Genomic DNA, 144,179 nt, shown 5'->3' with positions numbered 1-144,179 from the left:
TTGGAGAAAAGAGCCTCTTCAACAAATGGTGCTGGGAAAACTGGAAATCCATACGCAACAAAATGAAATTAAACCCCTATTTCTCACCATGCACAAAACTCAACTCAAAATGGATCAAGGACCTAGAAATGCAACCAGAGACCTTGTGTCTAACAGAAGAAAAAGTAGGCCCTAATCTCCATCATGTGGGATTAGGCCTCAACTTCCTTAATAAGACTCCTTTGACGCAAGAATTAAAATCAAGGATTAATAAATGGGATGGACTCCAACTAAAAAGTTTCTTCTCAGCAAAAGAAACAATCTCTGAGGTGAAAAGAGAGCCTACATCCTGGGAGCAAATTTTTACCACTCACACATCAGATAGAGCACTAATCTCTAGGGTATATAAAGAACTCAAAAAGCCAAACACCAAAAAAAAAAAAAAAAAAACCCAAATAACCCAATCAATAAATGGGTGAAGGACATGAACAGAGATTTCTCACAAGATGATATATAACCAATCGATATAAAAATATATTAAAAACTGTTCATCATCACTAGCACTTAGAGAAATGCAAATCAAAACCACTATAAGATTTCATTTCACTCCAGTCAGAATGGTAGCTATTAAAGACAAACAACAATAAATGTTGGCAAGAATGTGGGCACAAAGGCACACTCATACATTGATGGGGGGACTGCAAATTGGTCTAGCCTATATGGAAAGCAGTATGGAGATTCCTTGGAAAACAGGGAATAGAACCACCATTTGACCCAGCTATCCCCCTCCTTGGTATATACCCAAAGGAATTAAAAACAGCATACTACAGGGACACAGTCACATCAATGTTTACAGCAGCACAATTCACACTAGCTAAACTGTGGAACCAACCTAGATGCCCTTCAGTAGATGAATGGATTTAAAAAATGTGGCATATATACACAATGGAATATTGCTCGCAGTAAAAGAGAATAAAATCATGGTATTTGCAGGTAAATGAATGGAGTTGGAGAAGATAATGCTAAATGAAGTTAGCTAATCCCCCCTAAAACAAATGCTGAATGTTTTCTCTGATATAAGGAGGCTGATTCATAGTGGGGTAGGGAGGCGGATCATGGGAGGAATAGACAAACTTTAGATAGGGCAGAGGGGTGGGAGGGTAAAGGAGAGGGCATGAGGTTAGAAATGTTGGTGGAATGTGATAGATATTATTGTCCAAAGTACATGTATGAAGACACAAAATGGTATGAATATACTTTATAGAGATATGAAAAATTGTGCTCTATATGTGTAATAAGAACTGTAATGCATTCTATTGTCATTTAAAATAAAAAATTAATTAAAAAATGGTTTATCATAACATCATTTTAAACAGTCCATGCTTCTCCATGTTATCTGAAGGATTTAAAATATTCTGACAGAAAAATGAGAAATTATACCCCAATTGATTCAAATGTATGAATTGCCAAGATCATTGTAATGTCATGTGTAGCTAATAAAAAATAATATTCTGACATACGCATACACATAGACACATCTTGCCACGTGTACATTTGTGTATATGAACATAAATAAAATGTTGATATACCTTTAACTGTGAGAATTATAAAAAATAATAAAATGGGCTGGGAATGTAGCTTTACCTTTCTCCCCTCTGCCCCACCCCCTCCTCATTGTACTGGGGACTGAACCCAGGGGCACTGTGCCACTGAACTACATCCCTACCCACTTTCTAAAATTTTATTTTGAGATAGGGTCTCATTAAGTTGCCCAGCCTGGCCTCAAATTTGTGATTCTCCTGCCTCAGCCTCCTGAGTAGCTGTGTTATAGGCAGGGCCACCATACCTGGCTGCAGAGATTTTAAAGCATGATGGTTCTACTATCAATGCTTTTCAAAATTTACTGAGCATCTCTTATATAAGGTTCACTTTAGACACTTAGTCTAGCAAACCAAGGTCCATCTCTACATTTTATACTGGAGACTAAAACAGGTCTGTATCTTGCCTAGGCAAGGACTTTTTTAAACACAAGTACCCTGTCTTTGACTGGGAGGCCATGTTCTTTCCTCTACACCTCACCAGCCTCCTGCTTTTCACCGAAGGATGCTTAGTAACTAGTGTAGGTTGGGATGCTAGAAGGAACTAGATTAGAATTTAGTGCTGGGTTACTGCAAGTCTTTTTTTCCCTAGCACAATCTAAAGAATTAGAAAACCATTACAAAGAACTAACATTCTGATTAGCAAGTAAGGTGACTAATAGAGGAAAATAAGTGTAAAAAAAATCACCATCAAATTAGTGACCAAGGCTAATTACCAATTTTGTCAATCTGAATGACGGATAAAAAAAATGCCTTGTAGAAAACAAAATATTATATTAGAATAATTTACTTTTTCTTTGTTTTTCAAACACAAGAGAAAACACTTTTTTAAATTTCCTGGTTGTTGTTTGCTATATTTCATGGCTTAGAAATGATAACCCTCTCTTAAGGATTGTTTGAAAATGATTTTCTGGGCATCAAAAGTATTTCTTCAGAAAAAGTGAATCTATAATGTGGAAGAAAATGTTCTCTCAAGACAGTTTAAGGACATGGAGTGCTTTTTAAAAATTATTATGTCATTATAAGCTCTCTCTTTTAGAAAAGCACTTTTAGAAGTTCAAGAATTATTATAGAACTGCCAACCTTGTCTTCACTGTCTAAATGACCAGCCATCTCAGTGAAGGAAACTCATGTTTGCACTTTCTTTTCCTAAAGACAACATAACAGCTATTCCATTGTTAAATAATAAGTAGGATGAACAGAAGTTCCATATACAGAGTTTTCTGTCGAGATTGATGAAGCAGAAAAAACAAACTCAAACTACATTTTGCTGAGACCTTCATAAAAGTGTGAAAACATTTGGTTTCTCTAGGTTTTAGAGAAAACACATTACGAATGCCACAAGGATGTATAACAAAACATAAAACTGCAAATATTAACTGTCTCATTCCTTGAAATATAATTTAAACTTGGTGACTAGGACAAGAAAATGTCACACTCCTTTCTCTTGCTAAGGAAATTGCATATTTCCTTGCAAAAATAAAGAATATGCCGTCTTCAAAAGAGTCCATGTGACAGCTTTAAAGTTGTTTTGTTTCAGGTTAAAGGTTTCTATAAATTTTCATGATTGTTGGAAAAGAAAAAGAAACAAAGAAGACAAAGCAAAACATTAACCTTAGGCACACAAGTTTTGGGTTTCACCAATGTTAAAAAACATTTCGAGTTATATAATTTTTCAAATTGATCCTAAAAAGGACAAACTTACAAATTGTGTTTGTTTTCCTTCATGACCTGCAATGCTCCACCCAGAAAGTTAATCTTCTGTCCTTACCAGAATTTGTAAAGCAAAGGGACATGCATTTTACGAAGTAGAAAATGGAGCTGCGGCATAGTTAGCTAGCCGTGAATGAGTGCTGCATGCTTGGTTTATGGCCTAAGGGTGTCATAAGCCTTGGTCAAGAACATTCCGAAGGAGAGTCTTTACTAAACACAGATTCATCAAATTTCCAGAATTTCACTAAAATAAAATGAAGGGAAATTTTACTAGTATTAGCAAACAGTAATGTAAGGGCTTCATGTCTATTCCTTACATTGACCTTATTGGGAAGGAACTGCTACTGTCTCTCTCTTCCAGAAGAGAAACTGAGGCCAGAAACTTTAAGGACTTAGTCAAATTCACATCACCTCTAAGTAGCACAATCATGCTTTTAGCCACTTTGCAGGTTCTGATAGAGAAGCCAAGATGGAGAAAAGATGGAAAGGATTATGAGGCATCTTAGTCTCTCTGCAAAGGCTGGCCTCCTTACACTTTCAGAGTTTGGTCCAGAGCACATGGATTTAAAATATTCTGGGAATACAAGCAGATGAGTCACAGGATTTCTAAAGCCCAGTCTCAGATCTCTGAGGGGGACAGGAAAGTCCCTAACTCTGCATCCTGCCTTCTGGTAGACGAGCCCAGCCATGGGCTTTGTCAGCTCTCACAGTGGCTTTCCTGGTCTCTGTAGAGGTTCCAGATTGCAGAGCCAATCAGGACTGCTGGGGAGCACAGAATATCAGACTTATCCATGGGATAACGCTAGATGCTCTGTCCACCAGTAAATATGTGGAAGGAATAAATACACTGAGGCATGGAAATATGGGTATGTGGAGTTGTGAAGTTCTGGTTTTACTTTATTATTCTCCCTCACTATTAACAGTACCACAAAAGTGTTAATATGAGAATGGCAAGTGTATTTAACCCTAATTCTGTTCAACAATTAAAAAAGCTTGCTTCTGGATTCAGAAGGTTTTATAGGTTCCCTCTGTAAAAATAACTTTTGTTAACCCAGAAACAGTACCTAGTTTAACCATGACTAGAATAAACTAGAGCATATTTTGTTCTTCAAGAAAAATGTTAAATTTGGCATTTCCCTAAGCCATTTATATTTATGAAAAAGATATAGCTGTATCATACATGTAACTGATCAAACTGGCATTCAAAATACTTACAATGGAAATTTTTCAGTTTCTAACTAGTGCATTTTTTAAAATGACACAGATTTGATCATTTTTACCATACTTTTCCATACTTCAGAAGTATATGTAATCCTTTTATAAGCCCAAAAACTTATTGTTAACTCATTCACTAGAATAATTTTGTGATTTGAATGCTCTCAAACTTATAAAAGAAATTATATATTCAAGGGAACTCACCTTTTTTCCATTCATTCCTGGGATTCCAGGTGCACCAATGGAACCCTAAGAAGATTCATGATTAAATTAAGTTTTATAATCACACAATATTTCAATTCTAAATTTATATTGTGTTAGTTATGTCAGTCATAACTTTACCTTGGTAAAACAGCACAGAACTTATGTGCAAAAAATTATAAGATTATGTTTTTTTCAGATTGTATTTACTGTCTGAAAATATATAACATAGGTAGTCTTCAAGCTTTCTCAAAAACTCAAGTTAAAATTTATTGTTTCCAAATATCCACTTAACCCTAATATGATTTTAAAGAATTTCATGTCATAAATCGAGATCCATATCCATCAGAAAGTTATATGGCTTTAAATTTTGTTGTTAAGAAATAAATAGCCTTTGTCTGGAAAAAGCATTACACTAGCAGTAATTCTTGAATTTCAAGAGTGTAAATAACACAAAAATATATTAAAATAACAACTGTTTGTTCTACTCCTAAATAAAGGACCCATGTTGTAAACTCAAGATTTTTGTATTTGGAGTATTTTCCCGTTGAACTCAGGTAGTATGTTTATGCCACCCAAATTTTGAGTGGACTCAAAAAATATCATAAATGTTATACATTGATCAGGAAAAAAAATAACTTCTGCACAAAACATTTTAAGATATGTGTGCATGCAAGTGCACACATTCATACTTGGGTGAGTATGGATGGTTGGGCATAGATGGGGTGCACTGAGAGTAGGAAAGCTAATTTGACTCAAGAAAATCTAAGTCATTTAAGTGGACACAGAAGCATTAGCAAACAGTGATGTCATTTCCCTCCCTTACACCTCCCTTTTAGGCTCTGGAGAAATCATTTTAAAATACAATGTGCTTATTCTTTGTCTAGAACTAGAAAACAGATTTTCTTCTTTGTAGATGTATATTAAATTTCTTTAATAATAATGGGAATTTTTTTTAATAGTAATGACCCACCAAAACCTGTTCTAAAAATCAGCCTACCCTTTCCTCCTCAGAAAAGTAATTATATGCAAAACAAATTAAGATGGTAAATTCCTTGGTTCATTCAATGATTATATGGGGTGGGTCATTAAAGTACTTCCCGAAGGCTGAAGCAGTAATTTTATCCTGGTCGAATGTGGATTAGGGTAGCTTTACAATTTCACACCATGCTTAATAGAGACATTATTGAGAGAGATAAAGTGTTCCTATACTCAAGTTGTCTCACCACTCATTGGCTTTTACTTGGTTTGTAGGATTATGTTTCAACAGATGCCACATGCACAGTGCTTGAGGGATAAAAAGTCTCTATCTTTGATGGATTCCAAAGATAAAGAATAATCACTTTTCCACCTGTTATAATAAAATGGTTTTCTTTAGTTTTCTGCAGGTTAACTATCCCTTTTTCCCCTCTGCAGGAGGGGAGGTTAGTGGGGAATGGGAGACTTCCTTCTATTTTGTTTGCAAAGAGCCTTCTTCCTGCTAGTGACATATTTACCTCTGTGGTACTGGTGTAATTTTAGAAACCCTAGATTCTCCCCCAGGAGAATGTAATGGTCAATTTGGATGACTGTGGATGACACTGAAATGACAATCAGGAAGTCACTTTTTCAGTTACCCTGGCAAAGGAGGATACTTAGTGGACCCCTGAAATGCAGCAACAAACACATTTTTCGTCCTGGGCAGTTCTGTGGCTCTTTGGCTATTACATATTAGAGCAAGACCATGCATTCAATTTGCAATGTCATTCGATCTTTTGCATTTTAAATTTTGTCACATTGTTTAAACAGTATTTGAATTAAAAATTTAATAACTGACACTTTCAGCAGACAGCTTAACAACGGTCTGCTGTGGATTTTCAGAATTTTCTACAATGGAGTTGATTAGAAATCTAATGCTACTCTGTATGAATTATTTTTAGAAAACAGAATGTACAAACCAGACTGCTTCAGCATGGCTTTACAGTAGCTAATTCTGTCCATCTCTCTTGCAGGCCATTAGGCAATGGGAATATAATTACTTCCACAGCATTGTTGTATACTCTACCTTTTGTCCTGTAGGCCCCAGAGGACCCTGAAAAAGAAATATAATTTAATCAACATAACACTATAGCCATTCAAGCTTAGATGACTAATTAAATCTGTCCTATTCTGTAGGTTCTCTTTGCTCTACTGAAATACAGTGATGCTCAAGGAAAATTTTTAGTTGGAAGTACAGATGGGTATTTTTTCCCATTTTATTCTTTTTTGAAGAACATTCAGCATATGCAATAGGGCTCTGATTGTTTCTCCAGGGAAAGAAAAAAAAAGAACATTTGCTGTTCCAGTGACTCTGTTTCTTCAAATACTTGCAGATCTATCATATCAATCTCATTTAGAGGGCTGCAGGTATTGTTGCTAGAAGCTGTTACAATGCAATGCATTTCCCCAACTAATGGACATTATGTGAATTCTGCATCTGCAAAACTTCAGTAAGCAGATTTGCAAAGGAAATAATTAAATAGCTTACAAAGAAACATACTTTGTTCTATTCTTTCTCAGAGGAAATGTGGTCAATTGACCTGCACAAAAACTTGTTTACAAACTAGGGGAGGCCAAGGTCAACTGTGGTACACAGTTTGTACCTGAAAAGTGAAAAAAAGATGCTGCCAACTGTTGCTTAGTCTATAATGGGAGTTGGGGGATACAATGTTTAGTGAGATGAATGAGAACATTTACACAGAAAATGTAAATGTGACAGTTTTGAGATTTAGCAGTTTAAAAATCACAAAGTCAGTGTTGGGATTCTGTTGGCTTTATTTAGAGCAAGGCATGGCTTTGGGAGAGTGGAAAGGAACACAAGGAGATATAGCTACATTTCTGACTTTTTGTGTCTATTTTAAAATTAAAATATTAAATACTTCCAGTCCTTTCAAAAATATATTTACTTTTTTGTATGGTTTAGTGAATTTATAGACATTATCATTTAATGTAAAAGCTCTTTTGCTCAATACACTTTAATTAATGGCAATCTTATTTTCAATGTGTGACATTTCCATTAATTAGGATCTTATATTCATACTCAGTTACATTAAATAAAACACTAGGGTGGTCATTAGAGGAAGAACTAGTCATGCATCATTATTTAAAATTAAAAATACACAATGTTCAGGAACATTGGTGAAACTGTTCCTCATGGATCTTTTGTAATCCTACAAGTAAGACTAATAATTTCCTCCTATAATCAGCTTTAGGTTATTGAAAGTTCACCATTTACTACCATTTTTATATATTCCTATTGATATCCTCAACCAACCCACCAAAATTTTAATGAGCTTCCTATCTACATACCTGTGGTCACTCTCCCTACCCATTCTAATTCTTCTATTTAAAATTCTCTGTTTCAGGTTTGCAGAGAAAATAAGAGAATTCAGGTGTAAATTCCCTTGACATCATGTCACTCATCAACCCCAATCCACATGGACCCTTCTCCGGTATGAGAGAAAGAAGATTCCCACCTCCCATGCAAGGCCAATTCATTTGGTAGGCTCTGGAATACATCCTTGGCCTCTGTCCTCAGGGATCTGTTTCCATCAATTACCCCTACATCCGTATCAGAGCCTCCCCTTCTCCACCAGTTCCTTCTCCTTAGCACATAAACATGTTTAATCATTTCCTCACTTGGGTAAATTGTTTGCAAAGTAAATGTTAATGCTGAGTAAAAGACAGAGTTTAGAGGTTGTGGTGATAGGAGATCTGAGAATGAAGACAAGCCGTGGGTCTTATCATTGTCTAGGATTCTATTTTCTCAAGTGTCTCTAGAGCATTTCACATCTTAAAATGTTGATGTTAGAAAGGAAATCATATAACAAGGAGCACATCAATGCAATGTTTAGACTGAGAATGTGTAGGTTCAATTCACAAAAGGTTTCTTTCCCATTGTAAACCTAACTTTGCCACTTGAAAAAATATTATTCCCTAAAACTCGATATTTCATTACATGGATATATAACCCTGGAACAGACTATTTAAAATGAAAATAAGAGCAAATTTTACATCAAATATTTTAACTAGAGGCCAGCATATCTGGTATTTTCTATTTTGGTTTATGCTTATGGTCACATCAAATCAGAGATTTAGAAAAACTGATCATAGCTCTGAAATCCATAAAATTATATTAGTTCTATATTTTAATGCAATATTTATGGATAATTGTAAAAAAAAAGCATAATTGTTCCATTCACTTTTAGGAAACTAGTGTTATTTTTGGTAAACTAGGAAAATAAAAACAGTTTTTAATATTTAACATTAATTTTGAATTGTGAATACATGTCTTATAGTCATAATTCTGCTGCCAAGAATACATTCTCAGCTATCAAAACTGTGTATACAGTTTTGAACTCACTAGTAGAAAAATGCTATCAAGCCAAGGAGAATATAATCCATTTCCAAGAGGAAACTGGGAATAGAGTTGGATGTAAGGCAAAGATATACATTTGTAAGTATACACACAAACATACACACCCCAGTTATTTTAATGAGCAAGATTTTACAGGCATTTTTAGTATCCTTGGATGAATACTACTACTATGGACCTCTAATGTTGTGATAATTAAATTTAAACTTACAAAATAAAATTTCCCTGCTTAACATTTATTTTGAAATTAGAGTATGTTGCCAGTTGGTTAAGATGTCTACGTTTGATTAGTCTTGTGGCTTCTGGTACAAATAAAGCAATGGACAAATACCATAGAGTCATTCATTAATTGACCTAATCTTTCTGAACTTATTTATATTTCAGCCTGCACAATAGCTGAATGAAGTAAGTCATCAATTCATTATTTACTAATAAAACTAATGCTTCTTATTATTCTTAAAATTAAAATTTTAGTGGTTTAAGATTTCTAAAATAAGTCCATTATTATTATTCCCATAATTCAACAAGTTTGGACATAGTATTTCTGAATTGCTTGCGGCCATCTGATATTGCAGCTTTGCAACCTTCCCTAAAATGAGCCAGAAAAATCAAAATAATTACATTAATGCTGGGAATCAAAGTTTATTGACTGTCCCTTGAGGTGGAAAACCAAAAAGCTGGTTACAAAAGTTGCCAGCTTATTTAATGTTACCACTGCCTCCTCCCCATTCTTGTCAAAACAGCTTTTGAAGGCATTTTCAAATAAAGTCACCTCTCCTGTGTTCCAATTCAGTAGCTTATCTATTTCCTCTTAAATAGTAGCTAGTACACATCATCTCACCTTCCACATCCAGATCTCAAAGGGAGAACCCAACAGGCCCTCTTCCCCTGCCAAGCCAATGCCAAAGGCAATATTCCCAGGCAGGGTCTTCGTAATCATTTCTGTTCCCTTCTGGAAGATTCTGCCTCATTGAATATTCTTCTAAGCCAGTAGAAGTCTCCTCAAGGTAGCAATCTGCATTTATTAGAAGGCTGCTAATGAAAATTGCAGCACCTGGTTTCTTTCACTTTCCAACAATTCTTTGCAATACTCAAGTGAGGGGGTACTTGAGGGCACACCCATTTCATAGAAGAGGCCACAAATGCAAATATTCTGTGTACTGTTTATCTTTGTATCTTTCACAGGACTTGGCTATACCCATAGTAAATAATAGCTATTAAATAAAAGACTTCTTCAATTGAGTGAATTATTCTGAAGTAAGTAGTAAACTAATTTTTGTTATTTAAGCTGAATCAAATTGAGCTGAGCTAAGTAAATCTATCCCTCTCCATGCCTGGTCAACACCATTTTTTTCTTCTTCTCTCCCTCTTATTCTTCCTCTTTCTGTTTATTAAGAACATTTTCAAAACAATGAGAGACAAGTATAATGAACCTCCAAGCATCCACCCACCCAAGTTCAACAATGATCATATTTGCTTCATTTATTCTTTCCTTTTTTCTTTGTTGCATTGCTTTTAAAAAGCAAGGCCAAGACATCATGCCATCTCATCTCTACTTTCTTAGTCATTAAGCTAAACTGAAGAGTTAGCTAGGAGGTCTCAGGCTGCTATCCTTAGAAGAGTCTGTTTGCAAAGTTGACTCTTGAATGGCAACTGGGTGCTTGAAATGTAGGAGGGCTCCCACATTCCCAGAACTGGTAAGAGTGACTCTCTGGGCCTAAACTATTTGTTCAAATAGTGTGGTTTGTGCTAAATACTTAACTTACTTCTGGGAGACTGGAATTTTGGAACATACTAGATAGCACCCAACCAAAATGTTGGTTGAGTTTCCCCATTAGGCCACAATTCACATGTGTTGTAACAACTCAGTGCTAAAGAAACTGGGTGAATACTATGTAATTCCACTGGGAAAATACTCCTGGAACTTTGTACCTGGTTTCCTCAGAACTTCACCCCAATACACAGTTTCCATTTGCTCCTTTTCATTTAGTCACAATAAATTGTGCCATAGTACAACTATATGCTGAGTTCTGTGAGTACTTCTTACATATCAAAGAGCCTTAAACCTTGGGGATTATCTTGGGACTCTAAGCCATATTCCTACCCATTTTTCCCCCTTTCCTTTTTTTTTTTTTTTTTGGTGGTGGTGGTGGTACTGGAGATTAAACGCAAGACTTTGCATACGCCAAACAAGTACATTACCACTGAGCCATATCCTCAGCTTCTACCATTCTTTTATACACACACACATATGTGTGTGTATATATATATTTAGTTATAGAATATAAATATATACATATTTTAGTTGTAGATGGACACAATACCTTTATTTTATTTATTTATTTCTATGTGGTGCTGAAGATCAAACCCAGTGCCTCATATGTGCGAGGCAAGTGCTTTGCCACTGAGCCACAATCCCAGCCCATTACCAGTCTTTAAATCTATGTTACTTTCACTTTTTTATGGAAATATCATTGACCCTGGGGAGATGCCATACTACAAAAGGCTCCTATTACCCGCTCTCATAGCTCCCTGAACTTCTTCATATCATGCATCAAAAAGTTCCAAAGTTATGTTTATAATCCATCTCTCTTTCCTGAGAATCTAAGCTAGCTGAGACAGGAATGGCATCTGTTTGGATTACCATGCACTCCTGGCAATGAGCACTGAAGACATGAATTTTAAAAATATCCAAGAAAATCATACCCCTCCTTCTGTTATTTAAGAAGTACAGTTTATATAGTTTTCCCTTGCATTTTACTCATTCATTCGCCAAATACTACATGCTTACTGTGTAATCCTTACTATGTCCCAGTTTGGTTGAATATCTACTTTAATGACATCATTTTATAATTAGCAATGACATGTCAATGTTTCATTTTCCAGAAAACAAGGCAGGAAACTGAATGGGGACTTTCCTTTGGACATTGGTTACTAATAGATCTATTGAAACTCATTGTGGGACCCTCTTCCCACATTACTATCTTCAGTAATTTCTCCTGCAAGTACAGACTCTTGAGATGACTTTTATTTGCCCTCTAGAGCTTCTTAACCACTGTTTTGGGTCACACAAAAGTATAAAGACAATTGTAAGTAAGAAAATTGCATCGATGTGACTCTTCCGCTGAATTTTAGAGGCTAAAATGTAAAATAAATTATGCTAAACACATTCAATTATTGAAACACCATATGACAACAGATAGAACAAACATATATTCCTTTAAAGAAAAGAAGTGAGCTGTCCATATGCTGTAATGGATATGTCTATATATACACAGACTGTCATGTGCATTTAATTTGTATACAGAAATGGGTCAAGTAGACTATTTTTTCATGGTGGATGAAAATAAAATGTGATGGAATATACTGGAATGGGAACTAGCAAAATTTTTAAAGGTTATAAGCTTGAGTATCCTATTATCCAGCAAATTCACTCCGAGGTATACATTAATATCCAAGAAAAACTTGAGCATGTGTGTCAAAGTCCACCAGTGAAAGGTCACCAGAAACACTGGCAGAGCAAATAAAGTGACTGTGTTTACTGTAGCAAAAGAGAAGGCATTCCAGAAGAACCTTGGTTCAATAAGAATGAATTACCCATACTTCCTTCTCAGCTGTACATTCTCTTCCCCACTTACCATTTTCAGCTATGACACAGTAGGTGCCAGTTGTGTTTATCCAGAAGCTACAATAAACATGACTTTTTATTAAACGCAAATGTCACCATGAAGTAGAATCAAGTATTGACTTTGTGCAACCTCCCATCAACAGAACCATGAATATGTCGAGCAAGGCACAGGATTTATTATCTATGCACCTTTCAGAGGGTTTCCTGAAACACAACTAGTTTCCATAATTGGTAACCAAATAAAACCACAGGCAGTCGGGAGAAGAACACAGGTCTTTTCAAGAAACTGTAAATTAATGGAAGATATCTAACTAATGCCTAGTGCTCTACTCAAAAGGGCATTTTGTTTCTTGCTCTTTAATGATGGTAGTCCTTACCACCTGCTCACACTATGAATATGGCTTCACCTCTAACAGTAAAGGCTAGAACACCTGGCACAGTCCTCACATGCTGTCCTTTCCCATATCATTAGCTCCTTTAGAAGCAACTTTATATTCAATGACATTTGGATTTGAGAATGTTTTTACAGAATAACACTGTAAGGCCCAAGTTTGCTGCAGCAACCAGGCCTACAAGAACCTAAGGAATGAATGCTTTTCAGCAAATGAGAACACAAAGTCAGATGAAGATTATTTGTAAAAAGCCCTATAAACTATGTCAAGGAGGAGAATCACACTGCCAGACACCATAAAACACTGTATAATTAAAGTCTAGCAGTCCATTAGACAACCCAGGGACAAGTCGTTCTCAGTAGTTGCAATGCAGGCTGCATGATTTACGACAAGTAGATGGGGAGGAGTCCCATGACACTAGACTGAGATCTAGTATTGATGCTACAATACTTTTTTTGGCCCAAGGACAATTGCCCGGTATTATTATCATTAAAATGGGAGTTGGGTTCATGTAAGTTCCCCTAACAAATTCTTAATTTCTCTCTGGCTTTGGCCCAATCCCAAGTTGTAGTTTAAAGTAATAAATAATTCAAAAATAATTGTGTCTCGGGTTGGGGGTGTAACTCAGTGGTATAACATTTGTCTAATTTGCATAAGGCTCTGGGTTACATCCCCAGCACCACAAAAAAAAGAGTAATAGCTATATAAAAATAATTGTGTCTTGGGGCTGGGGTTGTAGCTCAGGAGTAGAGGTACTGGGTTCAATTCTCAGCACCATGTATAAATAAGTGAATAAAATAAAGGTCCATCAACAACTAAAAAATATTTTTAAAAGAAATAATAATTGTGTCTCTTCTCAAGTGATCTGAGGTAATGCTTTTTGAGATCAATAAGACTGACATTTTTTATGTGGTCTTTATGGGGTTTTTGATCCACTGAGGGAACACTGAAGAAGGTAGCCTGCTTGACTGACAAAGAACAGGAGGAATATGTTACACTTGCATTTGAGGAGATCTATACAGAGAAGTAAAATTATAAAAAAGTTTTCTTCCCTGGAGAGACAAAGTCCCCACTACAGGGCACACAATATGACCAGAAGATATTTGTGTCTCTCTTTTGTTCTTATTCACTTGATGGTTTCACTTCCCCTTTTCCATTAAAATAATCCCATCAGAGGAAGGGTTTCTGGAAAGCATGGAGCATTTATCAATGTCTCTGAAAGTATTTCAAGTTATTCCCCAAGCTTTTTTCCTCCCAAGCTCTTGAAATTATGTGCAAAATGTGATGTCTAGGTGCATGTGCTCACTTCTGTGAGAAGTTCTGGAGAACATTGATGCAAGTTTAAATGGGCATTTAACATCACAGAATATAGGAAGAAATAAGATAAAATGCATCGGCCACAACTACTGCATATTTTATTCCTAAATTACATTCAATAGTTTATCCCACTCACCAGGACTTTTATTCCCATAAAACAATGTCCAGACTTTAAGTATGCTAATGAGCTGGGCACAGTGGCACAAGCTCAAAATCCCAGCCACTCAGGAGGCTGAGACAGGAAGACTGAAAGCTAGAGGCCAGCTTTGGCAACTTATCTAGAACCTGTCTTGGGGATGTATCTCAGTGATAGAGTACCTGGGTATTCTAACCCCCAAGTACCACCCCCAAAAAATAAATAAATAATGATTCACTCAAAGAATTTGAGAAAACTGCACATTCCTTTCCTCACCTCCACCCTGTTCCAAGATACAGATTTCAAGGGTAGACCCCAATCTGTACCTTTTCCCAGTGCCTCATATGATTCTTAGGCAGACAATCATAGACCCAAGTTTGAGAAATGTGCCATGATCCAGCATCAAGCGGGAATCTCCACATGAATTCATGAATTAAACAAATTAAACAAAGAAGTGCACTCAGTTCCTTGTAAGGCTAGAACTGTGAACATTTGACTTAGATTACTTTGTGAGTCACATGGAAACTAGTTCTTTTATTTTATTTATTTATATGTACAATTTTTTTTTCACGGTAATCACTGTTACTTGTCAGTTCCTGCAGCATATTAATATAGCTGTTACTATAGACTCTCATTGCCTTTTCCTGTGCAATAAAACACAAGAAATAGTGGAAGAAATAAGTATGTTTTTAAATAATAGAGGAAAGAAAAATAATTGTCACGTTCTCTCATTATTTGCGTAGCCTGACTACCATGGGGAACAGTGAAATGGCTTTTTAAAACTTACTCTATGGCTTTAAATTGGGTTAACTCAGCAAAAACAGACATAAAAGAAGTGGCTATAGAGATGTGAAGGATGAGATTTTTCTCTACGTTTCTCTTTTGCCTTTTATTTTCCCCATGGTCTTTAATGCTTTTCTCTTTGGAATGGATGAAGTTATAAAGTTGCCTTACATAAGTGCTTTGCTTGAAAGATTGGTAATCGTGCACTTCGATACTGAATTGTCCAGTCTATTCAATCTAAAACAGGCTTTCTTCTTTTGTTCAGCCAGGATTATCTCCTTCACCGAATGTAACAGAAATATCTGGGTATAAAACTGAAAAATTGTTCATAAATATTATGGAAGGCTTTTTGAGCTGTTGACTATTAGAGGCCTGATTTAGCAAACAGTAAACCTGCTTTTGCTAGGCTGGGGATTATTTTACCTTTTTCTTTTAAATAAATCACTCATAGTTTTTTTTTTTAAAAAAAAAAAGGATACAGATTTCATAGCACTTTTACCCATGATTAGAACAGAAGGAACAAGTTGCTATTTTTAAGAGACAGTTTTAATATATTTTACTATATTTGGAATAGGGGAAAAACATCAGCACTTGCTTTCTCCTGTAGGTAACTTACTTATCTTGCCATTTTTTATGTAAAGTCTTTGTGCTAAACCAGCCAATGAAATGCATTATTCCATCAGAGTTTTCCAGCAGAAACAAAACCAGACAGCATGCATGAGTAGTTGGACACATTTACACTAATTCAAATAAATAAATAAATAAATCTCTAGCTGGAGGGTTAATAACACAACTCAATCAAAACCAGTGACATTTTTTATCAAACATTTGTGAAATTGCAGTTTTGAACTCTTGATCTCCTACAAATTGAATTAAAAGGTACTGTTCTAAATCTGTCTCCACATTACAATATGGCACTGATACAGAAAACAGGGCGCCTGCACTGAACACACTCAGTTTACAATGGAAAAAGGTCTAGAGGTGATTCTCACCTTCTCTTTAACAGTTGGAAAGTTTTTTAACACATGGCTCCTGAGTGGGAGTGCCAATTAAAGAGTTATAGTACCTGTCAACACGGGTTTAACATTTCAACAAAGCAAATCATCAATTAAAACTCATCAGCAACAGTCATCCTGTTAATTGACCAAATGATTATTCTTCTCCTACTTAGAGTCTAATGGACACACTCAAGAAAATTTTTTTCCTCCTTGCAAACCAATCAGAAGCTGTGCCAAACCTCATATTGGCACAACTACCTTGGTTTTCAGGTCCACTGAAAAGGTGTGTCCCTTTGTTCTCAGAGGAGCCCCTAAGTGGATGCCCAGTTGTACTCTTTTGCTTTCTGACAACCTTTTCTCAAAGATTATTTTTTCGACTTTCTGCCCTAAGCAAAAATAAGCTAGTCACTGGACATAATTGTAGGAATATATGTAGGAATATAATTGTCCAGCAGTCTATTCTACTGTACACTTATTTGTTGTGTCCATCATCTAAATTACGGGCTACATGAAATCAAATTCAACTATCTCTAAGCTACAAAAATATATGACTAATGTTCCTATAGGAAAAAAAATGTGCTTCAATGAAAAACTATGCCTTGTCTGTAGAGGAGACCATCTCCTGGTTATGAGGTTATCAGATCCAGATTCTATGAGGGCTGTTTTGACTGTGTAAATTATAGATAACTGATAGTAATGTGAGATGTTTATGTTTATAGACAAGAAAATTCTGTCCTATTGGAGATTCACTTCACACTCCACACCCCCAGAAACTAGCTTGCCTTCATTTGTAACATTATTTTCCATATTCCTTATCTATAGACATATATTTTCTTTGAATTCTCTTTATACTGGTTTTAATATTTGCTGGTTCTCTCACAATCAGTTGATATAATAAACATAGTTTCGTCAGTGTGAAAGTGATGATGTTACCTTTTTTATTTCTTGTGATTACCCCTTAATATGTGTGTAGATCTTAGACTAACAATCCAAATTAGAGTATTAAGCTGTAGAACTATACTCCCCTCCTCTCACAACCTCTGTACCTATCTTTCCCCAGCCTAGAATGTTCTCTCCTCCCACTTCAGCTACTGAGCCTACTGAATTCCTAATCTGCCTTCTGTTTTGGGATCAATCATAAATTCCATAAAAAGCTCTTCCGGACAGTTCCCTCCTCTCCACCAACAGGTTCAAAACTCCCGGTAACAAATTCTCACTACACCATAAACCACTCTCCTTTGTAGCACTTGACACACCACTGACATTTACTTATCTGAGTTTTCTAAATACTGTCTATTTTCCTTACCAGAATAAATGTTCCCTCATGACACAGACCATATCTGGTTGTGCATTCCATTGTACCCCTAGCCACAATGAGGTCAGATGCTAGAACAGAGAATCCTTAAATAATACTTGCTATCATGAGGAGAAGGACATGCTCTCCCCTAATATGGCACCTTAGCATTCAAGGAAACAGCAGAAGCTGGAAACTCTTTCTTATCTTCTCCCTGAAGCCACACATAAGAGAATTCTCAGAACTTCTTCCTCTAAAATAAGTAATAAGACCTAATTCAAGATGTACCCTCCCTAAGCCTGGTAAAAAGGAAAATTCTTATCTCAGAAGATACAGAGATAAAAGGAGCATGTGAACAGGGCTTGCTAAAGTCCCACCAGTTTAGTACTACTAGATCATATTCCCTCTACCTGATCATGCTTCTGCACATCTATCTACTCTCCATCAAACTTAGCATAAAAACACACAGGCACCCATGTTTGGAGGCACATGCCTGTAATCCCAGCAACTCAGGAGGCTGAAGTAGAAGGATCTCAAGTTCAAAGCCAGCCTCAGCAATTTATTGAGACCCTTTGTATTTTGAGATAATGTCGCATTAAGATGCCAAGACTGGCCTCAAACTTGCCAGCCTCCTGATTCAGCCTCCTGAGTCCCTGGAATTACAGGCATGGGCCACCATGCCCAGCACATCAAACACATTTTTTAAATGGTACAGGCACAGGGACTGGGGTTGTGTCTCATCAGGGGAGTGCTCACCTAGCACATGTGAGGGCTTGGGTTTGATCCTCAAAACTACATAAAAATAAATAAATAAAGGTATTATGTCCAACTACAATTAAAAAATAATTTTAAAAAAAATGGTACAGGCACACACCTATAATCCCAGCTCAGGAGCCTAAGGCAGGAGGACTGTGAGTTTAAAGCCAGTCTCAGCAAATTAGTGAAGCCCTAAGTAACTCTGTCTCTAATAAAATATTTTTTTAAAAAAAGGACTGGGGATATGGCTCAGCAGTTAAGCGCCCTTAGATTCAATCCCTGGTACAAAAAAAAAAAAAAAGTGTGTATACTATTTTTCTTGTTAATCTATCTTTTTTTGACAGGGACCATAGCCATGAACCTCATCAAAGGGAAGAAACATGGTTTCTTTTACTCTATCTTCGCACACATCAGTGGGCTCTAAATACATCTTCCACAAAAGAAAAGAAAAGATCTTGAACAAAGTTGACCAAAGAGAAGGAAAAGGAGAAACTATTTTAGTGTAAGTATTAATGATTTGGAAGATCATGGTGATCACCTATTAAAGGATCTAATCATATTCCTTCAGATTTTAGAAAGGGCATAGATCAAAATGGAAACTTTCTGAAATTCTTCTCTCTTCCTCCAAAGCATTCTAAAATACAAGAGAATCTGGAATTCCTAGATATTTTGATCCAGAACAAAGACAAAGTACAAAAGGAACCAATTGAGCCCTGTATGTAACCGAAGCAGCATGGTATAGAGGAATGTTCTCAAACATACTGTGGGTCCCAGACCAGCAGTATCACTTGGAATTCTCAGGCCTCTCTCACTGAAACTCTGGAGGAGGGCCCTGTTACCTAGGTACTAATAGGTCCCAAGGTGAATCTGGTAAAGAACAACCAGCATAGAACAAAGAGAGTTGCAAAGTCACCCAGACTCTGCAATACATAGTCGTGAGACCCTGAACATGTGACTTAAACTTGCTAAGCCTAAGAGTTTACTCATCAGGAAAATAGGAATAATAATAACAGGACAAGTGCTAAGAAATTTTTTAAGGAATGTATCTATGTTGTTAAAAATTCAACAAATAATGGCCACTAATAAACTAATAGCTGCTACTGTATCTATCATTTTATCATTATCACCACTACCATCATCATCACCATTTTGTCCAAACTCTTAAAACCTGGAAACCCAAGGATGAAGTGCAGTCCTGGTACTATTAACAGAACTAGTATGCAGTTCTTAGGAATAGGACAGGAAGGATTCAAAATCATGGGTCATTATTGGTATTCAGATGATTCCACCACGTTTTGGTCAGTGATTTCTAATAAAGCATATTAATTTAGATGAGTACTCTGCTTAAGAGATTACACGACCACTTAGCACATACTATTTGATCCTCACAAACAACCTGAGAGAAGTTTATTCAGACAAGTTAGAGGAGTTACCTAAAGTTTTACTCCCAGACTTTCTGATCATGTGAAGATCAAGAACTTAAACTCAAGCATTTTTATTTCAAATGCAATGCTTTTCATTCTACCCTTCTCTGTCTGTGCCGTGTTTACACTTATATTACTTTCCCACTGAAAAAGACACTCACTGAATGCATTTGTATCGTAAAAGAAGACTGCTATTATGTGGAGTGCTTCCTGGACCCAGGTATATGGTTCTTTTGATTGTTTTTACTTATAAATCTCACATTTAAAGGAGCAGGCCATGCTAGGGGTGCAACTCTGTTGTAGAGTGCATTCATATCATGTGTGCAGTCCTGGGATCAATTCCCAGTACCACTAAAAAATAACAATGAGTAAATAATCAGATAAATAAATAATCAGGCAATGTTTTTGAACTCTCTATTAGCAATAATTTTCCCTCCCACTGCTGTATCTTTGTTTGGTTTGTTTTTTTTTTAAGAGAGAGTGAGAGAGGAGAGAGAGAGAGAGAGAGAGAGAGAGAGAGAGAGAGAGAGAGAGAGAGAGAGAATTTTTTTTTAATATTTATTTTTTAGTTCTCGGTGGACACAACATCATTGTTGGTATGTGGTGCTGAGGATCGAACCTGGGCCGCACGCATGGCAGGCGAGCGCGCTACTGCTTGAGCCACATCCCCAGCCCTTTGTTTGGTTTTTAATCCAGACACTTAACTCATGCTGATCGAATCTGTTTGACACCAACCCTTTTGAAAACCAATTTTCCAAAATCCACTCTTTTCTGCTTCTACAATATGGCCACTTTCATAAATGTTATCCATTCATTCTGGCACCGAGAATTCATAAAGCACTTACTACTTGCTAGATGCTATGTGAGGCATCGAATAAAATACATGTGGTGTTTTCCACGCTGAAGGACTGGAGTCATCAGACAATGATAAACAAAATACAAACAAATAAAAGGAAATAGTTGCCATTGTAGAGCATCAAAGGGTAAAATGGCAAAAAAGTGGTGGCCTATCACTCTGTGGAGCCACTCCAGATGTGGTAGTAAGATTCTACCTCTTTCTCTTCAGCAAAAATTCCTGAAAGAAAACCTTGAGACACAAAGTCTGATGTGAATATCCAATACATGGAAATATCACTTGACCGTGGGTAAGTTAGGAGTTGATTATCTGCACTAATATGTGGATTCAATACAGAGTTTTTCTTGCACATTCTAAATACAAATATGTTTTATATTCCTATTCTATTAAATATAATGTATATTAAATTTAAATATAAAAGTTGGGTGCCACTTACAAAAATTCAATTCATAACAAAATATTGCTGCTACCACCCAAATCTGCTATACAGAAATTTAAAGAAATAAGGTACCAGCAGATCTAAAGGAACAGAAAGGAAAAATAAAACAGTTACTCGGTGCTTTTTAGTGTGGAGCTACTATATTAGCATAATTTGTTTAGTTCACAAAACAACTCCATATTTAGATATTGCCCACGTTTTACAACAAAGAAAACCGAGCTTCAGTAAGTTGAACTTGTTTGCCCAAGATCTCTCAGTTGGAAATTGACAGACCACAACATAAAAATCTCATCTATATCCAATCTATATTCAATCAAATCTATATCCAATTATGATGCTAACTGTTGCTTCACAGAATTCTGTGAAGCAACAGTTAGCATCATAATTGATGGGCCAAATTTGGACAGCTGCCATTTTGTAAAGCCACATACTAAGAATGATGGCGATACTTTTAAAGGTTCAGAAAAATTCAGAAGAGGAATATTGTTTTATGACATGTGAAAGTTATATAATTTCAATATCCATAGATTAAATGTCCTTGGGACATAGCCACATTTACCTATTGTCAATAGCTGCTTTCTCTTTCCAAGGCAGAGTTAAGCAACTGTCAAAGAATCCATAGGGTCCCAAAGCCTAAAATATTTATCTTCTTGTTCTTTTCAGAAAGTTTGCTAAGCCCTGACATTGAGAAAACAATCTACAGAAATAAAAGTAAAGAACACTCTTAGAAATATTACTTCAAGTATGGGGGGTTGGGAGAAACTCATGCAAAGAATTCCTGTAAAATGCCCAAGAATTTAATCAATGGAATTTGCCTGAGGCACTACTTTCCTTCTTTCACCTGGATGTTTCATTTTTCTGGCCTAATCTTCTAAGGAGGAAGACCTAAGTCAATTCTGTAACAGGAATTTATCATGTTCCAACTTGAGCAACGCTGTGTTCTAACTGGTATTCTCAGAATGGAAGCAACCCAATGTCTCCCTCCACCCCTCCTGCATTCATGGACTTTCAACTTGGTTCCAGAATAATAGGGATTTAGTTCTATGCTTGACTTCAGACTGGGTCTGTTGATTTCCAACTATACTGTTCTCTCTAAACCAGAAGGTTCAAATGAGTATGCTTAATTATGAAAATGAATTCTTGTAAAGAGCCTGATCTGAAAGGATAGCTGACTCACACCATGAGGTTCAAGTTTTCCAGTACAGGGAAAAAACACACTTTTTTCTTTCCAGTCTTCTGGCAGTAAGGTTGAAGGTTAGAGGCTATATACTATAAAATATCTCTAGTCTTTCTAGTGTTTTATGGCAATACATAGTATGTTGATAGCTATGTCTTTTCAATTATTGGGTTATTTTGTAGTTTCAAAGGTGATAATTACAAGCCAATAAGTCAGAGTATACCTTTCACCTTGTAAGAAAAAATATGCATCTCATTTCAATGGAGTCTGTACAAGTTACACATCAGCATAGCACACCCTTCCCAGAAGGATGATTTTAGCCCTTATCACTGTGGTTGAGCTATTTTGCACTACCTGTGAGTTGTAGGTAACTGATAGAAACACATACTTCTGCCCTGACGGGTGGTAATTTTAATTGACTTATTTCCCACTGTGGAAACACCAGTTTAATCTCAATTTGCAACTCATCTCAACATTCTTTTACTCCACATAAATTTATGCTGCTTGACTTTTCCTTTGAGCCAGTTATAACATCTGCTTAGTTCTTTCAAGTCATACAACTAAAATAAAATCTTCAGCATATGTTCATTTTTATGAACACCTTTATGAGTCATGACTTCACCTCTTTCTACAAATTATCTTTTAATGACCTAAAAGTTTTGTAAGAATCCAGATTTATTGTTAATGCTACTTTTAAAAACTTTAAATTGTGGGAAGGTACTCTTTAATATGAATTTAGCTATAATATTAAATTAGTTTAAATTATACCCCCCCAAAATGTGATGACAAACATTTTTGACCTGTTTTAATGCTATTAAAATGACAGAAGAGAGTAAATGTACAAAGGAGCAAGAAATAGATGTTAAAAAAAATTTATTCTGACACTTGTTGACAAATGGTAAGGAAGACTCACCCTGCTGTAGTATTTCTACTCAAATCTGAGTATAAGAATTGTTGAATTGTTTGTCCTCTTATGAAGGTTATTAGGTTCTGCTAGGTATCCACCTTCATCCCAGTACCTTACTCTAGTTTTTGGCCTGCCTAGTGCAATTTTCCAAAAGGGGGATGGTGACAGGGGAGATAGCTCAAATACAACAGAGATATTCAGAATTTCCAGCCAATGTTAAAGCAGAGAAGGGGATAAGTATATAGAAATCACTCAGGGGAATGGGGGAAACCTTGTGGAATTAGATTCTAATAGGATTCTTGCTAAAAGTAGGCCAAGAAATAAACAATCAGGATGTGGTGAAAAACTTGATCAGCTATCAGAGGTGATCAAATATCACTTAACAGGATTCTTGCTAAAATTGGGCTAGGTAGGTCAAAAACTGGAGTAGGGGTGCCAGGGTGAAGGTGGATACCTAGTGCAGAAGAGGATTTAAGGAGCTTAATTTAACTTTGGTTCAAGAGAGAGTATTTGTGATAGGCAATAGAAAAATTATAAGACAAACAATTCAATTCAATCATTCTTGTCCTCAAAGAATTTACAGTTTAGTGAGAAGACATAAAATTAAGCAACCACAATTTGGTTCAACTGCCTTGGGTTGAATTTGCAATTAAAATCATATTCCCAGAGGATTCATATGTACATAACCTCTTCAAAGAAAAAAAAATAACAAAAAAATGTTTTGATTTCTATTTTTTAAATTAAAATAATAATTTGGCAATATAACAACTGAAGGGCAATACAAACTTAAAAGATTTTAAAAACTGTACTGAAGCAGAAACAAAGCAAACATTATTTATTCTGTTTTTATACAGGCAAAAGTTAACACTGTTAGCCACCAAATTTACCATCCCTCACCTCTAGGACAGGGTGAGAACTGGCATCTGTGAAATCTAACCACCACCATCAACTATGGTAAAATAAAATGGCAACAAATTTCTACAAATCTTGTAACTCAAAATGTGGTCTGCTGACCAGCAACCTGGCACCAACAACCTACATTATTAATGATGTAGGCTCTCAGACCCCACTGGCTGACTCAGAATCTACATTATATGTAACAAGAATCCCTGCTAATTCTTATACATAATAAAGTTTGTGAGATACACTGTTCTATAGGTGTGAGATAACTACCTTTGGAATTGTTAGTAAATTCCCTCAATTGCCCTTTTTTGTAGAACTAAACATACTGACTTCTTCTGGGAGAATTAATACAGCGGGGGAAATAAATTATACTGTCACTCAAGTAGCCTACATTTTTATCCTCTTGACAATTAGGTTTTCCGAGTAAAATCAAAGTCTTGGGCTGGGAGAGCATGAAGAAACTAAATGGCTATAGAGCTGAAGGATTTTACTGCCAGAAGACTGAAAACAATTATACTTACAGTATATGTACCTAATACAATAACAATTAAATTAAACAAAGACATAACTATACAAGAAAATACAATGAAGGAATTAAAAAGAAGTTCATCTCTCATGCACCAACATGCAATGGTAAACTTGGCTTAAAATGTGCTGCCCTGCTTTTCTAGCAGGTGCTAGAAAAGCAGGGCAGCACAGGATATATAGCAAGTTATTATTTAGGTAAGGAAAAATACTAAATGGTATATATCTCTAGAGCTTCCCTAATATGACACACAAGAAAGACATGCAATGGTTTCCTCGCAGACTAGAGCCAATGCAGGAAGACAGAAGTGCAGGGAGAAGGACTTCCCACTGTGCTCTTTTAGCACTTTTGAATTATGTGATATTATCTAATTTAAAAGATTCTGAAATGTAAACATTTAAGAATTCCCTTAAAGGGCTAGAGTCTAGGTCCCAAGGTAATGGAGGAACCCTTCTTCTTTTTTCCTGACACATATTCATCTAATTTCATCCAAACATTTCTGTGACAGTTTCAAGGTTGAGAAGCCAAGTGTCTAAAATCCATTATGACACTGGAATTAAAGTCCATTTTACTAAAAGGCTCCATCACCCCACATCTCCCCCACAATCCCCACTGATGCCAGGTCTTTTCTCTGCAATACAGAGTGAGCCTCCTCCTCTTCCAGACTGGAAAACAGCTGCAGAAAGTTCCTGGGTCTTCTTTAGAGTCACCAACCAAAGTCAGCAGGGACAGGCAGGTAATGTAAGTGAGTAAAGGCTGCCTAGCCAGGACAGAAGGAGCAGTGTATTCAGCCCTCCACATCCTGTGCAGGGAGGCAGCAAATTACTGCCAAGGACGAAACAGGGCCAAATGTTGCCCTATCTTCCCAAGGATGGCAGAAACTGAGAAATATGTTTCAAATACCTGGATTTTAAAATTAAATTAAAAAAAAACAGCACAGACCAAACAAAATATATGCAAGTGGCTGGTCTATAGGCCACCAGTTTATAATGTGTCCCACCATCGTTCTTCTAGGAAACCATGAAGATTTCTCTCTCTCTCTCTCTCTCTCTCTCTCTCTCTCTCTCTCTCTCTCTCTCTCTCTCTCATTCTGGTTGGAGCTGCTAAAAAGAAAAAAAATCTCTTTTTAAAATCCTCAATTAGTTTTATTTTGACTTGCTTTGACAATTTACTATTCTAGCACCCTAAATGGAGCTTGATAATTATTTGCTAATAACTGTGTTCACATAACAATGTGTGTGTGTGCCTGTTTTCTAAAAAATTGTGATATTATTGGTATGATGTCTCCGATGTCTTTGCTGGGAGAAACTGCAAAGTATCTACAATGGTGGTAATTCCCTATATTTCAATATATATGTACATATACATAGTTCATTATACCTCTAGGGTTTATTTGCAAAGCAGAGTTCTCATTTTCCAACAAGATTTCAGGAGAACAAAGTTTCATAGAAAAAAAAATACAAATTTCCTACCACTCTACCCTGTGAGAATCTAAAGAGACTATTAGGCCATATAAAAGAAAATTGAGAGATAAATTTAACACTTAAAAGTGACTCTTTTAGTAGGAGGTTTGGGCATCCAGCCAGGTTAAGGAGAAGTAGCTTAATACCCACATCTTAACAGCTGCCTTAATCTCCATCTTCACTCCTCCTCATTCAAAGCCCAGTACCCACTGAGTCATCACAGCCAGCATGTCCCTTCTAACTTGTCATCCTGTTTGTCACCACTCAGAGCCATCTGTAGTACTCTGGACTCTAACTGGGCTGTCACTTTATTTAAGCAAAAAGCAACTAACTCTTCTGACTGAATCATGACCCGCAGTAGTTGAGAACTTACATGAGAACCCCACGGTACTCACACAAGGTTGATGGGGTTGTCAGGGAGGGTCCCACTACTAAAGACTGGATGCTTAAGAGCAGCTGGAGGAAACTGCAGGTGCTAGAAAACCTTCCAACTTATCTCTTGGATCTTTACATCTCTTTATGCTTTCTATTCCACTTAAGTAACATTAAAAACAGATCAGAAAACTCAAGATCTTGTGACAAATGCAAAACAGACAACCACTGATTATGGTAACTCTAAAGTAAGTACAACTGACAACTCTTACAGATCTCAAAACCAAGAGCTACCATGATAAAACAATTATGCTGCCATGCTAAGGAAAGAGACACTTAATTACAGACATAATTTATGTGAGCACATATAATCATTTTAAATTTCTAAATAAATAGGCATATCATTGAATAAAAAGCATCAGGAAAGGATTTCCAAACTTGTATGATTCATCTACATTGGCAAATTTGATCTATTCAAAGTTTACTCTGGGGGAAAAATCTCACGATTCTATCTTTAACAACTTCCAAAGAAAAACACAGCACTTGATCTGGCAGGTATTGTCTGTAGGAAATGAAGTTTTCACAAGGTATAGCCATGCCAAATTGTGTTTTCAGTTAAGACACTGATATATCTTTAAATCTTTTCCACCCATTAATTTCAGGAGATTATTTGCACACATTTCTCAGACTATTCTGAAATGTTCTAAAACCTTGAAAATGTTGTGCCTACCTAAATTAAATTAGCAATTTAGATGTCACCAAGCAGGTCTATGTGTCTACTTGCAATGGATGCTCATGAGGGCACCATTTTCCAAATCAGAACTTCTTGAACATTACAGGTAGGACTCAGGCACTTGGGTTCCAAGTTTTCTTTCTGAAAAACACTGTGGGATCTTAGGGACACTGCAGAAATGTTTTTCCCTATGTTTGTATTTCCTCATCCATTAAATGAAGAAAAGTCTTGGATTCTAACAAGGCTATTGTGAAGCCCACATGAAAAAAGAGAAAAGAAAAAGGAACATGACAAAACTAAGGCTTTACATACTGATATGTGGTAGCAGGAAGAAAAAAATCATAGCAGTAATACATGTAAAAATCTTAGAGTCTGTCATATTAAAACTGAAAGCCAAAAATAAGCAAGAGTAATAATCACAACTGGTTCAAATAATTTCAACTTGAATTTTCTCTTAGAGAAATACCTGATGGGTGAAATCCATTGATAAGCCAACACAAAATCTTGTAAAATCCCTTTATGCTTCTGTACCATTCTCGTTATCCATCCTTCACCCAAGTGGCATCCTACCCCTTCCTTCAAAGTCACCAAAGAGAGCTCTAGAAAAGTTTTAATTAAGGAATGAACACCAGGTACTATCAATTCAGCTCTCTCTCATGACATAGGTACTATGGCTTGAATGACAGTATCAACTCCAAAATTCATGTGAAACTAATATCCCAATGCAACCATATAAAGAGGTATGGCCTTTGAGAGGTGATTAAGGAAGTAGAGCAGAGCCATCATGAAGGGGATCAGCACCCTTCGAAAAGAGTTTCACGTTGAAAGGAGTACTTTCTTGTCTTCTCTTCCTTCCACCATGTTAGGACTTGGTATCCATCCCTTCCGGGTGATGCAATAACAAGAAGTCATCATGGAAGCAGAGGGCAGCTCACCGGACAAGAAAGTGACAATACTTTGCTCTTGGTCTTCCCAGACTCCAGAATATTATAGTCACATTTGTATTGTTTATAAATCATGAGGACTCTATGATTTTGTTACAGCAGCATAAATAGTCTGAGAACATAGGTGTTAAGGTGAGATTCCTAGATCCCAAGTAAAATTTCGGGTCTTTAAAAAAAAAAAAAACTCTGGGTCTTATTGAAGCAAAAGACAAAGGATTTATTCTGGCCAGGGCCCAGGAAGCAGAAAACAGACAGTTCTGTCACTACAACACTGTATGCAGGTGAGGGGGCTACTTAAAAACAGAAAAACCACAAAGGAGGGGGAGCGGGAGAGGCAAATACAATCATAAGACACATTTCTCAGAAATTTTCACCTTTTGTACATACTCAGGAAGTAAACTAACGTCTGCTCCATAGTTTAAAGACACTGTGGTCAGGGTGCAAGTGGGTGAGGGTGAAGATGTCAGCTTCTATGTGACTGGGCTCATGCAGAAAGGCGGTCCGTGAGATGTCCAAGCAGAATGGGATCAGCCTGACTTAATTTTCAAATCAGCCCATAAAATAGGTAGTTAGTCTAAGTTCACAAACTAGTAGGCTTTAGACATCCCTTGAAACTACATAGAGCAGTATCCAAGATGTTATCTTCATATAAGCAAATTATGTTTAACAAATACCAGTATCTCAGAATGGACACCAAACTAACTGGTAATGAATATACAAAATTGAAAGGCTGACCTGGGTTTTAGATGTCTCTGAATGTATGAGGCATCTCATGCTAAGAACTAAAACTCTTAACTGAAAGGCTATCTCCAGAGCTTGAGCCATTGAAACCCACTGGTGACAGGCAACTGGTATGCTTGGATCCATCAAATCATCTATCCAACAGGTCAGCAACTCATGCCCCACTGATAGTAGGCAAGTGCTGCAATCGTCTCATTCCAAAAATAGCACACAGATATACATGAGATGTCAAGTCCAGATGTTTTTGGCCACCAGGGAGCATAGTGTAAGTTGTATAAGGAAATCAACAACTGAGGAAATACAATTTTCTGGAAAATATCAACACCTTTTCTTTTATTAACATTTTTTTCCAGAATAAATCATTCCTAGATCTCTATTTCATAATTTATTTTCATTAATATATAATAATTGTATTTTCATGGGCTATGATATGGTAATTTGATAAGTGAAGGTAATGTATAGTGATGAAATTGGGGCAATTAGCACTTGCATCACCTTCAACATTTACCATTTCTTGGTGATGTTACCATCAAACTCCTCTCTTCTAGTTCTTTATAAAATATCATAAATTGTTGGAAAATTATATAAGCCAAATTATACTGTTACATTGTGTGCATGTACAAATATGTAACAACAAATCCCAACATTATGTACAACTATAATGGAACAATTAAAAACTGAAAAAAAATGATAATAAATTGTTGTGAACAATAGTCACTGTACTGTGCTACAGGATACAAGAACTTGTCCATCCTAACTGTATTTTGCTACCCATCATCCATCTTCCCTTTCCTTATTACCACATTTTCTCATGCATCATTTACACAATGACTTAATCACAGGAACAACATTTCCTGAAACAATTCTACTTTTCAAGAATCTTTAACTCTTTTTACTTATAAAGCTTTTTTTCCCCCATGCACTTAAAAATCTGTGATATCCATTCCAAAGCTAATTTGAACCTAGATTTCCCAGCTTTATTCCAACTACATGCTTTCTTCAGCTTTCTAGATATCATCCAGCCAGGTAGATTCTCACTAACTCGGCAGCATGTTAAAATAAACAGGGAAAAACTGACATGATGCTGACAAAGCTTAAATGTCAGGGCCCTAGAGCATGGCCCTAGGAATGCTGAGAGGCGTAGGCAGTTTGTGTTCTCTGTGGAAGGGGACCTAAGAAGCACTTCTCTGTAGGCATTTCTGGTAAAGAGATTTCAAAAAAAGGAAATTAAATCACTGATACAAATACTACGTTTGCATTCCATACTCACATTTTCTTATACTTTCTATTAAGGAAGACCCCCCCACCATGTTGTATGAGCTGTGACCCCCCAAAATCCCAAATCTGCCCTGATACACAGAAAAAGGTTTATAAAAGTACTGTTTTGGTTTATACTCCCCGCTGCTTAAGTTTCCAATCTAGAGGGAAACTCCCCATTTTTAAAAATCACTACTGGGGCTAGGTAATAAAAAGTGATTTTTAAGTAAATATTTTTAAATTACTGATTTCATTATGTATTTTCCAATACCAAAACAGAAAATAAAATAAAACCTTCAGAACTTTTAAGCTCTTTGACATTTTCTCCAATAAGTTATAACTTTCAGATGGATAGGACATCTGAATTCTGAGAAGAGTATATTATTACTGCTCCCCACAATAGCAGTCCTAAGTGGATTTTTCTTGTTTAGGCTAGTGAATATAAAAAGCAAACATTTCTCACATGACTGATATATTTGCCTTTAACAAAATGATCCCAGCTAAAAATTATTAGGAAACACATCAGCAGCCCCACTGGACTCTGAAGCAATGTAATTAGGTAGTCCAACACTACATTTTATCAAAAACTCTGACAACCTAATAACCAGATTGTCATCAGAAAGACATTGAAAAATGGTACTGTGTTTATTCCAGCATTAAAATACCATCACATTTTTTTCCTGTGGAAAAGAATTTTAAATCTATCAGGGATGTATCCTGGTGGTCTGGATGGTGTTTGAGTGCATACCATGAAACTGAAGAGAAGTCATTTTGATTTAAAGTTTAAGAAAGAATTCTGCTTGATTTTAATCACTAAACCCCTGTTGTGTTAAAAGGGGATGCTAATAATAATGCACACTGATATTTGTTGAACATCTAGAGTATACTTGGCACCAAATTCAATCTTCTGTGTTATGGATTCTCAACAACCGTCAGAAAGGGGTGCTATTGGTATCCTCATTTCCAGAGATGAGAAGATAGCTTATCCAGGGAATCCACCTGTGTATCTAACAGACAGTTCTCAGCCACTGCAATGTATTGCTGAAAGATGGGGGTTTCAGTTGGTTTGGATGGGATAGGGAACATAATGTTCTTTGCAAGAGAACCATTACATATTTAACCTTAAATGACAGTAAATCCAGTGTGGACTGACCTGTAAGTCGAATTCTATGCTTACTATCACATGGAAAGAAAAAAAATGTTATTGGTATAGATTATTCATACAGTTGTACAATTAAATAGAAAAAGAAACATTAAAATATAGCTTTAGTTTAAAATTACTCTAGCTTCCATTTAATTAGTCAATTATAAAAAAGTATCCACTAACCTGTGCAAGAATAAACCTCAGGGTGTACATTTCTAAGTTGACCTTTAGAATGCTAATATTTAACAATCTTACAGTTTTATCTATTAGGATATAAATGAGTTATCCAATGTAAATCACTGTCAAATTTGCACATGCAAATTGGGTGGCTGAACTAGTCAGTAATAATTACGTGACATAAAACTTTGGGGAGATTTTTTTTCCTGAAACATATGGAAATATCCCAGACAACTTAAATGCCCAGCCAACCAATCCTTCCTTATATCTGAAAGACATTTTAAATTCCCCAAGCACTTTCTCATTCTATGATTCCATTTGATACCCATAAATACACATTGTTGGGAGTTTTTATATTTTTTTAGTTGTATATGGACATAATACCTTTATTTAATTTACTTATTTTTATGTGGTGCTGAGGATAGAACCCAGTGCCTCATATGTTCATGGCAAGCACTTTGCCACTGAGCCATATGTGTGTTAATTAACACACACACACAAAAAAAAATCATTCCAAATGTCACAAACATAATTTTGAAAAAAAGATGACACATATAGAGGAGCCCAAACTGTGTGGCTATATTTAATTCAAAAACATATTCTTTTTTTTGAAATTTTATGAACTATATTGATTGATTGATTGATTGATTTTTTTTGAGGTTGGCTTTTTAAATTGGTTTTGTTTTATAAATAGATGACAGTGGATACATCACAATTCTTATTACACATATAAAACAATTTTTATACCTCCGTTTGTATATAAAGTATGTTCACATCAATTCATGTCTTCAAACATGTACTTTGGATAATGATGTCTGTTGCATTCCACCATCCTTGCTAATCCCCTGCCCCCTCCCTTTCCCTCCCACTCCCTTCCCTATCTATAATTCATCTAATCCTCCCAGGCTCCCCCTCCCTACCCCACTATGAGTCAGCCTCCTTACATCAGAGAAAACATTCGGCATTTATTTTTTTGGGATTGGCTAACTTCACTTAGCATCATCTTCTTCAATGCCATCTATTTACCTGCAAATGCCATGATTTTATTCTCTTTTATTACTGAGTAAAATTCCATTGTGTATATATGCCACATTTTTTTTATCCATTCATATACTGAAGGGTATCTATGTTGGTTCCACAGTTTAGCTCTCATGAATTGTGCTGCTGTAAACATTGATATGGCTGTGTCCCTGTAGTATACTACTTTTAAGTCCTTTGGGTATAGTCCGAGGAGAGGGATAACTGGGTCAAATGGTGGTTCCATTCCCAGATTTCCAAGGAATCTCCATACTGCTTTCCACATTGGCTGCACCAATTTTCAGTCCCACCAGCAATGTATGAGTGTGCCTTCTCTGGGCTCAGATCTAGGTTTCCGTAACATGGTTAAAATATACCAAGAAGGGTGGAATATGGATAATTATGGGATCTGCTATGGTGCCTCCCTCCAGAAAATAGGAAAAAAAAACTGAAATCAACCACAGGCCAAACACACTTGGTCCTTCTGTGATAAAACCAAGCTGAAAAAAAAAAAAAAGGCTATAGAGATCCAGCACTGTTGTTTCTGCATAAAAACAGCTACTGATGGTACCTGAACCCCACAATACCATTTCTGCCATCAAGGTCAAGTCCACACTGAGAACTATGAAAGAATTAAAGGATCAGTAGAAGCTCCACCATCTGATACATTACTAGACTTTAATAAACGGGCTAATTTAGATAACAAAATTGGTTTGTTGTTAATTGTATTAACTGGATATTCTGATTTGCATTACATTAGTAAGTTTTTTTCAAAAGAAATTTGGAAATGGAAGTCCTTCTGATTTATATTGAAAACATGGTGAGATGTGATATTGTAAGCCAGTATTATTATTATTTTTAGTGGTCAAAAAATATAATATGGCACAAAAATATAAGCCTCATAGGTTATGTACGTGTCTTAGCATTTTATAAGTCTGTTCTTCCCAGTTTTGACATTCTGGAAACATATTTGAATAAAGTGTGCACGCTTTTGTATTTAAATCAGTTATTTTAAAAAAATGTTTCTAAAAGTACAAGACAAAAGATAATGTAAAGGATATTCATATATAAGAAAAATTCAAAACCATGGAAAACAAATCTGCAATCTGGAGTCGGTGTAGTGGCAGCTTGAGCCAGTGTATGGTAGTAGCTGGAAGATAGCAGGAGAAGGTCACATACTGTATCCTTGGGCATGATTACTTTGTGAAAATTCATCAAGATAAATACTTTGGATTTGCAAGTATACATACCTTGTAAGTACATTATAGTTCTACATTTGACAGAAAACAATTATTCTCTCCTATCAATGGTTTGTCAGCTAGATCAGGAACAAAATACACACTTGAGGCAGGAGGGTAGACAGCCTGAAAATACTTCAAAGTTTTACTATGCAAACTATTGAGCCGCTGAGAGTCTTATTAGGATCTCTTAGCATTCCTTTCCCTTACAGCATCAAACAATTTATATAGCAATTCACTATATTAACTCCTGTAATGAAAGTGTGAGGTTTGTGGTCAATCATGATTGTGCTCTACAAATTCCAGAACATGTTTGCTGGGAGGTAGGGCTATGATGTCTCAGTAAGCAATGTGGAGAACTTTCAGAGTAACAGCTCATTAACAATTCCACTTAAGATGTCCACACTTTTTTTTTTAAGAAACAGCAGAATGATAAGGTTCATTTTGCTGTCCTAAAAGTCAGAAGACATTATGTTAAATAGATTTACAGTTTTTCCTTCTGAACCATCAATACATTAAATAGTAGGTTAAACCTATATTTGATTTCAATTTCCACAAATGAGAAATGTGAAGGCAATTGAAGTCCTACTTCATTTTCTCTTATCCGGTCAGTTTCCATGTTTTGGAAGCACCAGCCTGAATTGTGTTTTGCATGTATGCCAAGACTAAATACTGATATTATAACTGTATGTTGTGGTTTGGATCTTAAATGTTCCAAATGCCATGGGTTGAAGGCTGGCCACTAACTAATGGCACTCTTGGGAGGCTGAAAAATCATTAGGAAGTGGAGCCTAGGAGAGGGAAGTCAGTTCATCGGGGGCATGTCCTTGAAGGGGCTACTGGGAACCCAGCCTCCCACCCCTCCCCACATTCTCTGGCCACCATGAGGTGAGCAGCCTACTCCACCATGCTCTCCCCACCATGAGAAACCACTTCACTACAACAGGCCCAAAGGTAACCACAGACTGAAATTTCTGAAATCATAAGCAAAAATCAACATTTCCTCCTTTTATATAGATTATCTTAGGTAATTTTGTCACACTGATAAAAAGTTGCCTGACACATTACTACGTACAACTCATATTATTTCAAGAAGTTGATTTGGTCACAAAAATACCAAACAATGTATTAGTTGATTAAACTGCCCAGATTTTATTTATTAGACCTAGGAACTTTGGTGCAGAGAACTTATCAATGACACTAACAGCTATTGCCCAGCACCAAGCAATGGGAATTGCTTATTGAATGATTTGCTACCTGAATCAACCTTAATGTGCAGAGGGGGATACTTAATGATAGTTACATTTTAGCCTTGGTTCCTTCAAATTACCAATCTATTAATTTTACAAAATAGGTGACTTTCGAGAAAGTTTATCCCCACCATTTTCTCTGCTTAAAAAAACAAAAACAAGGAATTCAAATTTTTGAATTACTTTGCCTCACTCATGATAAATGAGAAAAGTAAATATTCTTAAGTTAAACCAATATTTTTAGCTTAACAAATCACCTACTGGTGACCCAGTAGCTTAACTTATCTGAAAGAAATTAATTGTTCTTTGTAACAAAAAGAATTTGGCACCCATATTAAATAGAATCTCAACAAGTAGTGACCAGGAATGGTTATAATAGTAACATTATTTATTTTTTTTACTTTTAATTTTCTATCTCTTCTTTATCAACCATCAGGAGGCTACAGCAAATAAATAAACAAATGCATACTGTGGAAATTCCAATGTCTGTCTCTAGAAAGAGGGGTAAAAAATCACTTTTGTAAAAATAACCTTTCTGGGAAAAGATGTGACAACAGATCTTAAGGAATAGATGTTCCTTATGGTACTTGCAGGAAGCACCCAACCAAAAAATACATTGTGAGACTTGGCAGCGGGGGGATATCATCTAGTATTACAGGGCTGAGGGGAACCCAGGACGCCACCTGCCTGTCTTGTGCCAACTGCCAACAGGTTTCATTTAATTCTACCATCAAAGGGCTGCTCTTATATTCCCTGGGTTCTTTCTCCTGGCTGTGCCTGACAAAAAACCCACTCAAAGACCATAAAACTCTAACAAATAGTTCAAACAGTTTAGTGCAAGCAAGCCCCCAAATCCTGCCACATCCGGCCAACCTAAAATTGCAGTCACTTTTCTTTTGCCTCTCTTAATTACTACTCACAGAGAAAAATATCTTTGTTTTGACGATTTTTCTGATTCTTTAGAAAAATGGTTCAGGAATAGATTCAGGTGATATTTTGGTACATGAAATAAATATTCTATTTATCCTATTACATCTCTCTTCTGTAACAACAGTTGTTCCTATTCACTGTGGTTACTGTAGATGCCATGTCTACTTTCCATAGTCTATGCTCACGTAAACATTTAATGAAGAATCACCTTGTAGCTACTTGCCTCATGGTTACACCCAACAGGAAACTATGAAGGAGGAATCATTTTTTCCTGAAATGTAACCATTAAGGAAAGAGAAAAGATGTGCTGGGGCTATAGCTCAGTTTGCCTAGAATGTGTAAAGCACAGGGTTCGAGCCTCAGCACTACATAAAAGTAAACATATAAAATAAAGGCATTCTGTCCATCTAGAACTACGAAAAAAAAAATTTTTTTTAAAAGGAAAGAGAAAAGCCTGGTGTGTCAGGAGCACAAGTGAATCACAGTCCCAATGGGGAAGGAGGTGACCACCAATGGCTAAGATTTCAGGGGTGCTCTCCCAATGCTGTTCAATTGAAGCTCTACTTCTAAGACAAAGCAGTGTTTCACAATTAAATACAAAGCTTGAAATGCCTACATGCCCAGATAAAATAATACAGTTGCTCCAGAACTTTATGCACATGACCCTTTTGAGATTTTTATAATATCTCTGAAACAGTTCTAAAATTAATATTTTTCTTTAAATCAACTCAATTTTGCCCATCTAAATTAATTCTTTGAAGGAGACAACTTTATATGACCACTATAAATTTCCAATGTCACTTGTAGATATATGCATGTAGCCTATATCATTTTGTAGAAGCATACAAAAAATTAATGTGATCAACTAAAACCACGTTCATTCATTTCATCCCATGTGCCACATGGACTACTGTAAGAACATGTTGGTTTGAATTCATACTAAAGAGTAAATGAGTGACATCTTACATGTATTGAAACCTCAATGAGACCCCATAAATTTGTGTCAATTAATTGTACATGTACACATGAATTCTTGATACCCCTCCCTCCATCCCCCCTTAACAAGGTTAAAGGATGAGAGGCACCAAAGAGGTAGGGAGGACAATGAGAAGCGCAAGGAGCATGTGTTAAGCTGAGTGCTGGGGGCCAAGTACGCTGGGGAGGGCTGGATGCTACAAGCCAGAGACAAGGTTTCAAAAGAGCAGGCTATGGTCCACTTCATAATTATTTATATCTGGGCTTTCCCTAAGACTGTGTCATAGAGGAAGTCCTCTGAACTGCTTGATTTGAAGGTCTTTAATCTACTTCTCTGCACATGTCTGAGCTCACAAATTACCCATCACAAAGAAATGGCATGCTGCTAATAGGTCTCTCCTTTGTGGCTGACAGTGCAGAACAAATGCCAGCATCTGTGCTGAGACCAAATTCCTGGAATACTAACTGTGGTCCCCAATGGGAGATGACACATTACCTCGAGGTCACCCCAAAACTCTTGGAATGAGCTCCTGAATTCCATTGCTTCTTGCCCCACTCACCACAGAGAGTCCTGGCTCTTTATGGACATCCTTCTTTCCAGTCAGAATCTCAATTCTCTGATTGACTTTCTATTGCTCTCAACACCTAGCTCTCAACTCTGAGAGCATCTTCCTGTCTTCCCCCTGTAACCAGTCACATAGCCTTTCTTTCTTTTTTTCTTTTATTTACTTGATTTTATTTTTTAAATATATGACACGGAATGCATTACAATTCTTATCGCACATATAGAGCACAACTTTTCGTATCTTTGTATACAAAGGGTGTTCAGGCCGATTCATGTCTTTATACATGTACTTGTTTTTTTTTTTTTTGCATTACAATTCTTATTACACATATAAACCACATTTTTTTTCATAGCTCTGTTTGTATATAAAGTATGTTGACACCCAATTCGTGTCTTCACACATGTACTTTGGATCATGATGTCCATCACATTCCACCATCCTTGCTGATCCCCTACCCCCTCCCTTCCCCTCCCACCCCTCTGCCCTACCTAGAATTCATCTATTCCCCGGGTTCTTTCAATCATGAATCACACACACACAACTCATCTACACAGCCATCTCCCCTGGATTCCGTCCACCGATTTCCCGCCTATTTCTCTGGGTCTGCCTGAAAACATCGATGTGTGGAAACATCATTGGCTGTGGGCGAGAATTTAAAAACCTGCTCATTTCACTCTCCCCCACCTGCTCTTCTTCAGCACACTCCTTCCCTGCTCCCTTCTGGTGAAATCCCAAGGGAGAAGCCACTTGGTTTAGGAAAGCCTTTACCTCGTTGCTCCTCCTGCGCCTGTGGACATGACGGCCCTTTGCAGTTCTCCAGATGGGTCATGTTGGTGTTTTCTCTCCCCGAAGCGAACCCCTCTTTCCCCTACCAAGGTGACTCCTGTTTATCTCCTGGGTCCAGCTCAGCCACCACCCTCTGCAGGTGTGCCCAAAGCCTAGCATGGCCCCTGCCTTGTCCTTACCTCTGGTTGCATTAAAAGCCACTCTGCATCCCACTCCATTCCTCTGATCTCTCTCCCCCAACATTGCAAGAAGCCAGGAGGTCAGAAACCACATTTCTTCCCTGTGTGTCCCAGTGTATTGTTTCAGGAACTGCTTGGTTGATAGACCTATGCTCCCAACTTGACCTGGGCATTTCAGTATAAAAATCATTGTAGATCATTATTTAGAACAAACAAACAACAATCCAACAACCTTTTCAGGTCCCCTTGCGTAAATGAGACTCCAATGGCTGTGGCTCACCATGATACCGACCCTGAATTTCCCAGCATGGCACACACACTGTCCGTCACGCGTGTGTTGAAATACATGTTACATTCCAGACAAAAGATGTGCATCTGTTTTATGAGACACCATGAGCAGCAGATATAAACATAGTATTTTTTCTGTGATCTATTTTTTTTAAAAGAAGATAAATTCTGAGTATGTGGTGACAGCTTTGAGACAGTTGTGATATGTGACTTTCTTTGAGTTTTCAAGGGTGATCTGGACCTGCATTTGGAATCTGTCCAGCAATGTTGCATATTGTGCAAGGAGATCTCTCCTCCACAATTTTTTTTCTTCCTCTTGCTCATGCTTAAGATGACACTAGGCTACTGCTACAGAGACCTCTGGGCCTTATTTTCCACTGTGCCACACTTTAATAAAAATGATGGATCTCTTCCTCTTTTCTGAGAGCTTGTTGGGTTTGTTGGGTAATTTATTAAGGAGACTTGTCCTTGGGAAATATGTATTTTTTCCCTCCTATCACTATCTTATTAACATGTTTTGCTAATGAAAAAACTGGGTCACAGGGAAGTTAGATGACTTTCCATGGAGATTTTGTCACAGAGAGTTTCTAGCTATGGTGAGCCGGTGCAGGAGGACCCTGCTGCACTCCTCCCCACCAGCACCCTCAGTTTCCATGTGCTCTCTGTAGATTCACCTAGAGAAAGAGGCTGTGGGGATTCTTTTTCAGAGTTTTATGAAAAATTTTAAGAAGGAATAAAAACTTTAAAAGGAATTAGTAGAGACAGAGTGAATGTTGTTGTGGCCGCTCCCTCTCCCTGGTACTCAGGGACCTCTTTTCCTTTTTCTATGCTTTAGTGTGTGGGGTTGAATTGGGAGAATCTAAACCCAAGCCCTTCTCTTTTACCTGGAACTTTTGCTTCCACCTCCTCTGATCCTAGGACCCTCCTGTTCTGAAACAGGCAGATCACATTTCTGCCTCTGTTCCCTGTCACCAGCGACCTGTCCTGTCCTGCCTCTGTGCCTCCCTCTCACTGCCTTGACTGACCTCAGCCCCGTAGGTCTTTTCTTTTGGAATAGAGTGGAAGCTCCCTTTCTAAATGCTATGAGGCCAGAAGCTGGGATTTTTTCTTCCTGTTTCCTGGAAGGATTTTTAAAGCTGGAACCCTTGTTTCCTGGGATATGTGGGTATGTAGGGATGTTTTAAGATGTCTCACCATGTCCTTGAACCCCCGGCATGTCCTTATTATCACTTGGCATGACAGCGAATGGGCTTTGGGATGGCACATTGGTCCTCTCACGCAGGCTCGGACGGGCCCCTTGAGGAGGCCGAGGGGCACATCTTGGGCACACTCCTTTAACTGTTGCTTCAGAGCTGGTGGATCAAGGCTGCTATCATAAAAATGGGGCATGTCCCCTGGATCCAAATTGTGTTCCCATTCCCCTGAGTCTTGTCACTGGCTTGGCACCTCGGGGCCTCCTGGGTACAGTGGTCCTGTCAACTTTCAGCCCCTCGTGTTTTCCATCTTCAGGTTGCTCCAGTCAGCACCCCGGAACTGGACTTATGTTCACTGCTTTCCAGAGGGGCCCTGTATTGTCTCACTTTCTGCCCGTATCGAGTCCCGATTTAGCAATGACCACCCCAGCACAAGGAAGCTTGCCGCTCTAAGCATTGTCTCTGTGAGAGTATTTTCTTTGGGTTCTCAGTTCCCACAGATCTGTCCAAGGGTCCTAACTCCTGGTACCATCTTCATTCTTCAAAGACATTTAAACAATGGTATCAAGTCTACGGGCCCGAAGAGAGTGTCCAGCCTAACCCCTGGGCTATAACTCTTGACTCTCTTACAAGTTACATTCAACAAATCCTCACAAATAAATATGCTGTATTCCGAGGAACAGCTAAACCAAGTTTTTCCTTAAATATCTGACCCTGGAGATGACGAAGCCCCTAGATGTTGATCAAGGTGGTCTCTGGGAAAACATCCGAGAGGCACGGACTGGCAAGTCCTGACGATTTGTTGATCAGAAACATAATCAGAGCATTATATCCTGTTTTGAACAAGGCTGCGTCAACAGAACCAGGGTAGTGACCAGGAAAGTCTAGAGAGGAAAGTCACAAGGGCAAGGGTTGATGCCTCGCAGTCACCGTCTGGCCGAGAGGAAGTCGTGAATAAAGGGCTTGAACCTTATGAGCAAAACTGCTGATAAGACGCACATCCATTGTGTGCCAGGCGTGTGCTCCAAGCTTTGTCTGCACTGCTCATAATATTCAGAATGACCTCGAGAACATCGCCGTTGCCCAAGCTGCACTTTACAGACCAGAACTGGGGGTGACACATTGCTTATCTGTAAGCCATTCAGCTGGAGAGCTGGGATCAGAACCTGAGATTCTAGGGTTCCAAGGACCACACTCCCACGAACATTGCTCTCTGAATTTCTGGTACCCAAACTGATTCCTGAGGAAGAAACTTGTGATGTTCTTCTGAGCACCCGCAAACCATGAGCCATTATGCTAAAGAGAGTCATGGTCACGTTTAGAAGAGCTCCTCACCCTCCAGATGCCTTCCTATCACTTTGGAAACAATTCCCAGCCCCCGGCCCCTGGAAGCCATGGGTCTGTTTTCTGTTCCCATCTAGAGTTTATGTGAGATTCACCAGTCGGTAGCCGTAGCAGGCCCAGGGTGAAGACATGCATCCGATTGACAAAGACGTCGGCTTGAACTAACAGTTGCACATCCGGTTGTAAATGAATAGGTTGATGTTCTGATTAGAATGTGGCTTTCCATGTTGGCTAGTAGGAGGGAGGTAGTTTGCATGTTAAGTCCAGGTGTGTCATCTGCTGGAAACTAGCGTTTTTTGTATAAAATTACATGGCATCTGCCTGTGTTTCTGTATTTGTGGGAGTAACCAATAGGAGCCTGAGTATAAAAATATGGCTATCTTATACTATGTCTTTAAATATGATTCAAGTCGACAAAGATTGTATATTGGTGACCCAAAGCAGAAGCATATTGGGACAAACAGCCAAAATCACACTGATTTTCAGAGGGCCGTTTGTGGATCAACCAGCCTCCATCGAACATGATTATTAGTCTAGAAGGGGGTGAAGAGGTGGGAGAAGGTAGAACATTCTCAACTGATAAAACAGCACCTGTCAAGTGACTGACAAAGAGAGGCAAGGCAGCCGAGGTTGAGAGAAGGTGGGCGAGCCAAGGCACACAGGGACATGGCCCTGAGGATGTCAGGGAGCAAGCAGGTCAGGGTCCCAGCCTGGGTCTCACTCGTTCCCATGGCAGGTGCTGAGAATGCGGTTCCGGCCCAACCCTGGCTGCCTGGACCTGTCCCATCCTGACGGCGGGAGATGCTTGCTCGCCTGGTGCACCCTCCTCTCACCCCTCTCTCTCTCTCAAGTGGATCCTTCCCACTGACTTGAAACCCCATTTCTCCTGCTTCCTGGGTCTCCTGGTCTCCTCCTTTTGCTCACATTTCTGGCTACAGATTCCACGTCCTCTCTGCATTTAGTTAGTCAACATCAATACTCTCAATATTCATTCTCCTTCTTGTCTTTGACTCCTTATCTGTCTCCAAATTAGTTTCCTCTCCTTCCTTGGCTAATCACACGAGGTGCCAGGGTGTGGTAAGTGAAGCCACAAACAATGGAGATGGGGCGCCTGGGCTTATATCTCAGCCCTATGCCTTGGGAACACCCCCCCCCACCACCACCACTGTCCCAGTATCTGTTGAATAGGAAGATGTGTGACGTCAGCCTCGTCCAGTTGCTGTAAGGATGAAATGAGTTCGGATGGGTCAAGAGCTGGAGTATTCTGGGCAATTGGCCTGCTCCTTGCTTGGGCGGCTGCCGTTGTAACTTGTGAATGAAACCTGAATTTACATCAGCTAAGGATCTATGGATTCAGCAAATCTCCTCTGTCAGATCTAAAGGTGCATCAATCTCAAAGTATCCAGCACCCAAGGCACAGCATTCTGGTGCTTCATTTTCAGAATCAGTGCAAATCAGTCTCCCCTAGTGATTTCTGTCTCTGTAAGTAGCCCCCTTGCTGTCATTTGCATATGCCACAAGGTAGATGTCACCCAGATACCACGATCCCTCTTTTCTCTCATTTCCAACTTGCCATCAACTTGGTCCGTTCAACTTGGTTCGCTAACTCCCTACTGAAAGCTTCCCTTCCGCGTCCTTCCACAGTACCCCACTAGCCAGGGATGCGGTGTCTCTCATCTTGAGTTACATAAAACCATGTCCCTGTGTTCATTCTGTCAACTCCTCCTTCCCATAAGTTCTCACGCTCTTCCCAGAGGACCAGCTGATCTGGCCTTCACTTGCTACCTTTCCGGGCATCCTACCAGTCTTAGAAGAAGAACCCAAGTCCTGACATGGTCCACCAGACCTGGCCTGCCCGTCTCTCATGGAGCTTTGCGCTCTCTCTCTGCTCCACCCTGCCTGTCCCCACTTGGTTACTTGCACAGACCCTACTGGCTCCAGCCGAGGACCTGGGTACATGCACTGCCCCCTGCTAGAAAGCTCTCCCGCCTTCCCCACCCCACCTTGAGGCATCGGGCACACCACCCCTCTGACCCCTCTTCTTCAGGAAGGCTCCTTCCCCCCCCCTAGCCTCAGCATACACCTCCATTTTTAATCACAGTGAGGTGTCGAGGATCTTCAAGAACATCCTCCGCCTCCATGATTCGTAGAAGGACTTCACAAAAAAGCCGCCGTGCCCCTGGTTCCAGTGAAGTCCACGGGGAGGATGCAGGTTTAAGTCAGGGAAAGGAAGGTGTGGGCAGGGCGGGGTGGAGGGGGAACCAAGCCGAGTTGCCAGTCATCCTCTCCTGGGGGGGTCACAGTGACAAAGCCGAGTTCTCTCAGCAGCAGTGTCGACCACGGCCGCGAACCCGCATGTGGAGTGTCGTCGACCCAGGAAGCTCCCGTGAGCCTGCCTTCGGGACCTCACTGGAGGCCAGGAGCTTAAGGGAGCAGGGAGCTCCTCAGTCTCCAGGCCACACAGCTCTGCCTGAGGCAGCACGGCCCAAAGCAGGGGTACGACAAAGGTCTTGACGGTCCTGCAGATCGCTGGCACAAACTGTCTCCGGTGGCCCAGGGCCTCAGGCCTAGATGACACCGTTCTCTCAGCCAAGGGCTCAGAAGCCTTCTCGGAGGAGCCAGACCAGTCCTTCCGCCTGGGGACGGTGCCGGGTGAGCAGCCAGGCCTGCTGGCTCACTCTCCCCTGATGGCTCAGCAACGCCGCTCGCTTGAGTCACGTCTCTGCCCTCAGACTCCAGGGGAGCAAGGGTGGTAACTAGTTCTTTCTCCGCATGATCTTAGCCCTTGGCATGGTGGCCGGCAGATAGGAGGTGCTCTGTAAAGAGTTGTTGGATAAATGAATAAAATCTACTTTTTGTTGTCTTTATTTCCTTCCAATCTATATTGTGTTCTGTGTCTTTCTGCCTCATTCCTTTCATGCACTGTTTCTTAATTGTGGAACCTTGGTACGCCTTTTATACTTAACGTGACTTTGTACTAGTGAATAATTTGTAGCAAATACCTAAAACACTTATGATATTCCTCTAACTTCCAAATTCATGTCTGCGTCCTCAACTATGGTGCTATCTCCATTTCAAATAATTTTAGAATGTCAAGCATTGTTCATGATTGTACTTGAAATATACATAGTCAATGTATCCAATTATGGGATACTCATTTATATCATCAAAGTTATTTCTAAGAGTATAGACCCAGCATCTCCTAAAAGAATTTAAATAACTGAGTCATGCTTGACTTTGAGGCCACTTTCTACATATGGAATTTTATCCTAGAAATAAGGAAAGAAATTTCCCCGGGATATGAGTGTGTATCCCCAAATGTCTCCTGCAGATATGTAGCTTTTCAACCTCGAAGGTGCACGTGACATCCAAACGCTTTGTCTTACCCACAGCCTCTTTGGCCAAGACTCAAAAGGTGTCAGCAAAGAATGTGAATATATCACTATTAAAAATTTCTTTCTTGTGGTAGTATTGGGTATACTACCCCAAGGTATAAAATAAAAACCTATGAGTTTGGACTTATATATTTAAAAAAAAAAAAACGACTAAGTAAACAAATGGGAAAGAGGCAACTTCCCTGTGCAGAAGAATCCCAAATAATTTATGTAGCTATTTTGCCCACAAGTAGGTTGAGTCTCCCTTAGAGTAATGTGGTGGGAATGACCCTCTACCTTTGGGATTTCCTCCAGACCTATGACCCTAGAGGATCCCTAAGGAAGATGTCAAACTCAGTGATAGGACCTTCTGCAAAATCCCTGAACAGCACGCCTCCAGCCGTGAAGACCTTCAGAAACAGGAGTCTGAGAAGTCCCGACACATGACGAGCAAATGTCCTGGGGTGACCTGGAGGGGACCCTGGGTCGGGAAAAGGACAGTAGGTAAAAATCAGGCAATGTGAACAAGGAATGGGCTTCAGTTGCTACCACGTGGTTATTGGTTAATCGTGACAGGTGTGAGATGCATGATGGGAACTGAGGACTCCACGCTGTCTTTGTGATTTTTCTGCATATCCGCAACTGTTCTAAAATTTTTAAATGTTAAATGTTTTTATTGTGTAATTAAGTGTTTCAATTCAGTCTTCATGCTACTTAATGAAACGTGCTTATCAGTTTGATGTTGATTAGCGAATATGACCTCAAGTGATTGGAGTAACAGATTTTTTTTTTTATATACAACTGTCATCATTTTGATTTTTCTACTACAGAAACAAAATATATCGTCATTTAATTTTTGAAGAATGATTCTCTCCTTTGTGATTATGAATTTCGTAAGATTCTTTAAGAAAGCCAGGTGTGATGAGTCATAGAATATGTCTAGTTTTTGAAGTAACAGGAAAAAAAAATCATTCCATTAAATAATTGACATCACATTGAAAAAAAAAAAAAACCCACAGTATTTTGAAAGCGCAAGTCCAGACTATGTGTCTGTAAGATAGGCTTTACCAACTGAGTGTGATTAATTTTTGTTTTTCTGAGGATATGATTCTTTTCTGTAATTATTGTCCTGCTTTCCCTGACAGGTTATCAAGTATCGGCTGCCTTAAGCTCCTGGCAAATTGAGTTATTCTCAATAATGCTCTGTATCATGCAGGCATCATTGGAGTGGCTGTCCACTGTGATCTGGTTATTTGGAACGTGACATAAAACAGGTGGTTCTTCCACCCCATGGACATTTCTTATCCGGACCTCACCATCTTGTTTCCTAGGGCTCATCAGGCTTGGTCCATGGTGGACGTGGCACCGTTGAGGAGTTTGGCCCCGTTTATCTCGCCTCCCACCCACCCCCTCGTCTTTCCTCTCTTGTTTTCAGATCCCCTCCAGGCCCCGGCAGCGGGACCACTTCCCAGCAGGCTTGGCTCTAGGAGATGTTCCAGGCCCCTCCAGGCCCCGTCGCAGGTAGCATGTACCCGTCCGGGGCGTCAGCCACACACGTGTACAGTGGTCACAGGGCTGAGGCTCTGGGATTCCATGTTCTCAGTGCCGCTCAACGGTGCCATTTCTAACGACCCGGACGCCTGGAGTTTGACCCCGTTTGTCTACTCAGACCTCTTCCTTGATTTCGATGGTGCTTTGAACTTAATCTGCTGTGTGCTGAGGCTGGAATCTCCAGAGCACGGCCTTTCCAGGCAAGGGGAGGGAGGGAGGTGTGTGTCTTGCCTCCATCGATCCTTCACCTTCTGATCTCTGTGGGTCTCAGTTTCCTTGTATGTAAAATGAGAAAGATGACAGCACACTTGCTGAGTGGTCACAGAACCCACGATGCTCCTAAGCTCCTCTAGAGAGCCTGAGTCCCTATCGCAGACACTTCATCTGTGCTGCCTGTCATCAGTGTGACCGAGGGCTCTGTGTGGCTCACCCTCTCTCCTCCTGTCCCCTGGAGCCAGCTTCGCTTCTCCAAGCCAGGCCCGGCTGCCCCACACCATGATGTATACACCGCGCGTTCTCCCCAGTACCGCCTCACTGCTAGGAGGGAGCTGGTCAACCTCTTCCCCACTATAATTTTCTGAAACACTCTATAGGATGTTATTTGAATGGGTCTCACTAGTGTAAACATGTTAGAAATGTTGTTATTTTTTCCCCTGAATTTTGTGGTCTGCTGTTTTCACAATAACCCGCAGAGGCCTGGTCAGACCCAAGCGAGATGTCTGCCTTTGATTAGGTTTGGGGCTGTTGGGGTGGGTAGGAGGGAGGGAACGAGGGGAGACATGCATGGCAGAGTCATGGCAGCTGGGGCAAGACCTCTGGGGCCCGATATTATTGGAATTATTCTTTCCCCAAGTTTTCACATATCCTGCACCAGACAGTCTGCTCACCAACAGATACGTCTTGCTGCAGCCTCTGTAATTGGAGAGTAATAAGATTGTTCAGGTTTCCTTGGCATCTTCTTACAAATAAATGATTCTCCTTCCAAAGTAGTCAGACCAAGAAGTGCTGCCCTTAGGCTGACATATCCACATATTTGGATACTTAAAACATGTCTTTAGATTCTATAGAATATTCTTTTGACTATTGTTAGTAATAACACAGCTTCATCTTTTGAATATGGAGCATCACGTTGGAGCAAACTATTAAGGAAAATGATCTATGCTATAATCTCTTCTATAATTTACATAATTTCATGTACATGAATAAATATACATATTTTATAACTTTATATCTTAAATATATATACACATTATTCTACACACAAAAAAAATTTATGCAGTGTGTGAGTGTGTGTGTGTGTGTGTGTGTGTGTGTGTGTGTGTGTTGGGAGAAGAAGCTAACAGCCAGTGTTTAACGTATGCTCAAATATTTTCATGAAGAAAACTTGATCACTGAGCCCCAGTTGGCTTTTACAAACTGGACCAGAATCATCTCCATGTTCCAGAACTCTCTCTTGAAATCCTAATTAGGTCTTTGATCATAGAGGATGAATTTTGCATAAGCCATTCACTGAGCCAGTGGAGGAGAGGGCGAACCTCTCCATGTGGAAGTCTCTTCTTCCCTCCTCTGTCTCTTCATTCCCACAGGCGCGGTGACACTGATCTCTTGGGGCCTGCAGAGAAGGCCCTGGGATGCGGACGGAACCCATCTGCAGGTTGCCTCCACTGCTTGAGGGAGATTCGCTGCCTTAGCCGCCATGTGCCACCGTCTGTGTTTGGCATCCTGAATGTGGCCATTTAAGTCATTTCTGAAGCTTCCTCTGAAAGCCGGCCTCACTATTTGAATGGAGATGTGGTCATTTGTACTGGCTGCATTTTACAGTCTCTATTCTGTTGCCGTCAGTAAACAGTTATCTATGACTTTGGTCCATGTTAAATGCCACTGGGCACTGTCACAATTTGCTACTGAGGTGGATTTTGGAATATCAACAAGTTCATGTCACAGCTCATGCCTGGACCACATATGCCTCGCGTTGCTCTGGCTTCTTGTTCAGGCTCCCTAGATAGCTGCAGGATGTGTGCTACTCAAGCCTGGGGACCCTGGAGAGAAGTCTCGGCCTGGTGTCCACATAGGGATCTGAGGCTAGACAATGTCACTGGACTCAGTGCTGAGGCTTCTAAACATGAGAGAAAGTTGGAGAAAATACTACCTGTGGATCTCTAGGACTGTAAATAGCTGGGGTAGTGCTCTGGTCTGAATATCGTTTGAGGGTGTCTCTTGAAGCTCATGTGCTGGAGGTGTAGTGCTCTGTGGCAATGTTGGGTGCAGGGGGAACCTTTCCCAAGTGGAGCCTCCTGCAAGGTGATGAGGTCACAGGTGCTGCCTTTGCAAGGGGCTAATGCGGATCACAAGGAGTGAGTTCTGTTGGTCCGCATTTTTACCGTTGCATTATAATCATGCATGATGGTGGGATTTGATGTTATATATTTGTACCTGCACATGATACAACAGTGTAACTTGGTCCATATTGTTCCCCGGTATTTTCCACCTTCCCTACCTAGGACCAGGTTCTCGGGAGAGTAGGCGGGAAAGTGAGGTCAACCCCCAAGGCTGGCCCCGTCTTCAAGGGGACGATTCCCTCTCTGTTTCTTCACATGTCACAACAGTCAGGGATCTCATGCCAGGACCCTAGTACCCAGACTGTTTGGACCCTCCAGCTACCAGAATTGTGAGCCAAGTAGACATCTTTAATAGAAAGTCCCCAGCATCAGATATTTTGTTATAGCAACAGAAAGGAGACTAATACAGACAGTTTACACGTTACTGAAGATCTTCAAAAACCAGAACATTATTCCACCTCCCTGAACATAAACGGAGATATTAGCTAGAACCTGTGCACCTACAGACGGCTTGTTCTCCAGGGGAACAGAGCTGAGCCAAAAAAGGGAAAGATGTGCAGACAGACAGCCTGGGCCAAATGGGTCCGGGTTTTGAGAATGTGACAACCACTTCTCCAATTTTTATTTTTTGGTTCTTTTAATCTAAGAACAATTGCATAGTCTAATAAGAGTGAACAGGCCAACTGTTAAACTGTCAGGTCAGTGTTCCGAGGGTCCGGGGGTCTGTCTGAGGATCTCATCGTGCAGCCAACATTGCTCCCCAGCAAGACCTTGGGTGAGCTGGCACGTGCCCCTCCTGACCACAGGCCATCTTTCCCTCCCTGCTGGCTCCGAGCGGGAAGAGTGTCCCCATTGTGAGAACTGCTGATGGACATCAGGCAGCCGTGGTTAAAAACCTGAGAGAAATTGGATCTTTCAACCTAAAGGTTCTCTCTGTGTAGTTAATTAAAGCCATTTGAGTTATAGGAAAGTGATGATATCACATGATGACATTTAGTCCTGACAGCGAGAAGCTCAGTAATTGGCTCACCTGTTCAAACTGTTATTTTATCAGAGTGAAGATTCCAGGAGCCCTAGTCAGACGTACCCAATTTACCTAGTTGGCACATTAAAAACAAAACCCTTCTGGACACATGCGTTTTTTGATTTGTAAAGTTGTCATTTACCCATTTACTTACTTGTTTTGAGACACAATTTCACGAGACATTTCAGTTAACTTCAATAAAAGTCTATGGGAAACTTTAGTGGATATTTCATTTATTCTGTATTAAAGAAGAGACTTTTAAATTTACTTAAGGTTTCAGACATGAGCTGCCAGAGGGCTGTGGGGCTGGGCGGAGGGGCTTGTGGTGGAGGTCCCCACTTTGAGGTTTGGAAAAAGAGAAATGACCTCCCTGTGACTGAGGTGCAAGGAAACAGTTGGCGGAGAGAGGACCCGAGAACCCAGAGCGCCCAGCTCGTGTCCAGTGCTTTTCCTCCCAGGCAGGCTGGTGGATGGAATCAGCCCCCGGTTGCTCCCTGCGGTGCGGCCACGCTACAGGCAGGATGAGGTGTGGCCGCTGCCCATAGGATCCCGGGTCCTCCGATTGGGTCTTCCCATGGGGACAATGGATGGGTCTTCTTCAAGGGCAGTTGACTACTACGTCTTTCCTTTTTAAACCCTTCATAATGCCATAGAACCTTCTCATGCGTGGTGCCCCAAACCAAGGCAAACAAATGAAATTTGTTTGCGGATGGCAGCAGCACAATTTACGTGGCAGGTGTGTGTACCCAGCACAACCGAGCCCTGCCAGAGGCCCCAGAGTGACATGTGAAGGCCCGCCAGGTTGCGCGTGCTGAAATACACTCAGTTGGAGGGAGAGTCGCTACTGGCCACTGTGCTGCGTGTGGCCGCTGCGTGTGGCCACACCGTGGGGCCGTGTGTTCTGCTCCTGAGGCACGTCCTCTAAGACCCTGCTGAGGAACTGGACGGTGTTCCTCCTGGGAAGGGGAAGGTTGGACGGATATGAAGGCGCAGGGTGGCGGCTGAAGTGACTGAGTATCTGTGTAGAGGAGGGAAGGCCGAGGGGCAGCGGCGACAGAGGTCCGCCACATCAGGGGACCGCCATGCAGACGGCAGCAGACCTGAGCCCCACACTTCTAAGCTGTGATGGGTGGACAGAGGCTACCCACCAGAGCACCCCTGCCAGGGGCTGGACCTCTTGGCCCAGGGCCCTCGTGCACTCAGGCTGCTGCATTCCAAGTAGGCTTCTCCCTTGGGCCTGAGTGGGCAGCCCTTGGCAGTGTCCCTCGAGCCTGGAGGTTGCACAGAGGAGATACCCTAAAGGGCAGCATTCACCGTGGAGACTGCAGCCGGTGGGTGACCTTTAGGTGGGTTCCAGCACCTGGGGCTTCATGATGCTGTTTCTATTATGCGCGGCCGCCGGCTGTGTGTCCCATTGTTCCAAGCCGAGAGTGAACAGGAGCGCAGTTTGGAATGTCCACCGCGCTCCCATCTATTTTGTGTTTCAATTTCTGGAAGCGCTCTTTGTCTTGGAGGCAGTTTGGTCCCTGACCTTCTGTAACATTTGGAGCCCAGTCACACTGTCTTTGTTTACTGTAAAGAGTATGGAAAAGCCGACTTCCTGACGGAGCTCTGCAGAGTCTAAGGTCAGACCCCTCACAGGTGAACAAACAGGCCTGCTACCTCCAACGTGCCATTTGGCCCCTGCAAAGTGCAGCAGGGTAAGGATGCTGGCGAGCAGAGAGAGGGAAGTCCATCCCCAGCCACCAGCCAGCCACCAGCCACTCTGCCAATCTGCCCTGTGAAGAGCTGCTCTCAGCTGGGCATCCACTGGGGGAGCTCACAAAACATGGAGGGCCTCTTAAGCCCTCTAGCCACCATCCAGTGGAGCCCCGGGCCCCTCCCTTCCTATCGTCACATCCTTCCTGTGTCCCGAGATTGCAGGGACAAGGCTTAGCATCTGTTCTCTTAAACAGTACTGTGCTCTGGGCCTATGTGGTTCCTCAGCATCTCAGCCCCTCGATCCTCGGTCCATGATCCCTCTTGGATTGGCAGGTCCACCTAATGCCTAGAAGGAAGCCCGTGGCTGAACTGAACAATGACCTTGTTCACACATTCAGCCATTTATTCAAAATCAGTCAATTATTTCCAAGATCCAAGGTTTCACCTTTATGTTTAGAAATGATTAGAAATATCTAAAGTGATAAAAGAAAGAAATAGATCCCAACAAAAAAGATGTCTTAGGCTGCATTTTTAAAGATTTCTTGAGTCTCTGATGCATGTAGACTTTGGAATGCCCTAGTTATCTAACATTGTTCTCGAACTCTGCTTAAAGATGATATACTACGCTTTTACTAAAATATATCTGGGTATTAAAAGCTCAATTCTTTACTGCTGATGAGAAAGATTATTAACACTTTTCTCCCCCCAGCTATAATATGAGGCAATAACACCCCTTTTTACTTCCAGAGCCAGAGGCAGTATGTCATATTAACCTTCATTAACGGGCCAAGAAATGAGGTGCCTTTGTTAATGTAGTATTCTGGTTAGCTGAGATCCTGTGAGAAGGCTGATAAACTTCTGTGGGTTCTCCCTTTGCTATTTAAACAAATTAAAGAAGTTCAAGTTGTTGGCACACTTATTTTATCACCTTGATAAGCACAGCTTTCCAGTTAGAGACTTGACCAGGGTGGGCTGAAAGCAGAGCGAGCGGGTGGTGCAGGCTCAGCCTGGCCAGGGACAGCTCCAAGAGCAGCAGCCCAGGTGTGCGGTGGGGGCCGGCAGGGAGCAGCCAAACCTGGGGAAAGGTGGAGAAGAAACGGAGTCTCTTCCTCCATATGGAAAGTCACCACGGATGCCAATCACCAAAACCCCTTGGCTGTCCAGCAAAATACCAGATTCACAGGTGGGTTTTTCCTTCTGATTTTCTCATGGGTTTCATTTTTTTATTCATTATTTTTTAAAAGGCTGTCGAGAATTTTGGTAGGTGCTGGGGAAGCAGATGAATGAGACAACTGCTAAGTTCCAGGAGTGTTTGAAAGCCAGACAGTGGACTGTGCCACCATCCCTCCCTGTCCCCCAAGAAACCTCGGCATCGCCATTGCTTTCTTCATAAAGATCTGTGTGAAGGGTCTGTTCCAGTTCTTCTGCTGCTGCTGCCAGAGTGCAGGTGCCGTCCCTTGGGGTGAGGCCGTTGGAGGAGCCCCTGCCTGCCTCCCTGTGGCTCACTCCCTCTTCTCCCTCCGTCTTGGGCACAACTTCCAGATTCCTTATCCTGCCATTTGGTCACCTGCCCAGTAGCCTGGGAAGGTGGGCTGTGCCTCACCTCCAGTTCCACTCCTCCAAAACCGAGGACCTGCTCAGACCACGTCGACCCCCATCAGGCGTCTGTGTCTTCTCACCCTCTGATCTCCTCCTCCTGTGCTCCGGAGCAGGCCACGGGCTTAGGGGGCAGATGCACCTCTTCACTTACTCACTGGGTGGTTTGGGGCAACTTATTTAAGTTCTCTTATATATCATTGAAAATAACATTTTAAAAAGTATTTTCCGGATAGGACTGTTAAGATTTAGTAGGTTAATATATCTAAGATGCTTAGAACAGACTTGGCACATAGAGTGCTCGTTTTTATCTTCAGTATTCCTCATTCTTTCTCCAGTCTTCCTCTTGCATACTGGAGCCCTACCCCATGCTGGACAGACCCTTCATAGCTCACTGAAAATCCTGGGGGCCCTGGGGAACCTTTCGGGATACTCAGGTAGAAGTAATTCTTCCCTTCTCAGCCCTTCGATGTATGGTACTTCTTATCCAACCACAGAGAACGGAATAGATTAGACCTGTTTGTTATTTATATGACTCAGAGACAGCTGGGCAAGCACACGGGTAGTGCCTGCAGCAAAAGGGTACATTTCCTACGGGCAGAGATCGTACGTCTTGTGTCACTGTTTCCCTTAACAATGATTTATGCCTGTTATTAAAAATAAGCCAAACTTTGTTTCTGATTCAACGAGGGACCACGGGGCCGTCCACAGTGCTGCACGGAGGGTTGTGGAGATCCTCTCAGTTGTGACATGGTGAGCATGGTGATGGAGGAGTCGTCTGGGGGCAGACAGACAGACTGAAACAGAAGGAGGGAGACCAGAGGGGAGGCGGAGTGCAGGGGCTGAGGGTGGAGCCTTCCCTCCCAGGGAATGGCGAGGACATCCCCCAGGGTCGTTTGTAAGGAAAGACGCCATAGGATGTGGGGGACGATGGAGAGGAAAGTGAGAGGAGGCGGCCAGGCGTCTCCCATGGTCAACTTTGGAGTACTCAAAGCAGGAGGAGTAGTATTGGAAAGAATTTTTAAAAACACGCATGCAATTACTAGATGTTGAGCTCCAAGATGGCAGAGAACATGCCTGTCTTGCTCAACACGGGTCCCCCAGTGATGGGGACAGTCCCCGTCACATTCAGCGGGAGGCTGATGAGCCACCACGAAGGAGTTGATGGTCATCACCTTGGCAACCGCAGAGTCAGAGACAAAGAGTGGCAGACAGTGACCCACCTATTTAAGGAGTCTCCCATTCCAGTCGGCTGTCACGATCCACTCTTTTTCTAAAAAGGTGTCATTGTCACATGTTGAGAATGATGTCCCAAACTTCTTTGATTCCAGGGGAGGGGACAAGATCTAGAGGCCCTGAGGCCATCCCATGCTTCATGGTAGTAACCAGGAAACCTACCCGGCAGTGCTGCACCTCGGCAGAAGGGTGCCCAGAAAGGCACTGCGGGCTCTCGCTTGGCTGAGAAGTAGCAGCATCCGTGTGGCTTACGCACTCTGGCTGCAGCCATGTACTAAGTTAGACAATCACCCCCATTCGCCAGCATGAGACCCAAGCTGCAAATAAGAGACATGTCAATTTAATGAATCAGAGGTATTTTGCTTGTTTTTAATGACTGATTGTGAGGGAACCATATGGCCATGTGTTTGTATGCCTTTAAATAAGGAATTGCAATTTATTTATTTATTTTTTAATCGATGAAAACCCGTCTCCTCTCTTCTCCCTACAAAAGGACATGGTTTTCCCACTTGGGTGAACATTGCCTGCGCCGTTGCTGAAGAAAGGGAGCAGTCTTGGCAAGCATCTTATTAGTCTAAAAATAAATTATTCAGAATGCAGGTTCAGATACAGATTGCAAGGAGAGATAATAGAATTGGTTTTCCAAGCCTGATCATGCTATGAAGACACGGTGTGTGCTTTTCAGGAATCCACTTACGTGGAATGAGCTCCAATGAACACACGCTAGAAATAATATTGCTGCCATCCAGCTAGAGTCGGTGGTACCGCATCCCCGATGGCTTCAAATGCCCATGGTCTCCACACAAGTGTGCATATGTAAAAGTATACGTTTGCTCAAGCATTTCTCCAGCGATGCAGGCTTCTCATTGTTCTTTTAAGGAAATATCTTCCTGGCAGTGCGAGAGGGGCATGTCTCACTTGAGATTTCTCTCCCTCCCACCCCCCTGCCTCCCGAAACAGTTGACCACATCAGCAGCCGACTCTAGTCCGTCATGTGGCTTCTCATGTGATGCTGGGTCTGCGGCACTTTGGAGCAACAGCATTTGTGACTCGGTACTCGTGGACGGACGGGAGTGTTCAGGGACCGGGGAGACTTGGGAGGGGGCGGGGAGGCCAATAACCGAGAAACATCAGAAATAAAAGTCGCATGAAGTATTCAGATCTCTGTACTCCTTTTTTTTTGCTTTGTTTTGAGATTTGATTTTTAACTCTGCCTTTTTTTTTTTTAATGGTTTGTATCTGTTTTTTCCACCCCCACAGGCACAGAGCTGCGCTGTTTTGTGTGTGTGTGTGGTTTTTTTTTTTTTTTAATTCTTCTTCTTCTTCTTCTTTTTTTTTTCACATTCTGAAGCCAGACCGTCTTTCCTCCCAGCTACAGGGCTGCATCGCCATGGCACGCCACGCTTACCCTGGTTACCTGCGCTCTCTGCCGTCACCCTCCTGGGCTGCGCCGTGGTGCACACCAACCGGAATGGTGTCTCTGTGCCCTGCAGAAGAAGGACCTGGTGGCGTAGCGTTGGCCAGGGTCTCCTCGCAGCTGGATGAGGGGACTTGGAGGACAGGGTGAAGCTGGCTAGAGAGGATGCCAAGGACTGGGCAGGGGAGCTAGGAATATTACACGTCCAGTGCCCACCTCGCTGCGCGGGGGAGGGCGCAGCATCTCCTCCTCGCACCCAGCCCGGGTCTGCTCTCTGGGATTTGGTCAGGGGGCACCGCCCAGGCCGAGGTATGGTGGCATTTCACCCTAGAGTGGAGCTGAAGATGGATAAACAAGGCATCTGATGTGTCTGCCTGGCGAGGCAGAGCTGGAGAAGGGCAGAGTCAGGGGACTCGTGGAGACAGAGATGCCGAATGCCGTGGTCGTCTGCCGCTCGCTCTGCGCTCTGCGCTCTGCGCTCTGGGCTCTCCGTCTAGGGAGGATGGCATAATTTATAACCCCGCACATGGATGGAGGAACTGTAAACTGTAGCCTGGATGTCCCCGGTGCTGACAAGGAAGCAACTGATGGGCTAGGTGACTATACAGTGTCCCCAGAGAAAACAGCAGCCATGCAGCATGATTGAAATGCATGTCCACGGGGGCAGAGACTTGGGGGGACGGCTGGCCATTTTGCACTGGAAGTCTGTCACCCTGCTGGATCGGGCTTGATTGCGGCTTGTGTTTTCGGCTCCAGCTCGACACCCATTTCCTGACTAGCCAGAAAGCATGGCCAGAGCAGCTGCTGGCAGAATTTTCTTTTTATTATAAAAGCCAGCCCCCTCGGTTTTAACTCCTTGAAGTTCTGAATGCTCTGTGCTGGGCTGGGGCTGATTGCGGGTTTTTGTTTTCTTCTTCTTCCTCAGATCCCTGTAAACACAGCTGTATTCAGTATGGTGCAAAATTCTATCCCGTAAATAGAAATGTGATCAATTTAATCAAAATAAATGTATCCCAGATGACTTTGAGACCAGCTGGCCACCACAGGCTTCAGATGCTAAATGCTTGGTGGAGATGAAGATGGTGTTATATTTACATGCTTTACAATGCCAGGGTCTGCCTCAAATTTTTAAAAAAAAAGAAAGAAAGAAGCCCTTCTCTAGGAGGAGAGGTGGTGTTCAGGCTCACGGCTAGATGGTTAGGTGCAGGCACAGATATCCCGACAGTGACTGGTGCTGAGTCTCACGGGGCGTGTGCCAGGAGGCGGAGTAGGGCGCTGTAACATGGAGAAGCTTGCATCTAACTTGCCTTTTGGAGAGGCCAGTGTTCTCCAGGCAGCCTCTGTCTACCAGGTTGGGACCAGACATTCCAGGCTTGTGGATTTAGAGGGGAGAGTCGTGGTGCCGGATCCCAGCTCGGTGGAGCCGGCTCCGACCTGGGGTGAGGAGCTTTCCCAGTTGTCATGGGGAGCTCTTCTGGGACGCCTGTCTGGCCCTTGCCCTGTTTGTTACTAGTTCTACAAAGGCAGCTCTGTGTGTCGGATTATGCCTGGCCAGCTGTTGATGCATTCCTGCGGGCGGGGCAGGGCGAGGATCTTATTACTGTACTTCAAGCTGCAGATCTGTGTGCAGGGAGAGAGGGCAGAAAGAGGGGAGAAACCAGGGGAGGAATCTCATGGCTCCTACCCCTCTCTCCAGATAGTCCTAGGGTGAATCCCCGAGGGGCTTCAAGTGGAAAGAAGGAAAGAGGGAGTCAGGGTTGGGGCTGGGGGAAGGGGGAAGGAAGCCGAAGGAAACGGAGCAAGCCCAGAAGAGAAAAACAGGACTTCAAAGCTGCACAGACAAGCAGAATGTCAGCAGCTTGTAATTAGCGGTTCATGGTTGCGTCAGTGACTGTATCTCTCCAAGAATAACTATGTGATGTGTGCCACAGAGTGAAGGAAATAGTCATAACTAAGTTATCACACACAGTTCAAACAAGGGCAGATGGATTAAGGAATTTTCTGTGTTTGTAAATCAAATACGGATGGATTACATGTAGAAGACTTGCTGAATTCTGCACAACTGAAGGCTGAATTGCCAATCTGCATGTGTGTGCCTGGGGTGGTGGTGGGGGGGCTAATGTTCATTATGTTCCTGAAACCATACAGTGAACCCTTAAAAACGCAGGCTCATTTTGTGAGCTCTCTCAACACATTTCCCTGAAGCTGCACTGCCAGTCTCCGCTGTGTCCACACATCATTGTTTATTTTTGTGCATTTCAGTGGAGAGAAGTAAAAAGTTACATTCAAGCAAACAGCGAAGACTGAATTCTGACATTCCCCTTTTAGAATTCAAAAATAGCTGTGGGGTTCTGAGCTTTGCTGATAGCTCTCATTTAAGCCGGGAAGGAGCTTTAATTGTCTTAAAGCCAAACAGCAGTGTGTTCATAATCCTGTGGAAAGCCAGGGTCCCACAGTTGCTGAGATTCAAGGGCCACATTCGCTCCTCTCCCTGGTCTCCTGTGCTTGGAGACTTTGGTGCTATGACAGCATCACAAAGAGACAAGGGAGGAGCTGATTGGCCGGCAGGCTTGGAATGCTTACTCTTATTTGTTTTAGGCGCCCCTCCACGTTCTCATTCTGTATCTGTATTTGTATTCACGCTGCACAATTACTCCTGACCTGCTTTGTTTCTGGGCCCGAAGAGAAGTCAATTTTAGTTCAGTTCTGTGCCTTTGGCTTCCTGGGTAACATGCACATATGTATTGCATTACCCACGTATGCATTTTCCTTTTCGAATGTGGATTAGGGAAAAATTGTCGGCAGGCAGGGAGCTGTGTGTATTAAATCAATAGCTTTTTGAATCACATGTAATATAATTTAAATATACTCACTTTGAGTTTGCCAAAGCTGACATTGTCTGAGCCCATTTAATTTACATCTTCGATTTAGTCAAGAAGCGGAACCTGCCAGATCAGAATAGTGTGTTCCGCGCACCCAACAGGGTGGAAGACATTATTTTGTTTGTGTTAGTTCAAACAGCTGGTCATTAATGCAGTCCCCATTTCCAGAGAGAGGAGCTGGAGGACATGAATGCCTGCCTGATTAATGCTGCCCCTCCGAGGGTCCTTCACCCGGCAGTCACGCCCGCAGCAGAATAATGTAGCATGATGTGATTGCACTCTAACGGGATCGTATGTCATTGTGTCACCAAGCAATTGAGGTTATTATGGGGCAGGGCAGACAGACGGGACAGTGGGGTTACTAGACCGTAGCAATTTTAGAAATACAGGCCTGACCTACTTTAAGTTATTCTCTCTGGCTGGCAGCTGCATGGGACATAAAGTCTCCTGATAGGCTGAGGCTGTTGCTAGGGGGAATTAGCATGAATTTTTCCACACACAGACCCAGTGACTGAATGATAGGAGCTGACTGGAATTAAAGAGATTTGGTTTAGCATTATACAGATTTATCTGACTCGTTTTTCTTTCTCAAGTGCAGAGAAAGAGTGCAAAACACAGATTTTGTTTCCATTTGTTCTTTGACCTCCTGATACTCCCCTGCTGCCTGCCCCACACCCTCCGGGGGCCATGAGTGGAGGAGAGCAGGACAGTTATGAAATTTTGGTTAATCTCTTACTGTTGGGGTCATTAAAACGACGCTGCAAATCGCAAGATATTTAAGTGTAAGGACTGCTGAGAATGGCTAACAGAAGGTCGATTGTCCTCGCTCCTCTGTGCACAGGGCTGTTCTGAAGTTGGACATGCATCTTCCACGCCCTGTATATTTAAACTCTCTTTCCCTTTTGGGCTTGAACAAAACATTTATATAAATTCTTTTCTATCCAAACAGATTGAAGCTTGCAATCTCTGGCTTGTTTAAAATAAGATAGTCAAAATTCCAAATATAGATGGAAAAAAAAACATATACCCTTTTTTTTATTATAATTTTTTTCTGGGCTATTTTGAGGTTGGCTCTCTTTTCAGAAAACCAGCCTGCTGTTTATGCTCATGGATGAAACCTAACTGCTCCCCCACCACACCCCTTTGCTTCATAATGCACAAAAAAGACCCAAGGTTTTTTTCCAGAAGGAAGTATCTGCAGAATTTATCTGGGGATTGTTTTTCCTTGTTGCTGACATATGCACTGAATGCAGAGAGCTCACATAATCAATTTTATAAGATGACCCATTTTTTTCCCCTCTCCTGTATCTCCAAGTGTCTGTGGTTTTAATAGATCTTTTCAAGAGGAGGATTTTTAATAGATCTTTTAAAGATAATCTGAAAGTCCATCAGGAGAAAAATTAAAGCACTGTGTGTTCAAGAATACTTTGATTTTTCTCATTCTAATTATATGCTATCTGTGCTTAAGCTGCAATCTCTTTCTGGTGCATTTTTTGTGCTGAAAGTAGTTATTATCCTGCCTTTCTGATTTGAAATTAATTTTTGTAAGAAAGGAGTGTGATATCCCAAGTAAACAAGAAGCTCAGCTACACTAAAAGTGAGGGGGAGGAATAATGTAGCTCTTCATAAACTTGTAGCACTGGATTTCTTGGCCACATGTAAAAAGGCAAGAGGAAATTTAGTTGTGGATTTCCTGTTTTCATTTAGGTTTTTAAAAATATTCAGAACTATTTAGATACATATGTTTTCAAGAACACATTTCTATTTCACCACAAAGTACCACCCCTCCCCCCAAACATCGAATGGAGAAAGAGCCCAGAAGCCCATCAATTTTCTTCTTTAAGGAAAAAAAAATCCAGCAGTGTTCATATCTAAGCATATAAATATAGCTTTTCAAGCTAAAATAGAATATATGGTCAGACACTGTAAGCGATAGATCGAACCCTCGCCTGCCTTGAGAGTCCCCACAGTAATATTTATTGTAAAGGTTTCCAACCACACTAACAATCTTTCATAATTGAATAAAATGTCAATTTGTATTTGTTGAATAAAAGATTACCTTGTGTGCTTCTCCTTCCAAATAAAGCAATTTTTAGTATTTTAATAAGTTAACGTTTTGACTTTTCTTCTACAGTCCTTTGCTTAAGTCAATGTGTAATCATTTGAATATTTAAATGTAAAGATATAGAAATAAAATGTCATTTTAAAATCAACTAAGGAAAAGGAGGGTTTGGTTTTGTTTCTTTGGGTCCTGGGGATTAGACCTGGGGTGCCTTCCTGCTGGGCCACATCCCCAGTTCCTTGTAGTTTTTATTCGTCTGAGACAGGGTCTCAAAGCTAAATTGCCTAATCTGGTCTCAAACTTGGGCTCTACCTGCCTCAGTCTCCCCATCAGCTGGGATTGCAGGTATGTGCCACTGTGCCTAGGCATAAGGAAAATTTTTATTAACGTTCTTTAAAGCATAGATGCCTAATTTATGTGAAGCATAACCAGGGTCCAGTACACAAACTGAATTTTTATAATTTGATTAAAAATAAATCGATTACATGGAATCTTCAATATTACTTGGTTGTTTATGTTGGTAAGAATTTATTTTTATTGTTTGGCTTTCATTCTTAGCAAAAAGGTAAGAATTTTGTGTGTTCAAAACAAAAAGAGCACAGTTTAAAGTACGATTTAGGACGCTTTGCTCTGGTGAAGCCTAACTCCTACATATCCCTTTGGACAGGGTATGTTGGTAGCATTCATTTCACCTGCAGCTGGGGATTGAGAAGCCAGAGGAGTGAGCACACTCCTCCCACCCCATCATTTCCCTGTTCCTGTGCAGAGGTGGGGCTGGCTTCTCTAGTTGCAAGGTCGAGCACAGATCACTGAGCCTCTGGGGGTGGTAGCTGGGTAAGCCAAGAGGAAACTCAGCAGATGGTTGTGGTGGGGTACCAAGCCCAGTTAGGTGCTGGCTAAACAGCTTCCCTCACTGTGCTCTGTCCAGTGCCCCATATCACTGGGTCCCTGTGACTTGGGGAAAGGGATTTATGACCAGACAAGTGGAGCTGATCTGCCCCCCCTAATGGCACAAACCATCCACCTCTCTTCCACGCCATCTCAAAACTTTTATCATGTTGAAGAGCTAAAGTGTCCACAGTCCCTTGATAGCTTTACCTACGTGTCTGTACCGGGTGCTCCCAGAGACCCTCCTGACTCTGCCTGGTCCTCCTCTGCCTCCCACCACACAGCCCCTGCACAGGGTGGGCTCTTGGTCTGCTTCCCACTTCTCTCCTTCTTCATCTTGGTGCCAGGTGCTTGGAAACCTCTTCCCAGGCATCAGGGGGCTCACACATGAGCAAGTGGGTGGACTGGGCTGTGCAGAAGAACCACGTGGGCTTCCGTTCCTGGGCTGGCTATGGTGGGGGGCCGGGGCCGGCCGGCTTCTTTCTGCACAGTAACAGATAGCAGATACTTTAGATTTTGTGGGCCATTTAATCTCCATGGCAACTGTTCATCTCGACTGGTGTAGCTGCACAGCAGCCATAGGCAGCATGTGAAGGAGTAAATGTGCCTGTGTTCCAATAAAGCTTTATCTACAGACACAGGCCACGGGCCCCATGTGGCCTCTGCACCATAACCGGCACGTGACCGTGGGTATGATAATGTGGTATGTGCATATTCTTCAGTGTGTCTCAAAGATAAAAAATTCTGGAGGAAAAAGGAGGAGGATTTCAACAATTCAGTAAAAATTTAAGACAAAGGGGAAGATAAATATTATTTGTGATGAGAACTCTTCACAATCAACCAAATTTTAATTCCCTCAGTGATGACACAGATGAAATGATTTATTTTAAAACCTGAATATGAAAACAAAGATGATGGCTCTTTCTTAAAATATAATGCTATTATGTTGTTCAATATACATGAACAGACAGCAGAAGATTTTTTTACCTTGAAAGATCATCCTTCTGGTGTTGGTTACCTGTGAGCAAAGAGGGAGCCCAGTCTGTCTGAAGAGTTGGCACGAAACTTAAAATGTGGGAAATGGAAACCCTGGAGGCCCAGCTGCTAATGACCCCATAGACGACATGCTCCTGTCGTCGTTTCCCCTCATCCCTGGGGGTACGAGCTAAGGCAACCCGAAACTGCAAGATAGCGCCCCACCTTGTTCGTACTCTGGGTCTTCCTATTTCTTCACACCTTCAATAAAGCTTCATTCGCAGGTTTAGCATGTAAGAGACAAGAATCATCAATAATAAAACAATTATTACAATGCACTCTGAAGAAGTCATTGAAAACATTTGTGGATGAAATTTTCCTTTTGATATTTTCAGACTGCAGTGGACCTCCAATAATTGAAGCCTTGGGAACTAGACCGTAGTAAGGGGGGTTGGCTACATTTCAGCAGCCCAAGGCAGATCTTCCCCTTCTCCCACTCCCCGGTCCCCTCTCCCCCAGCCAGCACTGGGCCTGCAGTGTCAGAGGTCCTGCAGGGCCCTCCCCATTCTTCCTCTCGGACCCCTGTCTTCCTTTCCCCCTGGCCACGCAGCAGCCCGTGCTGGCCTGGCTCGTTGGTAGACCTCGTTGGAGGCAGTGAGCAGAGATGTGGTGTCATCTGAGGGCCTGGGCCTGGTGTTGGGAGACTCTGCTTGATTCTCACTTCTGGTACCCATGGTCTGTGGGACGGGGGACGTTTTAATGAATTTCTGCACCTTCATAAACTAAAGCGCTGTGAGTCGTAGTGGGGTCGAGAATGCCACGCCCTTCCAGCACATTCTGCGCTCGGTACAATTTGGGGTCAAGGCTGCCATCCTACAACTTGCTTTTACAGCTGGGGGTCATTCCACTGCCAAGGACACGGGTATCTGGCTTTGGGTCCTGGCAGCCTCACTGGGGGTCACTCTCCTTAATGGGAACATTGGTTGTGGGGGGGTCAGATGGACGAATCCTGACTCCGAGAGCTCAGCGTGGAGCCCGGGGACCCCCAGAGGTGGCCAGCGTCCCTGAAGGGCCGGGGGCCTGGCACGTCTGGCACTTTGCTATTGGCTTGTATTTCACATGCTCACCTCTGGTGATGTCACCGCAGCACAGCTTGGTTCTTGTCTGTTTAGAATAAGGCTGAAGACAGATGGAGCCAACAGGACTCCTCTGCTGCCCTAAGGCTGTGATCTCGTTATGGGAAACTCATGCTGGCGACGTGCTCCTCCAGAGAACTCATCCTGACTCCTGGCAGCACAGCGCCCGGTGCCCAGGGCAGCCCCCAGTCTTGAGCTGACCCGTGTCCTTCCAGTCCTCCCTGTGGTCACGTTTCCCTGGTCACTTGCCCCTAGTTGGCTAGGCCAACCTCTCCACTGAGCACCCTGAGCCCCCCAGCAAAGCACCGAGAGCCTGGTTTCCTAACTGTCTCTCTGATTGCCTGCATCGGAACAGCCTCTCTCTTAAAGACGGTCCCCCCAGCAGCTAGAGCAGCCAGGGGTGTGTCCTGGGAAACTGAGGCCACCTGTCCCTTCTGTCCACATATCCTGGTGATTCATATTACAAAAGACACTTGGAATTTTCTTTTCCTTGGTCCTGGGGATTGAACTCAGGGGTACTGACCACTGAGCCCCATCCCCAGCCTTATTTTTGTATTTTATTTACAGACAGGTCTCACTGAGTTGCTTAGCACCTTGCTTTTGCTGAGGCTGGCTTTGAACTGGCCATCCTCCTGCCTCAGCCTCCCAAGATGCTGGGATGACAGGCCTGCGCCACTGTGCCCCGGCTGGGGATTTTCTAAACAGCTAATGGCAAGTAAATGTTCATGGTGATATTGATGAGTTAATCTGTCCCACTGGTTCTAGAATATGATTTAAAATTGAAGAGGCTTCATAGTCATGGAGTTCATAGATGAGAAAACACAGGTCACTGTGACTTCTGAGATCAGAACCTGTGAATTATACAGTTCTATTTAGACAGTGCGGCATGGAGAGGAAGATGAGAAGCCAAGTTTTTAAAAAAAAATTGGAATTTTTCTGCAGGCAGGACTGCCCATCTTTCCTTTGTGGGGATTTCATAAAACGTGTATCTTATTCTGTGAGATATAGCCTTCCTTCTAACAAACCATTGAGAGGCTTATTAAATGAAGGGTGTTCAGGAAACATCAATTGAATTGGATATTTGATATTTTGGCTTGTCTTTATATTTTTTCTTAATAATAAAAAAAAAGCCTTGGTTCTCTAGCAGAGAAATGTTAGAAGAGCATTGCTTTGATGCCTTTATGGACCGTCTCTTAGCCGGGGCGCCGGTGTGTGTTAATAACGGGGAGGCTGGAGGCGGGAGGCGGGGTGCAATTGAAGGCAGCCATCTCCCCTGGGCTTTCCTGGCTGTCGCTGTGGATACAAACGCCATCGCCCCAGCGGAGTGAATGCATCAGCATGAGAGAGAAGGGCCTTTTTGTGTTCTCTGCCAATTATCAGGTGGGATTGAATATTGTGAAAGAAGTCAGTACATAAAAATTGGCATTTGGCTGGTGCCTTATAGAAGTGACCTCTGTCCTCCTGTTTTCTTTTCAAATGTATTTGATACTCTGACTTTGGGCTTCTCCGGCCCCTCCTATTACCTGAAGAAGTCGACATCAATCTTACAAAAGATGCTCGATGGGCGCTGGCGGAGGCCATTGTGCCTAATAAACTATTTTCCTTCCCAGGTTCCTGTGGGTTTATGTGTTGTTCTGTTGCGGGGCCTCCTTACTTCATCTTTTTGCCAGGTAATCAAAGTTCATACCACAAAGCCCACTTGGTTTAGGTTTCTGGCTATCAGAATGAGGAATGTCAATAATATTTTGCAAGAATGACCCCTGGGACCTTGAATTTTATTGTTATTTTCAGAATGAAAAGTGCAACAGAATTTATGATATTGGTACTTTTAAGGAGATCTCTTTACACTTCCTGATTGGAAAAATATCCTATAAAATTTTGCATTTCACGTTATTTCAAGAAAAAAAAACAGTAGTAACAGGCGTGATGTTTGTTGACCATTAATTTTTTACTAGAGTCCGAGGACTCTTAATTAAAGAATTATGAAAGCCCTAGGGTTTATTTTAATACATACAAATATAAGAAAAAAAGAATCTTATAGCAAGACATTAATCGCTGAGAGCCAATTCAATGAGAGTCAGCAAACAGTTTGGACATTTCATCCCTGCTCTTAACCAAATCTCCATGTTGCAGTTTGCTAGGAATCGGGGGTAGGAACTTGACCCACTCACTTAGAAACATTTGGCAAGCTGGGCCCTACTCAATCTCCAGGAGTCTCCTTGGAGTCCTTGTCCCAACTCTGCCTGCTCAGTCACATGTTCAGGTGGAAAGGTCGACATGGATTAAGGTCTATATTTTTATATAGCTGTTTGCTTTTTTAGAACAATTTTTAATATTGGAAGGATGACACAGCTCTATTATATACTCAATCCATAAAAGAGCACTAGTTTAATTTACTTTAAATTTATCCTTCTGTCTATAGGATCCATGGGGACAAATACTAGATCAGTTTTTCCTGCCACTGGGGAGTGCCTGCCCCAGAGAAGATATTACCTCTTGAATGAATTGAAGATGGGGGCAGTGTTGATATCTTAAGCCAAAATTTCCAGTACGACTACTAGCTTTCCATTTTGAATCTTTAAAAAAAAAACAAGAGTGATATATGCCTGCAATCCCACCAACTCAGGAGGCTCAGGCAGGAGGATCACCAGTTAGAGGCCATCCTTAGCAACTTAGTGAGGCTATAAGCAAACTAGCGAGACCCTATCTCTAAATTAAAAATAAAAAAGGCTGGGGATGTGATGATTTGGTAATTCAGTGGGATGTGAATTTTGGTAATTCAGCATCTTTGGATTCAATCACTGGTGTGCATTCCCCCCCCCTCAAAAAAAAAAGAATAAGAAATTTTATCCACGCAATATTGTTACAAGATATCACTTTTATTTAGGTAAAATAAAATTTATAGAAGAAAAGTGTGATTTTAACCATGCCATGGTTTTGTGTAAGTCTTACTAGATAGGATGCAATGTTTTTAGAGAAAAACCATTATATCAGTAATTTCTTGAGAAATAACTTTGTATTCTGTGCAAACCTTCAGTATTACTTGAATAGTCCCTAGAAGTTCCCATCAACAAAACAGCCAGCAGCCAACTTCTTTCTTGTAAGCAGAAGACCAGCTTAGACCAGTTATGATCATGTAACCGTTGGTCTAGCAGGAATAAGTATCTCAGAAGTGGACGGGACCTTAGAAATGACCTAACCCCCCACTGCCGGTCACTGTGCAGATAGAGCCTGGGTCATGGAGAGAAGTGCGCTGCTGCTTGAGTTCGCACAGCCCCTTCCTAACGGTGTCAGAACCACCGCTCACTGTTTCCCTGCACTCCAGGGTCCTCTGTCTGTCACAGGGCTGTGCCTGGGACTTGGCTGCTCTATTTAGAACTCGCCTGCAGTGAAGCTTTAGAAGCTTCTTGGGCCTGTTCCTTGCTCCAGGATGCCCTAAGAGCTCAGAGAGGGAAATCGGGGGCACACTGATGACGCAGGAGAAGCGCATCAGCACCAGCGGGTGGAATCCACACACTGGAGCAGGAAGCTCAAGATACAGCAAGATACTCTCAACATGGATGACTGACCTGGCTTTGCCGCTAACCAGCTATTGGAGCTTAGGTGCATCATTTATCTCTCCAGGGATGGTTTTATGCAGTGAGAGGTTGGCTCTTTGATAATTGCTGTGGCTACCTCTAATTCTGTTCCTCTAACAGTCTATCAGTGTCCAGAAGAAGTGATCCTGTATTTTTGAAGCTGTGACCGAAGGATCTCTTTACTCAGTCATGGTCTATGGACTGACATGAATTAAAGGAAGTCAGTTTCCAAGTAGACCAGAGACACAACCGTTGAAGTTCTATCACAAAGAAACACTGCCCTGGTGGTGGTTCTCCTATGAAAGGAAAAAGAAAAAGAAGAGTCCTGGGTTTCACAGACTACCAGATTTATACCTGTTTATTTTATTTTATTTTTTTTTATCTCCAGTTCTGGTTGCCTTGAACCTGATATAGTTGGGCAACATTAAATGACAACAAAAAATTAAATATATAACAAAGGCATAAAAAGGGAAAAGAAAGAGTCCAAAACAGGGACCGTCGGCTCCACTGAGACTCCTGGCTGTCGGAGAATGTGGCCTCATGAATTCAAATGTCCCCGTGGGACAAACTCCGCTCCAGAGATGCTGAAGTCCTAACCTGCTAGAAGAAATGTCAAACGCATATTTCATCCATTTTAGTATGGATTACAGTATTAACAACGAAAAATGCTAAGGTGATGATATCTTAAGTGTGTTGCATTAAAATATTATTAGAATTCGTCATTTTACTTTTTAACGTGTGACTTTTAAGTGATTTTCGGTCACAGCTGTGGCTCCATTCATTTCTCCTGGACAGGGCCTGTCCACCTTAGCCTGCTTTCCATCTGCAGTGTGCCTTTGTCTGTATCGGGACCGTGGTGCATGCCCTGGTGGAGGGGCAGTGGAAAGTGTCCCGGAGAGTGCAGGGAGGACGGTGACCATGACGTCACTGAGAGCAGCAAGGTCCCAGGACTGGGTGGAGACTTGGAGGCTACTGGCCGTGCACCCACAGGCAGGTCAATGCCAGTGAGGGGCACGTGGAGTGCCCACAAGTAACTCCGAGGTGGCGTAGTCCGCGATCAACGCACAGTCGAATGATTTTAAACCAGTTTCCAGGGGTCCCGTTATCTCCGCAGGATGGATGTCCTGCCTTATTAAAGATCTTCCCCTTTTCATTGAAGTCCCCTGGCTTGAAGACTCCCAGTAGATTCAGGCTGGAGTTCTTACAGTGGGGAAAGACATACGGACCCACAGATTCAGGACCACAGGGAAATTACAGAACCCCGACTAGAAGAGATGGGATGACCCCCTAGGGGTCCCGAAGGGGTCATTCATGACCTTCCTAGCAATCCTGAAGTGTTTCAGCGGTGACCATGGCAAGCTGCGAGGTGCCACCGTCGTCACACACAGGCAACAGGACTCTCGGCAAACAGGGCTGTGTCCTTTATGAGCGGAAAGAGTGGGTCAGTGATTGTGTTAATGTTGGGGTGGGTCAACCCCACTGCACCCTGGGCAGGGGGGACTGTTTCCTGAAGGCGTGACACTCGGACTTATCATGTCTTGGCACTTTTCCTAAGTGGCCAAAAGCAGTGTTTGAGTTAAAGTGGACATTTTTTAGGGATGAGGAAACAGCAGTTCCGACGTGATCAGTGCCTTGGTGGTGCCAGACGTGGGGCCCACAATACTGTTTCCATGTCGCCATAGAAACACTCCTCCCTGAAGCTACTGCTGCTTTAGAATCCCATCACTGAAGCACGTCTTCTTTGAGTTCCCTCCATCTTTTTGACACCTGGGCTCTTAAGTCACAGAATGAAATGGCAAGGCCTATCCAGGACGACCAGTCCAGGGAGAGCCCTTGTAAACCAGTGGGTGAGCTTGGAAACAACGCGTAGACAGACACAGCCTAAAAACACTAGGGCACCTCCAGTTTCCAATCAGAAGAGAGAAGCACTTTCACTGACCAAAGGCCTCCTGGAGCCAAGCGAGCCGGGAAGGAGAAGGAACGATCTCACTCTGCCTGCTCACTAGGTAGGGTGACAGACGGGCACCCTGCCCGGTGACAGCTGGGGATTTTGGACATAACACAAAGAAGTGACTTAATGGCACTGACAGGAGACAGAGCTGGGCAGAGTCTAAGGGAGAAGGGGAACCAATGGAGGGACCACCTGTTCTCAGGACTCCGGCTCTTTAGACCTGGCACGCATCGGGAGGGGCTGCAGGTGGAGGCTGAGGTCCTTCCTCACAGGCAACTAGAAAAACAAGTCCAGAAAAACCTCGGCACCAGAGAGAAGGGAGACCCAGGAAGGAGGCTACAAAGGAGGGTTCCACTCTGGTCCTCCACGCAGGGCTCCTCCTTGATTCACAATCACCTGGAACAGGTTTGGAGCATGTCAGCTACAGAGCAGACACTGAGCTGGGACCAGGGCTGTTGTCCGAAATTACCAGTGAGCAGTTCCTAGGTGACACAAGATAATGTGAGCGAAGTTAAAAGGAACAACACTCACAGGAGAAAAAGAACAGAATTCAGCTTTTCCATTCTACCATTCATGGTTGTCTAGGATATGATCCAAATGCATCTGGCACACAGAGAATCAGGACAAGGGGACCTCAACAGCAAGATGGCCCACGTGTTGGAAGTCACAGACAGGATTTAAAATACATGACGTCATGACCATACCCTACGTAGTAAATCCAATATGCTTCTAGGGAACGAAGAGAGAAATCCCTGCAGAGATGCAGGAGAGGTAAAGAAGCAATGGGAATTCTAGAACCCAAAAGTGCAATAGCTAAAGAAAACAAAATGAAACTAATAGTCGAGTAACAGAGGAAAGAATAGGTGGACTTTAAGACAGATCCATAGTAATGATACATCCTTAGTGATTGTCCACTGTGAAGAATATGGAGAAAAAGCATAGGGGAACAAAAAGGACCAGAGCTTCAGAGATCTGCTGGATAATATCAGAGAGTTGAATTTACATATTCTTGAAGTTTCAGAAATAGAAGATCAAAATGCATCAGAAAAAATTACTGGAGCTGGGTGTGGTGGTACCTGTTCATACTCCCAGCATCCTGGAGGCTGAGGCAGGAGGATCATAAGCTTAAGGCCAGCCTCAGCAACTTAGTGAGACCCTGTCTCAAAATAAAAGGTAAAAAGGGTTGGAGATGTGGCTCAGTGGTTAAACACCTCTGGGTTCAATCCCCAGGACTGTAAATACCACAAGGACGATTAGAGGAAATGATATTTTCCCCAATTTGATGGAGGACATTGCTGTGTCCGAAACACCCAGCAACACCAACTCAGAGGAGGAAAGGTTGATTTTGGCTCACAGGTTCAGAGGTCTGAGTCCAAGGTTGGCCGACTCCATTGCCCTGGACCCAGGATGAGGCGGAACCTCAGAGCACAAGGGTGAGGCTGAGGAAGGCTGCTCAGCTCAGGGAGGCCAGAGAGCTGACACAGGAAAGGGCAGGGGCATTCCTGTGGTGACCCACCCCCTCCAGCCACGCGCCACCCACCCACAGTCACCACCAGGTGGGTCCATTCAAAGCAGGTGTGCTGGTTAGTTTACCACTGGCATCCTTACTCACCTCACCTCTGAAAATTCCTGCATTAACAGGAGCTCTGCGGACACCCCTCTCCAAACCATAACAGACGTCAAAGTGCAGATTCAGGACGCCAACAACGCCAGGCAGGGTACACAGAGAAGCCCATACCGGACAGTGGGAAAACCTTACAAGCACCCGGAGAATCGTTGTGTGTCCGCCCTTGAGTTTTCTCCCAAGACGGAGGAAACAGTGTGGAATGGAACATATGGAACATGTATAGTGCTGAGGAAAAATAAGAAGGAAAAAAGCCTTGTCAAACCAGAATTCTATTCCCAGCTCCAATACCCTTTAAGAATTTAGATAAAGCCTTTTTTTTTTTTTTAGAAAGCTAAAAGCTGAAAGTATTCCTCATTAGTCAGCCCATGATACAAGACATTTGTGAAAGAAATCCCATGGAATAGAAACTGAGTAAATGGGAATTTTGATCCTTACATGCCTCAGTCTGGCTGGGCACAAATCACGAACCACTCAAGCAGGAACAAACTTTATTTCCGAACTCTACCAGCACACTCCACACAGGCTCCCCAGGAACTCTTCCAAATGCCATGTGGCTCCTCCAGGAACTGCCAACCGGAAATCCCTCCTCCTGCACTTCCCCAACCAATGACAACTCTTCAGGAATCCCCGCGAGAGCTCAACCAGAACTCAAAGGGAACTCCGCAAGAACTCAAGAGTCATCATCTTAATGGCTCGTTGGCGTCACCTCTCAACCACTACTTCTGGCAAAAATGCCATGTGTCATCCCGATTCGGCCGTGGCCCTCAACACTTACAGAGGAACAAAGCGCATCAGGAATTGTCAGTATCTGGGTAAAATGAATAGGACTGCGTTGTCCTGGTCAGTCTGTGTTGCTGTAACAAATTACCACAGAACCAGTGGTTTATGCACAACAGAAATGTTCATCACAGATCTGGAAGCTGGAAGTCCACGGCTGCCGTCCCCTTGCCACTCACATGCCAGAGGGGGGCAGCCAGCCCTCTGGACTCTGTGAAGGCACTGGTCCCATTCCACTGAGGCTCCACCCTTATTACCTGGTCACCTACCTAAGACCCCGTTGGGGGGCAGCCTCACACTGGGCTTGGGGTTCAACGTGAGATTTGGAGGAAGGAGGGACACGGACATTCAGTCCACTGCATTTATTTTGCCATTTATTTAACTTTATTTTAACTTCTTTATAAGACACGTGGCTGTGTGAAGGGAAAACTGCAGCATCGTGTGGCAGCAGCTACCTCCCAGGTAGAGATCAGAGTGTGACAGCTGGAGACCCCGGAAAGGGGCCTCGGTAGGCAACTCTGAGGCTGCAAAGCTGCTGGTTTATGAAATAGTACAGGATTAGCTATAAAATGATGGTAGAATTTTAAGAATTTGTGCCATAACCCCGAGAGCAGCATATCTGACCCTTAGAGCTACTGACATTGGGACAGAAACAACTTTTTTGTTGTTGTTGGTTTTTTTCTTTTCTTTCTTTTTTCGTCTTGCTAGGATTGAAGCCAGGGTCCTATGCAAGTCAGGCAAGCGCTGTACCACTGAGCCACACTCCCAACCCCAGAGACTTCTTTACTATGAGGCTGTCCCACGGTGCAGGTATTTAGCGGCGTGCCTGGCCTCTGGACACCTACCTCCGTCCCACAAATCCCATCAATGCAAAAATGCAAGAGAAAGCCATGGAAATTGAATGCCGATAAGTTTGACAACCACCAGGAAATGAACACATCCACTGGAAGAAATCAACATGCAAGATTTTACCCCAGGAGAAGTAGGAAACTAGAGTCCACCTGCACCGTTGCTATCAATAGAAGAAATTCTACCCAGAGTTAAAAATTTCCCCAATGTAAAAGCTAGAGGTCCCAGTGGCTTCTCCGGTCAATTCTACTAAAATTACCAAAAAATGAATACCACTAATCTTACAGGATCCCACATCTCCTGTCTCAGAAAAGAGAGGAGGGACTGACTTCCTTTTTCAGCAAAGATGCAGTAACAACATGAAACAAATGACAAATGCAGTCTATCTAAGGAAATTTTTAAAAAATGTCTTCTAGAACCTCACTGTCCAGTAAGATTCTCTGCCGTGCTGGAAATGCCTCTGTCTGTGGCTGGCCAGGACAGTGGTCACCAGCCAGACATGCCAGTGCCTCTGAGGAGCGCTATCATATTCTCACTTCATCCCAGTGAATTTAAATAGCCCCAACTAGCCAGCAGCTGCCATATCAGATAGGACAACTCCAGCGTGATAAACTGGAAAAATTACACTAATGATTAAATGACACTCAGTAGCAGAAGTGCATACTGATGTTGCCATTAAAATTGTTAAATACTTAACATGCTAAATTCTGGGTGATAAACAGCTCCTTCTCACCCAGGTATTCTCTGAAACCACCTCACTAATTAATTTTTGCTAAATCCAGAATGAGTTTTGGTTAAATTCAGTGTGATGAAATTAAGATCTTCTTTGAATTCAAACACTACAAGCTTACAAAAAGGTTTACCAGCACCAACTGTTTTGCTTTCATGGAGATGGATGAGATTAAACCTGGGCCAACTGTAATAGAACTGTAAGTGATATACATATAGGGTTCATACTGTTCTAATGGTTACTAGTTCATGTTTCTTCTTAGTCCCTCTTATCGAGAATGTAACATTGGAGTAGATCAATCATCAAAGTATTTTAAATCTATTGTGGTTACAGATACAAGAAACCCACTGACTTTAAAAGAAATTGCAGTTATTGACCAAGAAACCACTTTATCTTCATCTACATCAAACTTTGCACAAGGAATGATTCTGACATGAGTAATGTCTAATTTCTGTGAATTTTACCACTCAGTAGAAACCATCATAGCTCTGTGTAGCATATTCATCCTTCAGGAGGCAGGAAGTGAGCCGTACCTATAGGCCAGTGAGTCCATTGCAAAGCTGTACCACAGAACTAAAGTCCAGCACCTCATTGTTATGACTCCTTTGGATACAGGTTTATTGTAGATTTTGAAACTTGTTTTTACTTTCCTATTAATTGTGCAATTAATAGTCTGTTTCCTAATTTACCACTGTTCCTACCCTGCTTCCTGGAACAATACTGCTGTGGTAGGTATGCTCATCTTCAAACTTAATACAGCAATAAGAATGTGCTAGGATTTACACATTTGCTCACTTTTGCTCCAATATGGTCTTTTGATTTGAATTAACTTCAAACTTTTGAATTGAAGTGGGTAGGATAGTACCAGATTGCTTTGAAAGGAAATTGGATCAGTTATGGTCTGTCTTATAGGCTGTTCCTTAGAGCTGGCCTAAATTCACCCTCATCTGATAGTTCTACTTAAAAATAGTGTGCCTTGATCAGATCAATATCCTATATGGGAGTGTTCCCCAGATTGTAGCTGTGATTTTTTTTTCCAGATGACCAGATTGTTTTTCTGAAAGTGAGCACATTTTTTAGTCATGTTGATTAGTTGTTCTACATCACATTGCTATTGTTTCTAGGGTTAACATTAATGATTCTAGGGTTAACATTAAAACCATCTCTCTCAGAATAATTACAAATTTTGGGGTGGGTTTACGTCTTCTAAATCATGTCATCTAAAAAATTGAGTCAGATGCTAATGAGATACTTTAGGAACAACTGCTGTTTTTCTGACAACTGATTGTGAAACCTTAAAACCTGCATACCTTGTCTTTATAACGTGATGAGTATGAAAAATCTGGAAAGATATTTTATTTTTAATATAGGTAGATATGACTGCCATTTATTTCCTATTTAGATATATTGACATTCATATAAAAATATGCAGGTCATTAGCCTATTATAATTTCACTATTTACATTACTTTTAACTTGATGAGACATAAATAAAACTTTCATAGTACACAAGGTGCATATTTGATACACAGAACATAAAGATTTGTGAGGAGCTTTTTTGTGGGTTACATGTAGAACCCACGTATTTTAATATTCAATATTTTAAATGAACAATGCATGAAGGGAATGCAATACTTGGCCTATTTTTAAACTAGTGTAAACCCTAATCATACCATCCGTTTGCTTTTTAAAACAAATAACAGTTGTTTTAGCCCTTGCACTTCAAGAGATCTAGTCTTTAATTTTTCAGTTGTCTGTTAGGTCAGTTTTGTTTACTAGACTCATAAAACTATATGAGCCTGAAAGAATTATCAACCAAATTTAGTCTTTTCTTTCATCTGGATTGGGTTAATTTCACAAGTGCAAAAATAGTTCAGTCTACAGTAGTTCTAGGAAATGAAGAATTTGCCTTAATAAAACGTTCACTCAACTGAAACTCTGAGTAGTCAAAATTTCCAGACTGTAAACTTCTCAAGAGAAGGGCCTCATCTTCTCCATGTCATGTAAACTTTCCAAGGTGCTTGGCAGGACTCTGTACCCTGTGGAGTACTCAGTACCTTTTTGTTTGATGTTACTGATGTTTGATGTTGCTCCCTTAAAATCTGCTATTAAAATGTAGCAAAACGGATACATTGTTCTTTCTGTTCTCTCATACTATAAAACATGTATATCAAAGTGATAATTTTAAAAAAAACAAACCTTTTTTTTGGTTGTAGATGGACACAGTACCTTTATATTTATATGTGGTGCTGAGGATCAAACCCAGTGCCTCACATGCAACCCCAGCCCCTCAAAGTGATAATTTATATGAAGAAACATTTAGCATCCTTCACATAAGAATGCTTTTTTTAACCTCTATTTAATTATGTGGTGCTGAGGATTAAACCCAGGGCCTTGCCTGTGCTAGGCAAGTACTCTACCACTGAGCCACAACCCCAGCTTCCACCAAAGAATGGGGTTATATGAAAAAAAAAAAAAGAGGATGCTTTGTATGAATGTCTTTCATCAGCATTAAACAAACTTAAATTGAACATTGTCATCAGCTTAGCTTTAATTCAGACCTGAATGACCAAACCTCCCCCCCCCAAAAAAAGGTGATTTTATCTTGAAGCAGTTAACACAAAGCAATCTGTATCTCACAAATTAGTTGTTTAAATTTACTTTCTAGTGTGGGAGGGGATGAGTTACTGGACAATAATTACAACTATAGCAATAATACTTTCAGGTTGAAACACTACTGCTTCACAAATGAAATGATTTTAGTAACTAAATTCAAACACAACTTGCTGGAGAGGACTTCTAAAACTTTTGAGATACAAAAGTATACTTGAATCAAGGAACAGTATTCTCTACACAACCTGTATATGGGCAGCTACCTTGGGCTTTGCTACAGAAGTGGTACAATCAATCAGATGGATGTAAGGAGAGGCAACTATGGGTGGGTTCAGAACTGCTCAGATAAACTACGTAGAACGCATTATAACTTACTAATAGAATAAATACAAAAAAGGCTTTAGAGGGAAAACTACTGTTGCTTTGAATAAAATAATAAATCTGCCTTTTCTTGAAAATCTATCTTCCTAGCTGACATCACCTTTATTTAAATGCTATTTTAAAATTAGAAGTTAAGTAACTGCAGCATTGCCTTGTGTCCTGTAGAGGTTGAAAGATACATTCAAAATGTGTTTGTGACTTAAATTTTATTTTACATGGTTAAAAATGGCATAAGCTATTATATGGTTTTCCTCTTACACACAGCTGCTGCTTCTGATATTAAATGGAGGTTATGTAGATAGAATTTGAGTCCTTTAGGAAGAATTCATTTTTATTCTGAGTTATCTTCAGTAGTTTAGAGATTTTGTTTCACAGAGATTTTGTTTCACACTGAAGCTTTTGCCCCTATTTTGAGAATACTTAGGGGACATAAAAAAACAATATGTTATGTTCTAGGTTTCAACAATCCTATTACTTTCTAGAATTTAAAAGAATGGAAGAATATGGTCTAGCAGTAAACAAAAGTATCAGGCTTTTATAATTTTATTTAAATCTTAAACCTCTTAAAATGTACTCTTAAAATTGCCGTAATTAAAATTACAGTTCTGGAGAGCTAGTTCTTAGAAACATTGTTTTAAAGACAGTAGTTACAGATCCAGGACTTGCTTTAATTGTTTTTTAAATAAAATATGTTTGAGTATCTATCAAAAAAAAAAAAAAGAATTTAATTCAGCCCGTAGTTGCTGAGTAAAGACATTATAAGCCTTAGAGTTTCATTCATTCTTAGAGGATTATACTTTTCTAATTTTTTTATCATATTCCTTGAAAATCAGTGGGAAGGTATGGGAAAGAGAAGAGTGTGTTGTGTACATTTTTAAAAAGAAATTTCCTTATTTTTTATAGACACAACATACCACCTTATATTTTACTGTTACAATGCAATAATGGCAAAAGCAGTAGCTCTTGCTACAAATGTAAACTCATTCTCAGAAAAGCATTCTCACATGGACAGTGGTTAGAAAAAAGTACATGAATGTGCTACAAAAATAGAGCCACAAGACTTCTCACAAGTAAAAGAAATCCTCTGTAGAAGTCCACAGTTGACCAAGGTCCAGCCTCCTTAACAGTGAGCAACAGGGAATATGCTGCCAAGTCACTATCTTCAGTTCTGAGAGTGCGTTTACATGCTTCCCCAATGGCACAAAATCTCATGACGATCCAATGAATCAACAGACACTTGGGAAATATTAATAAACAATTTTTATGAACTATTACAACAAAGAACTTCAGCAAGAAGGAAAATGATGTTTATGATCTTTGAGTAAACATTTTTAGCCCAACAGTCTCTGCGACCAGATATTGAAAGAGAAAAAAAAATCAAGCTTATAAAACACCATTTCTCTGTTATCAACTGGAATACACTAATAATAGGATAATGGAAATACATGTTCTTAAAGCATTTCCACAGGAAATGTCCATAATTATGACATTCTAAATCATTTAGCAATTGTATATGCTACATTAACTAAAACAAAGGTATTCCTTATTGCACATTTTTAAATTGGAAGGATACTCTAGCTTAAGTGGGGGATATTTAGGGGGAAAATATTTTGGCTCAAAATGTATACTGCGCCAAGGCAGCTTCATTCTGAAAACATAAACCATTTAAAATAAACTTTTATATTTTGAAGCCAATAATCCTTTAACTCTAAGTGTCAGAGGTTAATTTTATGGGCCCTGTTTTTAAGCCCTGTGAACAGCCCTCACTACTCTTGAGAATTAGGTGGAGTTTCATCTTTAAAGCCTGAAGGCATTAAGTCTTTTGCAGCAGGTGGTGGCCCATAGTCTTGGGGACCATGAGTTGGAGGTGGTAATGGGGCACCAGGAATGAAGTACTCTCTTGGGCCAAATGAGCCTAAAGGTCTAAATGGTGCTGGTGCAGGTCCTGGAAAAAAATCACGAGGGTCAAAAGGCAAATCCCATTTTCCAGGTGTAACACCTGGTGCATATTCTCTGAAGCCTATTGGTGGACGCATACCAGGACCTGGAAAATAAAAAGGAAGTTATGTAAATACCAGAAATTTCTGAACTAGGGTGATTTCAAGTATGTTAATATAGTCTTTAATTTCTCCCAAGCCTAGAACATCAGCTGGTGAACATCCTGACTTGCCAGATGAGGCAAACTGAGATGGAACAAGTTTAGGTTATAGCCTTTGACCAACCAGCCATGAAGCAACATATTAAGGATTTAACATGGCTCTACCTAGCTCCAGGCTTGTCTTTTTTCTTTCCCTACTATATAATTGCAGAATTATTTCTATCTCACAAGAGCTCCATTTATATTTGGAAGTATTACCATGACAAGATGATAGATTATGAAATAAGAACTTTACTACATCAAAGAAATTTTGATAAAAGGAAATCTCACTATCTATTACTGTATCCATTAAAAATTCATGAAGTATTTCAGCATGGACTTTACACATGCCATCAGAATCAAGGTGCACGCATGCCCTCCTGGAAAAGGCCTTCCACAGCCACCTAATTAAACCAGGAACATTTATTAGGTCACTGTTAAATCCTCTTTAACACTTCCCTCTGACTTTTTTCAAGGTAAGGAGGGTTTGACTTTTCCTTTTCTATATTCTATAACCTATTGCTTATGCTTCCATTATGGGTGATTACAAACTTTATGTTATAGGATTTTCATATCTGTGACAAAATTTTAAGTTATGGCATGCGTCTCATCCACCTTTCCATCTATTGCAGTGCATATCAACAGATTTTCAACAAACATCTGCAGAAGTAATATTTCTGGCTTTTCTATATATAGCCCCTTATCCTTGTCTATGAGAGATAGCTATTGCCTATCTCAGTATAAGATTATGTAGTGTCCCATATGTCCCAGAAAACTGGAGGAAAAGTTAAAATGTACTCAGCTTTATCCTTTCATTGTTAAGACCTGAGATAGCAACCAACTGTTTTAGCAAGCAATAGAAGTGGAAGATGAATGTGATTTATAAGTCAATCACTACTTTTCAGATCATCATACCAAATGGTGGAGGAATTGGCCGAGGCCCAAAAGGCCCACCGAGCTGAAGTGGCGGTCCATACCAAATGGGAGGTGGTGGAGGCCGTCCCATCGGGGGTCCCATGAAGGGTACCCCTGAGAAAGGAGGGGGCCCTTTCATAGCCATATGAACCTGCAATTTAAGATTTGAAAGCAGTTAAAAGTTTTAAAATTCCTATGTATTAAGACAAAGTACCAATACCTATAAAAGCTAAAACCCAAAACCTGTCCAGAGAACACCATCAGTGCAACAAAACTCTACCCACCCCTCCTGTGTATTCCCACTGACAGCTTACAGAAGTTGGAAGGATGCCACAAGAGGGAGCAGTTTGTTACTGATTATATCTGCACAGGAAAGGGAAAGGCAAGAGGACTGGCAGGGGTTATTAACAGAGGTGATTTCTGACCAGTATGTCATGCTGTATTCACTACAATCTATTTCAAAGGGAGTCCCCCCATCCCCATCACTTCCCTTTCATCACAATAGCTCATTACTTCCATATTAAGAATGAACAGAATAAAATGAAAAATCCATTCTCTACTCATGTAATAATAGCTACTATTCTACTATATCTTCAGTAAGTCTTTCATATATTATTCAACCTCTGAGATCTTTAAGTAGACTGTCTTGTTTTAAATAAGAGGGAACAAAAGCAAATGGGATATCATAATTTGTTGAAGGCCACACTGCATATTAAAGAACTCAATCCCAGGTTTGCCTCCAAGCCATGCTTTTCCCACCTCTATTCCTCTCTAACAATGGGTCTTTGCTCTCTTTTAAATCTTCTACTACAAAGGGGTTTGGGGTCTTATCTAAGCTGCCCTTAGATTTCTCCAGAGATGTATATTCCAGGAATATATATACACTGGAACTTGAGAAGTATTTTCCATCACAGTGCTATATACACAAATTAGGAAGACAAGCCTTTAATATTTACTTTCATTTACTGTACACCATTTGAGATATTGATTTATCATTTCCTATGAGTAGTGGGTTTGAAACTAAACAATTAAAAATTTATTTTATTATAGAGCTGCAGAAGACCTACCAGATATAATAGCAACACAGTTACAAGAGAATACACTTATGTGAACAAATGAGACCATTTCTTGGGACTGGCTCAAGAAGTCATTTCAGATGATCATTGTTTCACAGAAAATCTGATACCAATCTAATTCAAATCACTCAAAATAGGGTTTGCACAAATGCAGGAATTCTTAAATAACATTCTTCCAAACAAAAATAAAAATGATGAATTATATAATTTATAATGAATTTACTTTGCCTTAGAACATTCAACACAAAACACCATATAAAGTTAGAGTGATAACTTTTCACATTCTGTAGTTCATTATAGTTGTACACACTTAAGCAACATTCCCAAGTTAAAGAGAAAAGTAAGCTCAATATTGCATGCAGTTTAAAGCAAACAAGATCAGTGTCATGCTCTGAATATCCTTCCCATAAATGCACAGAATAAAACCCAATTCAGTTCTCAACCTCTAAGTACTTACTCCAACTGGATGCTCAGTCAAAGAAGTAAGGGTGGAGACTGAGGGGGTCTCAGGTTCTTGGGGAACAGTTTGCTTTTTAAAAAACAAATGGGATAGTACAAATAGAACACAAAGAAGGATAAAGCAAAGAGCAAGTACTGTAGGAAAGCTACATGTTCCTGCATGACCACATGATTCACAGTAACTACAGAACTTACCTTGCCCTCATTCGTCACCTTAGCTGGAGAAGAACTTCTGGAGCTGCTGTTCATGTGAGCTGGACCACATCCTGAGTCTGTTAGAGATCAAAGAATGGATTCAGACTATTCTAACATGAAAAGAATAAAAATCCTCCATCCACAATTACAGATTCTTTGAAATTACTTGGTCCCTTTACCAGAGGCAACGGGTTTCCTAGATGCCTCAGAAGACCAGTACGAGGTAAAGGTCCATCCATTGACCTTGGGAAAGAAAGATCAGAGCCCTTGTATGTATTTTTCAGAAGAAATAAACCACTGGTGGACAGGTCAGGATTCAACAATAACTAGAAAGCAACATGAAAAATGGGTTGCCCAGGGGTTGGTGTCATAGCTCAGTTGTAGAGTGTTTGCCTAGCATGTGTGAGGCACTGGGTTTGATTCTCAGCACACATTTAAAAAATAAATAAAGATATCATGTCCATCTACAATTAAAAATATTTTTTAAATGGGTTGCCCAATACGTAAATCACAATTTATGAAGAGACTTAAGTAAAATAAAGAACTGCCTTGGGTTGATAGAACAGGAGATTAATAAGTACTGGTCCTAAACTTTAAGCTATAGACTTAAAGTATGTGTAGGCTGGCTTTTCTTTAGTCTGTATAACCTGACTTCCAATCTTACCAAGACTACAGTCCTATTTAGAATTTGAAATAAGATTCAGTATTTCATGTTGGAAATATGTATGCTACATAAAGTTTAAGGCTTTTATAATATTTGGGAAAGGAACACCATAGAGATTTAATTTAAAGATAAAGGTTTACACTTCGCAGTGTAAAATTTAAAAGAAAAAAACAATACAGGGACCTCCAGGAAAAAAAAAATGTTTTCTATTCTAGAACAGATTTTCCAGAAAACATTCACTAAGATAAAGTAAGAAATTATCTTCTATATATTGTACAGGCCCAAATTCAATGTTTTCATTAGAATATTCAAAAGGGGAAAAAAAAAAACCTTGAAGCAGTTTACTATAAAGCAACATGTGAATGCTCACCAAATCCATTTCTAGGCATATCTTTTTGATTAAGAGTAGCAGAAGGAGGTCTCCCAGCTGGCTCTGCTGTCAGTGGAGGGGAACATTCTCCACCATTCATGGGGGATGGACCAAAAGAGCCATTATGGATCAGTGGACCTAAAGAAAACAATGCCGTGTTACTACTTTAAGGCAGCCTTCTCCCTGACACCAACCCTCACCTCCTGCTTTAGCAAATCATTCAGATTATTTCATAACCATTACACACAGAAATAAAAAGTAATTTACATACATTCTGCACCAAGAAATAAAATAGCTCCTTTTACAAAGTGCCCCCTACCTCTCTGAGGAGGATTTTGTAAATCTGGTCTTCCCAGCATAGGTTTTACAATCCCGGGTTCATCTTGACGCACTGCGATCTTTTGGGTCATTTCCAATAGTCTTGAATATTGAGAAAGAATGGACTGAATTATGAAACAGCAATCTATTCCTTCATAGATAATATCTAGCATAACCTTAAAACACTATAAAACATATAGGAAGATACCAAAATCACATACTTCTGTCTCAAATTAGCAACTTCCCTTTTCTCTTCAGCTATAGCTCTTTCTGCAGAATGAGCTTTGAGCTATTAAAGAGAAAATATTCAAATTCAGTTGCAGTAGGCTATGCACAAAATAAAGAAAAGGGGGAAAAAATCTTACCCAATTATCATGAGCTTTCTTCTCATGCATAGCAATCTGAAAAAGACAATACATTAAAAAATATGTTTTTAGGGACTCATTATAATAGCCTATAATTGTCTGTATTAGATATCAAGAAATTCTGCAACTACAGGACAGTATTAATTACTACCTGGTTTGTAAACGAGTGCTTGGTTTTCTGTAATGCTTCTTCCATCTCTTCAATTCTCCGCCTAAGAATTACAACAATTGAATAACATTTGAAACATTTCTGACCATTTTCCCTTTATTCCATCAGCTATACTTTTAAAGACTTTATCATACATAAGAAAAACATTTCTATAGTTATATGAATCCAGTGTGATCAAAACTAATACTACAGGCCAGGTGCAATGCCACATGCCAGTAATCCCAATGATTGGGAAGCTGAGGCAGGAGGATCACAAGTTCGAGGTCAGTCTCAGCAATTAAGTGGGAACCTATGCAACTGAGACCCTGTCTCAAAGTAAAAAAAAAAAAAAAAAAAGGTCTAAGGATGTAGCTTAGTAGTAAAGCACCAAAAACAAATAAATAAATAAATAAAATAAAATAAAGACCCAATACTAATAACTTCTTTATCATTTAATTGCTAGAGATTCTGAATGATAAATTATAATTTCCTTAACTGTTCATCAGTGTGTTCTCAAGTAATTCTGCTAGAAATATCTTCCTCCTTAAAACTTTTTTTCTTTTTTTCAAATTATATCCATAAAAGATTTCCAAGGTCTATCAAATGCCACACTTTTGTGGGTCTTGATACATCACACAGCAAACTGATTTCTTAAAGAATTACTACAACATGCAAAACCCCCAGAACTATTTGCATTGACCAAGTTTCCTATGGTCTTGCCCATTGGGTATAAGTAAATTTTTGTTAACATTTTTCATTTGTAAAGTTGAAATTTATTTTTTCTCCTGTGTGAATTGAATGTATTCATATACTCTCGTTATTTATACTTCCATGCTATTTTCTTCTATCTACATAATGTAAAAAAAGATTAAAAAAGAAAGCCACCACTAGTTTATTAGACATTGACACCCTCCTTTAGAAACTAAACTCACTTGTAATTTTTAACTTCCTGTACAGCGGAAACCACCTTTTCATCTGCAGCTGACAGCCGCTGCTCTTTTTCTAGTCTCTCATATTCTTCTTGGCTCACTTTCCTAAAATAAAGCCAGTTATCAAATCAAAAGTTTCTCTCTGTGAATATCACTTCCCACAATTCTATAAAATGCTTAGGCACATAAAATAAGAATTCAAACCTGCAATTTTGTAAATCAAACTCTGGCAAATCACTTACATTTTCTAATTTTTCCTCTTAATTCTCTATTTACCAGTAAATAAAATAAATGTGAAAACAACATGTGCCCCAAGGGCAAGTCTCCTGTGTGTAAGATAATAAAAACTCACTTTACTTCAATGTGGAAGATCAGGACTGATAAACCTAACATAATTAAACATATTAGGATAAAGCAAGGGATAATTCTTTTCTCGTTTCTGCCATGGGTAGGACACTAAGTATATCTTTGTCATGGAGGAACTCTTTTCTCAATCCAAGACTGGTACCATAATAAAGATATAGTCACAAAAAATCTTCTAGAATATGTCTTTTAGCTATGCAATTAGCCACAGAACATTTTTCACACTTTAGATATATATTTCAAAAGAATTGCAATTAAGCAAAAAGACAAATCTGAGTTTTGATAATGTCTGTCAACCAGAAAAAGAAGCCAAACTGACCCACCATCAGAGTATTATCTACTGACAAGTTTTAACTCTGATCATGAAACTCAAGATGTTCATCTACTGAGACAAAGGTAGCCACATTTAATGATTTTAAAAATACTATTTTCTGCTATCCTTGTACTACTTTAACCATAGTTCCAATTCAAAAGATAATTAACTTGAAACTTAATTTTCCATAAATCAGAAAAACTATAGTAAAAAAGGATTATTGATACCAAATAGAAAAAGGGGATTATATATTCTTATATAGCTTCTCATTTAATTCTTTAGCAAGTATTTTATGAGTGGCTATAATATACTAGTTACCTTGTAAGATGCTAAAGAATAAAAGAGCTCACTGTTTCAGGTATAAATGACGCCTAAAGGAATATAATAATTTTCCCCACTGGCTTAAGAAGGAATATGGAGAAAACTGAATCTTGAAGGACAGAGAGAATTTTGTTTCCAATTACCAAAGAGTTAGTCTGAGAGCACTAAGAACAATCAAAACATCTTTATAAGAATATAAAATTGTGTTTGAAAGGATACAAGCTAAAAAGGTAGTGAAGATATATGTATGTGGCCAAGATCCATTAGAAAAAGGAATCTCAGAATTACAAGTAAAGCTGGCACTTTAAGGTACTTTTCTCCTAGGTTTACCCACATATTGAAGATAACACAAAGATATAATGAGTCTGAACTAAGCCTTCATCAAATTCCTGGGCTTAGAGGAAAAAAGAAGTGTTTGGGGCTACAAATAAAGGGACCCTTAATAAAAGCCCTAGCCTTTGAGTTTAGATTAGAAAGTACTGCACACTTAAGTGATGAACAGGCAAAAAATCCAAAAGGAACAATACTGAAACATTGGAAAGACAAGTCATTTTTGAATTATCTTAATTGCTGACTAAGTTTGAAGTGACAATCTTACTCAAGTAACCTCAACACTTTTCTATAAGAAGATAACTTCATCTTAGTCCTCAAATTTCATGTATAATTATCACAACAATGTTAGCCAATCAAAACTGACCAGACACTCCATAAGACAAAATTCTGTGAGAAAAATCCCACAGAAAAGGAAACCACCTAATGGGGTTAACCGCACATGTTTTAAAATCACTGTGCTTTATATAGTCAAAAAAGTAAAGTCAAGATTATGAATTTCAGGTCTGGGAATATAGTTTAGTTGGTAGAGTGCTGCCTTGCATGCACAAGGCTCTGAGTTCAAACCCCAGCACCACAAAAGAGGAAAAAAAAGATTATGAATTTTGTCAAAGGATTAGAAACTATAAAACCAAGAAATAGTTGGGTGTGGTAACCTACATACAGTCGAAGATACTTGGAGGCAGAGGCAGAATGATGAGATTAAAGATAGCTTGGAAAGCAGTAAGACACTAGTCCCTTATGAGAAAGAGCAAGGAGTCTGGGGAGGTAGCTCAATAGTAGAGCACATGGCTCAAGGTCCTGGGTTTGAGCTGTAGTACTGAAATAGGACTGGGGTTGTGGCTCAGTGGTGAAGCACGTGCCCCACATGTGTGGGGCACTGGGATCAGTCCTCAACACCACATAAAATAAATAAAATATTGTGTCGGGCTGGGGATGTGGCTCAAGCAGTAAGGCGCTCGTCTGGCATGTGTGCAGCCCGGGTTCAATCCTCAGCACCACATACAAACAAAGATGTTGTGTCCGCCAAAAACTAAAAAATAAATATTAAAATTATCTTTCTCTCTCTCTTAAAAAAATCCTATAAAAAATAAAATAAAATATTATGTCCATCTACAACTAAAATAATATTTTAAACCCTGAACTTTTTAAAATCCTAAACTCAATGAATGATTTTAACAACAGATTTGGGAAGTAAAATAAATCCTACCGCTTTTAAGACAGGTCAGAAGAAAATATCCAGAAGAAGTAAATCCAGAATGTAGGAGGCAGGGGAAATCAAATTCTAATATGCATTATTATAATCAGAAGAGAGAATGAGGTAAAATCAACATTTAGAAAAAGACTCGAAAATTCAAGAAATGTTTAATGGTCCCAAGCAACATAACTGCAAGAGGAAAAAGTGGGTGGGGTGGGGAAAACTACACCTAGGCACTTCCCAATACAACTGTTAAAAAAAGAGAGAAATGACTACAGGAATTAGGGGAGGGAGATAAGACCAAACAACAATGATAATGGACTCCTTAAAGAAAAAAAATTAAAACAGATGGTAATTAATTGGATATTTTCAAATTGCTAAAACTAAGTAACAGTCAAAATTCAGTAGCCAAAAGAAAGATCCTTTAAAAATGGAAACTGGTTTTAACTCTAATCATGAAGTTCATGTCAACCTAATACAGATTATAAAGGTAGCAATATTTAGTGGATAAAATACTATTCTCTGTTTATCCTTGTACTACTTTGATACACTAATCAAATCTATCATTAAAGGACAATGTTCAAATAGAATGAAAATAATTTCAAATAAGAAACCAACAGTGTAGAATGCAGAACTACAGAAACTTTAAATATGTGTATAAATTGAATGAATATCTTGTGGAGTTCACAGTATATGAAGTACTAACATACGATGCCACAACAGTTATCTGATTCAGGAGCTACTTAAAGCCCATAAAAACAAGTAATAAACCTATTAATCTATGTCAGGTTTTTATTAAATCCAGAATATATACCAAGGCCTTTAAATTATGAGAAGATGAATAAAATTATAATTATAATTATATAATTATAATTCCATTATAATTTATGATTACATCAAGCTTATACAGGTGATGAGGAAAATAATTAAAAATATTTAAACTATTAAAAAGATACAAGGAAGAAAAAAAGAACAGGTCATCAAATAGAAAGCAAATTCTTCATAAACCACAGGCACATATTGACATGGACAGACTTATATTTTAGAAAGTCCACTCAAGCGGCTATAGAGAAAATTACTAAGAATTTGAAATAAATTATATAAAAATATAAATAATGGAGAATGAAGACAGATGACCTAGGTTAGAAACAGAAAAGATGACACAGGCATGAACTAACATAGTACCTGGGGATGAGAAAAAAAAGAGTACAAACCACAGATGATGACTGAATGAATTTTGGAGGAGTTGAGGAAAATAGTGCTACAATTTAACTGCATTACAAAGAAAATTAATTGCCATTTAGGTCATTCATATTACTAGTAGGGACAGAGAAAACAAGTGTTCTTTTGAAAAAAAAAAATGATAAAATGAGAAATGTTTCTTTGAAACAGGCCAGGCATTTAGAACTGGCCTGAACAAAAATTTGAGATTCTAAAAAGGTCGCTTGGAGATCACAGAATTTTAGAAAAGTTAATGGAAAGGTTTCAATATTTAATGCATTAATTAGGCAACAGAAGTCAAAATACCTAAAAATAGTTAGGTCTATAAGAAGGTCTGTCTTTGCTTTAACAAGATATATATATATCTTGTTAATAAATCAGGTGCAAACAAATAAAATCTGACACACAAAAAAACTATTTTTAGAGAATTCAAGTATTTTGTGGATTAAAAACTTCAAATGAACTTCCAAAAAATAACTAGCTCCACACTGAGAAGATTAATATATAAATATATACTACAAACAAGTACTTCTGTAATCGTAACTCCTAAAATCCTTGCCACAGTTCAATTTTTAGTGTGAACATCTGAGATACTCAAGTCCAAAACTTGTACCATCAATTAGTAAATATTATTCCTTTTTGAAGTTTTTATTCTACTAAAACATGTCATTCCAAAACACTCAGTATTTTTAAAGGTCCAGAGTTAGAGATACAAGTTCAAAATATTAGAATTACATAACTGATCACAATGAAAGGAAATTAAAATAAATAGTGGGATCACAGAAAGGGTCTAGATCTTTGAAAGGTATTTCCACATCAGTGACTGTTAATACCAGTTTACCACTTCTTGCCTTCATATGAATTTGACAATCGATTACGATGTCCTCACAGCCTTAGTTTATGGTTCCAACTACCTCAGGACTCTTAAGACTGATGATGGAAAGAAAAATGCAACTTATAGGAAACAAAACAAAGGAAAAAAGACAAATCTCTACTAGATAAAATTATCTGTTAGTTCACACAATGATAACAATAACAAACAATGGAAATCTTACTTTTTTAGTGCCATCTCATTTTGCTGGTAGAGTTCATTTAAAATCTCCACTTTCTGCCTAAGAGTTTTGCATTCCTCTTCCAGTCCAACTTTAGAAGACCGTAGTGAATTGCAGTCACTTTCTAATTTCTTTATTTGGTCTGTAAAGGATAAAACAGCTTATCTCTATATGTGTACAAGGACTTAAGAACTTGTTTGAGGGAGTAGTGCCAAGAAAAGTAAGAAGCATGAAAGCAAGAAGCCATTCTTTATCTTTTCAATAAATTTTTAAGTCTTTCCAACATGGCAATTTCTTCTCAAGAAGAACCCACCTTCTAGATTACATTTTGTGGACATCGAGGCTCTTAGCTTAAGTTGTAAAAGTTTTAGATCCTCTTCAACTACTGATATTGTAGTTTTTGTCTAAAAATTGCAGAAAAGAGAGGTATTCTTAAAAGTGAGGCACAGGAAGAATTCACAGGTACTATGGGACTCTTACAAAGAACTATACCTGAGAGACATCCATCATCTGCTTAATTTGATCTTTGATCTTCTCGTTCCGATCACCTAAAAAACAAAAGACTTTAGCTTTTTCTTTCCTTACTTTTAACTCTATATTCTCCTAACTTCCCTAAACTAAAGAATGATTGTGTTCAAACACTGGAAGAAAAAAATCAATTAAATAATTATACTGATTAGACTAATGACTTTTAAGAGAATTGCAAGCTTAGATTTAAAAAAAAAAAGAGAGAGGTGAATTTCAGACAGGGGTTGTGGCTCAGTGGTAGAGTGCTCACCTAGCATGTGTGAGGCACTGAGTTTGATCCTCAGCATAAAAATAAATAAAAGTACTGTGTCTGTCTTAAAAAAAAAGTGAATTTCTAGTTTGCACAACTAAAATGTTATCTATGCTATTCTTGTAAGATAAAAGCTTTTCTACTCTCTCAGATCTATCTTCACCCGGGCAATAAGTGTCTTGTTTAGAAAGATTCAATCCTCTATTTTCTCCCTGAATCTACTACCAGGTGTGGTTTGAAATACTTGCTATGTAAGCAATATCCAACTTGGGAGAAAACATCTGGAAATATTTTCCTCATCAGTAAACACTGTTACACTCCCTCTCTAGCTTTCTGATAGTCTCTAGCCTCTGTTCTCACAGCCTTAGTTTATGGTTCCAACTACCTCCGGACTCTTAAGACTGACTGTGGACTTAAAACCACAGAGCCATAGAGATGATGAGTATCAAAATCAAGTATCATCTGCATAAGTTAAGAAATAAATTTCTCTTACTGTACAATGTTCAATACTTAGAGGTATAGGATATGACTATTGTAGCTGCAGTGTACTTACTAGTTTTCAATAGGATAGAAAAAGTCAGTGTTCTTCACATGCCTATTGCTACATTATACCCCAACAACCCACCTCTGCCAATGCAACAGACATATCTATAGATCCAGTGATATGTGTCTACAACCCTGAAGCTTAAGAAAAAATTAAGCCAGCTGAAAAGTGGCATCTGTATACTTAATTAAAGACAGGAAAGCAAAAAAGGATTCAACCTCACTGAGACTGATCTTACCTGCTAACTCTCCATTGGTTAATTCATCTGACTCATCTCGACTTTGATCCTCAGATTCAGATTCACATTGAAACAGATTCAACTGTTTGATGTGATTAGTCAAAGCCTAGAAAAGAAGCAAAAGGTTGGAAGACTCTCGATTTTAATTCAGAAGATTTCAGGAGAATTCATGAGATGAAACATGTATTTGGAGTATAAACTTACATTAATAGTATCATCTTTTTGACTAAGAGCTACTTGTAAATCTTTCTGGGTCTTCTCAAATGATTTCATTTGTTCACTGAGCTCAGCGTGTGATGTACTCCAGTCTTTTACTTCCTGCTGCAACTGAAAAGTCAAAACACATGAATTCCTATGGGTTAGGGAGGGGTTTCTGCACTGGATATATCAGGACTACAAGACTTAAACAAAGAAATAGAGAGCAATACTCCTCGGTGGCCTGCCTCAATCGAGGGGGTTGAGACCTTGGTTAAGGAAGAGGGCAGAGTGGCCCCAACTCTCACAGCTGCAGTAAGAACATCAGAGCTATCAGGAAGTTGACCCTGTTTATTGCATTCCCCAGAAAATTGCTGCCAATTCAAATAATTTATCTCCAGCAGGAATGGCTGGGCACATATGACTGTCTCCTAAATTTAGATTCCTTATCATGTAATCTTCCCTTGGCCGGTGAATCAGTAACTATTCAAAAGAGGATCATAAAATACTTAATTTTCTGGTTTAAAAAGTTTCTTTGAGGCTATGCAAGTTAATAACTGATTGACATTTGATAAGGAAAGCAATAATCCAAAAATCCAAAACAGATGGAGACCATATATATGCACTCAATTTGGGGAGCATTGTTTAAACTTTGCATATCTAGAAAAGGTACTACATGAAAATTCCTTACCTCAGAAACAGATCCAAGAAAGATACAAGATAATGATATTCACTTCTCTAGTTTACATTATGTATGACATAAAATTTTCTTTACCTGCTCTTTCTCCTTCTTAAGCATGGTATTTTCTTTCTGAAGCTGACAGCATTTCAACTTCACCTTCTCTTCACGAAGCTTAGCTTCAGTAAGGAGAATTTGAAGCTAATGAAAAACACTACAGTTAGTGAATTAATTCCAAAGAAGAAACAAAGTTATACTTTCCCAAACAAGACATCATATAGTTCTCATTTTTTGCACATTTTAGCACACCTCAAATTTTTGGTCCGCAACAAAACTAAGATGTAGTATTAATATCCGTTAGCAATAGTTGGCAGCTTTACCTCTGAAAGTTCAGAAGTATTTACTGAAATGACATCTTTAACCTTCTCTATAGATTTCTTATTTTCCATTATCTGCCAGGTGAAAACAGAACACAAAATATGCATTAGGATTTCAGTAGAAATACTGATATATATATATGTGTGTGTGTGTGGGGGGGGTGGGTGTGTACGTACACATACATATATATACTAAAAAAGATAAACACAACAAATTTTTTGTCAAGCCATCCCATTACATTTCAGGTAAATGCAGGGGATACAGCTTTGGACTAAGCAAAAAATCAAGAACTGAAAGAGATGAAGGAAAACGAAGTCATAAATATTTCATGGCATCCACAACCTTACTGTTTATGAGATAACCAGAAAAAAAGTTCAAAGTATAGAAAATCATAATGCAATAAGTAAATAAAATGTTTTAAAGCATAGAAAATTAACTAATTAATTACTGTTTCAAGTAAACCAGTTCAAATTAGTAATTTTTTTCTAGTGATAGAGAAAAAAATTTCCCAAGATCATTTTTAAAATTTTCTTATCTGAAGTAAAAAATGATAAAATTTGAGGAAGAATAGACTAATCTCACATACAGAAGAATTCCAAAAAAATTATAAAGATACTTGCTCCTTAAGGAAGTGGACATAAATCTGCAATCTTTGTTTGCAATGCCTGGGATTGAATCCTGGGCCTCATGCATGCTAGGCAAGTGCTCTACCATGAGCTGCATCCTGAGCTTGTAACTCTTCATACTTTAACTGTGGGCTATGCATGGTAACTTCCAAAGAATACAATATGAAAAGGATTGGAAAGAATTTTTACAGTGTAGAAATCTGATAAATACTACCTCAGCTAGGTGATCAAGCTTACTTGGGGTAGGATATTTCAGAACACACTCTCTACCATCTTTTGCAACTTTTATGTAATTACAGAAACTTATAGAAATTGAAAATGAAATATGTAAGTAAAAATGTTTTAAGTTGTTGTATCAGTACTTAAAAGTTCCACAAAATGGGCAGAAGTGGGTTCAACTTCCTTGACTCCTAATCTTACTTTAGTTAACAGCTGGACTAAGTTCAACTTAACCAATTTTACAAAATATTTCAAAAGCCAAATTGCAGTAATACTTAGCAGCAAAACTCTTACCACGTCCTGATTCTTAGCTTTCTGTTCTCTCTCAGATTCTAACATAACATGAAGACTTTTAGCTCCCTCATCCAGAAGTTCTTTAGCTTTTTCAAGAAGCTTCATTTTATCCTGGAAAAAAAAGGTGTCAAGATTACTCACTCATTACATTTACTTTTGAGTTTAGAATGTAATTCCCCCCAAAGAAGGGATTTTTACCTTATAATTAGTTGCTTCATCAGAAAGAATCATATTTTGTTTCATGGTCTCTTGGACCTGTTTCTTTGATTCCTTCATCTATGTAAATAAAGCATTCAGAATTAAGATACACAAATTATAGTGCTACCATACAAGTTACTTCCAGACAAGTGACCCTTTCCAGAAGAAAGTAGTACTTAATACATATGACTGTTTAGAATTTGGATGATTTGTAGGAAATAATGAAACAAAAATTTTAAAATATGATTTTAAATTAAAACAGGTAGGAATGATTCAAGCTAGAACCAAGGGAGAAAGAAACAAAAAAATAATTATACCTTCTGTTCATAATTTGACAATTTCTGCATTAGTTCTTCATTTTCTTTCATGAAATTGTTCACCTTTTTGGAAATTTGCTGTTCATTGACTAGAAGGGGGAAATACACAAGATTATTACAATCACTAAATGAAATTCAATTACTCAATCTACTAAAAGCAAAGACATGTTATATGGTACTATGAGGAAATACTTCTTAGCATAACTATTATGCTTTTAAAAAGCAATCTATGCTTATTAGCAATAAGAGTATAAAAATTATTAGAATTTAAGAAAAATATAAGAACAATGATATTTTGCTGGGTGCAGTGGTGCACACCTGTAATCCCAGTGGCTCAGGAGGCTGAGCTAGAAGGATTCCAAGTTCAAAGCCAGCCTCAGCAAGAGCGAGACACTAAGCAACTAAGTGAGACTTGGTCTCTAAATATAGGGGGTTGGCGATGTGGCTCAGTAGAGTGCCCCAGAGTTCAATCCCAGGAACCCCTCCCATCCAAAATGATATTTCAATTTAAGCTTATTTCACAGATGGGAAATACAGTAAAGTGTTGTAGCTTGATATTCCCCCCTTCTCAAAACACTTTCTTTTCCGAAAATGGAATCATTTAATTCTTTGCAAAGAAAAACAGAAATGAAAACATACTGATTCACATTACCATTCTTCAAATTATCTACTCAATTACTTAATGCATGATTAAATCATTAACATAGAAATACTCTTCAAATGTAATACATCTGCATTACATCAATATTCAAAGTTAATCTGCCCCAAATTAAAACTTATCATCATCTCCCTATCCACAATTTGTTCCTCCTCTTTATCTCCTATCTCAGAGTTGGAACCATCATCATCTACTCTATTATCCATGCTAGCAACCTAGGAATAGTAAAATTTTCAGGAGGTAAAAAAGATAATAGACATTTAAAGTCACTGTATCTACTTCTAACATACATAAAACACACATCAAACACCAATACAAAGGGGTTATTACAAGTTTAAGAAACCTAAAAATTTACCTTGATATACTCTATCTTTTACCTAGAAGAGAGAAAAAAGATTAAATTTGATGTCAAACATCTGCTCAATAGAAACAGCATTCCTAAAACAACAGTCAGAATCATAACCAAGTGAGAATTTAATAACATTCTGGTTCAGGATAATAATTTATAGGATTAAAAATAAGTAAAGGTTAGCAAGCCTTTTAAATTTAATTGGTAGTGATATTTCATAAATAGCCTCTGACATAAAAACACTAAGATATGTACCTTATTTCACAGCAAAGATGTGTGTATGTGTGTGTATACTCAAAATCATTTACTTGACAATTCTAAATAACCAGGATAAAGTCTAGAAACAATGACTATTCAAAAGAAATCTGAGGAAACAATATTAAATGCATAATCTTTGTACTAAGATATGCCACTTTCACTCACCAGAAAACATCTTAGAACTCCAATTTAAATTTGGCTATTGGCTGAATTTAGAAACTAAGAGGCTACATCATCTTATTTCTGCAAACCACTAAATATATAGCAAGAAATCTGAAAGGAAAGACTGCTTGAAGAAAATGCACAAGCAATAAGAGAAATGACAATTAACATATTCTGGAAAGGACAAAAACAATCGTTTCCAAAAAACAGCAATAAACTACCTGATAATAAAACCTAAGCAGAAAATTTTTTAAAACATCACTAAATTTCTTTGTAACTTAGCATATTACTTGTCCTTTCAAATGTTATAAATGGTGATGGGATATTCAGATGTGTCCACGGATCATCCAGGGGATCTTCGTAACAGGAAATTGCATTCAGAAAACTCCAACACATAAAAAAATGAACATTTCTTTAATGTCATAGCCTTGCTAACCTTTTACTCAAAATGAACAGAGGAAAATGGGAAGTAGCATAAAAGCAGTCATCTAACGTAGGGAGACTAAAGTTTTAAAGTCAAATGCTGAAACTGAGGAGCAACAAGCTAGGAACCACATCCCACATAACCTAGTGAAAAGAGAAACAGGTACGAGCATTCTTGAAATGAAAGAAACAAGAGAGAGAAATATAAAATGTTTTCATGTTTTTCTCTTCTCTTTATCCTTCTATTTCTTTTTTACTTTTAGCTGAGAAAAAGTTCAATGAGATTAGAAAATTCCTCACAGGAATCCAGGCAAACAATTCTTCTATTTAAGAAGGGAATACTTTCTAAGAGATTTTACACTCAATTGTACAAGGAGAGGAAACTTATCTTAACAATGATATGTCTGAAATAATTAAGAAATCAGAAAAAGAACACTCAGATTTGAAAAGATTTGTATCCAATGTTTTTGGCCTCTTTAACTGTTAGGCTTTTCATATGCAAAGTCCATTTACCTAAAATAATTTTCTTCCAATTATGTTAAATAACTATGAAACAGAATGACCTACAGTACAAACATAAGTATGTATAAGTATATATATATATATATATATATATATACACACACACACACACACACATATATACACACACACACACACACTTATACATATATGTACACACATACACAGAGATAGACTAATTCTGCTCAGGAAAAAAAAAACCTTAATGAACAAAACATTTAATGGATTTTTGGACAACACATAATCTATACTTCCAAATAAAAAGGTATTTTCTGTACATATGATCAAATCATAAAATCTGGGAAAAATTTATATAAAAGACTGGAAAAATTATATCATCTCCTTTTTCTCATTTTACTGTATTTCTTTGCAGCATTTCCCCCTGTTTGTATGTTTATATTAACATACAGTTCATCAACATTTAAATCTTAGTTTCTGCTTTTTTTTCCCACTTCACATTTAATTGTGAGCATTTTCTGTACCTCAAAGCTTTGAAATAAATAAATCTGCCTACTATTCCACTAATCGAACATACAATAACCCCTAAATGAATTATGTTGTGCTAAGTCTTCAATCTAATACACTGTTCCATTGAAAAACATTACCAAAATCTTCAAAGCATAGTTATTTCTTTAAGATAGATTACTAGACATATATGCTACATAAAAGGATATTTATCTAACCTATCCCATCTTTTATCCCACTTTTAAGACTTCTGATACATATGAAACTACTGGTCAGGATGGCTGTAAGAATTACCAGTTCTACCAACTGCACCCACACTAAATTATTTTATAATGTTAGTTTGACTTAAACCACTATTTTGTGTTTTAGCAATTGAAAAAGAAAAAGGGGGGGGGCAGTGACTATATAAAATAATCCTTGTGCTTATGTGCTAAGGTATAAGTAAGTTAATTTACACACAAGAGCAGTTCTCCAAGAGAAAATGACAAAGGATACAATCCCAAAGAAAACAGCGAATACTACAGGCTTCCATGGTAGTCCATAAAAATCAGGCCCAGGTTGAGTATCATCAGGCAATGTAGTAAACAGCTTAAACAGACAAATTAGAAAAAATGGGAAACCTTAAATTTATAACAAAACAGTCACAAAGAATCATGGCAATTCTAAACCAACTTCCTCATCAGAAATCCACCTCCTCAATATTTTCCAATAGCTTCTTCAAGAGAGAGGATACTGGCAGTCTCATATTTTTTGTTCGCTTCCAGTGTTTTCAAGTATAATGAATCTAAATACTTTTTAAAAATATTTATTTATGTATCTTTAGTTTTAGGGTGGACACATTGTTTTGTTTTTATATGATGCTGAGGATCGAACCCAGTGCCTCATGTATGCTAGGCAAGCGCTCTACTGAACCACAACCCCAGCCCGAATCTAAATACTTTAAATTGAGCATACATTTCCAGTTTGTAACTGGCCCTATATCATCACATTGTCTAACACCTGGCTAGAATCCCTCTGGATCATTCTTTTCTCTTAGATAACCTGGTTTTTATAATTTAAAATATTCATTTAAGGGGCTGGGATGTGGCTCAAGCGGTAGCGCACTCGCCTAGCATGCGTGCGGCCCGGGTTCGATCCTCAGCAGCACCACATACCAACAAAGATGTTGTGTCCGCCGAGAATTAAGAAAAAATAAATAAATGTTAAAATTCTCTCTCTCTCTCTGTCCCCCTCTCTCACTCTCTCTCTCTTTAAAAAAAAAATATAAAATATTCATTTAAGACAAAACTTAAATATATGAAAGAACTAATTAATTTTATGGCAACAAATAAAAACAATGACGATATATGTATAAGATTTTTAATCTTACTTCCATTCCACTCTTATATACAGATACGTGACATGTAATTTCAGACAACTCTTGAAAACTGGCTTAGATAAACTTCTCTGAATTTAACATCCTTCTATAAAATTCAGAGCCTAATTTTAAATGGTTGCTCAAAGGCAGTGCAGTAAACACCTGCCAACTCTTCCCTGTTTTCACCGCCCTCTACATGTAATATGAGATAACTGTCACTTGGGCCCAATTCCCCAGCAGTCTCCTTAGGGAAAAGACCCGTAGTAACATTAGCTGTTTGGATTGTTGGCTGCATTTCAGAACATACCATGAGGTTGTCACCTCTATTCCGTCAAAAAAAAAAGTGCAAGTGGGGAAAGCTCAAGTACACTCTCACCGGCCTCGCTTAACCATACAGTCACGTCCTGCCTGCCTTGGGCCTGACACACTCCATTTCTCCGTCGCCACGACAGTCAGTGCACCCACTCCGCCAGAACTCAGCCACCCGACAGGGGTCCCAGGAGCTCTGGGTCCCCCAGGGAAACAGTGACAGAAGGCACAGTGGCAGGTACTGAGTCCATGGTGTAGGGACGGCTGAGTGGAAGCGACGCTTCCCTGCAGAACAGCACAGGACTCTCTCTTTCACCATTTCCTACTTCAGTAGGACCCAGCGCAGGGGGCGGGTACTGGGAGTGAACTTTGCCTTCCTCCACCACAGGCGCTTTCTGCCCAAGGCATGTAAAACCAGTCATCAGAGGAAGCCCCTGGGTGGACTGCAGTGAGCAGACAGAGGATGCTGAGGGGCGTGGCGGGGAGCGGGAAGAACCAACTGCGGAGCCCGGCGGGGGACAGCGCCAGTAGAGCCAAGCGGAAGAGTCCAAATGAAAGGACTCCAGAAGGAAAGAGGCTCACCTGTCCCCGGAACTGGGAGAGGACCGGCGATTTAGAAGGCCCTGGAGGAAGCCAGGGAAACTAGCAGAAGGGGATTATAGGCAGAGACTAGGAAAAAGGAGAAAGTCAGGCCTCCCAGCCCCTCCCAGAGCAAAACCCTTTTGTCAACGTGTTGAGACACCAGGTACCTACCTGCCCCCAAAAGTGCAGACAGAAGGGGAGAAGCTTCTCCTGCTCCCTTCTAAAGGACTACTGCTCGGACTGGGCTTTCCTTCTCTGCTCACTCTAGTCCTGTTACTTTCTCCAATTGTGGATGACACTCTTTTTAAAAAAGCCTAACCCTAAGGAATCAGGTCATTATCACCCCACGCCGGTGGCTTCATTTCTGGATGCCACATTTTAGGGTTGCATGACTTGTGGAAAAGAACAGAATCATGAATAGCCCGAAAAGCACGTGCTAAAAATTGAAGAAACTGGGGACATTTAATTTGGGGAGGAAATGAACATCTGTGGATCTTTAAAAATCTGTCGTCAAGTTGAATATAGTCAATTCAAAAGAACAAGAATAAGCAGGAAAGCACTGAAAAAGAAGAGCAATGAAGGGTACAGGGAGGGAAGACTATATAATTAATTCATGTACCCTCGTCCAAGCCCAGGAATACATAGAGATTGTGGCACAGAATAGAGAATCCAGAAACAGAACCAACTGGACATTTGGGGTACAATAAAAGTTAGTTTGGGGAAAATAGACTTTCTAATAAGTAGCGTTACCACATGGAAAATTATAAAATTGGATTTTTCTCTACTTATTCAAAAGATAAACTACAAATGGATAAGAAACATGAATGTAAAAATAGAAAATAAACAAGTACTAGAAAATATTAAGTGAAATTTTCTATGTATTATGAGTGGGCAAAACCTGCCTCATTGAAAAAATCTTTCCTGGCTGTATCTAAACCTGCTACACACACACACACACACGCAGTTTGACAATGACAAACTGAAAAAAAATATTTGCAACATATTATTGTCCAAAGAATCATGTTCCTGAAATATAAAGAACATTATAAATAAAATGGCCAGCAAACCTATACAAAAATGGGCTGAAGAAATAAACAGATCTCAGGAAAAGAAATGCAAATAGCTATAACATATGGAAACATGCTCTGCTTAGCTCATAATGAACAAAATACAAATTAAACCACACCAAGATACCATTTCTCACTTGCATTGGCAAGATCCAAACGTTTGACAACATACTCAGTAGGTGAGAGAATGTGGGGGAATATAAATTCTCAGACACTGCTAATAAGTATACAAAATGATACAACCCTTATGAATGAGATTTGGCAACATCTCCCAAAACTGCTTATATATTTACCTATTAACTCAACAATCCCACTTTTTTTTTTTAACTTTTTCAGTGCTGGGGAGGGTATCTTGGGCAAGTGCTCTACTGCTGAGCTATAGTCCACCAGCCCTAATTTCTAAAGATACTGGGAATACAACAACAAATGTTTAAAACTTGTATTTACAAAACTATGTTATTCAAGCATTAATTATAACAATACAAGATGGTCACAAAAGGCTGAAACAACCGTCATCAATGAAAGTTTTTGAATAAACCAAAGAAGAAAGAAAATAATTTTAAATACTGCTAAGAGCTGGTTTCCGGAATACATTTTTTAAAAATGAAGTAGAGAAAAATATTTATAGAATACTATTTGTATCTTAGAAAGTGAAAAAAGATGAATATATTATTTCTTATAGCTTTGAGGTAAAACTGACATGCAATAAATTACATGTATTTAAAGTGTGCAATTTGATGAATTTTAACATGAAATTATGAAATCACCATTATAATCAAGATAATATACACATCCTTTACTTCCAAAAATATTCTCATTCTCTAGATAATTTTGCCCTTTGTCACCCTTCTTTCTTGCCCCCCACTTTCCCATTCCTCCAGCAAAATGTCTTATCTTAATAGATTGCTTTGTATTCCTCAAGTTTTATGTGTATGGGATAATATATTGTATTTTCTATGGCTTCTCTTATTCAGCATAATTTGAGATTCATCTACATCAGTTTATCTATCATCTATTTTTATTGCTGAGTAGCATTTCATTACATGTACATACCACAATTTGTCTATCATCTATTGATAGACATTTGGATTTTTTTCCAGTTTGGGGCTTTTACAAATAAAATAGCCAAGAACACTGATATAAAATTCCTCCTATTGCTATATAACTTATCTTTTCTTTGGAAAAGAATGGTTGGATATGACTGGTGTATGTTTACCTTTTTAAGAAGGTGATTCTACCACTTTATATCCCCACCAGATGTGTACCCATCCAGTTCCTCCATCTCTTCTCCAACCACTCAGCACAATTGTCTTTAATATTAGATATTTAATAAGTGTGTAGTGGTAACTCTTATGCTTCAAAATTGCATTTCCCTGATAATTATGTCAATCATTTTTAATGTATTTACTATCTGTTTATCTTCTTTGATGAAGTGTTATTTTACAGGACTATATTTTTTTCTAATGCGTTCTAAGAGTTCTTCATATATCCTTGATGCAAGTCTTGATAAATGCTTTACAGTAATTTCCTCCCAGCTTGTGTTTTGTCTATTTCATTGACTTCAAAGTGTATTTTGAATTACAGAGGTTTTAGTTTGATGAATCCCACATTGTCAAATCCTTTTTAATGCTTTTGTTGTCAAATTTAAGAAATCTTTGCCAAACCTAAGTTCAACAAAAATTTTTCTCTTATTTTTTTTCCTAGAGGTTTTGTAGTTTTGAATTTAATATTTAAGTCTGTGAGTTAATTCAGGTGTCTAATGCAAGGCATGGATCAGTATTTTGCATATAAATATGCAGTAATTTCAGTACCATTTGCTGAAAAAACTTTCCATTCTCTACTTGTCTTTCCATCTTTGTCAATGACTGTTGCCATATATATTGTGTATCTATCTCTGAATTCTTGGCTCTGTTTCAATATGTTTTGTCTGCAATCCTGATTACTGTAGCTTTAGAATATTTTTTTTCCTCTTCGTATGGTACTAGGGATTGAACACAGGACCTAGCATATGCTAGGCAAGTCCTCTACCACTGAGCTACATCCCCAGCCCTAGATTAAGTCTTGAAGCCACGTTGCAATCAGCTTGTCATTTTCTACAAAACTCTGCAGGGATTTTGATTGGAATAATGTTGACTCTGGTGATTAAACTGGGATGAATGGACACCTTAGTCTTCTGACTCATAAATTAGGTATATCTCTCCATTTAGGTTCTCTTTAAATTCTATCAGCAATATTTTATAGTTTTTAATATATACATTTTAGTTTTTGCCACGTTTATGTTTAAATACTTCATATTTTTATTCTATTATACATGGAAATCTTTAAAATTTCAATTTCTAATTATTCATTGTTAATATATAGAAAATATAATTGCTTTTAGATGTAAATTTTATCTGTCAACCTTACAATAGCATTTTTCTAGATCATACCAGATTGTATCTATATATATTCATGTTATCTGAAAAGAAAGAGAATTTTATTTCTTCCTTTCCAATCTGAGTGCATTTTATTTCTTTTTCTTGCCTTAGTATACTAGCTATTTCCTTACTGCACCCCAGTACAATGCTGAATAGATGTAATGAGAGTAGACATCTCTGGTTTCTGATCTTGGGGAAAAGTATTCAATTATCAACCATTAAGTATGAGGTTAGTTGCATTTTTTCAGAGGATGTTTTAAGCTCCCTTCTATTCCTAGTTTGTTGTTTGTTTTTCTACATCAATAATCAATGCCGAGGGGCTGGGGTTGATACTCAGTGGTAGAGCACTTGCCTAGCATGTGTGAGGCAATGGGTTCAAATCTCAGCACCGCATATAAATAAGTGAATAAAATAAAAGTTAATCAACATCTAAAAAAATTTTTTAAATAATAATCAGGGCTGATTTTTTTTACATGTCGATGCGATTTATTGTCACCTACTTGTACATGCACACAAAATAACAATATAATTTGGCCAATATTACTCCCCAACATTTCCCCCCTCCGCTATATTTTTTAAATGCTTGTTTTGTATCTCTCGAGCTAAACACAAAGATTGTGCTTTTAGGTACACCAATGTGGTAAATTTCATTGATTTTCAAATGTTAAATAAATTTTGGATTCTTGACATAAATCCCCATCATCCATCTAGTTTTTGTCTATGATGTATTTTCCTTTTACATATTGTTGTATTTGACTTAAATTTTTGTTTAGAATTTCTGTACAGATTCATTGGAGATCCCATGAGAGGTATGTGGTTTTCTTTTCTTATTATATCTTTGTCTTGGTTTGGTGTAGTGATAACACTGGATTCATAGGAGAAATATTTCCTTGATTTAATATTCTACAAGGGTTTAGTATTACTACTACTATTAGGAATTAGTATCATTTCTTCCTTACAGGTTTAATTGGATCACCAATAAGCTATCTGGGTCTTATATTTTTTTCTTTGTAGAAAGGTTTTTACCTATACCTTCAATTTCTTTAATAGTCAACAAGGTTTACGAAATTGTCTGTTTTTCTTGAGTGAACTTTTGCAATTTGTGGCTTAAATAGAATTTCTTCATTTCATCTAAATTGTCAAGTTAATTAACATAAACTGTTCATAATATCCCCATTATCAGTCTAGTATCTGTGAAATCTGTAGTGATATCCCTTCTCTGATTGCGAATATTGGTAACCCGTGTCTCCTCTTTTATTTCCCTCACTAGATGTTGATCAATTTTATTCATCTTAAAGAACTAGCTTTGGGTTTCATTGATTTTCTCTTATTTTCCTTTTTTAAAAATTTTACTGACTTATGGTCTTTATTATATCTTTTTTTCTTGCTTACTTGGAGATTAACTTATTTTTCCTTTTCTAGTTTCTCATAGTAGGAACTAAGTCAATGACTGGAGACTTATTTTTTAATAAAGCTATCTTGGGCCTGGTAGTGCTATAAATTTTCCAATAACACTTTAGAGACATTGCACAAATGGATATGTTGTTTTCAGTTTTATTCAACTCAAAATATGAATTTCTTCTGATTTATTTGACTCAAAAATTATTTAGCAGTGGGGGCTAAGGTTGTAGCTCAGTGGTAAAGTGCTTGCCTCACATGTGTGAGGCACTGGGTTCGATCCCCAACACCACATAAAAATAAATGTACTGTGTTGTTCATTTATACCAAATATATATATATATGATAGATAGATACAGATATACATATATATATATAGATAGATAGCAGATAGCAGCCTGGCACTTAAGTTTTCAAATATTTGAGAATTTTCCAGATTTTTCCATTATTGATTTCTCATTTTATTGTGTTCAGAGATTAAGCTTTGCCTGACTTTGAATACTTTTATATTTACTGATAATTTTTTTAAGATCCAGAATATAGTTTATCTTGGTAAATGTTCCATGTGCACTAAGCTCCTTGGGGGTTTTCTATGAATGTCAATTAATTTCAAATGGATGGATTGATTATGTCATTCACACTTTCTACAACCTTACTTTTATTTTTCGTTTTCTGCCAATTGCTGAGGAGAGGATATTGAAATCTCTAAATGTAAGCTATAGGATTCATCATTTTCCTCATAATTCTATCAATTTTGATACTTCATGTATTTTGAAGGTCTAATATTAAAAGTACAAGCATTTAGGTTTATTATATAATCTTGATTGATTCGTTTATCATTAGGAAATAACTTTCTTTAGTCCTGATGATATATTTTGCCCCACAACCTCTTTTGGTTTAATGTAGCTACTCCAGATTTCCTTTGACTAGTGTTTAACATGAGATACCTTTTTCAATCATTTTAATTTTGACTTCTTTGTGTCTTTCTATTTACAGTGTTATTCCCTTAGACATCTATTTGGGTCTTGCTTCTTTAGGCAATATGACAATCTCTGTTTTTAACTGATGTATTTAGATACTTTCCACTTAATAGGATTACTGCCGTGCATAGGTGTAAGCTTAATATAATCTTCTATTTGTTCCTTCTGTTCTTTTTTCTTTTTCTTTTCTTTCTGTCTTCTTTTGCAGAAATACCACTATCGGTATTTTTAGTGATTCCTCTATTGGCTTATTAAGCTATAACTCTGTTTTCTAATCTTAGTGCTTCAGGGTTTAGAATATACATCTTTAATTTGTCACAATCTACCTTCAGATGATACTATATTACTTCACATATTCAATAAGAACATTACAATAGTTACTACCCTTCTGAGATTTATACTGTTGTCATGTATTTTACTTTACATGTTTTCTAAGTCCCATACTACACTGATATTTGTCTTTAAACAGTCAATGACTTTTTAAAATGTTCAAATAAGAAAAATTATTTTAAATATTTATGCACACAGTCACCATTTTCAGTGTTTTTTACTCCTTTATTCCATTATTTCCATCTGCTGTCTTGGTGCAAGTGTAGGTGAATTCTTTCAGCTTGTATGTCAGTACAAGTCTTCATTTTAGAAAGATATTTCACTGGGCATGATATTATCAGCCAACATTATTACTCTTCAAATATATTAAAGGTATCACTCCACTATATTCTCTTATGCCTAATTTCTGACAAGAAATCTGATGTCATCCTTAGTTCTTCTCTACATAAATGTCTTCTCTAACTGCTAAGATTGCTCTTTATCACTGGTTTTGAGCAATTTATTTATGATATAATATACCTTGATATAGCTTTATTCATGCTTTTTGTACTCTAGTCCCATTTAATATCTTGGATCTGCAGATGTACAGTTTTCACAAATTTTTGGCCATCATTTCTTAAAATATTTTTCTGAATACCTCTCATAGCTCAACTTGAAACTGTCCCACAGCTCACTGATGCTCTGGTTCACTTTTCTTTAAGAGAAGAAATTTTCCCTGTTTCATTTGGGGTACTTCTCCTGCTATGTCCTCAAGTTCACTAACAATTTCATCACAATGCTTATTCTGGCATTAATCCCATCCACTGTGTTTATCATATATTTTCAACTCTAGAAGTCTGATTTTCTTAAAATATATCTTCTATATCTCTTTTTACCTTTTTAACACACGAAATATAGTAGTAATGACTTTTTTAAAAATGCCATTACCTCATTCTAACATCTCCGATAGTTCTCAGTTGGCTTTGATTGGATGATTCTTCTCCTCATCATTGTGGTTTGTATTTTTCTTGCTTCTTTGCATGCCTGGTAAGCTTTGATTCGATGCCATACATTACGAATTACTATTCTTAATATTTCATATACAATTAAATTACTGGAAACAATTTGATTCTCTTGGGTCTGAATATTTGTTAGGTATGACATAAATTGTAATAGTCAGTCCGAGGTAACATCCTTCTGATTATTCTACCCAACTTCCTTAGATAGTTTTTTCCAGGTGCTATTCTGGTCCCTGTGTTAAGACCTGTTCCTTCTAATCACTTAAGATGGTTTCTCTGACTTGCTAAGCAGTTTCATCACACTTATGTGCAGATCAATACCCTGCTGAACACTCAGAGAGCCTTTCACAGATTTCCAGAATTGTCTCTCAATGTAGCAACCTTCTTTTGGTACTCCACCCTGTGAATTCTAGTCACTTTGGTTTTCCTGGAATCTCAGCACCATCTCTCAATTCATGGTATCCTCTGGTTCTGCCTGACTTCCCCTTCTTTGTCATGGCTTGGGAATCTCTTAACATAGTAAAAGCTGGGGCAACTAAAGAGCTCATAGCATTTGTTCTTTATGTTTCCAGAATCATTCTTTGTTGCTTGATCTTCAATGTTACTGGATCTTAAAATTTTATATGTTTGTGGGGTTTTTTTCATATTTATTTTAGTTGTTTCAGTTGGGAAGGTGAAGCCAGTACCTATATAAAGCTATCATAGCTAGATGTAAAAATCATTTGCTTTTCTTTTTCTTTTTATGGTGCTGGGGATTGAACACATGGCCTCATGTGTGGTAGGCAAGTGCTCTACCACTGAGCTGCATATCCCTTTTCTCATTTGCTTATTTTTTTAATAGCAGAATGCATAATGAAATAAATTTTAAAAGTTAACTATAAAAGAGAGTAATATCAGGGTACACAGAACTGGGACAAAAGCTAGAGTTCTTTCAAAATCAGGCAGGAGAATCACAAGTTCAAAGCTAGCCTCAGCAACTTAGCAAGTCCCTACGCAACTTAGTGAGAACTATCTCTAAATAAAAAATAAAGAGCCTAGGTATGTGGCTCAGTGGATAGGAGCCCTGGGTTCAATCACCAGTACCAGAAAACAGAAACAACTTATTTTCACAAATTAACTTTGGCTCTTCTAAATATTTAAATAATTGTAAAATAAATAAAAAAAATCTTTAAAAATTAACACCTAAATATTGAAAGCAAAAATGAAACAACCTGTGATATCATGTTGGTGACAAACCACAGAAATGAATTATTTCAAACATACCTTAGTGGGATATAGCTTAAAGACAAGAGAATTTCATTTCATTTCAGGAATACATTCCTGAAAGTATTTTAAACAACATAAATATAGTCGTGTGTTGCTTAATAATGGGAATAAATTCTGAGAAACACATCTTAGGCAATTTCAGTGTGTAAACATCATTGAGTATACTTATACAAACCTAGAAAATATAGCCATTTCCACACATAGGTATTCATATATGGTATATCATCGCTTTGGGGATAAAAACCTATAAGATATTATTATACTGAATTCTGTAGACAATTTTAACATTGTAAATGTTTATATATCTAAACATATCAAAACACAAAAAAGATTAAAAATACTAGGTGTCAAGAATTTTTTAGCTCCATTATTATGCACTAATGACCAAAATGTCATTAAGTGGCACAAGACTGTAAACAATTATATTTATGTCATTGAAAACTGAAACTCCAACATCAGAGAAAGAAAACACAAATCTAAGATAGATGAAGTGAAGTAAAATCTCTCTAACATCCTGAATTTTCATGGGAATTATCTAAATGACATGATCAAAAATCCCCACATATTTCTGAGCTTTGTTCACTAAAAAGGCTTACAAATGACAGTCAATTTGAGCAATAAGCAATCCTAGTACTTGGAATGTAGCCTCTAAATATCATTTCCTATTGAAAGAAACCAAAGTTCTTTTAGAGAAATAGTTCCTTCAAGGTCTGGACAGGGAATGTTTAAGATGAACTTGGAACATCTCATAGTTCAAAAGCAAGGGAAACAGGTAACAATGACCACTAGGTGGTGGCAAAGGGTCCCAGGAGCCAAGATAAAGAGGCTTCTACAAGGCAAAAGGGGGAGAAATTGAGCATCAGATAAGAACAATTACTATTCCTAACTTGATTAAACACACCAAATATTTTTAAATGCATGACATCATATTGACTCTTAAATAAAAATTAAAAATATTTCAAAAGCCCCTTTGGGTATCATTTGATAATGCTAGAATAATACCTTACTATTCTGAAAAGTGTTTAAATGAAGAAAAGGAATCAAATGTTTATCTCCTGCCTTAACTATACAAACCGAATATCTGTGTAAAGAATAATCAATCATAGCCAGGCGCTGTGGCACACACTTGCAATCCCAGTAGCTTGGGAGGCTGAGGAGGGAAGATAGCAAGTTCAAAGTCAGCCTCAGCAAAAGTGAATTGCTAAAGCAACTCAGTGAGACCCTGTATATAAATAAAATACAAAATAGGGCTGAGGATATGGATCACTAGCCAAGTGCCCCTGAGTTTAATCCCCAGTACCAAAAAAAAGAAAGAATAATCAATCATAAATTTTTATTTGTATAGGCATCCCAGCCTTTAAATGAAGAAAGAAAAATCCCAGCAATTCAGACCATTGCTATTTTGCAACCTGTAATATATTAGCAAATCTCACCAAGGTCACTGTTGACTAGTAGTCAACATCAAAGGAGAGGACATGCAGATGTCAATGCAATATTTCCTATTAAGTTTTCATAAGAAACAGAATTGAACCTAAACCTGACTACCAATTTCCAAGAAATATAAAGCAACAGAGAGAGGCTGAGGTTGTTAGCTCAGCACTTGCCTAGAATGCATGGAGCCCGAGGTTCAATCCCCAGCACCACCAAACAAACAAACAAAAAAAAGGCAATAGAGAAAACAGGTTAAATTGTTGTACCAGGGGGATGTCATTTATTCACACAAACTACAATATATCCTAGAAGTCCCACAAACATATTTTTTTCAATTATTGCAAAAAGTTACAACAAAAGGAGAAATCAATAGAGAGTAACTTAAATGAGACTTGTTCTCCCACTGAAAGCAACCAGAAAGTTGGAATATATATATTGGTACCAGGGATTGAACTCAGGAGCACTTGATCACTGAGCCACATCCCCAGTCTCAGCCCCATTTTGTATTTTATTTAGAGACAGGGTCTCACTGAGTTACTTAGCACCTCACTTTTGGCTTTGAACTTGTGATCCTCCTGTCTCAGTCTCCTGAGCCACTAGGATTAAGGCATGTGCCATCATGCCCAGTCAAAAAAGATTTTTAAAGAGCTATTTTTCAGATAGAAAGCCACAAGGAACATGCAACTGTCACCCCTAAGAGCAGGAGAACAAATAGGTGAGCATTCTACCTGGAGGCACCCTCTAGACCTCAGTTTGAAAAGGGGAACACAAATGGGGCACAACAGTCTCACTGAGGAGAGAGAGACCAGAGTTCCAGGAGATTAAGCAGCCAAAAATATGTAGAGAAAACTACCAGAAACATGGGAGCCACAAAGAAAAAGAGTTCCAGAAATCTGCATGGAGGTGGTCTTCAGTTTGGGGCTACATTCTAAGCAGTACCTGTGAGGGCCAAGAACAACTATAAGCTAACCAATCCCACAGTTGGCACTGAGCTGGGAGAAGTCTGGATTCCAGCTAGCCAGAGAGAGTTGACGTACAAAAACAGTATGGTCAACAAGCTCATGAAGAAGTATTTGATCCTGGCATCATGGCACATATTTGTAATCCCAGCAATCAATCCCAGGTTGAGGCAGGAAGATCCCAAGTGTGAGGCTGGCAACTTATCAAGGGCCTAAGGAAGTTAGTGAGACCCTATCTCAAAAGAAAAAAAAAGTTCACTCAATATCATTAATTATCAGGAAATAAACTCACAAAGACATACCCACTAGAATGGCCCAAGTGCTAGTGAAGATGAAGTCAAGTGGAAGTCTCCTAAATTGCTGGTGGAAGTATAAAATGATTGTGGTCATTTTTTAGTATGGCTTGACAGTATCACATAAGACAAAAACATACATTAAACGTAGGAGGCAATTGCACTCCTAGATATGAGTCCACTTATAGTGGCATATATATGAAACAGTACTGTAGGAAAAATGAATCTATAGTTTAAAAAAAAAGTTATCAATGGTTGCCTGGAAGGGGTGGTGAAGGCACTCACTGGGAAGGATCCCAAGGAAACCCCTTTTCTAGTGAAAAAAAAAAACTGTTCTATATCTTTATTATGGTAGTTTTTACATGGGTATCTACATTTGTTAAAACTCAGAGTGTGCTTGCTTTGGCAGCACATATACTAAAATTGGAACAATACAGAAAAAATCAGCATAGTCCCCGAGCAAGGATGACACCCACATTTGTGAAGTATTCCATAGTTTTGTGGAACCAACCCTTCAGCAGATGAATGGATAAAGAAACTGTGGTACATATATGAAATGGAATATTACTTATAGCATTAAAAGAGAAAAAAATTATGGCATCTGCGGGTGAATGGGAATATCAGGTTAAGGGAAGTAAGCCAATCCCCAAAACCAAAAGCTGTATGTTCTCTCTGAAAGTGGATGCTGACCCATAATGGGGGTGAGGTGGGTGGTAAGGGGCATGGAAAGAATGGAGGAACTTTGAGCAAAGGGGAGGTAGGACAGGTGAGGGGGCAGAGGGATAGGAAAGATGGTGGAATGAGATGAACCACATTACCCGAGGTACATGTAGGACTACAGGTGTTGTGTACAACTAGGAAAAGTTTTGTTCCATTTATATACAATGAATTGAAATGCATTCTGCTATCATGTATAACCAATTAGAACAAATTTAAAAAACTCACTGATATTGGCTATCAAGGAATTACTGTTAAGTTGTGTGATGGCCCGTGGGTTCATTATACTATTCTCTATGCTTTTCTTTAAAGCTTTTCTAATTAAATTTATTTTTTAACTAGTACATAGAAACAAACATTATAATTATTGAAGTAGGTAACATGACATTTTGATGCATGTATACACTATGTAACGTTTAAATCAGTTAAATATATCTACCTCCTCAAACATCATTTCTTTATGGTAAAACTTTCACAATCTTTTTTTATAGTATTCTAAAATATACAGTATGTTATGGTTACCTATAGTCCCCTACTATTCTCTCTGCTCTTATTTGAAAGTTTCCATGATAAAAATACTAAAAATAATTTTTAAATTAAGATATAACTTCAAATATTTAAAGGATTTCTATGTAGAAAAGAATTCAATTTTATAGAGGAAATCATGTGGAAGAAAATTTGGAGTCAATACAAGGATGAACTAGACAACAGAAGAACATATAGCCTTGTAAGAGAGTGACTCATGCTAGGAAATACTGGTGTACAGGCCTCATAACTATTCGTCAGGGCCACAGTAAAGAAAATAACAGCAATGAGTGAGAAACTAGACTAACAGCCTTCCAAGGTTTCTTCTAACACTAAGATTCTGCTAAGATTCCATTGATCAATGAATCTGATTGGTGCACATCTCCCAAACACATCAGAGCCTATTACTCTCCAGTCCTATCAGATATCATACTACTTGTTTAAGATTTTACATTGACTTGTTCATAATTTTTGCTTATATTTGTTAAGTCCTTTTCTTAAGGCTTTCAAAAATCACAATCATACCTTACACCTGTTAGACTCTTTTAGTCCTCGCACAATGTCCTGTACATACTGGGCCATCAAAATGCCTCTTTGAAATCTCCTTTCAAATCAGTCTCCTAACATTGTGCCTCTTCTTTGCCACTCACGTCTATGTCTTACCTATCACCGTACAATCACTGACCATACCTGCACCACATTCATGTCCCCTGACCTAGACCTAGAGGAGGGCTCTGTGCATACCTAAAAAATATGAATAAAGAAATCCTTCCCATATCATGAGGCTGTTAACTTTCCAAGTGATGCTGATTCACTCTGATAATCAAATTATGACTGTGGAAGACTGCTTTAATCACTGGAAATACAATTACTCTAACTGCCTGGCTCGTACATACCCCTTACCCAGGTGGCTGCCACCATCATGAACAAACATGGAGCCAACTGAAAAATGATTTGTTTCTCCCCACCACATCTTTTACACCCTGGTGGTCTTTCCTCCCCAGGTATTCATTGTCTTTATACCACCTTCTGACTGTCTACATGAGAATTAGGGCGTGTGTAGGGGTAAAACCCTTCAAAATGCCAGACACCTCACCAGACATTTTACCTTGTCAAATCATTTAATTCTTATGATTGGAGTAAGCATTATCTACATTTTTCAGATGAGGAAAACTTTTTTCAAAAGCTTAGTTATTTGCCCAAACGTCTAAATGATAACCTTGGGATTTGAAACCAGATCTACCTGGCTTCAAAATCTACACATTTTACAAGGAAAACAACAACATCATCTTTCTTACACAAGCCTTGAAATAACACAACCTACAGGAAACAACTTCAGTTGAGGAGGATTACTGTCACAATGGCCCTAGGACCATCTTATCCTCCAACCTCTAAAAGCTTTCTCATTCCTATAATTAAACTCTAAAAGTCCAATATCAACAAATACCAATAGGGGGGAGGTAAGTCCTAAAATGCTTAGATAAGCTTCTAGACAGATTAAATGTCTTGTTTGGATCATGATTTTCTTTAGAAAGATCAGCCTTAAGTGACTCTTTCTAAGAAACAGATCTAACCTAATTCCTTTCATTCTTAAAACTTTCTAAGGATCCCCACTATTAATGGTCTAATGCTACTTTGGCTCATGACTTCCTTTAAGATTTGCTGGCCTCTCCAACAGGCCCATCCCCCTCCAACTTCACACTTTACAACACCAACTATTCACATTCTCCTGCCCTCCCCAAATATCCTTTCTTCATGTTTCCATTTTTCTGAACACATTTCTTCTGACTGCCAGCTTCCCCCACCACCCCAGCCTGTCTAATCAACAACAAACCACATGTCAGACTCCTGTTTGCCCTTTGCCTGTGCTTCAAACACATCTCAACCACTTTCTGACCTTACTGATCACCCTTCCAACCATAATAAATGCATTTATGGACAATAATGTTCTACCATCGAATAAATACATCTCTTTCTGCCATTATCTTACTGTGTTTCAAGTGAATGCTGTTATCTCCCTGCCAGAATGAAAGGTTCTGAGGGGAAGAACCAAGTTTTTACAGGTGTGCAAATGTCCAGCCTTGATAGACAGCAAATCTTCCTCATGTGCTAAACCAAGTAGCCATTAAAGCCACACCCCTATGGCTTTTGTTTCAGGAGCTATCTACTCAAAGGGTCAAGAGTCATTTTCATAAAGACATTTTAAGTTTTTCACTTCATGACCAGAAGCCACTTAAAAACTAATAAATAATCAACATTCTAATTGAAGAAACTATGTCAAACTTACCATCTTAGACAAATAAAGCAAGAATGAATATAACAAGAAAAGTATGTTGTCCAAAAAGGTGGCATCTGCTGGCTCTTTGACCTTTATCTCTAGTTGGTTTTCTGTATCAGCAGCATCAACAGGAGTACCTTCTGTTATAAGTAGCTCTAAAATTGAAAGGGGAAATTGCTATTTTATTTTATGCTATAGAATAAGAATTGTCTCTCTTCAGTTTCAATATTCATCGAGTGTTTCACTAAATATATGAGTCACAGTGCCTGGAATATGTGGCTCTCCTAAAGACAATTAACACAACAGAGAAGAAAACTTCAAAATCCTAATTAGAGCTGTCAAACCCTTCAATTATAAAATGAACAATCTCCAGTCTACTCTCCACTACTTCCATGGCCATACAACTGCTACCAGAACAATATTTACTCAAGGAAAAATTTTAAAACCAGAGATATATAGACAGGGTCACATTCAAAAAACATGGATTTAGTGCTGGTGAAACTTTGTGTATAAAATTTTAGGAAAGCTGAAAGAGAGGGAGTCTTGGTTTGCAGATTTGCAGGTGGAATGGGCCAAGGCTTAACATAGTATCTGGCACCTGGCAGAGATACTCAACACTTATTTATTGAATGGACAGATGACAGCTATTTAAAAAGAACACAGTAGTACCAAGAGAGACTAAAGGGAATTGGGTACAGACCTGCATTGAGGCTCTGTGAATGAGGTAGAATTCCAGTTAGACCTGAGAGCTTGTAGGGGTGGAATTTCAGTATGAGTTACATGAGCCTGGGGTATGTTTGATTAAACAGCAGGAGTCCAGCATGCAGTTATTAAGAAGTTGGACCAGTTGCCTCTAAGGTCTTTCTCAACCCTGAGATTCTATTCACTACTATTTTTTTAAGCTTTTGCCTAATTTTTTTTTTTTAGTTTTTGATGGACCTTTATTTTATTTATTTGTATGCAATGCTGAGAATCAAACTCAGTGCCTCATATGTTAGACAAGCACTCTACCACTGAGCTACAACCCCAGGCCCTCCATTCACTATTGGTCTATGAATTTGACTGCTGGTGAAGTCTGCCCCACTGGCTCAGCATCTCAGCACCTGAGACACATTAAATGACATTTGGGAAGATTTTACCTACTAAAGGTCATTGACATCATTTTGTGGTGGAACTTAAAAGGCCAGGGAAATAATTCATTCTTAATTCTGTAAGTCAAGTTTTCCCTATTCTTGAAAGTTTTGGAGCATGAAAATAACAAATCGTAATGGTGCGTGATTCATTTTCATAACCTTATAGAGTTAAAGACAGTTCAGAAGTCAGTAGTGTTCATATATAGATGCAATGTCTTCTGGAAAATGGGAGAACTCATATGTTATTCCTTCTCAAATTAACTGAATCCCCCCTTGCTATGAGTTCTCCTACACTCTGTGTGTGCAGATGGTGGGGGGAGGTTCAGATCAGTGCTGCCAAGCCCTGCACTGGTGCAGGATAATGCTTATAGCTATGCTTACAGACCAGAACCTTTAAAAACACAAAATACAGTAATTATGGCTTCATAGCACCATACTGGATGGGTTAAAATAAACAATTAGTCATCATCTAATTTACTGATAAAATGAGAGTGAGCAACACAAAAGTAGAATGCTGTTGATGCCATTATTGGGGATTTTTTTGAAAAATTGTTTCTCGTCTCCCACTGGATAACTGTGCACTATGATGAAGTATTCGTAAGTGTCAATCTAAAATCGATTGCAGTTCTGTACTGTTTGCTGTAAGTATATAGTATAAAGATCTGGACCATTGACTGCATTTGAAAAAGTTTAATTACCATGTCCAGGAAGCAAGTCAAAACAGGACTTGAGCTATATTATATTCCATTTAGAAGAAAAGGGAAGAAAAACACAGAATTTATGAGACTATGAACAGTGATTATTCAAGCTAACTTGTACTAGGCCAGACTTTCCTGGAAGGCCTGCTAAACACAGATTGTGGGTCCCACCCCTAGAGTTTCTGGTGCTGTTGGTCTGGTTGAAAACTACAGTTTTAGAGCATAAGGCCTTTGAAGAAAAATATTTTAGTTGTAAATGGTTTACACAAGCTAGTCATACCTAAACATTTGCTTTTAGGTGAGTTACAATCTCTGGCCTATTTTTGATTTCTAGTCATCTTTATTCTTGCTTTTCTCTCACTTAAGATATTTTTTTTTAACTCACATGTACCTATATCACTCTCTGCTCTATTTCGTACCTTTGGCAACAAATATCCTTGAAAGCCTTCATTATGGTAATGCCTCTACTTTGTAGAGAAAAATTGGCAAGCTTTACCTGGGTCTACTTTCTCAGTATTTGGGATCTGAGACACTTCTGAAACACCCATGTCCTCAGTCACAGGTTGATTCAAGAGGCTGGGCTCTTCAGGATGGTTCATATTAAAATGATGACGCAGGAGGTTTGGCTCTTCATGAAGATTTCTATTAAGACGATTTGTGTTCTCTTTAGGAAAATCATCTTCATGGGGTGGCTGCATCTCTACAAGGGAGAAGAATGCATTGAGCCAGATGGATGACACTATCTACCCCCACTTAAGCCCAATGATCAGCACTCCCCCTCAGCACACAGTTCCAGATACCTCAACACTGCCCTCCATGTCCTGGCATGAGCCCATGAGAACAACTGGGCAAGGATACGGGAGGGTTAATTGTTTTCATCCCATTTAAAGGATGACTGAACTATACAGTCAAATTTATAAAGAAGCCTTTAATCCAAAGTATTTAATCCAAAGTATTTCATAAACAAATACATTTATGATAGAGGCTTCAATAACTTACATTCCCTTGGCAAACCAACATACACTCACATGAATAAATGTGCAGAAGAGAATTCTGGTCCAGAACAAAAGTGCAAAATGTCTATTCTGCTCAGAAATAACAGGAACTCTTTCATCTACAAGTGTGCTGGTCTCAATGAGCCAGTATAGAGAAGGGAATTCCATAAGTCTAGCTTGCTTAATGTGCCTTTCAAATATGTTCAAAGTAACCTAGGAGCCAAATGGTGAACCTATCTCCTTCCTGAGCTCAGGACATAGACCAATAGGATCCAGAGCAAAGATTATCTCTTTTCAGGTTCATATTCTACCCTGAACATTCACTTGCACTTTGCATTCTTATCCAAAATATATCTGCTTTCATTAAATGTACAACTGTTTTCTTCCCCAAAAAACTTTCCTCCTTTCCCATTTCCATATCACCTCGTTCCTTGTCCATCATGTCTACCCTTTTGGCTGTGGTTTCAGTTTTCTTTAAAATCTTCCAAATTATACTCATTTCTTGTTTCTTTTCTTTGGTTTCTAGATAAGGATTGATTTCTTTTTTCAAAAGTTTATAAGCATCAGTCTTCTCCTGTTCGTTTGAGACCTGAGAAATGTTGCTGGTTTTGTTTTTTTCACTTTCTGGCACTTTCAATTTATCTGGTAGTATTTCTCCAAAAAGTTCAAGTGAAGTTTGTTCACCCTGAGCATTATCTGTTTGACTATCTGCATGAGGATGGTTCTTCTGAGCCAAAAATTGTTCCTCAAGATCCACAGTGTTTTCTGAGAATGCACTTTCAATTTGTTGTGAGTTTGCTACTACTGGTTTAGGTTCAGGTTCAACATCCTGGGAGACTTCAGGAAATTGTCCCACTTTTTCTATAGCTTTCTCAGAATCTTCATTTGCAGAATCATACAATTCCAAAAATCCTAGAAGTTCTTCTACGTTATAATTATCAAAATCATCTCCTCCAACATCAAAACATACAAAATCTTTCTCCTGTAAGGAAAAGAAAACCATTAATGTGTCAATAACAAAGTATCACAAAAGCAAACTCATCCACGCTCCCAAATTCAGGATTGGTTCTAAAGAATCTTTGAGGTCAACCACATTACCCTCCTCCAACCCCCACTGCCTAACTCCATCTATAGCTGAGTAAATCTGTCTTTTTCTAGACTACAGTGTTAGAAAGTCTATTCTTTCTTTCTTTCTTTTTTTAACATGGGTCATATTCTTTAAAAAGCATAATGAGTAAAAATGGTGACAATTTGGTCTCCAACTGCCTGACTCTTGGGTCTCTCTCAATTTGCTCTGAACATAAGTAGGGAAAGGCACGGTATCACTTATAGGATCCTCCAGCTCTTAATATCTACACCTATGTTTCAGAAATTTAACTCTTAATCATTTGCTCAGGAGAAGCTGGAAGATCCTGCAGCATTGAGAAAAATGAATCAGTTTTAAAGTATCTTACTGAGATACAAGTACATTGGATGGAATAAAGAATGATATTAAGGAGGCTCCTCACATTATTATTACCACAAGAACAAACTGAAAACAAGATTCAACAAGGTATACACCTTTATCTTCATCACGGTTTCACAGTCACTAAGATCTCTCTCAGGATTATGTGTATATTATCTAATCTTCCTTCTTGCTACTAGTAAGCAAATTGATATAAAAGGAGCCATAGTATGAATGGACATGTTTTTAAAAAAATTCCATTCCTAATTAAATCTTCATAATATTCTGCGGGGGTTCCGGGGGTGGGGGAGGCAGTTCAATGTAGTAGGGATGAGTGATTTCCTCTCCTCATCACATGCATTTCTAAGCCATGAGGGATGCATGTAATGGGAAATACAATGAGAAGGCAGAGTTCAAAACAAATGAGTTCTCTGTAATCAGTGAACTGCTGTCACAGCTTAAATGCCAAGAACTCTCTTTACCAACAATGAAGTCCAACAAGCAACAGAAGTGATTTTATGGCCCCTGAGATTATAAAGAAATTTTAGGAACAGCAACAACAAACAGGATGACTTTATCCATTCAGTCCATCTAATCTAAGAACTGTCCTAGCCTAGCAGTTTGCATATTCTACAGCCACTACAAAGAGCTGCCCAAAGATGTTTCAGTGTTGGTGGGCATCAATTACTATACAATTTAAAACTCTAGAAAATAATCAGCTGAAGTGAGAATTCTAGAACACGAAATACTTTCAGTCACAAAATCAATTTAAGTCAGAGCACCATACAGGAATGTTGTATAAAGGAAGCAGTTGGGGCCTTAAAAGATCTGAGACTGAACATCACCTGAAACGCTCAGGTCCCCTTTTCCAAATCTATAACATGTCTATGATCCCGTATATGACTAAGAATAAGAAACCTTTGTAAGTACATATTTCTAGCCTAGTATAAAAGTTAGAGTTTATTAATTTAACCTAAATATACTTAAAATGTCTAATAACTATCCAATGAGTTTTGCCTGTAAAATGAAATTATTTGCCTCTTAGAATATCTGTTTCAATATATTAGACAACTCTCAGATTATAATATAATCACCCTTGAATGCCTTTCAAACTTTTTTTTTTACAGGTAGTCTGATTTCAAATGAAAATCTGACACACAAATGTTAGATTGCCCCCCAAACACATTATAAAACATTCAGAAGCAGTTAACTGAATATAACTGATGGATTTATAAGCCAGTTTACAATTGAGAACAAAAAAGAAATCCATAACTTACATCTGTTGGAATTTGTAGCTCTTCTTTAGTATGTTCACGAACTACCTTGATGAAATCTTTTGGAAAGTATCCAAACATACTGCCAACCTATAGTGCAAAAGAGACAAATATCAAATAAATTCTGTACAAGGAATATAAATAAGAGATTTCTCAGAAGTGGCAGGAAATATAGACATAATAGATAGGTATATGGTATAACCAAGAAAGAAAGTTGCTATAACAATTACACTGAGATTATTATTCCAAATAAAAATTAAGTACAGAACTATTAAAGCAACATTTCCAACCACTGAAGTTTTCTTTTTTACATTTAGCTTAATTCTCAACACAGAGCATATAAAGTTAAGACTTCTGAAGTAAATAAAAGATCTGCATAGAAGATTATTGGATACTATATGGTTAAAACTATGTAAATCAAAGCTGGTTATAAATGCAATTCCAAATAACCTCTAGCAAGAATTTACCTGTACATTTTGTAGCATTGCTCATAAACCAATATTTATGTCTTTCTTAACCAATACACAATAGTCATAAAAATTAATAAGTAAAAACAATACAAAAATCTCTAAAATGTATTACCACTATAGCAGATGTATTGATAGTATATGCTTTCCTAGCTTTGTCCAAATCTACTTTTACAAGCACTTGGGGAGTGCTGAGGGCCATTGTCAAGTAGGAATGAAGCTTCAAAATTTCCTTGCCAGCGTACCCCATGTTAAATGGATTTCGCTGTTGACATTGCATGTAAGGTGACCTTGCTCAAGGACCAAGGCAGATCTGGGTTTAGAGCTGATCAGGTTTGAGGAAGTATCCCACTCCTTAGGGTGTTCCCGGTTTAAGACAAAAGGAGTTTTAGGGAAGTTGGAGGTTGAAGATTATTGCTGCTGGGAGTAGGGCGTGCCTGCAGCCTGAGTTCCCGCTGAGTTCTCCTGGAGAAAAAGTTTTTAGGAGGTGAATTGTTCGGGAGATTGGATTGCCCCCGAACCTGTGTGGAGGCGGTGTGAGTCGGGAATAAAGAATAGCTGTTTGAATCTACAAGGCTGTGAGTGCCTTCTGATTCTGTGCCCAGCCAAGACTGCGGCATTATGGTGGCCCGTACGTGGGATGTCTGAAGCTTGGGGGTAAGTGAATTTGCTCGCTCCTGAAAGAGAGCAAAAAAATGGGTGACCATTTCAAAAAACAATGTGTTCTTGTTTTGATTTATTTTGTTTTCATTTCAAGTGGCCTGTTCCTAGAACTTTCTCAGGCAAACTAAGGAAAATGGTTGACTCAAGGTTTGAAGTTGTTAACCTTCGAGGAAGAAAAATTGTTAGAGGAAGGAGGTACCCCAGTAAGACCAAGAAAAACTATGGCATATGTTGATACAATACAAAAATGTAGCCCATGGCTTTATAAAGATGAGTTATTAAGTATATCAATGGGACCATGATGGTATCCTGTACAAGGATTTTTCTTCAACAAGAAAGAGATGACTAGTTCTGTTCACTATACTTGTCTTGGTTTTTACAGACAGCTGATTCATTTACAAAGCTAAAATGTTAAAATATCAACCACTAAATATGAAATCAAGTACTCTTTACTTATTAAGTTCCATAAGGTAATATATTTAAACATTATGTGTGTTTTCATAAATTGGCAAATGGAAAAATGTTTAATATTGCTTTGGTCTGTGTCTTTGCTGAAACAAGGTTACTAAGTGTTAAGATTCTATCATGTGTAATTTATATACAGAGAGTATAAGAAGTTTCAGCTGGGTTTCAATTACAGTATAACAGTACCTTAAAAAACATGAAAGTATTTCATCTTATTAAAGTGGAGTAATTTTATAAGGGTTGTTTTAGAATGTGAATTTATAAAAAGGGTTAATGGTTAAAAAAGAGGTATAAAAAGATTCAAGATGTGGAAATATATTTTAATATAAAAGGTTAAAGGAAAAAGAAATGTTTCTAGTTGAGATAACCTCTGTGTGGTAAAGTGAAAATTTGTAAAATGCCATTTAAAAAGATTTTGAGGAAACTAGATTTAATTTAAAAGCTTGAGAAAGGTAGAAAGAAAAAAAAGGTATTTGTACATGGCAGATTGAGACAAAGCTTCTTAATGGAGTAAAAAAGAGCCTTTGGTTGAAGGGCAGCCATGTAAACTAATATTAAGTGATTTAAACAAAATCTAAGCCTCGTTTAAAAGAGTGAAGCTGTAGGTGGTGAAAAAGTACATTTAATAGTACAGTATAGATGATAAATGAAATGCTTTAAATGGTTAAATTGAAGGAAGATTGCTTTACTCATCAAACTATTAAAATGTACTTATTAAACTAAAAAGAGGGAGATGAGATAATCTTTGTTTGGTAAAGTAAAAAGTTGTAAAATGTCTAAGTACATTGCAAAAAGCTTTAAAAGGTTAAATTGAAGGTGGTTAAGATGCCTTCACGATGGAGGAAAAAAATATAACCCATGAAAATGGGAAGATAATAAGATAAAAGATTTAGATAAAGAAGATTAAAAATTTGAAGTGGAAAACTTCAAAAACAGAAGTACAAAAAGGTAAAAAAAATGAGAGAAGATGTATAAAGATAAAGATATAGGAAGATAAAAAGATGTAGAAAGACAAGAATTTTATACCCACAAAATAGGAAATGAAAGAAAACTAGGAGAGAAGAAAGCAACTAAGGGTAAATATAAAAACCTTAGAAGAAAACTAGAAGATAGAAATAAGATGGAAAATGGTTAAAAATGTCAAGTAAAGGTATTTCAGATAGAAAATACAAAGGGCTAAGACAACTATGGTTTCAAACCACATCTAAAAATTAAAAGGACTAAAGTAATTCTAAAAACTAAGGCAAAATGCTTTTGAAAGACTTAAATTTAAAAGGATCTTAAAGGGGTATATATCCCCCAAAGATAAACTTAAAATAACCCTTTTTTTTACTCTAAACTTTTTAAATTTGGATTCATCAGGACTTAATGCTGCGGAAAGACATATGTATCCAAAAAATGTACATAAGCCTAAGGTACTTTGGAAAGATATTCTAACAGGACATTGGAAAGCTCCTGACCCAGTGTTTGTCTGGAGTCGGGGTTCTGTTTTTGTGTTTCCACAGGGAGAACAGCAGCCGATTTAGATTCCAGAGACACTAACTAAAACAATTTCTACAGACCAAAAAGAAGATAATTTGACTCAAATCCATAACAGCTGATATCCAGAGCTCCAGCTTGGCTATTCTTACATCTGGGACAGTGATTAACCACGGTGCCTTTTTTCAATATCTATTTTATTATTGCATTTTTCCCACATCATAAAGTTCTATTTTATTTCTTGAGCTCATACAAACCTAGGTTAATGTTTTTCTGATCAGCTTTGTTTTTTGACTGTGTTTTATTTTTTGACTGTGGAGTTTTTAAACATTGCAATGGAGATTTTATCTAGGTAAAGCTACAAGGCTGTTATTATTGTCTTATGTGTTGTATGTTATGAGTGCACTGTTTTGTGTTGCATGTCAGTATGTGTGTATGTCCATATTTTTATATGAGGAGCGCTCATGAAAAAATGGATCCGAATTTTCTTTTTTTTTATTCACGTGATTTAAGTGGTTTAATCTAAATTAGGTAAACAGCTGTTAATGATTGTTTTCAAAGGTGGTTAACAGATCTGTTTGCTTACTATTGTTTTTAAAGGTGATTAACAGATCTGTTTGTTTACTTTCACTTTTCCTTTTCATTATATTTAATAATTCTGTTCAGGATAATGTCTCTTTAACATCATTGCCAGAATTCCCATCTCCATCCCAGTGCCAGTGAAGACTAAGAAAACCAAACTACAGCTTCTATGATAGCTATCACAGTAAACTGTATAAACTGATGCATCAATGAATATAACTCAACAAGTAATGCTCAATCAAGGACTTGATTTACTTTGGGAGGAAATGAACATATTGATAGACTCCTCCGATTTGAACTGCTTGCAGAACTTGCTTGGACTATATATGAGTTGCATGCATTGTGAACTATCGTCTGGTGCAGCGAATTGTGGTACTGCTGGCATATACTTGCTGATGGTGTCACTAGTGATGCAATTTCCTTGCCAGCGCACCCCATGTTAATTGTGGTAATGCTGGCATCTTTGCTGATGGTGTCACCAGTGACACAATTTTTCCAAAGGAGCCGTCAATTGGCTTGGTGTCGTGGCATTTCTGTATCCTCCTCCCTTCTACTAGTGATGGTCTAAAATTTGGGGGCCAACAGAGGTGAGGCAAGAACCTCACCCCCCCACTGGCACCAAGGTTAAATTTGGGGGCCAACAGAGGTGAGACAAGAACCTCACCCACCCACACTGGTGCTTAGGCCTATCCACAAGCATGGCTGAATGCTGGACCGGTAGTCAGTGAAGGGTTGATCTGGTTGCAGTGGATTCAACCCAAGACAGGAAACTGACGTCTAAAGGTCAGTTCTCCCATGACGGGTAAGAACCATATGTTGAATTGGACAACCTACCAGGCACAGTCCTTTAGCCACATTGCTTGTTGTTTAATTAATCAGAAGGGGGGAGAAAATTAATGCTGCAGTCTTGGCTGGGCACAGAATCAGGAGGCACTCACAGCCTTGTAGATTCAAACAGCTATTCTTTATTCCCGAATCACACCACCTCCACACCACACAGGTTCGGGGGCAATCCAATCTCCCTAACAATTCACCTCCTAAAAACTTTTTCTCCAGGAGAACTCAGCGGGAACTCAGGCTGCAGGCACACCCTACTCCCAGCAGCAATAATCTTCAACCTCCAACTTCCCTAAAACTCCTTTTGTCTTAAACCAGGAACACCCTAAGGAGTGGGATACTTCCTCAAACCTGATCAGCTCTAAACCCGGATCTGCCTTGGTCCTTGAGCAAGGTCACCTTACATGCAATGTCAACAGTGAAATCCATTTAACATGGGGTACGCTGGCAAGGAAATTTTGAAGCTTCATTCCTACTTGACAATGGCCCTCAGCAGGGGAGAAAATAATATTACAATATAATGCATATGAAACCACATATCAAGCTTCAGTTTCACCCAAAATAAATCCTCTGCAGAAAAGAACCCCATTTATTTTCAGCAGCAACAGTTAAATTATATGAAGTTACATAAAATATACAAAAGGTATATAAAGTTCCCTTGAGGAAGACACTCCTATTTCTAACTACTGACTAAAAGCAACAGAAGATTCTTGCCAATAATTAAAGGAAACTGATAGGCAAATCAAATGCCCAAAAAAGAAAATTAAAAAAGGCATCTTATCACTACCTCTAAAATATCCCCATTCATGAATGTTCTTGTTATATCTAGAAACCATCTGAGAGCCAGTATTAGTGGTAGAATACTGCCATGAAGATTAGATAAGGGATGGGGATGTGGCTCAAGTGGTAGCGCGCTCGCCTGGCATGTGTGCGGCCCGGGTTCGATCCTCAGCACCACATACCAACAAAGATGTTGTGTCCGCCGAGAACTAAAAAATAAATGTTGGAAATTCTCTCACTCTTTCTCCTCTCTCCTCTCACTCTCTCTTTTAAAAAAAAAAAAAAAGATTAGATAAGACGGAGCAATTAAAAGTTTCATCACTGCAGATAAAGTCTGAGACTCTAGAAAACCAACAACATTGCAGAATGAAAACTGAAAACTCAAAAGGAGAATCATTTTGAAAACTAAAGAGTTTTTAATTTCTTAAGTATAACACTTATGACATGAGAGGCGAGTCTGAGGGGAAATACACTTTTCCCTTCTGATGAAAATTCTATTAAGGTTAAATTTGGAAAAGGGAAAGAAACCAGAGATGTACGGAGAAAGGGAACACATTTATCTCTTCTTAATCTGTGTCAAATGAGACCATAGATTATATAAAGCTCCATAATTACACACTGGGTGGTATCCCATTTCTTGTGATATGAAAAAAATGATGCAGAATCATGGAGGCTCATGACTGGAAATAATTTTTATATCTAATTTTGCTTCCATACATCATCCCTGCCAAGGTGCTGTTGATTTGATTTGTGGGTGGGGAGCCAAGAACTGCCACAAGAGAACAAATTCTGCATAAGCTACTATCAGAACAAATGTACTTAAGTGCCACTGCCCTGAAAGGAAATATTCAAAAGGAAGATGGATTAGACAGTGGTCCTTTCCTAACTGAGTTTTTCATTTTATAGGGAGCTAAGATAAAACACAACCTGACTGAAGGCAAAGAAGACAAATGAATGCCAGAGGAGCAATGCAAACAAGGTGCCACCCAAACACTCATCAGTCGGCAAAGATCCTTTCTGGTCAGGTGCTGAAAGCAGGGCTCCTCAGGAAGACAGGATGAGTGCTGCCACCCAGAATGGCAAGAGTCCTAGGGATGAACAGAGTTAACAGGCTACAATGTGAGAGGAGAAAATGCAAATCAAGCCCATTTATCCAAAAGCTCAAAGAAGGAAAGAAAGACGACTACTACATGAAAAATGCCACTTAGGTACATGGAAAAACAGTTCCAAGTTTAAAGGTTACCAATCCTATTTGGTATACTTGAAAGAAACAATAGATGGTTCTTTATATGGAGTACTGCAACTGGGACTCTGTCTAAATATAAAGTTTGTACCCAGAGGCACCATGTTTCAAGATCATTCCCTAAGAGTCAGAAATGGCAACAAAATGAAACTAGTTTTCCATAGGGATTACTCTTATTTTCTGTCTTATTTTCTGCTGTGTGGTGTTTTATTTAGGGTGAGAACTTTCAAGGATGCAACCCGGAATGTCTCTAAACTGGAACATTCCTACAGTCATCAAAGACCCTTGCTACTATTTTACGTAAACAATCCACATATCACATTTTTTTAAATGAAAAGGACAATAATCATAAGCCACTAGGAGGACACTCCTAGTGAATCTCCCCATTTAAAATATCAAAGCATGATATAAACAATGTCATGTCTTTCATCAGAAGATCCATACAACTGGCTGGAAGTAGAACCCCTGGGGGAACCTTCAGGCATAGAATATAGGAAAAGCAGGAAATGGATGACCCAGAAGTTGCAAAAAAGAAAAAAAGGGGGGAAAAAAAGCACACAATGGACATAATATTCTGCTTTTTTAGAGTAAAAACAGCACAATTGATTAGGTAAAATACACAAAAAATCAACTTTAAATATGCATGCCTGAGTTACTATCTCAGACTTAATTTACAGGATTAACTCTAATGTCCATGAATCCTTCCCTTTTGAAACAGCAAAGCTAAGAATTGTCAGGTTTTCACCATGACGACCTTTATGATGTGTAGAGCCTTCTGGAACTTGATGTGAGGGGTAGCAACCACAACCAGTTCAGTTCTGTTTCAGAAAGTCTCCTGACTTTCTATGCTGTGCCAGGCCTAAGGTGTGTTAGGAGCACAGGGCCTGGCAAAGAGGTCAGGTTAACTCTACAAAGACCCCAAGAAATCAGTCATTTAAATCTACACTGCTACCCATCAAAAGTAAGAATATAACACCTGTCAAACTTTTACTTACACTTCCGGCCCAAAGTTCTGGTGATACCTCTGCAAGTTTATAGTAGACAAATACAGGGTCACCTTTTTTAAAATTTACAAAACGACAATCTGGTCCTGTGAAATCTTCAACAGCTTCACCTCGATACATTAACACTGTATATAAACATTGAAAAAAGAAAAAAACAAACATTAGGATTTGATTTTTCACAGTCCATATTGACTCATTAGGAAATATGAATCCCACTATGAACAAAAATCAAGTTTTTCCAGTACTCTCTGGAATCACTTTTAATTCACCTGCTCAAAGTATCTAAAATCCTTAGAGATTTTATTGCTATAAAATACAATATTCCCTGCAATTAGACGAGGGAAAAGGAAGCTTCTCTATTTTTCTCTGTGCTGAGAAATAAAAAGCAAAGTGGCTACCACCAACCATAGCTGGTTTCAGTGAAACTCTTGGTTCTTGCAGGCCTCCTCAATTTTTTTCTGTTTCAAAATCATAGAAAGCTTCATTTTGCAAATATGTAAATCCAAGTGTAGACATGGACAGGCTTAAGTATGGCTTCATGCAGAGATAATAGGGAAGAGGTTAGAATATCCAGGAACCCCCAAGGGGTTAATTAACTTGAACTAACTGCTAAAAGACATTACCTTTAAGTGGCTGCAAGTGCTACCATGCAGCTGTAAACACTGTCAATTTCATTTGCAGCAGAGTTGCTGTCTCTGGGTTTAGGATCTGGGTAAATAACCAGGAAATATATTTTCTCTGAGCAAATATTGTTGACTATATCCAACATTAAGATTGTTTCAAAACATCCTCATTCGTATTTTTTTTTAATAAACAAAATCAAAAGTGGGTATCCTATCTGACAAGGAACAAGTTTAACCACGAGAAAAGGTCAGGCAATACCTTCATGCTTAAAATGCAGGACTAGGATCACAATTGATCTAGAAACTGGTAGAAGCAACATTTTTCTTTTGGTTGACCAAATAGACAGTTTCTGATTTAAGATGAAATGGACAATAGATGTATGTAAAAAGCACAAAGAAATGGAAATAACACTTTTTCTAAAAGCCAATTAGCAGTAAAATACACGAGAATGTTTGTTTTATAAAAATATATGTCTGAGGAACAAACACAGATTTGGAGAGGGTAACTTGTTTTTTTGAAGCTAAAATAGGACTATTTTCAGAACTGTCAGCATCCTAATTCATATGTAATTAAGAGGCCAAGTTGAAGGTGAGAGACACTTAAAGGTGGGGAATTCTCATCACAAGTGGAAATGGCAATGTTTCTCTTGTTCCCCCTTAGGTCATAGAGGATTTATAAATCAGTAATATATTAGGTGACAACATAATGCATACTATGGAGCACCTATTTAGTTCTTTTTTTTTTTTGGAGCACTTATTTGGAAGGCACACAAGGACACCTTACATACACACCTCACTACTTCCTACAACGCAACACAGACCCACCTGTTGTTTTTGGTCACATCTGTTTGGACACAGGCCATTTCTCAAGTTATGTTACCCCACTGAACCTAACCAACACCATGTCTTAGTACTGACGAAGCATCAGTGATGAGATTGTCCAGGTATCCCACGTAGGATAGCGCTCAATAGCAAAGAATAGCAAAAATGAAAGAAAATATCATGGCAGCTGCTTTGCTTCTCTGAGTGTTTATTTATTCCAGCCTTAGGGTTACCTCTAGGAACTTCTTAACATATATTGGAGACATCTTTTTTCTTTATTGGAGTGGAACAAACAATTCAAATTACAAAATTTGGTTTTGGTAACACCAATTTAGACATAAAGAGCTCAATGGTAAACTTCTTGGCCTTTTTAGCATGGATATTTTAAAATATGTACTGCTTACAATTTATGGACAACACGGTCATCAAGTTGCAAGGTTACTAGAAACCAAGAGGGAGTCCATAAGAAGTATTCTGGGCCAGTAAATATATAGAGGAAAGAGGTTCTGACAACACTAGTGACTGAGTCTAAAACTGAATTGGCTTATAAAAATCTTCGAGTATTTATTATTGTTATTGCAACAAACCTCTTCATCTGAATCTGAACGGCTACATCCTCCCCACTGCCCACCTCCAATCCAGGAATTCTGTCCGCTTCCTGCGCACAGAAGAGGCTGCAGTTCCCAGGTGGCTGGTGCAGATCCTTGGCCTCTTTCAAAAGCAAAATATTATTGGCCCACCTGCTACCCTACCTCAAATATGAAGGGAGGCTTCTATGCACAGAAATGACAGGATTGAAGCAGAGTCGGGCCCGAGACCTCGGAACACATTGCGTGCCTGGACTCGGTGCTCTTCCCAAGCCTAAACTCTAGTCCCTGTTAAAAGGCAAAACCAGCCTTTTAACGATGCAAAAGGACGAAGGGGCCAGTGAGCCTTTCCCAAGGAGCCCCACCATCAACCTGCCGCGGGAATTAGGGCCACCGAGCCCTGGAGAGCATCTGCCCTGATACTGCACCGGCCCAGGTCCCTGTAGAGGGGGCAGAAAAGCGCTCTGCTACAGCGTGGGCACAACCCCATCACCCACTGAGATCCTAGGCGAATCCTGGAAGGGAATAAACTGAGAGCTGTCCCTGGGGAATCGTGTTTCCCAACCCCCGCCTCAGTCAGTAGAGAAAAATAAAACGCTGGCAACAAGTGGGAGTCGAAGCCCCCCACAACCCGAGTGGGCTGGCTGGGGCGCCAGCAGAGCCAGAGGGGACACACGCAGGGTCCCGAGGCTCTGTCACTCCTCCTCCCCACCCGTCATCCTGCAACCCCCTCACCCAGCCCTCGGGGCTGGGGACCGGGAGATCGGAGCCCCATGCGGCCCCAAAGAGCCACAGTGGAGACCCTGGGCTGCCCGCCCGCCTGCGCACTCACTGCTGCATTTGTTGTCTGCACAGAGTTTGTGTTTCGACCAGCGCTGGCCGGTGTTCGGGTCCGGTTGGCCTGGCACTCGCCAGTTCGGCCGCAGCACGAACAGCCAGAAGAGCACCATGAACAGCCAGAAGACCAGCACCTGCGCCACAGCCATGTTGTGGTCACCTGGGTGAGCTGGTGGAGTAGGCTGCGGCGGGCGTCTGTGAAGATGGGGCTCAGGGGGCGTGTGAGTAGCCAAACGCAGAGGGGTGGCACCAGGGAAGGCTTAAGCCTTTCCCGGGTGACACTTCAGCAGGGATATCTGGGGGTCGGTCCACAGACTCTACTGGAGAACGCACGGAGCTGGAGCTCCATCCTTCTCTAGTCCAGACCTTCTCCTCGACTGAAGACCTTCTCCTCTAGTCGCTGCCTTGGCAACTAGGACTCTCCTTCTCGTCCAATCACCTGCCTTTGCTTCTGTGCCCTCACAAGCGACCCTCCATATGATTCTAGTCATCACCCACCCATCCCCCCCCCCCCCCCCGCCAACTGGTACTTTCTGGCTTTCCTCAACGTCTCATTTCTGGTTCATCCTGAACTAGCCCACTCCACCATCACTCCCATCCCCCATTCCTGGTCTGGTACCTCCTTTTTTGAACTACCAAATCCCACCCCTGACTTGTCACAGCTAGTCTATGGTTCCAGGCTCCCTCCCCTTCAAAATCCTAGAGGTTCCTTGAAGCCCCACCCCAAGATCCCTCTGATTAGGAAAGGGGAAGGTGAATGGAACTGTGAGTGAGGGTGTAAACTGGAGACAGTGGCCTGCTTTTTTTTAAGGCGGGGACAGGTGGGGGCAGAGAGATGGACATTAGTCTTCAGGCTAAGATCTTGAGATTCTTATCTTTATCCGTAAGGGAAGAAATTATTTAATTCAAAAGCATATTTTTAACTCTCATTTTGTGCTACCATTCATGCCAGACGCTGGACAAAGCCCTAGCATGGTGTGGGAATGGATGAAAATCAAAAGACAAGATATCTGATCCTGGTCCAAAAAAGTCCACAACTTAGTGGGAACCAACTGACAAAACCGATTGTCAGAGAAGAAAGCTAGTAGCTAACATTTCTTGAATGCTTTCTTTATGTCCAGTTGTTATTCTGAAGGTTTTATATATATCAATTCATTTAATCTTCATAACAATAGTACCTTACAGTAGTAGTAGGTCCTATTCCAATCCTTATTTTAGAGTAAATTGAGGCAGTCACACATCCAGTGAGCAATGGAGCTAAGTATCAAGCCCAAGGAGTAGACTCCTTTTCATCACAACCTATCAACTAACAAGCAATTGTACTTTCTGACAAGAGGAGCAAAATCTGATTTAAATCATAATATAGCTGAATTGCTGATATGTACAGTTAAGGGGGGAAAGGCACAAGCTAGCCAGCCCAAGGAAGAGTGTCTGCAATGCCCCCATCCTGGGTGGAGCCATTCTCGTTTGTCTGTGACCAAGGGCTTGTTACTATAGTCTCTGCTAAAGTTATTCATCAACCTCCAACAATGAACCCATCAGTTGTTTCTCCAAATTAACTGAATCTTTAAAACTTAGAGAAAAGAATGTAGTCCACCATGTTCATAATGTTAAATAAAGAAAACGATGGGAAAAAAAGGTGTGCACAAACATTTGTCTACAGGGCCATGAGAGGTCCCCGTTGGTCCAGTGTACTTCTGCGCTTTCTGGAGAACCAGTGGATCATACAGAGAAACTGTCTGAGTCATTCTTCATTTCTTTTCTACCATGTATTTATTATATGTTATAAAATGTATCTAGTAGGCATCTCTAACAACATGTTGAAAACTGAACTCATTTTTCTCTCAAAATCTGCTTTCAGTCTTCCTTATCTCAGAAATAAGAATGACAATTTAATTCCCATTATCCAGGTGCTCAAAGCCCAAAACTTACAAACCACCTTTGATCTCTTTTCTCTCACATTCCAACTCCAGTCCATTAGACAATATTATGTCTTTATTTTTATAATTTTATTGAGATATAGTTGACCTACAATAAATTGCACATTTAAGGTGTACGATTTGATAAGTTTTGACATGAATATACCCATGAGACTATCACCAAAATCAAAAAAGTATTTCATCCTTCTTTGTAATCCCTCCCCTCTCCTTTTCTGGGCTGTCTCCAAACATCTCCTGTCATCATAGATTGTTTTGCATTTTCTAGAATTTGATATAAATTATAAAGCATTTTATTTATTTATTTTTCTGACTTCCTTCTTTCCAAATATGCATTTGAAACATGCCCAGAATCTGACCACTCCTCTGCATCTGCTAAGCCAATATACAGGCCAAACCCACATCATAAGTCACCTGAATGATTCCCATAGCTTTCTTCTGTCCTTGCTTCTGCCCTCATTTTCCCCAATATCTATTGTCCTGATGGCAACTAGAGTGATATTCTTAAATATAAATTTGATTGTGTCTCTCTGCTCAAAATCTTCCTATAGCTTCCCATTTCCAAATAAAAGGCAATGACTTTAGCCAGGCCTGGTCGTACTCATCTGTAATCCCAGCAGCTCAGGAGGCTGTCAGGAGGATCCTGAGTTCAAAGCCAGCCTCAGAAATGTAGTGAGTCCCTAAGAAACTCAGTGAGACCCTATCTCTAAATAAAATATTTTAAAAAGGACTGTGGGTGTGGCTCAGTGTTTAAGTGCCCCTGGGGGTTCAATCTCTGGTATCAGGAAAAAAAAAGCCATGACTTTATTATGGATTGCCCTGCCTTATTATGGACTGTTCTTATTCAATGTGACTCCCCTCATCCTTTTCTCCCCATTTCCTAACATTCTTCTCTAGTCTGTTAGTTCCATTTAAATACACCAATCCCACCCCTGCTTCAGAGCATTTATACTTGCAACTTTGCCTCAACCTTAACTGCCCAAATCATCTAACTAGCTAACTAGTTATCACTTTATCATGTCTCTGTAACAGTGGCATTTCATGTGATAAAGACTTTTCCTGGCCATCCTACACAAAATAGAGCCTCTTGTCATGACTATCAAGCCCATTACCCTGCCTTTCTTTCTCTTCAGACTTGCCTTACCACTTTAGACTTCTCTTACCACTTGCCTTACATTTGTTTATCTACTTGAATTCTCTGACCCAACCTCAAACACAATTTCCAACAGGAGCAGGAAATTAGTTGTTTTGTTCACTACTGTTACATCAGTGACTAGGGAAATGCCTAGAATGTATGAGAGAGTTAACAAATGATTTGTTGGATAAACTCATGGTTCCAATAATATTATAAATATACTACACTATTAACCTAAACACATATATTAACTATTAAGCCCCCATATATAAATAGTACTGAGAGGAAATAAGCTATGAGAACAAGGCATTTAAGGTCCACCTCTCAGCAGCATGCATCCTCAACTCCAGGAATGTACCCCTGAATGTGTTTGTTGAATAAAAACATACTTGTGTGGAGAGTAGTTGTTTGGTTACATGATACTGGAATATTTAAGTAGATCTTTTAAAACTAGTTTTAATTTTTTCTTATTTTTCTTATTATAGAATATGGTATGTTGTAGATTTTTTCTTATTGTAGAATAGAAATTAATGATAATTCATTGGTGGAAAAATCAGAAGACCAAAATGATCTAATTGCATATTACCTTCTTGATATTTACTTTGACTCATAATCAGATATACTTTTATATGCATAGTCAGTGCTTCCAGTTACTGAAGAACTAGCTGCTTAGTTTGTAGAGTTTTCAATATTTTGATTTATCAGTATTATTTTTTAAACTTATTGCCTTAAAGACATATTAACTAGTCTGGTAAATAATGAGAAGAAAATTTCTCAACTGGCCACAATAAAGTAGTGGTGGTTCTTTCTACCAGGATACATACAATTAGTGGATGAATCAGCATTCACTTTTACTCATAGCATTTAAATATGTGGCATTGATGTTTAACATGTTTAATATAAGGTTATATTAAAAACCTTCAGAAAAGGTACAGGATAGAATGCGGTGGTGATTGTTGGCATGGAGATAAATAATCTCAAGTGAATTATTCTTTAATACCTCAAAGGGAATTCTTACGGGGTAAGGGTTGAGTAATTGTTAAAGGTAAATGTGACCAGTTTGGGTGGAGGGGACATAAAATTCTAAGATATGAAGGGTTCCTAATGTCAGAGTACAATCTAAATGAGACAAAAACATATCTGAAACAAATAATTGGCAGCATAATAACATATACCATTGGAAATTTGTGAAGGCACTTGCCTAGGAGCATTCAGTAGGCCTACCGCTGCTGTTACCAGGAAGAACCTCATCTATTGTAAATGATGTGCCAGAGAATAGTGTTAAACATTTATGGAAAACTAAATCTCTCCAAGAGGGGCAACAGATTTACCCTCGCATATGAAACATTGGAAAAAAAGTGGACAAAATACAAACAACAGTTCTCAGATATTAGATAATAAGCAGCATAAGAGTGACCTCTAAGATAAAGTTAGGCATGAGAGATGAGTGCTAGGATTATCCCAATTTACTCCCTGGAAAGAATTTTTCAGGCCACATCCAGAGAAGGAAAACTCAAATAGAAAATCTCCTGAGTTGAAGAGATGGATTTTAAAGTCTGAAGAGACCGACACAGCTAGAAGTCCCAGAGCAGAATAAAAGAGACAGTAGAGAACTGCAGAGGGAGGGAGAGTGTGTACATGCACTAGCTCTCTAGACATCTATGGAGGGTTCCCCTGAAGTCTGCGGCTATGTAACAATGGGCTCACATGTAAGGCCAGAGAAAGAACCTTCAGAAAGGAACAGAATGGAAGGTGGTGGTGATTGTTGGCATGCAGATCAATTTTTGTAATCACCAGCTAGAATGGAAAATCTATAATAAAAGGGCATCAAGTAACATAGTCAGTAAAAGGGACAAAATAGCCCAAGATTGAAGGTAACTCCTGTCTAGAAGAATCTTAAAAAGATAAAAATGTTTCCAAGATAGTTCAGAAAAAAGCTATACACAGCTCAAGAATATTTAAAAGAATACAAAATGTTTCCAAGATAGTTCAGCAAAAAGCTGTACACAGCTCAAGAATATTTAAAAAAATACAAAATGTTTCCAAGATAGTTCAGCAAAAAGCTGTACACAGCTCAAGAATATTTAAAAGAATACAAAATATCCAGTACTGAACAAGGTAAATTCACAATGTTTGGAATCCAATAAAAATGTATGAGGCATGCAAAGAGCAAAGAAAATATAACCCATGTTGAAAAGAAAATTAATAAAAATGATCATTAATTACACTGTGATAGAGTTATTATACAAGGACATTAATACAGTTGTATACCATATGTTCAAGATGCTATGGAAAAGCATAAGCATGTAAAGGAGAAAAAGAAGATATAAAAATTTCTGAATTAGATAAAACAGATAAAATTAGATAAAATCAGATAAAACAATGGCTAAGGTGAAAATTACACTGAATGAGATTAACAGCAGATTCAACATTGAAGAAGTCAATATCAGCAAACTGAATATGCAGTGATAAAGACTCCAAAATCAAACACGGAGAAAGAGACTGAACTGAACAAAGCATCAGTATGCACAGCTTCAACCAGTCCAATATATATGTTATGGTAGTTCCTAAAAGAGGTGGGAAAAACACATTTGAAGAAATAATAAATAAAAATGTTCTATATCTGATGAACACTCAGATTCAAAAAGCTCAATGAATAAGAAAAATGATAAAGATGACACAAATTTACACTAAATGCTTAAAACCAGTGCTAAGAAAAAAATTGAAAAGCATCTACAGAAAACAGATACCATTATGTACAAAGGAGTGAAAGTAAAATGTCAAAATTCATTCAAGAACCATGCAAACCAGAAAACAGTACATCAACATTTTCAAGTTCTGAAAGAAAAAAAACTGATATCCTAGAATTGCATTCCAAATGAAAATATTATTTCAAAATTATATAGTCTTTAATGCAAAAGAATTAAGTTAAGCCCTACCCCACATAAAAATTACCTCAAAATGGACCACAGACATAAATGTAAGAATTCAAAATGGACAACACATATATATGTAAGAACCAAAACTAAATGTAAGAAAGCATAGGTAAATTTTGGGATAGACAATGACTTTGTATTTAAGACACCAAAGGCCCAAGCACCAAAAGAAAAAATAATAAAGTAATGTACTTCATCAAATTTAAAACTTTTAAAGGCTACCATCGAAGAAAGTGAAAATACAATCATAGAAGAAAACATTTACAATTCATGTAGTTAGAATATATATAACTACCTAGAATATACAAGCAATTCTTATTGTTCAATATGAAAAGACAAATGGCAAGAAATTAGAATAGACATTTCTCCAAAGAAAATATGCAAAAGCAAATAAGCAAATGAAAGGATACCCAGCACCATTGGGGAAATGTACAACCTCAGTGAGATACTACTTCACATCTATCAAGATGGTTATAATCAAAAAGATAATAATAAGTTGGCAAGGATGTGGATCAATGGGAGCCCTCACACACTACTGGTAGGAACAGACTACAGACCTAAATGTAGCAGCTAAACCTATACAACTTCTGGAAGAAAATATAAAAAGCTGCTTGGCAGAGGCTTTTAAAACTAACTAGCTCTCTCTGCCTCATGCTCTCTTTTTTCCTCTCCTCAAAAACGTTGTCTCATGCTGGGCGTGGTGGTGCATACCTGTAATACCAGTGGCTCAAAAGGGTGAGGCAGAGGGATTGTAAATTCAAAGCCAGCCTCAGCAAAAGTGAGGCACTAAGCAACTCAGTGAGACCCTGTCTCTAAATAAAATACTAAATAGGACTGGGGATGTGGCTCAGTGGTGGTATGACCCTGAGTTCAATCCCCAGTACCAAAAACAACAACAACAACAAACTTTGTCTATTGTATATTCATTGTTATGGAAATGGAAGGTAAGCTGACAGACTAGGAAAAAGTACTGGCAAAACATATCTCTCTCAAGAGAATGATATCTAGGATATACAAATGATTCTTACAACTTATTAATAAGAAAAATCACCCAATTTGAAAAGATGGGCAGAAGACTTTTTTTCTTCACCAAAGTAGACACAAATATGGTGAATGTGCACATGAAAGGATATCCAACATAAGTTGAAATGTAAATCAAAACTGCAATGTTATTACACATACAGTAGGATGGACAAAATTTAAGACTCATCATAACAAATGTTGACAAAGATGAAGACTATGGTATCTCTCTTAGAACTGCAGACTATAACATGTAGTATAAACAATGGCACAAACTGTTAGAAAACTGTTTGGCAGTTGCTTTACAAATTAAATCAAATCTGTCGAGATATTTACTCCAGAGAAATAAAAGCATATATCCACACTGAGACTTGTGCACAACTATTCATGGTGGTTTTATTTGTAATAGTCAAAAAATCCCCAATGTTGGACTGTGGGAACATGTCTGTCTTACATGCCTCAGAACCCTTATACTCATATTAACCATATAGTAGACATTTGATTACTATTACATGAATGTAGAGATTGATTTTTTTACTGTTAATAGAGCTTCTCTTTTATTAAATATAACAGACAAAAGAAAATCACGTATAGCACAATGAATTAACACAAAGTAACATATCTACTGAACCCTAACCCAGGTCAAGAAATTGGACATCAAATGCACTTTCATGAGCCCTTTCTCATTGCTCCCCTAATTATTCCCTCCGCTCCCCCAGAGTTAGGCACTATTTTAACTTCTAATAACAAGGATTAGTTTTGCCTGTTTTGTTACTTTATACAGTGTAATCATACACATGTGTTCTTTGGTATGTGGCTTTTTTAGCTCCATATGTATTTTTATAAGATTTATCCAAGTTGTTGAATGTGAATGTACTTCTTATTTTCATTGCTTAATAATTTTCCACTGTATAAATATAACCTGGTTTACTTAAAAAAAAATCCCCAATGTATATCAATAGGAAAATAGATAACAAATTTTGGAAACATACTTAGCAAGAATAAAGAACTATTGATAATAGCAAAAACAGGGAGATTCTGAATGAAATAAACTAGACAAAAAGTAATATGTATTGAAAATTCTTTTTTTTTGTACTCCCTAGTACAAATATCCAGGGGTGCTCTACTGCTGAGCTACATCCCCAGTCCTTTTTATTTTATTTATTCATTTATTATTAATTTTTTTTTTTTTTTGCTATCAGAGATGAAACTCTTGGGAACTAAACCACTGAGCCACATCCCCAGCCCTCTTTTGTATTTTATTTAGAGTTACTCAGGGCCTCGTTAAGTTGCTAAGGTTGGCTTTGAAATCCCAATTCTCCTGTTTCACCATTCTGAGCCACTGGGATTACAGATGTGTGGCACCATGCCCAGTTCAGTTTTTATTTTGAAACAAAGTCTGGCTCAGTTCCCCAAGTTTACCTCAAACTTGCGATCCTCCAGCCTCAGCCTCCTGAATATCTGGGATTACAGACTCTGCCACCACCTTCCAGCAGATTCAGTTATATTTAAAGGTAGAAAGTTATAAACCAGGTGAATCCTAGTAAAGGTCTTAGTAAAAAAAAAAAAATAAAATAATAGCACTATGCTTGGTCACAATATGGTAAGTCAGAAAATGACAAGAAATATCCATTTTCTGTGAGGTTGACCAGAACAGTATCATTTCTCAATGGATTTCAAAGGGTCTCCTTCTTTCTTCCCCCCCCCCGCCCGCTCACCTTTCCTTCCCTCCTTCCTTCCCTCCCCCCCTCCCTCCCTCCCTCCCTCCCTCCCTCCCTTCCTTCCTTCCTGAGTTTTGGCATGTGTGTGTATGTGTGTGTGTGTGTGTATCATCTTCTGTGCCAATGTAAGAGATTTAGGCAATGGATCAACCTTTACACCTGTGCCAAAGGACCCCAATCTTGGATCTATCTCCAAGGGTGGAGGTGACTCTAGATCCTCATTATAATCTCGAGAATGGGAACTCCTAAATTATAAACAGGTCTTTCTTGGTAACACCAGTTTCCTCCTTGGTAAAAGTTAGTGTAGTGGGAGGGTGGCAAGGGCCCTACCCTGCCACAAAATAAATGCTAAAATGTATTTTGGTACAAATTGTAAACACTAAAGAGTTAAAAGTAAGAGATGAGTCTTGGGATTTGAGCTAGACCTGGATAAGTAAATAGGATTCAGATTCTAAAAAGAGAATAAAAGGCAAGTGAATTGAACGGCATAAAAGACTCAGCAGAAAGAAGTATGTTTAAAGGACGGTAAGGACACCTCATTTTGCTAAGAGGAAAGGATTCTATAAAGGATGATATATTTGTGTGCTTAGGTCAGATTATGAAATTCCTTGAAAATCAAGCATAAGGATTTAGACTTAATAGAATAAAAATGCATAAAATATTAGACTTTAAGTAAAGGGATCATATAACTTAAGTGGAATTTAAACAAGTATCTTGACCTTAAATCCAGGGAAGATGGAGGTTTAGGCTGGGCATGATGAGTAGGGCTGAGGCACTCCCCACAATTAAAAAGTCATGTCGAAGTGTACTGTACTAATGGAAGTGAGTCATATACAAGGCAAGGTCTTCTGCCAGCACCTACTGTTTGTCTAGCCCTGACAAATATTATTCCACTTTCAACTGTACAAAGAAAGAAACTCAAACATCTGAAATTGCCACTAATATATGGCATGTATATGAGTTCCTGTTTCTGGTTCTGCCTAATTTACCTTGGCATTCTTTTCACGGAGGTCAAATATTTGGTGTGTTGAAATAAATGCAGAACAGACATTGGGGACTTGTGGCCTGCACATCTCAATTTCCACAGTGCACTGTTGGGCTTTATCCATTTAGTTTTCAGAAATATAAATTACTTCCTTACCAGAACAACAGCAGAAGTAAGGAATACAGCCAAAAGGATTGTAGTCAGAAGTCTAATTGTGTGACTATAGGCAAATCATTAACTTTTCTGAGTCTCAGATATTTCATCTATACAAATATGGGTCAAAGTTAAAATTTTATAATTCATTTTTAAAGAAGAAATAGAGATAATATATGAAAGATTGCCCATTTATGTGGTTTAAATAATTAAACAGCAAAATCCTGGCGGTTACAGCCAATATAGACAATTGACAAAGCAACAAAAGTCTTGGCAATAAATGCTTTCATTACTAAGGAGACATTTTTAGATAGTTCCTACTATGGAAACTGTTCTCTTCTCACTGAAACAAAGTAAGGCTGATAACATCCTCCCAAAGTGTGCTTGGAAGATCACAAGCACCTCTGGGAGGAGACAGAGAGAATGGAGGAGAAAATATGTTCTTCGGGATAACATATAGTCTACCAGAGCATACACTGAAGCAAAGCAAACCCCCCTGAATCTTCAGCATTTTAACTGAACAGGACCATAAACACTATTATGAAGACTATACTCAGTGGGGGACACTGAACAAACATATATGGGAAAGTAAGTTCTCTGTGATTAGTATGAAAGCTCAGTCTTACCCAAATCCACATGAAATTTGAAATGGTTTGGAATACATAAGAAGATCAGTGAATGACATCAAACCCAAATGATGAAATAGAGAATCTGAACATGATCTTTCTCTTATTTCTCACTGATCCCTTAGAACCACCAATAGAAATATAATATTAACTCTACATGTAAATTAAATTTTCTAGAAGTCATATTTTAAAAAATAAGACAGATGAGCTTCATTTAATAACACATTTTACATAATTCAATATATTCAAAATGTCATCCTTTTAACTTGTAATCAAAATAAAAATATAACTGTTATTTTACATTCTTCATAATAAGTCTTTGATATCTGACTTATGGTACATCTCAGTTCAAACTGGGCACATTTAAAGACAGTCGCAGCATAAGAAAGTAGAAATTGTAAATTAACACTAGGCCATATCATATACTTGCACTTATTTTAAAGAAAAGCCAAGTTTAATAGTATGTTTTAGGTTTTAAAATATTTTTGGCCAACCTCTCTTGGTACTTACGCAGAAGTGAGAAAAGATGATTGAAGGTATCTCAACATCCCTCCTTTTTTTTCACTCAGAGGTTAAGATTTCTGTTGCAATAGCTAGGGATTACATTGTCATTTTAGATGAATCTCAAGTTTATAATCAAAAAGTGTAAGTAATCATTAGGTTCCTACATTTGTCATTCTTTTATTATTTTTCATTGTTATCTTAAATATATTTACTTCTTGACAAACATAAAGAAATAAAGAATTATATTTAAATGGATAATAAAAAAAATTTGACTGCATAAAATCCCTTTTCGTTTTAGGTAGACCTACTGGTACAAACAAGTCACCTGGGTGGTCTATTTTTCTTTGGTAACAGGGATTGAACTCAAGGGCTCTAGACCACTGAGTCACATCTCCAGCCCTATTTTTGTATTTTATTTAGAGATAAGGTCTCACTGAATTGTTTAGGGCCTTACTTTTGCTGAAGCTGGCTTTGAACTCATGATCCTCCTGCCTCAGCCTCCAGAGCCACTGGGATTACAGGCATGCAGCACTGCACCCGGCACCTGCTCTGTTCTCTTACTTAACTGCAACTGTGTTTTCCTTGGTAGATTACTTCTTTGCACCAGGGTTTCTTGATAGAACTCTATTGGTACTTTGGTTTGGACTGTTCCTACTAGCTGAAGGTTATATACTATCTATGGGCCTGGCCAAAAAATGTTAGTAGTTTCCTCAGTGATAGTGAAACAACAACAAAATGCCCCCAGGCATTTCTAAACTTCTCTTGATAAGACTAGTATTACTCTCCCAGTTTGAGAGTCACTTGCAGAGTTAGTTAAATTCTGATCAATTAACAAAGCACCTTTAGTTGTAAGTATCCTATATTTTGTAGTTTGCAAGTATTCTGTATTTTGTAATTTCTCTTATCAGCTAAAAAGAAAGGATTATAAAATCAACATTTAAGGCCGGGCTTCATGATGCACACTGTAATCCCAGTGGCTCTGGAGAGTGAGGCAGGAGGATATTGAGTTCAAAGTCACCCTCAGCAATTTAGCAAGGCCTTAAGTAATTTATGGATTTCCTACGTCAAAATAAAAAAAATATAAAAAAAGGGCTGGTGATGTGGATCAGTGGTTAAGCACCTAGATTCAATCCCCTGTGCCCATCCTCCACAAATCAACATTTTAAAAACCAGAATCACTAAAACATCAAAGAAACTCAAGGTCCTTGTAAACACAACTGACTTTGCTTCAAAGGATTTTTGCTTTTTGTTTTCCACTTCAAGTTAACACTACCTTTAAAAAAAAATCACATTTTTTAATTTATTTTTTCTGACCTCTAAGAGGGATCTTACATTTTTCTACTTCCCTTTCCAAGACTATTCCCTCTTTTGCACTGTGTAATCTTGAATTTAAATCTGAATTAGTTGCATTGATTTTCCCTTGTGTTAATAGTCAAATTATGATACAATTTGAATTATTGAAATGCATATGGAGGGGTTTCTTTTCTTATTTTTAATGAAAACTCATATCTTTAAAATTAGCACCTAGGGGACTATAGGTGGAGACTTAATATGTAGAGTCATCAGCATGATAATTGTAATTAAATAAACACAAATCAGTTCATGATAGCTGATTTCATTTACTATTATAATCAGCTTTCTCCTCTATAAAACAGCACAATTAGTCCTAAATTGACATTCACTAATTGTATATTAGAGTTTCAAGGAAAACAATGAAGAGTTAGTGACTATCATAATAATTGAGATGTGTTTTGACATCAGTAATTATTATTATTTTTAAGATGGGGGTCTTGATATTTTGCCTAACCTGATCTCCAACTCCTGGACTCAAGCAATCCTCCTGGCTTGGCCTTCTGAGTAGTTAGGACTACAAGTCACCATACCAGCCCAGTAATTATTGTTTAGTAGATCTCTTTTTGGACACTAAAATCACTACTAATATGATTGTATATGTTTGAAATTGGTTTTATGAGCAACATACAGATTTGATGCAACTCCCATCAAAATACCCACGAATTGGTGTGAATATACTTTGTATACAAAGAGAAATATGAAAAATTGTGCTCTATATATGTAATATATATTGTAATGCATTCTGTTGTCATATATAAATTTAAAATAATAATAATAATAATAAATGTCATTTTTCCAGACCTAGAAAAAACAGTCCTGAAATCCATTTGGAAGAATAAAATATTCAGAATAGCCAAAACAATTCTAATTCAATAAGCAAGCTGGAGGCATCATCACAATACCTGACTTCAAATTATACTACAAAGCTATTGAAATAACCACTGCATGGCTCTGTCATAAAACCAGATACATAGACCAATGGGAAAGAAGAGAAGACACAGAAAAAGATCCAACACAGTTAACAGTCATCTGATTCTTGACAAAGATGCCAAAAATATATTGGGAGAAAAGACAGGCTTTAAACAAATGGTGCCAGGAAAATTGGTTATCTATATGTAGACAAATAAGACTAGACCCTGTATAAACTTGAAAGAGATCAAAAGCCCAGGAATTAGACCAGAAACTATGCAAATCCTTGGAAGAATATATAGGTTTGAGACTCCAGCATATAAGTACAGGCAATGACTTTCTTATTAGAACTCCTAAAGCTCAGAAAATAATGACAAAAGTTAATAAACAGAATGGCATCAAATTAAAAAGCTTCTGCACAGCAAAGGAAACAATTAGTAACATGAAGAAAGAACCTACGGAATGGGAGAAAATATATTTGCTAACTACTCTTTTTTTTAAAAAAAGAGAGAGAGACAATTTTTTAATATTTATTTTTTAGTTTTCGGCGGACACAACATCTTTGTTTGTATGTGGTGCTGAGGGTTGAACCTGCACTGCATTCATGCCAGGCGAGCGTGCTACCACTTGAGCCACATGCCCAGCCCTGCTAACTACTCTTTGACACAGGATTAATATCCAGACTATATAAGAAACTTTAAAAACTTAATACCAAAACCTCAAATAACCTAGCTTAATTGGGCAAATGAATTAAACAGATTCTTCTCAAAAGAAGAAATAAGAGTGGACAACAAATCTATGAAAATGTTCAACATCATTAGCAATTAGGGAAATGCAAATCAAAACTACAGTGAGCTTTCATCTCACTCTACTCAGAATAGCAGCCACCAAGAATATGAATAATATGGGGCTGGGGTTGTGGCTCAACAGCAGATTGCTGGGGCTGGGGATGTGGCTCAGGTGGTAGTGCGCCCGTCTGGCATGCGCGCGGCGCAGGTTCGATCCTCAGCACCACATACAAACAAAGATGTTGTGTCTGCCAAAAACTAAGAAATAAAAAAAAAATGTTAAAATTCTCTCTCTCTCTCTCTCTCTCTCTCTCTCTCTCTCTCTCTCTCTCTCCCCCCCCGCCCTTTAAAAAAAAAAAAAACCAGCAGATTGCTTGTCTAGCACGTTCGAGGCCCTGGGTTTGATCCTCAGCACCACATTAAAAATAAATACATAAAAATAAAGGTATTGTGTACAACTACTTAAAAAAAAAAGAATATGAACAATAATAAATGCTAGAGAAAATGTGGAGAAGAAGGGACACTTTTTTCTCTGTTGATAGGATTGTAAATGAATATAACCACTATTGAAATCAGTATGGAGGTTCCTCAAAAGACTAGGCAGGAAACCACCATATAACCCAGCTATACAACTAATCAATGTTTATTCTAAAGAATTAAAGTCATAATACTAGAGTAGTACATGCATACCCATGTTTATAGCAGCACAATTCACAGTTGCCAAACTATGGAACCAAACTAGGTGCTTATCAAGGATGAATAAATAAAGAAAATGTGGCATATACACACAATGGAGCTTTATTCAGCCATAAAGATGAATTATGTCATTTGCTGGAAAACGGATGAAACTTGAGAACATTCTGTTACACAAAATAAGCTAAGCTCATAAGATCAAGGGAGCATATGTTTTCTCTCGGATGTGGAAGCAAGAGAGGAAAAAGGAAAAGAAAGTGAAAATCAAAAGGAGATCAGTAGAGCGTAGGAAAGGGACCAGGAGATGGAGGAGTGAAGGGAAAATACTAGGGAATGATATAGGCCAAACTGGAGTGTTATATTGTGCATGTGGAAATATGTAACAACAAATACTGCCATGATTTACAACTATAATGTATCAACAAAAAATGGAGAAAATAAAAGAAAGCAAACAAAAGAACAGAATTGCTTTCATGTATGCATGTATGTATGTATGTATACAGCCTAGCCAAACATCTATTGTGAGCATAAACATTAATACTCTGGAACAGTGATGATCCTGACACTGTTTTTTTTTTAATTGTTCTCTTTATTCATTTTTTTCCTCCCTCCCTCCCTTCCTTCCTTCCTTCTTTCATTCTTTCCCCTCTCTCTCTCTCTCCCTCCCTCTCTCTCCTCTCTCTTCTCTCCCCTCCCTCCCCCCCCTCTCTCTCTTATTTCCCAGGCTGGCCTAAACTCCTAGGCTCAAGTAATCTTCCTGCCTCAGCTTTCTGAGTAGTTGTGACTGTTGGAGCACACCACGATGTGCAACAATAACACTTGCTTTTGTAAACAAAGTTTTATTAGAACACAGAAACTTATTTACCCACAGTCTAGACTGTTTTGTGCTACACTGGCACTTGAGTGGCAATGAAGACTTGCCTACAAAGTCTAATATATTTATTATCAGTCTCTTTTCAGGAAAAGTTTGTTGATCCCTGATTA

At 38.7% G+C, this 144,179-nt stretch overlaps 1 protein-coding gene and 1 non-coding gene across 7 annotated transcripts; one reads left to right on the top strand and one right to left on the bottom strand.

Moving 5' to 3' along the window:
* Positions 1-77,160: 77,160 nt before the first annotated feature.
* LOC144373969 (transport and Golgi organization protein 1 homolog) lies at positions 77,161-139,549 on the bottom strand. 6 transcript variants are annotated; one of them, XM_078036928.1, is made up of 27 exons: positions 139,459-139,549; positions 125,558-125,691; positions 118,050-118,136; positions 115,752-116,310; positions 114,830-115,033; positions 112,512-112,657; positions 96,055-96,183; positions 93,772-93,793; positions 92,759-92,847; positions 92,442-92,519; positions 92,244-92,354; positions 91,107-91,178; positions 90,823-90,927; positions 90,057-90,179; positions 89,853-89,958; positions 88,785-88,840; positions 88,606-88,696; positions 88,296-88,434; positions 83,498-83,599; positions 82,569-82,629; positions 82,418-82,453; positions 82,274-82,341; positions 82,054-82,154; positions 81,735-81,872; positions 80,701-80,777; positions 78,971-79,121; positions 77,161-77,962 (listed from the first exon to the last, which is right to left on the bottom strand). In XM_078036928.1, the coding sequence occupies exons 2-27, from the start codon at positions 125,684-125,686 to the stop codon at positions 77,685-77,687; spliced, it is 3,258 nt and encodes a 1,085-aa protein (XP_077893054.1). In that variant the 5' UTR covers positions 125,687-125,691; positions 139,459-139,549; the 3' UTR covers positions 77,161-77,684. The 6 variants fall into 6 exon arrangements, with proteins under 6 accessions (XP_077893054.1, XP_077893057.1, XP_077893055.1 ...); XM_078036931.1 differs by lacking the exon at positions 81,735-81,872; XM_078036929.1 differs by lacking the exon at positions 83,498-83,599.
* Positions 109,376-109,482, top strand: LOC144373998 (U6 spliceosomal RNA). The gene has a single exon (XR_013433529.1). It is a non-coding gene; the product is annotated as a U6 spliceosomal RNA (small nuclear RNA).
* Positions 139,550-144,179: the final 4,630 nt, after the last annotated feature.

This window comes from Ictidomys tridecemlineatus, unplaced genomic scaffold, assembly GCF_052094955.1.
Source record: "Ictidomys tridecemlineatus isolate mIctTri1 unplaced genomic scaffold, mIctTri1.hap1 Scaffold_54, whole genome shotgun sequence".
NCBI classification, from domain to species: domain Eukaryota; kingdom Metazoa; phylum Chordata; class Mammalia; order Rodentia; family Sciuridae; genus Ictidomys; species Ictidomys tridecemlineatus.
This window is presented reverse-complemented; position numbering and strand designations above follow the sequence as displayed.

Bases quoted from the DNA above. Each gene is read 5' to 3' on its own strand.
- LOC144373969 (XM_078036928.1), bottom strand. From the start codon at position 125,686: ATGTATCGAGGTGAAGCTGTTGAAGATTTCACAGGACCAGATTGTCGT. The intron at 89,959-90,056 runs GTAAGTTTATAC...CTTCTTTTCTAG, and splicing joins AAAAAGATGATACTATTAAT to GCTTTGACTAATCACATCAA. The intron at 81,873-82,053 runs GTAGGGGGCACT...TGTTTTCTTTAG, and splicing joins ACAAAATCCTCCTCAGAGAG to GTCCACTGATCCATAATGGC.